Source organism: Delphinapterus leucas, chromosome 17 (assembly GCF_059928025.1).
Source record: "Delphinapterus leucas isolate spDelLeu-1000000601 "Yukka" chromosome 17, BTC_Dleu_Yukka2, whole genome shotgun sequence".
Taxonomy (NCBI): Eukaryota; Metazoa; Chordata; class Mammalia; order Artiodactyla; family Monodontidae; genus Delphinapterus; species Delphinapterus leucas.
In genome coordinates, this window is record NC_143145.1 from 52,616,666 (window position 1) to 52,760,844 (window position 144,179).

Sequence of the window (144,179 nt, forward strand, 5' to 3'; positions counted from 1 at the left end):
ATTTCTGCAGCACCACATTTACTCACAGCTTAACTGAAGACAAGGTTAATTCTGTAGCAAGGTGGTGATCTCACCATTAACAGAAGGTACACAAATCCTTTAAGCACTATAACAAAAATATCAATAAATACTAGTGTCTGAGGCATGTAGGAGTGAACAGATTGTCAAAAAAACAGAAAAAAATGATAAATAATTTTTCTCAATTTTTACAGACTATTTTCATCAACAACTATGAGGCCAAAGTGGCCAGAAAATTCACTAAAATAAACTGAAAATCAACTGGGAATCAAATGTGTTGTTAGAATACGTGTAAACAATAGAAAGATTAGTTAAATAACTCTGTGAGACATTTTGTAAACGTGTGAGACAGTTTGTAAATTTAGTCTTAATATTCACAGGGGTCTTCAATAAACATTTTTTGTTGTTATTAAATTAGGGCAAATAACCAAGTCATCAAGAAAGTAGAGAAGGCATTATACTAAGTGAAATAAATCAGAGAAAGACAAACAGTGTATGGCCTCAATTAAATGGAATCTGAAAAAAACAGAAAACTCATAAAAAGGCATCAAATTAGTGGTTGCCACATGTGGGAGCTGGGGTGTAGGGGAAATAGTTGAAGGTGGTCAAAGGGCACAAACCTATAATTATAAAATAAAAAGTCTTAGGGATGTAATGTACAACATAATGATTAAAGTTAACAATACTGTTTTGTATATTTGAAAATTGCTAAGAGAGTAAATCTTAAAAGTTCTCATCACAAATTAAAAAATGTTGCAACTATGTGAGGTGACAGGTGTTAACTAGATTTATTGTGGTAATCATTTCACACTATATGCATGTATCAAATTATGTTGTACTCTTTAAACTTATACAATGTTATAGTCAACTACAGTAACTCAGTAAAATTGGGGAGGGAGGGAGTAGAGAAAATACAGAAGCTATCATACAATACCCCCCCAAGAATCAGTGATACAATTAAAGAAGGATTGAGACATTCATTCCCTCTATTCTCTTTTTGGGTGTCTTTTTTTTTTCTTTAAGTTATATGCAGGAAGTGTAAGAAAACATAAGATACCACTTAACAGAATTGTATATGAAACAGAAAAAAGATGATCCTTCTCCCATGAATGCATGTTAAATGTGCTTGAGACAAATGCAGATTTTTAGGTCCAAAAAAAATCCTATGATCAATTTTCCTTAAGAAATAGTGACATCTAATTTGTCAGAGTTTTACGTTGTTAGGGATAGTAATGATTCTGCATTTGTACAAACTGGGGGTTAATCCATGCATTTTAATTGTTAGGACAAATAAAAAGTTGTATTTATTACACTCATTTCAGAAAACAAATTAACAGTTGAAACAAAATGAAATATTTTAAGCAAAGGACTTACTTACATCAACTAGAGAAACGCAATTATATTTAAACAATAATAGAATTAATGTGAAAATAGTGCTAAAGAAGTATCCTTGCAACTACTCTAGGTAGGTTTGAGTACCGTAATCACTGCAACAGTGTGTCCTTGTGTCTTTGGAGCCCTTCTAGAATGTAGACTTCCACCAGTGCGGGCTTGGCTTCATTCTGACTGGCCCACACGCTTGAGATCTTTCTGTATACACAGGATAGATTCAAAAGAAGTTGTACCAAGAGGAAAACACACTATGGAAAACCTCTACTTGCAATTGTTAACGTTCTAAAGTGACAGAAGTGCAAAGGAGAAACAGTTCATAGATTGACACGTAATTCAGTAGGAATGGAGAACATGATGTGAAAAGAAGTAAGCATCTAATATATGCAAATGGAGCCCTTGAAAGGTTTCAAGGAGAATGTAGAATACAATGGCACATTTTGAGATGAAAAACAATCTCCGCGTATACCTCCCTCTTTTCAACCCCACTTCTTTGCTCTCTGCTTCATGATCCTCTGTCGAATGCCTTCTCTGCACCATCAGGTCTCTTTCAGGGGTTCATCCGCATTCCTATGATTCTCCCAGGAGCATCCTGAGAGCCCAGAGCTGGCAGGTGGCAGGGGACTGAAGCCAGAACTGTTCCACATGCAAGGGGTTAGCATTCACCTCCTGTGTTAAGGGAAACAGAAAGCCAACAGCTAAATACGGTCTGGGTTTGCCTAAGCCTGTGATCACCTGTGGCAAGGAAACAGTCTGACAAGGCAAAAAACAGTGAGGTTCATCACTACTTGGCCTAACAATGTACATATTCATAATAAAATCAATTTAAAATTCAATGCTCCTTGATAAAGTTTCACGCATACTAAAAATTAACCAGTGCTGGACAGCACTTTAGTTTTACAAACACATTCACTTATTTTATGGGTCATCATTATTAACCTACTTAAAGATGTAACTGAAGTTCAGCCCCAGGCAGTAAACCACAATGTACTTGAGAAGCAGGCATTCAGCATCCTTGTAACCTCACTTCTCGTGAGATTGGTTACCTGCTTACCATGTGATGGTCCTCTGCCACATGCAAGGAATTCAGGGACAGATAAAACACAGCCCTTTTTCCTTGAAGAGTTTACAGTGCCCCAGGGAAAAGAAGAGACGTTGACAGTACTTTAGAATACTGTGTAATATGAAACTGGCCCAGACAGAGGGGAAGGAAGCTCAGGCACTATCAGAGGACAGATGTTACTCATAGCAGAGTGCATGTGTCTCCAGGGGCAAGGCTTCCATGAGGAAGTGTTACTTGACATGAATCTTAAAAGGCAATTCAAAATTAATAGGTGTGGGCTTCCCTGGTGGCGCAGTGGTTGAGAGTCCGCCTGCCGATGCAGGGGACACAGGTTCGTGCGCCAGTCTGGGAAGATCCCACATGCCACGGAGTGGCTAGGCCCGTGATCCATGGCCGCTGAGCCTGTGCGTCCGGAGCCTGTGCTCCGCAACGGGAGAGGCCACAACAGTGAGAGGCCCGCGTACCGCAAAAAAAAAAAAAGAATTAATAGGTGAATGAGAAGGACTGACAGGACAGGGAGATGATGAACTATAAACATATGCACTGGTGTGTGCTGTAAGACACCCAATTCCTGGCCACAAGAGCACAAAAGCAATTGTAGGTTTGGGATGAAGTTGGAGGGAAGGAACAGGTACGATCAAAGAGGGTCCTATCACAGCTAGCAAGGATTTCAGGTTCGAATCAATATGAACAGACTACTTCTCATTTTAGAAAGACACCTTATATTTTATTTATTTTTTTAGTACTCAGTACTTAATTTTTTTATTTTTCAAAATTTTTATTGAAGCTGATTTGCCATGTTGTGTTAGTTCCAGGTATACAGCAAAGTGATTCAGTGATAAATATTTATGCATATATTCTTTTCCATTATAGGTTATTACGAGATATTGAGGATGGTTCCCTGTGCTATACAGTAGGTCCTTGTTGTTTATCTATTTTATATACAGTAATGTGTATCTGTTAATCCCAAGCTCCTAATTTATTCCAACTCTCCCGTTTTCCTTTGGTAACCATAAATTGGTTTTATGTCTGTGAGTCTATTTCTGTTTTGTAAATGAGTTCATTTGTAGCATTTTTTTAGATTCCACATATAAGCTATATCATATAATATTTCTCTTTGTCTGACTTGCTTCACTTAGTATGATAATACCTAGGTCCATCTGTGTTGCTGCAAATGACATTATTTCACTCTTTTTTATGGCTGAGTAATATTCCACTGTATATATGTACCACATCTCCTTATAATTTAAAAGAAGGATGGCTTTTAGTGAGATAAGACTCCTCATAGTCTTACAATGAAAGTTAGCATTGAAAGGACTACAGGGGTTAAAAGAAGACATATCCTTTGGTCCCAAGCAGTTTATATTTGATTTAAAAAGTAATTTATGTATTTGTACATGCAAGCACACAATCTAGAACAAGAGCAAAAGTAGTATTAAATCTATTAAGTGCTATTAAACTTTTCTGAAATCATTAAAGAAAGCTTCAGAGAGGAGTTCAGCTATAAATATTGCTAGGATTGTCACTGAAGAGACGAGAGAAAGAATATTTCAGAGGGCAGTATAGAATATAAAAAGCATAGAGTGGAAAATAGAAATTAGATACTTGTAACAAAAGCCCAGGACCAGATGCTTCACAGGAGAATTCTATCAAACATTTAGAGAAGAGCTAACACCTATCCTTCTCAAAGTCTTCCAAAATAGAGCAGAGAGCGGACCATTCCCAAACTCATTCCATGAGGCCACCATCACCCTGATACGAAAATCAGACAGATGTCACAAAAAAAGAAAACTACAGGTCAATATCACTGATGAATATAGGTGCAAAACTCATCAACAAAATACTAGCAATCAGAATCCAGCAGCACATTAAAAGGATCATACACCATGATCAAGTAGGGTTTATCCCAGGAATGCAAGGATTCTTCAATATATGCAAATCAATCAATGTGATAAACCATATTAACAAATTGAAGGAGAAAAACCATATGTTCATCTGGATAGATGCAGAAAAAGCTTTTGACAAAATTCAACACCCATTTATGATAAACACCCTCCAGGAATCCAAATCGGAAAACAAGAAGTAAAGCTGTCACTGTTTGCAGAGGACATGATACTATACATAGAGAATCCTAAAGATGCTACCAGAAAACTACTAGAGCTAATCAATGAATTTGCTAAAGTAGCAGGATACAAAATTAATGCACGGAAATCTCTGGCATTCCTATACACTAATGATGAAAAATCTGAAAGTGAAATCAAGAAAACACTCCCATTTACCACTGCAACAAAAAGAATAAAATATCTAGGAATAAACCTACCTAAGGAGACAAAAGACCTGTATGCAGAAAATTATAAGACACTGATGAAAGAAATTACAGATGACACAAATAGATGGAGAGATATACCATGTTCTTGGATTGGAAGAATCAACATTGTGAAAATGACTCTACTATCTAAAGCAATCTACAGATTCAATGCAATCCCTATCAAACTACCACTGGCATTTTTCACAGAACTAGAACAAAACATTTCACAATTTGTATGGAAACACAAAAGACCACAAATACCCAAAGCAATCTTGAGAATGAAAAACGGAGCTGGAGGAATCAGGCTCCCTGACTTCAGACTATACTACAAAGCTACAGTAATCAAGACAGTATGGTACTGGCACAAAAACAGAAAGATAGATCAATGGAACAGGATAGAAAGCCCAGAAACAAACCCATGTCCATAGGGTCACCTTATCTTTGATAAAGGAGGCCGGAATGTACAGTGGAGAAAGGACAGACTCTTCAATAAGTGGTGCTGGGAAAACTAGACAGGTACATGTCAAAGTATGAGACTAGATCACTCCCTAACACCATGCACAAAAATAAGCTCAAAATGGATTAAAAACCTAAATGTAAGGCCAGAAACTATCAAACTCTTAGAGGAAAACATAGGCAGAACACTCTATGACATAAATCACAGCAAGATCCTTTTTGACCCACCTCCTAGAGAAATGGAAATAAAAACAAAAATAAACAAATGGGACCTAATGAAACTTCAAAGCTTTTGCACAGCAAAGGAAACCATAAACAAGACGAAAAGACAACCCTCAGAATGGGAGAAAATATTTGCAAATGAAGCAACTGACAAAGAATTAACCTCCAAAATTTACAAGCAGCACATTGCAGCTCAATAACAAAAAACCAAAACAACCCAATCCAAAAATGGTCAGAAGACCTAAATAGACATTTCTCCAAAGAAGATATACAGAGTGCCAACAAACACATGAAAGAATGCTCAACATCATTAATCATTAGAGAAATGCAAATCAAAACTACAATGAGATATCATCTCACACCAGTCAGAATGGCCATCATCAAAAAATCTAGAAACAATAAACGCTGGAGTGGGTGTGGAGAAAAGAGAACACTCTGGCACTGCTGTTGGGAATGTGAATTGGTACAGCCACTATGGAGAACAGTAGGGAGGTTCCTTAAAAAACTACAAATAAAACTACCATATGACCCAGCAATCTCACTACTGGGCATATACCCTGAGAAAACCATAATTCAGAAAGAGTCATGTACCAAAATGTTCATTGCACGGTATGAAATGTTCAGTGTACAGTAGCCAGGAGATGGAAGCAACCTAAGTGTCCATCATAGGATGAATGGATAAAGAAGATGTGGCACATATATACAATGGAATATTACTCAGCCATAAAAAGAAACGAAACTGAGTTATTTGTAGTGAGGTGGATGGACCTAGAGTCTGTCATAGAGAGAGTGAAGTCAGAAAGACAAAGACAAATACCGTATGCTAACACATATATATGGAACCTAAGAAAAAAAAATGTCATGAAGAACCTAAGGGTAAGATGGGAATAAAGTCTCAGACCTTCTAGAGAATGGACTTGAGGATATGGGGAGGGGGAAGGGTAAGCTGTGACAAAGTGAGAGAGTGGCATGGATATATATACACTACCAAATGTAAATTAGATAGCTAGTGGGGGGCGGCTGCATAGCACATGTAGATCAGCTTGGTGCTTTGGGACCACCTGGATGGGTGGGATAGGGAGGGTGGGAGGGAGGGAAACGCAAGAGGGAGGAGATATGGGAACATATGTATATGTATAACTGATTCACTTTGTCATAAAGCAGAAACTAACAAACCATTGTAAAGCAATTATACACCAATAAAGATGTAAAAAATAAAAAACAAAAAAACCCTCCAGGAAGTAGGCATAGAGGGAAATTACCTCAACATAATAAAGACCATATATGACAAACCCATATGCAACATCGTTCTCAACGGTGAAAAATTGAAACCATTTCCATTAAGATCAGACACAAGACAAAACTGCCCACTCTCACCACTATTATTCAATGTAGTTTTGGAATTTTAGCCACAGCAATCAGAGAAGAAAAAGAAATAAAAGGAAACCAAATCAGAAAAGAAGAAGTAAAACTGTCACTGTTTGCAGATGACATGATACTATACAAAGGGATTCCTAAAGATGCTACCAGAAGACTACTAGAGCTAATCAATGAATCTGGTAAATTAGCAGGATACAAAATTAACACACAGAATTCTCTTGCATTCCTATACCCTAATGATGAAAAATCTGAAAGAGAAATTAAGGAAACACTCCCATTACCACAGCAACAAAAAGAATAAAATACCTAGGAATAAGCCTACCTAGGGATACAAAAGACCTGTATGCAGAAAACTAGAAGACACTGCTGAAAGAAATTAAAGATGATACATGCAGATGGAGAGATATACCATGTTCTTGGATTGGAAGAATCAACATTGTGAAAATGACTCTACTACCTCAAGGAATCTACAGATTCAATGAAATCCCCATCAAACTTCCAATGGCATTTTTCACAAAATTAGAACAAAAAAAATCACAATTTGTATAGAAACACAAAAGACCCCGAATAGCCAAAGCAATTTTGAGAAAGGAAAACAAAGCTGGATGAATCAGGCTGGCTGACTTCAGACTATGCTACAAAGCTAGAGTAATCAAGACAGTATGGTACTGGCACAAAAACGGAAATATAGATCAATGGAACAGCATAGAAAGCTCAGACATAAACCCACGTACATATGGTCACCTTATCTTTGATAAAGGAGGTGAGAATATACAATGGAGAAAAGATAGCCTCTTCAATAAGTGGTGCTGGGAAAACTGGACAGTACATGTAAAAGAATGAAATTAGAAGAATACCTAACGCCATACACCATAATAAACTCAAAATGGATTAAAGACTTAACTATAAGGCCAGATACTATACAACTCTGATAGGAAAACACAGGCAGAACAATCGATGACATAAATCACAGCAAGATCCTTTTTGACCCACCTCCTAGAGAAATGGAAATAAAAACAAAAATAAACAAATGGGACCTAATGAAACTTTAAAGATTATGCACAGCAAAGGAAACCATAAACAAGACGAAAAGACAACCCTCAGAATGGGAGAAAATATTTGAAAACGAAGCAACCGACAAAGGATTAATCTCCAAAATTTACAAGCAGCTCATGCAGCTCAGTATCAAAAAAACAAACAACCCAATCAAAAAATGGTCAGAAGACCTAAAGAGACATTTATCCAAAGAAGATATACAGATTGCCAACAAATACATGAAAGGATACTCAACATCACTAATCATTAGAGAAATGCAAATCAAAACTGCAATGAGGTATCACTTCACACCGGTCAGAATGGCCATCATCAAAAAATCTACAAACAGTAAATGCTGGAGAGGGTGTGGAGAAAAGGAAACCCTCTTGCACTGCTGGTGGGAGTGTAAATTGATACAGCCACTATGGAGAACAGTATGGAGGGTCCTTCAAAAAACTAAAAATAGTACTACCATATGACCCAGCAATCCCACTACTGGGCATATACCCTGAGAAAACCATAATTCAAAAAGAGTCATGTACCACAATGTTCATTGCAGCTCTATTTACAGTAGCCAGGACATGGAAGCAAACTAAGTGTCCATTGACAGATGAATGGATAAAGAAGATGTGGCACATGTATACAATGGAATATTACTGGGCCATAAAAAGAAATGAAATTGAGTTATTTGTAGTGAGGTGCATGGACCTAGAGTCTGTCATACAGAGTGAAGCAAGTCAGAAAGATAATAACAAATAGCGTATGCTAACACATATATATGGAATCTAAAAAAAAAATGGTTTTGACGAACTTAGGGGCAGGACAGGAATAAAGTCGCAGATGTAGAGAATGGACTTGAGGACACGGGGAGGGGGAAGGGTAAGCTGGGATGAAGTGAGAGAGTGGCATGGACGTATATACACTACCAAATGTGAAATAGATAGCTAGTGGGAAACAGCCACATAGCACAGGGATATAGTTCAGTTTGGTGCTTTTTGTCTACCTACAGGGTGGGATAGGGAGTGTGGGAGGGAGATGCAAGAGGGAGGAGATATGCGGATATATGCATATGTATAGCTGCTTCACTTTGTTATAAAGCAGAAATTAACACACCATTGTAAAGCAATTTTACTCCAATAAAGATGTTAAAAAAATACATTGTTGTGCTTGCAACCATGAGAAAATCATTGCAGCTGGAAAGATAAGCGACAGATAGGTGCAAACCCTGCTTGGTTGTCATAATAGGACCCCAAATTTCTCACCAACAGGAACTGCAATGTTAGCCTGTCTGTGAGAAAGACATAGATTTCTTCAATATTTCATGAAAATATTATCGATATTTTTAGGCATGGTCATTACAGTCAAAATTAAATTCAAAAAACAGAGAGAAAGATAAGGATAAAGATTTAAAAAATTACAAACGCTTTTTGTTTTAGAGTGGACATGACGTACAAAGCAGGTACTATAGCAGTTAACTGATACTTATAACTCTAAGACCGTTCAGGATATATGAGGAATGATGGGAAATAGGCATAGGCAAATGTTTGGCAAAGATGTTTCTTCAAATTCTCTGCCTCCAAACTGATGATTTCTCCCCTGTGAAGACATTGTTTACATGCAAAGCCAGAGGTCATAACAAAGGTCTACCGTGTGCCGTGCAGTTATTCAGATTTTATATTCTTTCTCGCTCAGTAGCAATACCACTGGCTGGATATAGGGATAAAAATGTGCCTGAGGTTTTGACTGACAGGTTTGGAGCTTGGTTTCCCTTGAGGAATTCTCTTTCTATAAGTCTTTGTTTTCCTGGCATTTTACACATTATACCATAATGCTCATCAGAAAATTCATATCAGATCTAACTACTGGCACTTGACTGTAAAGTTTTATATTTAAAAGATGCTGTTTGGCTGTTTACAATATATAAATGCCAGTTTATTTCTCTGGGAAGGGTCACAGAGAAAAAAGCAGTAATTTTCTTTCACTGACATCAGGGGAAACTGCTTCCTGCTAGATCAATGCATAAAAATTCAGTTTTAATGACTTTGTAGTACCTTAGCCTTGACATCTGTATATTTAGAAATGAGTGTGCAAAACCTTCAGCATTTTATAAATGAAAAGAAAAAAATGATTTAATTATGAGTAGTGTATACAATATTATGATTATTATTGCTAGAGATAATAACACCAAGAGATGGTCCATAGACAAATGAATACATATTTTTCCAATGTTTATGTTAATAAAGTCATTTAAGTAAATTCAGACCTGGTGTTGTCTGCAGAGCAGTACATTATTCTCTATACACACAAATAATTATGAAAGGATTAGTCAGTTGTAGGAATTTATTATGTATAGTATTCTGCCTTGCATTTATCATTCAATGAAGTATTAAAAGGCAGCTTATGGAGAAAGGAATATTTCAAATTATGGACTTATAAATACTCTGCAAACCATTGCTTTTGATGAACTGATTTCCTGATCAGAGCAATCTTGTATAAATTTTGATCATATTATATTTTTTCCATCTGTACTTCTTTCAAGTTCAAGTCTGGATAGCTTGAGATTGTTGCTTGTCCCCCATTAAATTGCCTGAACTCTATCTCAAAGCCCGAACCATGCTTATGTTACATAACACCCAAGGGGAAATGTGTTTCCTGTGGGGACTCAGTTAAAAAGATGCCTTTTCCACATAAAGATCTTTAATATTTCTGAAAGCACATTTTCCCTGAATGTTAAAATCTGCTTTCCATTACACTCTAATGGTAAAAGTTTTTGCATGGGCATCTGTGGTCCAAAGGTTGCCTCAGCAGGGTCACATAACAGTCTCTCAAAGTAAACCTGAGGGGCCGGCCCACCAAGCCCCCCTCCGCAGAGGCAGTAGCAAGCTGGGCTGATCAACCACCAGCACAGATCAAACCAGCAGCATAGGAGTTCTCACTGCACTGCAGCACTTCTTAGCAAATGGTTTGTAATTAAGTCCACATTCCCAAAGACAACACATTGAAAAATGTATATGTTTAGGAGTGAAAGGTGAAGAAAAGAAAGCCAATACATGAGGTACCTAGAGCTGTCAAATTCATAGAGCAGAAGGAAGGAGAGTGGTTTGCAGAGGTTGGAATCAGAAGGGAAGAAGGGAGAAATATTGTTGACCGGGTACAAGATGGGACGCTGAAAAGAAATCTGGAGATGGATAGTGGTGACTTGCACAACCATGTGCAAACTTTATGTTATATACATCTTGCCACAATTTTTTTTAAAGACCTTGTTAAAAACAACAAAAAAGAAGAAAGCAAATAAGAGATAGTCATAATGATTGCACTCGATCAACTGCTTAATTTGTATCTTACCCAAATCTAAAATGTTATTCTTTTGTTTTTCATAATTGTCCAAGTTGGTTCCCCTTCTGAGGTGAGAAAAATAGTGAATTTGCTAATGATTTCTCTCATAGGCATCTATATCTTCTGCATTTTTGAGAACCTTTTACAAGTCCCCAAGTTGCTTACACAACCCTCAGACACTGTGATGCTTCAGGCCCTAGAGAAGGATGCTAAGTGTCTACCATGTTTGCGGTCTCAAGGTACCATTCCTTATAAAAGCTCAGGAAATAGCTAGGTGGCTCGCAGAACTAACCACCATGACGGTTCTCTCTGGTTGAGGGGTTGGCACTTTAATTTCCTATGGTGACAGTTTCCTTTGCTGAGAGCTGCAAGGTGTCAGGACCTATGGTTTCTAAAACCTGGAGGACTGGGCTATGGCATATGCAGTGGAAATGCTGCTCCACAATCCAGATAAGTAGACCCACTTCTTCCTGAGTGACGTTAGCTGTCTACACCACAAATGGAGCCATTGAAAAAGTTAGATATTATCTGAACTCATTAATATTCTGCTATGAAGTTTGTTACTAGGCAATTATGATTAAAACGCACAAATCTTCAGTCTCTTGAAAACTATGTTTAATGACACTTGCAAGTAGTAATTTGTTTCTTCTATTTATGGACAAATATTAAAACCAGACCTTCTTAAAGGAGACAATAACCTCAGTTCAAAGAAAATCAGCCATAATGCAATCACACATATGTAAATATTAAACATATACATAAACCAGAAAGACAATTCATGTTTGATTGTGGCAGGAATGGATTATGATTCTTTTGTAATCTTTTCTTGGAAAAAATGATTATCCAAAGAATAAATTCACAAGTTCTAATTTTAGTTCCTCTTCATCATCAGGAGAAAAGGTGATTAAATATTTAGCATTCAGAGCTCCCTATGGCGTAGTTATCATGCCCATTACAAAATGAGGAAAAATCACTCAGAAGGATTAAATAAAATTGCCTAAGCACAGCTAGACAGGAGCACAAACAGGATCCACACTTGTGTCCGACTTAAAACATTCTCTTTTACTTCCTTATGTTTCCTCTCAATAAATAATTATTAAGACTGTATTATATGAAGGATACTGTGAAGGGCCTTCATAGACTAGAAATAAACATAAGCTCCTGTCTTTCTGTGGATTAACTGATAGAGCAAATGTACTGATATAGTGATGCAGTCTTTATATATGTAGAAGAGGCCTGACCATTAAGACTAGAATGTTCCAGGGAAGTCTTCAAGTGAAACTAGGAAAGGAGCAGGTGAATAACACCTGACTGGAGAGAGCATGTTCATAGCTGAGCAGGTCAGAGAGCTGCTGCCTTGCATCCTTCAGAATCATCACAGACACAAGAAACACAGTCTTACACAGAGTGGATAATAAGTAGATAGTTATTGAATTAATGGACAAGAGGACTAATTACTAAAGTCATTTGGCTGGAGTAAATGCTTTATGTAGAAAAATAAAAGCAAAGGTAAAATTAGGAGGATAAAGAAAGGGAGCATGTAGAATGGTTTCACGGCAAGAATATGGGCTTTGAACTCTATCCTCTAGAAAATGGGAGAGGTCACATAAATGGGATGATAAAAGACAGAGTGGATATGTTGTCTAGGAAGAATTGGAAGGGGAGAGATTGGTGAGAAGTAGACAATAGCCCAGGTGTGAGATAATGAGAACCTGGGCTGGGGAAGGGGGTGCAGTGGGGAATGGACAGGATTATCTTTACTTGTGAATAATGGAAACCTATTTCAAGAATAAGTATGGCAAATATATTCCAACAAAATGGATAACTCACTGTTAACAAATTTCTCTTACAATTGAAGATAAAAAAAATACTGGTGTGAATAAATTTATTTAAATTTTAAGATGTATATTTTAAAGCGGTTTCATTATTTGATTGATATTTACCATTTAAATAATTAGTTGTCCATATCATTTTGCATATACAATAACTCATACCCAATCTGCTGACAAAACCTTATGGAGTCTACACTGAAAAACTGCATCAGCCTTTTCAATTAATTTAATAAAGCACTTGCTCTTCACATTTTAAAGAAAAAAATATAACAAAACCCTAGCCCAAGAAAATCATCTTTTACTTGGGCATTTGTAAAATAAAAATTAAAAAAAAAAATGAACATCTTTTGGCTTTCTCTAACTCTTTTTTACTTTGAAAGAGAACAATAAGAAAAGTCCAGAATTGTAAGTTCATCCATTATTTGGACTGAATATAATTTCATCCTTAAGTGAGTATTTTGTTTTTAATCCTGGCCTCCTACTGTAACCAAAATAAAGCATATTGGTTACCTGCCAGGAGTCAAGTCTGACGCCACAGTACAAGTGCACTGGATTGTTCTTTGGGGCACCCAGGGTAAACTAACACCCAAAAGTCATCCCAAGTTGCCCTTCAAAATCACTTGCAGTTATTCGTTATTTAATCCCCACAGCAATGCTTTTGTAACAAAGGTCAGGATCTCTTTGTAGGCAATCAGGTGGCTGAGGCAAGTGACACAAATGTCAGAGTTTTAGGTCTTCATCCAGCAGCTCAATTTTCATCTCTCTGTTTATTAGACCGAAGTAATAAGGCTTAACCCAACTATGTATTCAAAATGCATCATAAAAGATAGATGTCTTGACTGCAATAAATTTTTTTAAAACCAAAAGATAAATAAAGTGATGTTTCATACAGCTGGGGAGTTTGAGTTTATAGAAAAGTATTTGTTAACACAATAGCGATCTTAGCATTAAGAGTTTATATTTCTTAAAAGCTCTTCAGAGCTTAGAATACTCACCAATACACTGGGATGGATCGCGTATAAACGAGCCTACTTCCTACTTTGTTCATCTTTTGTTTTAAATGTTAATCCACAAAAGAAGCCGAGTGAAGTGTTTTCTATGAGAAAAGTATAAAAGCTGAGTTTATGAATATAAAAAATAAAGGCTAGTATAACAACCAGCCCTGAAATAATGGGAAATGGACTGCTGTCAAAAGAACAAGAAAAAAATTAGGAGAAAAGACTGGATTTTTCTACTTTTGATGTGAAAAGGAAATGGCTGCTTCTTTTCATCTGTTTACCCCCGGACTCACCTCTCCCCAGATACGTCGATTGTGAGTTTGAATATTAAATGTCTATCAATGTAGTAGAAATAATGAGATCTATTTGTCTATCTATTTATCTGTCTGTACATATACATTTACATTCAAAACATACTATCATTTGATACAATCATTTTTTGAAATGTCAGTGTTTCATTTTATATAAAAAGAGATACAAAAAATTAAGTGAGTAAATTAAAGAAGGGTCAGAAATAATGTGACACAATAATAGTGACACAAAGGACGCCTGGGAGCCATAAAGAACCTTTATCTGTTTCTAAGAAGCCTGCGGCTTGGTTATTTAAGATAAATACTTGCCTCTGCTCTCTTGATCTGCACATTCACAAAGCAATAGGCTGGGAAGCAACACGCCAACTATCAAGTCCTTTCTTTGCTGCTTAGTCACAGTATACCTTTTGCACAGCCATTGAAATTTTCTGTACCCCAGTTTAGTCACAGGGAAAATCATGCTATAAACTTTCATTTGTCTTCTATCTTTAAGAGTAAGGGAGAAAAAACTAAAATTAAAGAGATTTTTCTTTTCTTAAGTTGAATTCAGGAATTTTTCTCATAGCTAATAAATGTATTTTCAAGCACAAAGGCCAAACTCCAATGGCAAACACATTATCTGACCTTGTATGCATTGTCAGATATTTCCAAGGAGAGATGCAAGCATGTGTGTCTACTGTGTGTGTGTGTGTGAGCGTGCATCTGTGGTATTTGTCCACACCGACATATACCTGTGAATACAAACTAATATTACAGCATATTGAATACTATAGGAGTAAAAAATCTATACCTCTCATATAAATATTAAGTGTCTTAATTCTATGGGATATTCTATTGGGCTTATAAAATGTATAAGATGTAAATCACAGAATTTCTCGAAATGCAATGGTTCTAATTTGAAAGTGGTTAAAATCAAAACTTTACAAATGGGCCTGGTCTTACTCTACAACAGATGGATTAAGCAAAGACATTTAAGCTCATAGCCTAAGTGTATAATCATCCTCATTGAGAATAATATCTTTTTAAAGTTGACTGTCCATGACTTGATCTATTTAGCATTGGGAGGAGAGATAAATTAGGAGTTTGGGATTAATATATACACACCACTATATGTAAAATAGCTTACCAACAAGGATCTACTGTACAGCACAGGGAACTCCACTCAATATTTTATAATAACCTATAAGGGAAAAGAATCTGAAAAATATATATATGTGTATAACTGAATCACTTTGCTGTACACCTGAAACTAACACAACATTGTAAATCAAAAGTACTTCAATAAGAAAAAAAGATATAGAGGTGCCTATCCCATCACATATTGTGAGTTTTACAGGGTTACAGAATCCTGGGTGGTGCCAGCGCCTAGTGGGCAGAGTCACAATAATTTCAGAATTACTTAGATTTGAAATTCCAGAAATTCTATTAAGTCGGAAGTGAGAAATGTGTGAGTCCTCTTGACCACAAAAGTATTCAATGAAATATATTACAGTATTTAAGAGAGAAGGTCCTAAGCCTGCTTGCCTTAGTTTCAACGCCAACTCTGACACTTTCTAACCAAATGCCTTGGACAAGTTATTTAATATTTCTGTACCTTGGAAGTCCTTGGTCACTATTGAAAAGGAGATGACGGTAGTCTTTACCTCATAAAGCTTGAATCTTCTATGTGTTCAGGAAAAATACTCACTAGCACAGAGGAAGCGTGTGAAGAATGTCTGATGTCTGTTTTTCCACTGAGTGTCCTTCAACAGCCTCTGGACAGTCCTGAGAACAAATAGCTAAAGCTCTTCTCTTTGATGTTGTGTTGTATGGACACTACTTGCTACGTCTTTAGTCTGTAGTTTTCTGTGACAAGTTGAGACTTGATAAGATTTCCAGGGCTTTATTTTTCTCCACTTGTGATGAGGGAATTAACTCATTTGATAAAAGTTTACTGAATAAATACTGTGTGCCTGAAACTATGGTAGGTACTGTGGATGTATGAATGCTGTATCAGGTGAAGTTACATGCTACAAAGAAAAATTGCAAAAGTTAGGGAGTGTCAGTTTTCCAATGAGTTAACATTTGAGAAGAGACATACAGGAAGAGAGTGAATAATCCATGGGCGTATTTGAGCCCTGAGTGTTTGAAGGAAAAATAACAGTAAGTGCAAATACCCTGTAGCAAAGTCATGCTTGGTGTGTAGGGCACTGCAGAAGCCAGTATGTCTAGAGCAAAATGAGGAAAGAAGAATGATTGTGAAGCTCCAAGACATGGGATCATGGAGGCTTTTGTAAGAAATGTGGCTTTTACTCTCAGCGCATTGAGAGCATTGAAGAACTGGAGTAGAGAAATATCATCAAACATGGTTTACAAAAAGTGTCTTTGATGTGTTGCAAATAGATTGAAAGAGGGCAAGAGCCAATGCAGTTAGAAGGCTGTTGCAATAATCCAGGCAAGAAATGATAATATCTTGGATGAGGGTAGCAATGATTAAGATGGTAAAAGAATTTGTATTCTGAGTAGACAGTCCTTAGGGACAGAAACAAGGGTGTTTGTTCATAGACTGGATATGGGTTTGAGAGAGACAGGGAGGTTACGGACAGCTGCAGTGTTTTTGGTATGAGTATAAGGGAGGGTGGAGTTGACTTTAATGAGCTGGCAAAATTGTGGGATGGGTGGGGTTTGGGGAATCAGAGAGAATCAGAAATCTCACTGTGAATTTGTTTAAATGTGAGATGACTATTAGATACTTAGTGGGAGTATCAAGGAAGCAGTGAGGTACACTGTCAAGATTTGGTTACTCTGGGAATAAGATCCAAGGGTAGACTCCTCATTGTCATGATGTTTTGGATGTGCCCATGACTTTCATGCATTGACATCATATTGCTGGTCATTTGTCTCGTACAAGTTAGCATGATGATAAATAACAGAAATACCTTTATGTCCACCCCATCCAACAAGGCATCAATAGAGCTATAAGAGATCATCTCTGAAAGTATGATGGGCAGCTGCATGGTGTGAGGCAAAGGGACAGCCTTACCAATTCTTGGTACCACTTTCCACCACCTCTCCACATTTAGACATTGTTTGCCTTACATTGTATCTCTGAATCCACAGCTCCTTGAATTTCAATCTCAAACACAGTAAGATGTATGGAGTGATTACTGACCCCAAGCAGAAGGAAAAAAATGAAACAAAACAAATGACAAGTTTTGACTATTCAGTTTAGTTAGAATAGTAAGTGAAGTATGAATGAAGTATTTTAAACTACATACTGCAAGATGAAGTATTTTAAACTACATTCATTTTGTCCGTCTAAATGTGTTTCTTCCATTACCAGTTCTTACTTTTTTCCTCTGACCTACCTTTGCTTTTAGTGTTTTTCTAGTATGTTTTAAGTACATTTAACTATATGGGAATGGAACTGTGTTTCCTCCTGAGAATTCTGATGACTCATTAGCTGGGTTGATTTCATACACTGCATTAATGTGCTTGTTATTACAAACTATAAGATAAAAGCATGTTTTCGTTTTTATTTAAAAGTTCTTTCTAAATATATACACACATTCATATGCAGCACCTGCAAGCATTAGAATTGCTACACTTCGTATTTCATACATTTTCCTTTTTTCTGGTGTACCTGTTCTTTGTCCCATTTCATTCTACACCATTTATTTTTAATTAAGGATGCCTCTTTCTACTCTAGATGGCTGACTCTAAATTCTTCAACTTTTCAAAACCCACTGAACATTTACTAGTACACTGGGATCCAATCTTTGGAATGTTTCTAAAACAAGGCATGTCCTATGCACCAAATCAAAATACGCATGCCACTGTCCCTGTACCTCCAAACCTGTTTCTGATTACTGATCGAAATTCCCCTGTTCTTCATTAAAGGCTGAGATTCTTTTTAAATGCTTATTTATGGCTGCCTGGTCCACAGGGGCAGACTATGGATTTAATCGCCTACAGCACAAACCTCTTTTAACATTTGGCCAACTGAGCATTAGGTACCTTGTTGGCTGGGGGGCAACACGTTCCTACTTAGTGTTTGGAGAAGGTAGCCTCAATCCAATATTCTTCATTTATTTCCAAGAACTATTAACGCTAATGAGCATTACATCCACACATCAAGAAAAGATACAAAATAGAGTCACTGCTTCTCAGACTTCATTAAGCTCGGTATTGCTTTATTCAAGGAGCAGGTGTCTAATTTTACAATGTTCTATAAAGACAGATGAAAACAAATACACTGTAATTAATAAAAAGTATTGCTTACCTCTTTAGTTGGTAGCCCCTATTCAGATACAGCTGTGAGTTTGAAAAGATACTACTTGGGGTTACAGGAAGAGATAATTAAGTGTACTACAACAGAAAGCAATTCATTAAATGACAATGAATTTTATTTTCTTCTGATACAAGTAAAACAAGCAGGTGTCCACATTAATTTTGTATCTTCTTTTGTGACTGCAACATACCACAAAAGGTTTTCACTTAAATTTAACTTTTGTTACATGATTCATATTATATTGCTTGCTGTATGTGTTTAAATGCTTTAAGCTCGGCATCTACAATATAAAACTTAAAAAAAGCTTTTCCTCTTGGAAATGTCAGGGGTTTTTTTTCCCCCTAAATCCAGAGTATGTTTTCAAGGTCTCTTCTAAAATGATAACCTTCATATGAGTCACAGGAAGCTAAGAACATCTCTGCATTAGTCTGGCTTCAGTGAGGTTAAATGCAGCAACATTATGCCTACAAAGAGATACGATAAGCAGTTGTAATGGGTATCACTCAACACAGCACCAAATATCAATGAAAACTAACAAATGCCCTCCCCCACAAATGCTCTCAAGTTCAGTTCCTTGAATTTAATTATTATAGCAAATGGTAATATAACAAGAGTGTCTACTGTCAGGAAAAAAAAATGTTTAAAACAGATGTGAACCATACAAAGCATATGTAAAACACATGTGATCCACAGCGAGGTCACAGGACCCATTGACAGAACACATGTGGAGTACATGAACCACATATGGACACATGTTGCAAAATCACGTTTCTGTTCAATGCCAAGACTCGTATCGTATTCTAAAGAAATCAGGGGCTCTTCAATAAACTTTGTACTTCTTAAGGTAAATGGATACATTTTTGTTTAAAATCCCTTAGTGTAGGCAGACAAGGGTCCTCAAATCTAATATTGGGCTTGAAAGTACTCAAATCCTTGTTTCACTCCTGTTTTCCTATCCCAGGGTGATTCAGTTGATTATTCTCAGGGAATAAAGATTTCTTCCTTGCCCACAGCTAATTCTTTGAGGATGCCATAGCTTATAATGAAACCTAAGCAAACAGAGCCTAAGTGTGTGAATTAGGAGCAACTGTGGTTTGAATGGGCTTTTTCTTTCCTAAAACACTCAAACTAGCAAGGCATTGCTGCCTTATCTTATGTATCTGGAATAGAATTTAAATCTTCTATACTTACAAAAAATCATCAGCATAAAAATCCCAGAATAACATTTATTTTATCTTATAATTTGGGGGAATAAAATATTAACCATATAATTTAAAGTGAATATGAAAAGTCTCATATATACATGGAAATAAGCACAAGTATATCATTTTCTAGTGTGAAAACAGTAACAGTGCCTTATGCATAGGCATTAATTTAATTAGATTCAATATATTATTTCATTTGGTCCTCCTCACAGCCCTGAAGAAATGTAGTGCAACTAGAATTCAGTAAGGCAACTACATGGTATTTAAAAAGAACCTAAGAGAGTGGCATGAACATATATACACCACCAAATGTAAAATAGATAGCTAGTGGGAAGCAGCCACATAGCACAGGAAGATCAGCTCGGTGCTTTGTGACCACCTAGAGGGTGGGATAGGGAGGGTGGGAGGGAGATGCAAGATCCCCTGTATATGGGGATATATGTATATGTATAGCTGATCCACTTTGTTATACAGCAGAAACTAACACACCATTGTAAAGCAATTATACTCCAATAAAGATGTTAAAAAAAAAAAAACCTAAGATATAAGAACAAATGAGAGAAGTAAAAGTTCTTCTCCCTGAGCTGTTAAACTGTGGCATCCAACAAGTGATACACCTTTTTTGAGGTTCAGTTTTTAATAAAGAAACATGGGGATTATACAATTGCTAACTTAATATGTTTGTTGTAAATTACCCAACTATTATATGCAAAATCATATTGTAAATGCAAAGATATTATATGTATAGGTGTTAGCTATTTCCGCTGACAATTTACACATGAGAAACACTGAGATTCAGAAAGCTAAGCCGATTGTCACATGACTAATAATTAGTAGGCCTAAGATAAGAAAATAGATAGTTTTGCTTAAGAGTCCCCCATTCTCTTCCAAAAGGCAAAGCTAAGCAGAATATATTTCTCATTAACAGGACATTCATTCTACCTCTACCTCAATAGACAAGCATTGATATCACAGATAATCATTATTATAATAATGCCACATTCACATTTACAGCATTTTACATTTTCAATGTAAAGCATGATCCAGTGAGCATTTGTCTCTTCCATTTCAGGGAAATTACCTCCTTTCTAAAGATTACTAAATTAAGGTTCTAAGAACACAGTAAATAGGTTGCTTGAATTTGTATGCTTGTTAAGAAACAACATTAAGAATCTAATTCAAGAGATGAAATTCGAAGTCCAGTAATTATTTTCCATTAAACTAAAATTTTAAATATATAATTGGCAGGCTCTCAATATTGTGTTTTTGTATAATTATATCCAAAACAGTGTTTCTATTGATGCTGCTATTAAAAATGAGTGTATGATGGAAGAAAATCGTGGCATCAGGAGGGGAAATTTTACCACTGAATGAAATGAAAGATTTTCCTTTGTTACTGATTTTGGCAAAATGCAGTAGACTATCCAGCATGGCCTGAAAAGACAGAGCTCCAAGCTGCTTACTGATTTCAGATGTATCCGTTACCTATTGTTTATCGTTGGTTTTGAAAGTGTCATTCTATTATACCTTAAGATTTTAAAAATGTTTCTTAGATACATGCTTTAGCTGTAATTTCTTTGTTAGCATGACTGTCCCCTTTAAACCTGGCTCACTGCCATCCACACTTCAAGACAGAATTCTGATATCACTTCTGTGAACCCTTCCTGGAGGATCCTAGACAGAATTGTTTCCATCTTTCCATTGTACTTGCTGCATTGTGTTACAGTCGATTGTTTGCATGTCTACGTTTTATCTTTGCTAGTCTGAAAATTCCTCAAGAGTGGAGTCATTATTTTTATTAACTTTGTATCCACAGTGCTTTGTAAAGCTATTTAAAATGGCAATTCTGAGGAAGTAGAAAATAAGTGAATGAATGAATGAATGATATATTGCTGCTTTTCCTTTTTGGAATTAGTTGACTTAGAGGCTTACACACTCAGTTCAGGTGCAATGTCTTGGCCAGCCACATACCGTACTAAACTATTTCCACCCTAAAAGAAAATATTATAATTCAAATAGCCACTGGAGTTTTGTTCATTCCTATTAAATTGTCTATTTATGAAACATCCCTTCAAATAATCAGCGAAGTAGTGTGCCTCTTCTTTTAGATGATTCTATATTACACGTATTATAATTTTTCGTGAGACACTCCCCCTGACACTAGAAAGAATCTTTATGTCAGACTAACATAGAGAACTGTAGACAATATCACTACACTGGGTCTGGAATTACTTTTCTGGATTTTGACACTAGATTACACACACACTTTTATCATACGCTGCATCTCCATTGGAAGTACAGAAAATAGGGGTAATCTTTTGTCATTCCAATTTGCCACCAGCCATTGACATTTCTCTATTAGAGATGTGGAGCTGAAAATGTGAGTCTCACCCCTTTTTGTCTTATCTTAATGAGCCACGAGGAATGAGAATCACTCAATATTTTGGCTGTACACTCTCTACCATGTGCAAGGCAGACACGGTGTCAGCCAGCCCTCCAAAGAGTATGCAGATCTCGCATGCTTTCACATTTGATCAATACAAATCTGACAGTCTGCTACTTAGTTTCTTCCAAGGCTGAGTCTCACACATGAAAACAGGAGTAAGGTTTTCAACTTAATCAAAACTGATTGTTCTATTCCTCTCTTCCCATCTAATCCTCTACCCATCTATGCACATCCACGAGACACAAATATGACAAATATGTTTTAAAACCCTTTCTTGTATGTAAGGTGAGGTCCAAACTACTTTTGTACACAGACATGGTTTGTTCAATCTAGACTCTTACCTATCTCATCATGGTTACCTTTAACCACTTTTTTCCTGCCCCTTCTTATTCACCTTTATTCTCCAGCCACATGAAGTTCTTACAGCTTTTGAAACGTGATATCTACGTGATTTGCCTGACTTGTCCTATCTCTACCTCTGCTTGTAAAACTCCTTACTGATCCTTCAAAAGTCAACTGAAATATCATAGAATATCTTCCTTTTCGTGCTTTCACAGGACCTCTAACTACTCCTCTGGAAGAAATTGTCACTTTGTAATAAAATTATTTGCTTACGCACCCTATTTTGCACAAGATGGGTGAATTTATGAAGGTAATATCATCTGTGTATTTCCTATACCTCTACATTCACCCACTGGTTAAAATAGTATATGGTAAGAGCTTGAAAGATTAAAAGAAGCAATGGAGGGGAGGGAGTAGCTGATCTTATTTCAAAAGGAGCCATTAATGCACACATCTCAAAATAGGCTTTGAAATCAAATATAGAATTTGTCCTTCTTAAGCTTTAGGGATTCTTTTTTAGATAAGGATGCACCTGAAGACAAGGAATATACTGTGGATTCTGAATGTCTGTTTCCATCTTATAGAGCACTTGCTTACAGAGCATCTTATAGAGCAGTTTCCCCTTATAGAGGGGTTTTAGGTACCCCGGTTACTGCAACAGTTAATGATTCTTAACTTCTATTTTTATTATGACATGATCAGCTCCCAATATTAGACCAACTACTAAAGCCAATAATACTTGTATTTATCATTTTTCTTTGTGTTCTTTATTATCAAAGCTGATTTATCGCTGAATTTTGGTTTCCTTATGCAATCAGGAGGGTGGACCCCATGAACACATCTTGGGATGATATCAGCCAAAGGTAGCATAACATGCAGTCACATCACGTATCTAATAAAAAAAGAAAAATCAGGGGCTTCCCTGGTGGCGCAGTGCTTGAGAGTCTGCCTGCCGATGCAGGGGACACGGGTTCGTGCCCCGGTCCGTGAAGACCCCCACATGCCGCGGAGCGGCTGGGCCCGTAAGCCATGGCCGCTGAGCCTGCGCGTCCAGAGCCTGTGCTCCGCAATGGGAGACGCCACAACAGTGAGAGGCCCGTGTACCACAAAAAAAAAAAAAGAGAAAAATCAATACTGAGCACGTGAAATATACAAGTTGCCCTGGAAAAGAGTAACTCTCGGAACAACTGTGAGATCTTAATTAGTATAAGGAAATCTTGAAGAACACTTATGAATAAAGCTTTATTTGTGTTATGGTTTTCTAATGATGTGGATGCAAAATATAGTGTGAATGTGAAACAGTTTTGATCTCTGAGGACCTCGCAAAGATAGGACTATCCTCCTAAAGAGACAGAATAGCGTGTAGTCTCCATACTGCGTGCTACATCTCAAGAGAACTTTCCAATGTGCCCAAAATAACACATGCATACATACACACACACACACACACACACATACACACTCACTTGGACACTCCCTTTATTTCTGAAAGTCACTTTGAGGTTTTAGTTTAAGCCAAATAGGCTAAGTGCATTTCTTAAAATCTCAAAAGCCCAGAGGAGAAGTGACCTTTAGTCCCTGGAAGGGTGAATGAATTTATGTTTCAGAGACAATTTTGCTTAGGGAGCAGGGCTGAGAAAGGGCATAACAGGGATGGAGGAAGAACAGGTAAGTGGCAACTCCGTGTACCTCTATGTAGACCAGGTGGCATGTCACCTTTGTCACAGTTTTGTCGTTGGTAGAAGGAGCACTCTCCTCCATTTAGAATTATCAACCCTGAGAATAACAGGAGAATAGAAAATATCACCGTCAAAAAGTCTTTTCTCCAAATCTTCCCAGCAAGAAGCTGGGGGATAATGATTTTCATACAAGTCCTATAGGTGTTACAGAATTAAATCTTCTTTCAATGTGTCATTCTTTCTCTTATGCTGACTAACTGCCCTCTTTCTTGACTGAAAACAAATACTATTTATGGCCCTTCCATTACTAACAGAAATATTTTTAAATTACAAATACAGCTCTACTAATGGTCTGTTGAAGGCCATGCCACATGCCAGTATAATAAAATTTCCATTTTAAGTCAAATAAGACTTGTTAGAATGTGAGAAAGTTGTATTTCTCATGATGGCACACAAACCAATTTATTATTAGTCATCACATGCTACAGAACGAGGATCATGGAAGAAAATGATTTATTATAGGGGTAATATATTTGCTTTTACTTTTTTCTTCTTGTTAGCTTTTCTGATGGCGCCCCTTACCAAGGGGCATCTAAAAATGTCTTTTCACTACTGAGAGTAGTACTATTCTTATTTACTTATCAACAATTTTACAAAGTTAAGTGAACATGGGAAAGTATTGTTTTAAAGCAGTTTGTGACAGAAACCTCTGTGCTTACACTATTCAATGAGCTTAATCCGTTTGGTTTATCTCTCTCAAAAGAAAATGCATGTCTTTGGGTATTTGGAAACTGTGTCCAGAAATTTCCTTGTGTTTAATTTTTTGTATTTTCTTTTAAAACTATCTATAAAACTTATGTGATTTAATTTCACTGGAATTTATTTGTGAAGAAATACCAGACTTCTTAAAACAAACCTGAACTCCCTTTTCTCCAACACACACACACAGAAACACACACAACTGATAATATAAACTTTTTGATTTTGAAATCTACTCTGTTATAAATCAAAGTACACTGAATAGTGCACAGAGTGAAGTAGGTCAGAAAGAGAAAAACAAATACCATATGCTAACATATATATGGAATCTAAAAAAAAAAAAAAAAGGTTCTGAAAAACCTAGGGGCAGGACAGGAAGAAGATGCAGACATAGAGAATGGACTTGAGGACGCGGGGAGGGGGAAGGGTAAGCTGGGACAAAGTGAGAGAGTGGCATTGACATACATGCACTACAAAATGTAAAATAGATAGCTAGTGGGAAGCAGCCGCATAGCACAGGGAGATCAGCTAGGCGCTTTGTGACCACCTAGAGGGGTGGGATAGGGAGTGTGGGAGGGAGAAGCAAGAAGGACGGGATATGGGGATATAAATATACGCATAGCTGATCCACTTTGTTATGCAGCAGCAACTAATACAACAATGTAAAGCAATTGTACTCCAATAAAGATGTTAAAAAAAACCACTACATGTGCATTTAATTGTGCCTCAAATGTGAGACTTGTCCCCCCCGCCACCTAAGCCTGCTGCCCTATATTGTGAGATACATAAACAAAAGAGTTAAATCACTTAGACTATATCTGGCCTTGTATCTATTTTGTTGCACAACACATTCCTAAAACCAGGAAACACTAGCTTGTGAAAACACCGTTTGTTGTAGTATTGTTGCCTTTTAATAACCTCGGCAGTCTTCAAAGGATTTTCATTGGCTCAAAAATTGAAATTGATTCACTTGGCTAAAGTCTGTTCTCTTGGAACACACTGGAGTGTTCCTGATGCCTGTGTGTATATCTAAGCCTTTATAATGTAAGAGGATGAGCACGTAGCAACAGAAGTTTTATCTTGATATCGTTTGATGCTACCATGGTTTGTTCAAAAGCATTCTCATAAAAGAAGTTGCAGGAATTATTTTCAGGACCGTGTATGGAAATGAGGCACATAATTCTGACTGCAGTAGTGGGAGTGGTGTGTTTAATTCCACCCACACACCCTTATTAACTGAAAGCATTATTTCCAAGCTGCAAGACTTCAAAATCCTGGTTCCAGTAGCTATGCTGTCTGCCAGTATCCCATAAAACTTTATTTCCCTAAGGTTTCCACAATATGACATATTTGGATCATGTTCAGTTCTTACCTTCCCCTGCGTACATTTGTTTCGTGTATTTTTATTGTTCTCTTAATTATCTGCGCATAGATATTAATTCCAGAATGTACAAATAGGCACCATTGTGATTTCCCCACCACACTTTATATGATAACATCACTTATGAATGCTACTTACAAGTTTCCAGGCAGACGTGGGGTTGATCTAAATTTGTGGGGCAACAGCATTCAGATATCTGTTTTCAATTTGTGTGCATGTTTCCCCCTGTTATTTTCCCTTTTTTATGACTGTATTAATTGTTAGCAGAAGTCTCTATGAAATGACTGAGCAATCCAACAATGGAATGTAGCAGGTCAGAAATTATTGTTTTGCTTCATCTGAGAAACGTGTCAATACAGCCTAATTCTTATGTCTTGGGGCATTTGTGTGGTGATTCGCCACTTAATTCTCAGCATGTGGGCACTAGCTGACCACCGGGACAGGAACTGTCCTAACATTGATGCTTTTATCGACCCATTTGACACGATACTTGCAGAAATGATGAATCAAAAACTAACCCATCACTAAGGGAAACAGGACATGCGGGAATTGGTATGTTGCACCTCACTGAGTCTTAAGGCATTAAGGCTAAGGATTAATCCAAAGAGGCCGTGAAGGGCATCAAAGCCATACCCTAGCCTCATGCCTCAGTGAGTTAGCAGCAGAATGGACAGCAAAGGGCCCTGCGGTCTAATCCGGAGCATTGACTTACTATTTGCTCAGGTTTATTTCCATAAACTTCTTTTGGCACACAATGCGATACTTCTTTCATTGAAAAAGAGAACTTTAAAAAAGTATCAATAAAATTACTAACCACTTAAGAATATGGTTTCAAAGGATGTGAATAAAAGCCATAATTTTTAAAGCCTGTAACTCTGAGGAATCTAGGCTGAAAGACCCTGCCACAGTGACAGTGAGACCAACACTGAGGCTTTGAATGTAGTCCATTAAAGGAGATGGCATGGGTCTTCAGACTGAGATAAAGTGTAACGTGAACTAGTCGATCAAGAAATAACATGACGAGGAAGTGCCTCTGAACCCTTCCTAGTGCAATATAATTGCTACTGTCACCTCTGCAAACAGGTCAGGTGAATATACAACTTTCCACTGATCTAGAAAATGGATGGAATATTCAGTTTCTCTCTCCCTCTCTCTTGCTCTCTCTCCCTGTCTCTCTCTCTCTCTGTCTCTCTCTCTCTTTTACATGTTACCAATTGTTTTCAATCCTGATTGCATTTTAGAAACATCCAAGAAACTTTTAAAAATACTAATGCCTAGACTCATCCAGAGAAATTGAGGCAGAGTCTCTAGAGGTGTGGTTGAGGCATGGGTATTTTTTAAACTCCCCATGGGACACCAATGAGTATCCAAACTCGAGGGAATTTTGGAGTTCTAATCAATAGCTTAGTCAGTGTCAACAGCAGCGTGACATACATGAGTATGTTATGTGTCTATGAGCGAATTCCCAGAGTAGATTACAAGCTCCCCCCAAATCATTTGTTCCGTAGTAACATTAAACAGTCACTGCAAACTGCTTAGTAACTGTTTGGGGTTTTTATTTTGCCTTCTTTCGTTTTCCTTTTCTTCTCAACCAAATCAGAGGGAAAATCCCTTATACTTTCTAAAAACAAGAAAAAACCAGACTGATCGACAATACTACACTTATGTGTACATTTATTTATAGGGAAATGTTTCTGCATTATGCTACTAAGTGACAAATGATTGTCCACACGGGTCAATCTTTTTTCCTTCATAGAATACAACTCTCAGCATCCATCTAGAGAGTCAACTGCTATCTTCACTCACTGTTAAAATAAAGAGTCCTTCTTTTTCTTCCCTCTGTCCATACAGGCTAATAGCTGGCTACATTTACTTAGTACAAAAGATGAAAATATAGTAATATAGCAAGAGCCAAAAATGATGGCTGCTAATCTTTGGCCTCATGCACACTCCCACAAATGTTCACTCAGAAAGTGTTTAAGAAATGTTTCCTGAGTGCCATCAGGTGCATAAGAGAAGATCACGTTGGATTCCCTGGAGCTGCTCCATAAATTTATACTCTGAGTCATTTTGCATTTGTGGAAAGCAGATGGTAAGAAGGGATCAGACTTGCAAGAGATCTGTTAACGCCTAGGAGCGTGAGAAAGAAAGGAGAACCTTCAAAACATGATGCAGATCTGATATCCATGGAAGGACAGAGGAAAGGAAGGTAGAATGAATAAGAAGAGTCTCAGACTACATTGCAGTTCCAAGAAAGGTTTGGCAAAGCCAATGGGGCATCCTAGAGCCACACTCACCTGTTGGGGCAGTCTTGTATTCACAGGAATGGCCCGCTTTCTTGGCCACACCAGGCTCTGTCCTGTGCTGGTAACAGTAACTGGAGCCATCAGTCAATCATGATCCCTGTAATAGGAGATCTGAGTGTCATGTTTTTAAGGTTACCACAGTCCATCCCTGTGCTACATATATCCATTTCTCCATGATGCTTGGTGGCACAGCTCCACCATGGTTCCTATGGGCTTATCTTCCCAAAGAGAACCTTAAAAGTGGAAGGTTAGTGAGATGAATAACAGTCCCTCTCTTTGCAAGTGGTCTCAGGGCTACAACTGGTACTCATCCTTGCCCTTTCTCCAGTACCAATTCTAAATACAACTGACCTGATAAAATGGACCAGAGATCACCTGAATGTGCAGAAGTTGCACTACAGGAAAGGAACTTTGAAAGGATGAGACTTGGAGCTTATGTAGGGTGGCTGGCACTTCTGATGTTTCTCCTCTCTGAGAGGTGGAGCAACTGAGAGAGAGAGAGAAAGAGATGAGAGACTTGGACTGTACAGCGTAAACAAGTCCCCTTTATGCTGCTTCTAACTGTAATCAAATGGCTCTGCTCTGGGGGAGATAAGAAAGTAGAGTCCAGATTTATTACATTAGAATGCAAGCAAATGGCACTTGAGCAATGCATAATCTGTAATTTCCAAAGCCTGTTTACCATCCAATTATCCTTCCAGTGGTCCCCAACCTTTTTGGCACTAGGGACCGGTTTCATGGAAGACCATTTTTCCACGGAAGGGGGGCGGTTCAGGCAGTAATGCGAGCAATGGGGAGCGATGGGGAGATGGGGAGAGCAGATGAAGCTTCGCTCCTGCTGTGAGGTCTGGTTCCTAACAGGCTGCGGACCAATACCAGTCCATGGCCCGGGGGTTGGAGACCCCTGCTTTACACAGATTTCTAGTAATCTTTGCTTGGAAAGCTGTGACACTGCAGAAAAATGGAACTATTCACAAAGCCTTGTTTCGCACCATCACTTCATCTTGACAAGGTGACTCAAACTTTCATTTCTGAGGTTCTGAGCTCTTGTCAATTATACAGCTCTTAGGCCAAGTCTTCAGAGTATGTTTGGACACTATTAGCATGGGTCCAGGGAGTATCAAGGGGTGTTCAAGTATGTCACCTGTGTTCCATATGGTTTCCTCCTTGACTGCATATTGTAAAAACAGCCCTAATCCCTCTTAGTGATCAAGATTGATTACTCCTACCATTATGGTGACTTTTCTGTACACCTACTGATCATCCCAATTTTCCTGGAACTACTGGGGACATGGTGCCATATAAAGTATGCGCTCTGATTTAGTGCATACACTACATCTGGAAGGACAGCATTCTGTCCATTCAGAGTTTGCCTCCAAGGTGGTGATTTATCCATGTCTTTAGAAAGCCATTCTAAAGCCAGAAATTGTGTTTCCAAGTCAATGGGTCATGATTTATCCAGTCTTAAGCTCCAGACCCCTTCATCAACACCATTAAAATCCAATTCCAGGGTTGCTTCCTTGACTCTTCTTGTACTCACTAGCTATTTTTGCAGTTTCTCCAATATGTAATCTCTTTTCTCTTTTATCAGACCTTGTACATCCTTAGCCAAGTTATGCTGAGCTTTAAACTAGTCCTCAGCTTGTGGGTCAGCAAAAGTGGTGCTGGAAGCTACTGAAAGGTCACAAACGCCAGAATCACTTACAACTTCAAGGATATTTCCCTCCACAAGTTTATTTCCCCGCGTCTTAAACGGGGAAATATTTAGTTAGTGGGTAATCATCTTGTGTTTGGAACTGTGTATGCCCCAAAACTACTCAGAATGATGTACTTTTCACCAGCACAGGGGATAGTGAATCAATCTCAAATCCTCATTTTACCACCAGTTTTCTTGAACTATTCTATTTTCCATTTACATTAGTGTGGGTTCTGCAAGATGCTGAAGTCAAAATGGGATTAGAGATGAAAGCGGGATGGAGGGGCAGCAGAAGAAAGGGGAAAGAATCTTCAGCTTATGATATAAATATCAATCTTGTGTAAGAAAATGGTGATTGGAATGAGGGTTATTGTAGGACATGTCACAGATTACAGTACAATTGGAAGAATGCTGGGGTTGGGTAGCTGAGTGCTCTCAAGACAAAGCTGTGCCTTGGAAGAGCCCTGCTTTTCACTGAAATGGGTCCACCTTAGGACTTCCTCTGTGCTCGGTCATTGGCTAGGAACAGGACATGGAATACATGGTCTCAGTGTTACTGCAGTGGTGAATCCACAGGGGCAGCAACTAGTATCATTGGACAGTTATGTTCCTCAGAGCATGAGATCTGACTGGTCTATTTTCATAAACACCTCTACATGTAAGTCTAAGTAAATTGTATTCAGGTAGGTTCCTGTTACCAAAACCAAAGAAGGAAATTCAAAAGGTGCCAAGTAGACCCTAATATTGATTTATACAGGAGAACTCCATGGGAAATCAACTTACCTCTTGCACTGAGAAGAATCAACACCATCTCTTGGTGAGACTTCTGGGATCACACTTAAAAAAGAGAGAGAAAGAGAAGAATTTCACTTGACACATATTGGGTTCAAGGTACTGGTGGGAATCTGAAAAATACTGAAAATGTCCAGAAGAGTTGGGAAAGTAGAATGCAAGCTGGATAGACAATTTAGGAAAAGTAATTCTAATTTTTATCCTCTAGGTGCTTTAGTGGAATGCATAGTAGATATAAAGACACAGAAGGATGATGTAAATATAGTGTGTGTGTGTGTGTGTGTGTGTGTGTTTAAGGCATGATTTAGCATCACTAATTTAATCTCATGAATACCAATAAATTAAAAGTTGAGATGCAGAAAGTGGCTTGAGAATACAAAAATAACACTATAGTTTGATTATTTTGTAGTTCCATGAATTGTTTATATGTGGAATCCTAAAATAAACTGTTTTCAAGATGCCCTCAGGCTACATCCCTCAATGAACATATTTTCAAAGAGAACAGATACAGAAGTATCACTTTTAAATTCTGATCTTGACAAAACATTGTGAGTAAACATAGGTAAAACATACCCAGTATTTCTGTTTTAAGACAGCAAATTCTCTTTATAAGACATGGACACACATATATGCAGATATACATTTATCTAGATCTCTCTCTCTATATATAAGAAATTATGAAATAAAATTATACATTTGAAATAAGAGCATTAATTCATGAAAATCATGCCAAATACATGAATGCAAAGCTTTTCAAAACTTTTTCAGTCTGAGAGCAAATGTAAAATTCAAAAGTTTCAGGTATATAAATGAAAACAGCCAAGCTAAAAGGAAAAAAAAAAGAAGCTAGTTAAAAGTATCTTCTCAAACATTCTAGGGTGCCCCAGGATGAACCATTTAGAAAGCCAAGATCAGAGCAGATCTCTGAATGTAGATCAAGTTTTATCAAAGCCAACTACTTGGTCTGCAAGTGGAACAAAAGACATAGTTTAACAAATGCAGAAATAATGAGGGTTTCAGATTTCTAACCGAGGCTCCAAAAGATATACTCCAGTCTAAAATATCAAAGCATAGGAGTTCACAACTGAAACTACTATTGCCACACAGAATTTCTGCATACCATAGGCAGAATTTATAAAAGCAAAAATTTCAGTCACTTCCTCTTTGTATTTCTGTAATGAGAAGAAAATATATGCTAGATCTAGCCTACAAGAAATTTGCAAATTTCAGTATTTATGTTGGTTGACCAAAGAAATCTGTTGATTCTATGGAAAATTAAACTCATTACTCTCCCACAGATTCTCAAGATGCTAAATTTCAAAATACTGGCACCAGTCACCAAAAGACCACATTTCAAGGTTGCAAATTTGAAGTTGTGTCTTGGGTGATGGTAATAGTGACAATGAAATATAAAAATGCATATAAATAATAAGGATAACTTAATTAATTATGCAAAACTGTTTTTTGAGATCTCAAAATAACTTCAATCACTGTCTTGTCCATCTGGTTCCGAGCATATGAAATGGAATCAGATCTATATCATCATGAATTCATGTGCTTGATCTTCTATTTGTTATCTAGGTGATTTAACTCATATAAATCTCAATTTCCACATATTAACATTGAGAATACTATTATTACTCACCTTGTAGTTAAGATGCAATAACAAAACTAAACTACAGTGGCTTATTGGACACCTTAAAAATGTAGTCAGTACTATATTGTTATTAATACCTTCACATTAAGTATGTAACAATTTGAATGTTCAAATAATTATATAATTACTTCTTTATTAAATAAATATGCATTTGCATTTTCAATATATTTCCATTATGTTGTCTTTTGATTGCTGAAATTTTTTTTTTAACAATTAAAGCAATAGTTGCCCAGATTGGTTCCAGATGGCAGAGTAGAAGGACATGCACTCACTCCCTCTTGCAAGAGCACCAAAATCACAACTAAATGCTGAACAGTCATCGACAGGAAGACACTGGAACTCACCAAAAAAGATACCCCACATCCAAAGGAGAAGCTGCAGTGAGACGGTAGGATGGGCGCAATGACAATAAAATCAAATGCCATAACTGCTGGGTGAGTGACTCAAAAACTGGAGAACAATTATACCACAGAAGTCAACCCACTGGAATGAGGGTTCTGAGCCCCATGTGAGGCTTCCCAAACTGGGGGTCTGGCAATGGGAGGAGGAGTTCCCAGAAAATCAGACTTTGAAGTCTAGAGGGATTTGATTGCAGACTTCAACAGGACTGAGTGAAACACAGACTCCACTCTTGGAGGGCACACACAAAGTAGTGTGTGCATCAGGACCCAGGGGGAAGGAGTAGTGACCCTATAGGAGACTGAACCAGACCTACTTGCTAGTGTTGGAGGGTTTCCTGCAGAGGCAGGGGTTGGCTGTGGCTCACCACGGGGACAAGGACACTGACAGCAGAAGTTCTGGGAAGTATTCCTTGGCATGAGCCCTCCCGGAGTCCACCATTAGCCCAACCAAAGAGCATGTAGCCTCCAGTGCTAGGCCATCCGAAGCCAAAAACCCAACAGGGAGGGAACTCAGCCCGATCCAACAGCAGACAAGCAGATTAAAGTTTTACTGAGCCCTGCCCATCAGAGGAACAACCAGCTATACCCACCACCAGTCTCTCACAACAGGAAGCTTCCACAAGCCTCTTAGATAGCCTTATCCACCAGAGGGCAGACAGCAGAAGCAAGAAGAACTACAATCTTTCAGCCTGTGGAACGAAAACCACACTCACAGAAAGACAGACAAAATGAAAAGGCAGAGGACTAAGTACCAGATAAAGGAACAAAATGAAGCCCGAGAAAAACAACTAAATGAAGTGGAGATAGGCAACTTCCAGAAAAAGATTTCAGAATAACGATAGTGAAGATGATCCAGGACCTCATAAAGAATGGAGGCAAAGATCAAGAAGATGCAAGAAATGTTGAAAAAAGACCTAGAAGAATTAAAGAACAAACACCTAGAAGAATTAAAGAACAAAAAAACAGAGATGGACAATACAATAACTGAAATGAAAAATACACTAGAAGGAATCAATAGCAGAATAACTGAGTCAGAGGCACGGATAAGTGACCTGGAACACAGAATGGTGGAATTCACGGCAATGGAACAGAATAAAGAAAAAAGAATGAAAAGAAATAAAGACAGCCTAAGAGACCACTGGGACATTAAACATACCGACATTCTCATTATAAGGGTCCCAGAAGGAGAACAGAGAGAAAGGACCCGAGAAAATATTTGAAGAGATTATAGTCGAAAAATACCCTAACATGGGAAAGGAAATAACTACCCAAATACAGGAAGTGAAGAGAGTCCCAGGCAGGATAAACGCAAGGAGAAACATGCTGAGACACATAGTAATCAAACTGACAAAAATTAAAGACAAAGGAAAGTTATTAAAAGTAACAAGAGAAAAACAACAAATAACATACAAGGGAACTCCCATAAGGTTAACAGCTGATTTCTCAGCAGAGACTCTAGAATCCAGAAGGGAATGGCATGATATATTTAAAGTGATGAAAGGGCAGATCCTACAACCTAGATTACTCTACCAGCAAGCATCTCATTCAGATTCGATGATGGAGAAATCAAAGGCTTTACACACAAACAAAAGCTAAGGGAATTCAGCACCACCAAACCAGCCCTACAACAAATGCTAAAGAAACTTCTCTAAGTGGGAAACACACAGAAAAAAAGGACCTACAAAAGCAAACCAGAAACAATTAAGAAAATGGTAATAGGAACATACATATCAATAATTACCTTAAATGTGAATGGATTAAATGCTCCAACCAAAAGACACAGGCTCACTGAATGGATACAAAAAGAAGACCCATATATATGCTGTCTACAAGAGACCCATTTAAGACCTAAGGACACATACAGACTGAAAGTGAGGGGATGGAGAAAGATATTTCATGCAAATGGAAATCAAAAGAAACCTGGAGTAGCAATACTCATATCAGACAAAATAGACTTTAAAATAAAGAATGTTACAAGAGATAAGGAAGGACATTATGTAATGATCAAGGGATCAATCCAAGAAGAAGATATTACAATTATAAATATATATGCACCTAACATAGAAGCAGGTCAATACATAAGGCAAATGCTAACAGCCATAAAAGAGGAAATCGACAGTAACACAATAATAGTGGGTGACTTTAACACTTCACTTACAGGAATGGACAGATCATCCAGACAGAAAATTAATAAAGAAACACAAGCTTTAAATGACACAATAGATCAGAAAGATTTAATTGATATTTATAGGACATTCCATCCCAAAACAGCAGATTAATCTTTCTTCTCAAGTGTACATGGAACATTCTCTGGGATAGATTACATCTTGGGTCACAAATCAAGCCTCAGTAAATTTAAGAAAATTGCAATCATATCAAGCATCTTTTCTGATCAAAACACTATGAGATTAGAAATAAATAACAGGGGGAAAAAAGTAAAAAAACACAAACACTTGGAGGCTAAACAATATGTTACTAAATAACCAAGAAATAACTGAAAAAATCAAAGAGGAAATCAAAAAATACCTAGAGACAAATCACAACAAAAACATGATGATCTAAAACCTAGAGGATACAGCAAAAACAGTTCTAAGAGGGAAGTTTGTAGCAATACAATCCTACCTCAAGGAACAAGAAAAATCTCAAATAAAAAACCTAAACTTATATCAAAAGGAACTGCAGAAATAAATGCAATAGAAACAGAGAAAACAATAGCCAAGATAATAAAACAAAAAGCTGGTTCTTTGAGAGGACAAACAAAATTGATAAACCTTTAGCCAGACGCATCAAGAAAAAGAGGGAGAGGACCCAAATCAATGAAATTAGAAATGAAAAAGGAGAAGTTACAATGGACACTGCAGAAATACAAAACATCATAAGAGACTACTACAAGCAATTTTATGCCAAGGACAACCTGGAAGAAATGGACAAATTCTTAGAAAGGTATAACCTTCCAAGACTGAACCAGGAAGAAATAGAAAATATGAACAGACCAATCACAAGTGCTGAAATTGAAACTGCGACTAAAAATCTTCCAACAAACCAAAGTCCACGACCAGATGGCTTCACAGGTGAATTCTACCAAACATTTAGAGAAGAGCTAACACCTATATTTCTCAAACTCTTCCAAAAAATTGCAGAGGAAGAAGCACTCCCAAACTCATTCTACGAGGCCACCATCACCCTGATACCAAAACCAGAAAAACATACTACAGAAAAAGAAAATTACAGACCAATATCACTGATGAACATAGATGCAAAAATCCTCAACAATATACTAGCAAACAGAATCAAACAACACATTAAAAGGATCGTACACCATGATCAAGTGGGAGTGGGATTTATCCAAGGGATACAAGGATTATCCAAAATATGCAAATCAACCAATGTGATATACCATGTTAACAAGCTGAAGAACAAAAACCATATGATCATCTCAATAGATGCAGACAAAGCTTTTGACAAAATTCAACACCAATTTATGATGAAAAACTCTCTGCAAAGTGGGCATAGAGGGAACCTACCTCAACATAATAAAGGCCATATATAACAAACCCACAGCAAACATCATTCTCAATGGTGAAAAACTGAAAACATTTCCTCTAAGATCAGGAACAAGACAAGGATGACCACTCTTGCCACTATTATTCAATATAGTTTTGGAAGTCCTAGCCAGAGCCATCAGAGAAGAAAAACAAATAAAAGGAATACAAATTTGGCAAGAAGTAAAAGTGTCACTGTTAGCAGGTGACATGATACTATACATAGATAATCCTAAAGATGCCACCAGAAAACTAATAGAGCTAATCAATGAATTTGGTAAAGTAGCAGGATACAAAATTAATGCACAGAAATCTCTTGTATTCCTGCACACTAACAATGAAAGAACAAAAAGAGAAATTAAGGAGCAATTCCATTCACTATTGCAACAAAAAGAATAAAATACCTAGGAATAAACCTACCTAAGAAGGTAAAAGACCTGTGCTCAGAAAACTATAAGACACTGATGAAAGAAATCAACGATGACACAAACAGATGGAGAGATATACCATGTTCTTGGATTGGAAGAATCAATATTGTGAAAATGACTATACTACCCAAAGCAATCTACAGATTCAATGCAAGCCCTATCAAATTACCAATGGCAGTTTTCAAAGAACTAGAACAATAAATCTTAAAATTTGTATGGAGACACAAAAGACCCCGAATAGCCAAAGCAATCTTGAGGGAAAAAACTGAGCTGGAGGAATCAGGCTGGCTGACTTCAGACTATACTACAAAGCTACAGTAATCAAGCAGTATGGTACTGGCACAAGAACATAAATATAGATCAGTGGAACAGGATAGAAAGCCAAGAGATAAACCCACGCACGTATGGTCAACTAATCTATGACAAAGGAGGCAAGGATATACAATGGAGAAAAGACAGTCTCTTCAATAAGTGGTGCTGGGATAACTGAACAGCAGCTACATGTAAAAGAATGAAATTAGAACACTCCCTAACACCGTACACAAAAATAAACTGAAAATGGTTAAAAGACCTAAATGTAAGACTGGATACTATAAAACCCTTAGAGGAAAACATAGGAAGAGCACTCTTTGACTAAATCACAGCAAGATCTTTTTTGTCCTACCTCGTAGAGTAATGGAAATTAAAACAAAAAATAAACAAATGGAACCTAATGAAATTTAAAAGCTTTTGCACAGCAAAGGAAACTGTAAAGAAGACGAAAAGACAACCCACAGAATGGGAGAAATATTTGCAAATGAATCAATGGACAAAGGATTATTCTCCAAAATATATAAACAACTCATGCAGATCAATATTAAAAAAAGAAACAACCCAATCCAAAAATGGGCAGAAGACCTAAATAGACATTTCTGCAAAGAAGACATACTGATGGCCAAGAGGCACATGAAAAGCTGCTCAACATCACTAATTATTAGAGAAATGCAGATCAAGACTACAATGAGGAATCACCACACGCCAGTCAGAATGGCCATCATAAAAAAATCTACAAACAATAAATGCTGGAGAGGGTGTGGAGAAAAGGGAACCCTTGTACACTGTTAATGGGAATGTAAGTGATACAGCCACTATGGAAAACAGTATGGAGATTCCTTAAAAAACTAAAAATAGAGCTATCATATGACCCAGCAATCCCACTACTGGGTGTTTACGTAGAGAAAACTATAATTCAAAAAGACACATGCACCCCAATGTTCCTGGCAGCACGGTTTATGATAGCCAGGTCACGGAAGCAACGTAAATGCCCATCAACAGATGAATGGATAAAGGAGATGTGGTACAATGGAATATTACTAGTCATAAAAAGCAACGAAATTGGGTCATTTGTAGGGTTGTGGATGGACCTAGAGACTGTCATACAGAGTGAAGTAAGCCAGAAAGAGAAAAACAAATATTGAATATTAACACATATATGTGGAATCTAGAAAATAGTACAGATGAACCAGTTTGCAAGGCAGAAATAGAGCCATATACGTAGAGAATAAATGTATGGACACCAAGGAGGGTGGGTGGGATGAATTGGGGGACTGGGATTGACATATATACACTAATATGTATAAAATAGATAAATAATTAAAACCTGCTGTATAAAAAAATAAAATTCAAATATTCAAATTAAAAAAAAAGATGAAGAAATCCTTTAAAATAAATAAATAAAGCAATAGTTGCCCAATATTAATGTGAGTAAGAGCTTGTAAAAACATGGATTTTGCATCTGTGAACCTGCATTTTAATGAAGCACCACAGATAATTTTATATAGGTTCATTTTGGACAATACTGACATAATGATTTCTAGGAATAATTTACATGTAGTGCTATAAGTGGTGTTCAATTTCAAATGAAAAGCTTTTTGGATTTTGCAATAAAATAAATCTGTTAAGGAAAGAATGTTTGTATCCCCCCCGAATTCATATGTTGAAGCACTAACCTCCAACATGATGGTATTAAATGGTAGGGTCTCTGGAAGGTAATTAGCTCTATATGAAGTCATAAGGATGGAGCCCCCATGATAGGATTAATGCTCTTCTAAAAATTGGACAGGCATCAGAGCTTCCACAGTGTGAGGACACACTGTGAGAATTTGGTTATCTGTAAGCCAGGAAGATGGTCATCACGAGAACCCAACCATACTGGCACCATGATCTCAGACTTTCAGCCTCAAGAAGTGTGAGAAATTAAATTCATGTTTTTTAAGTCTCCTAGGATGTAGTATTTTGTTATGACAACAAACTGAATAATACAAACCCAAATCATCCCAAGCATTTGTTTGACTTAAAACATGCCCTCACAATGAGATATTACTTCACACTTGTCCCAACAGCTAATCATCAAAAAGTCTACAAACAACAAATGTTGGTGAGGATGTGGAGAAAAGGGAACCCTCCTACACTGTTGGTGGGAATGTAAACTGGTGCAGTCACTATGGAAAACAGTATGGAGGTCCATAAAAAACTAAAAATGGAAGTACCATATGATCCAGCAATTCCACTGCTGGATATATATCTGAAGAAAAAAAAATACTAATTCAAAAAGATACATGCATCCCAAAGTTCACGACAGCATTATTTACAATAGTTAAGATATGAAAGCAAAATAAGTGTCCATCAACTGATGAATGGATAAAGAAGATGTGGTGTATGTATAAAATGGAATACTACTCAGTCATGAAAACAGAATGTAATTCTGCCATTTGCAACAATGTTAATGGACCTAGAGGGTATTATGCTTAGTAAAATAAATCAGACAGAGAAAGACAAATACTGTATGTTGACACTTATATGTGGACTCTAAAAAATAAAACAAATGAATATGTATAAAAGAAAATAGAAACGTATTCACAGATATAGATAAACTAGTAGATACCAGTGGGGAGAAGGAAGGAGGGAGGGGAAAGATAAAGGTATGGATTTAAGAGCTACAAACTACTACATATAAAGTAAATATGCATCAAGGATATATTGTACAGCACAGGAAAATATACCTATTATTTTGTAATAACTTTAAATGGAGTATAATCTATAAAATATGGAATCTCTATGTTGTATACCTGAAATTAATGTAATCATCTATACTTTAAAAATAATAAAAAAGGATGTGACAATATATAAAATATGAAATGCTTATGGCAGAATAATATAAAATGTATACTCATTTCTGACACATTAGTTTGGATTATCTGTCTCCATATCTTTACTGCATGTTTTTTTTTTGTTTTTTTTGCGGTATGCGGGCCTCTCACTTCTGTGGTCTCTCCCGTTGTGGAGCACAGGCTCTGGACGCACAGGCCCAGCGGCCACGGCTCACGGGCCTAGCCGCTCCACGGCATGTGGGATCTTCCTGGACCGTGGCAGTAACCCATGTCCCCTGCATCGGCAGGTGGACTCTCAACCACTGCGCCACCAGGGAAGCCCTACCCTAAGTTTTTATCACAAATTGTTAATGAAAATAAAGCTGTTAGTGGAGTTTCAACATGCATAGGTAAATGAGAACACAGAACTCCCCTTTCGCATGCCCCATTCTCCTCCTTCTAACTCCCTATGTGAACCCACTTTGTGCCAAGACCAAGAAGCTGTGCCCCAATAAGAACCAAGCTGATTTCCTCACACTGACTGGGGCTATTGCTCACTTAGAAGACTTGATGCTTAATTTTGATAAGCAACTAGAAGACCATGGAGACAACCTATAAAAATGATTTGTCTTGGGAGAAAATACTAAAAACGCTTAATGTGCTGTTCCACATGTCTAACATCCTGGGATTAAACCACAGGCACCAAGATCACCAAGTGTACTTGGCAACAATGAGCTAAAAGTTAAAAAAAAGAAGCATCATACTGTTATTGTATTCATTTTCCCCCAAGGCACTCTCTGAGAAACACCACAACCTCTAAGGGAATTGAGAACAGCTTCCTTGTGGGGTAGGTTATATAATAGATATGCATCTTTTTCCAAGCAGTTAAATCATATCCAGCTATCAGCACACCTTACTTCAGGTGATTGTAATGTATGAGATTAAATGTTCCTACCTGATTGGAAACCTTCTTGTCCTCAATTCATTGGCTATACTGGATTTTTTTTTGGGGGGTCAGACCTTCAGACTTCTACCAGAAATCATTCCTTTGGGGAAACCAGGCCTTCCCAGAAACTCAGGAAACTGGAATGGAGACAAGCAAGAGAGAAGGAAATTATTTGGACATATAGACCTCAATTGTTTGGTTTTAAGTAAACGTCCAAGCAAACATCTTCTAAATGGTATAATAACTTTAGGGAAATTCACGGTTTATAAGTTTGTGTACTCATAAACTGAACATATTATGATAAGAGTACAGGTTGCATTTTGTGTCTTCAACTCAAGCAAAGACTTCAGAAAAGGCCCAGTTATCCTTTGTTCATTAAGACACAAAGAGAGGGCAAAAAGGGCAAGTTTCGAAGTCTTTTTCTTTACAATTTACTTCCTTTCTTCAGTCTTCAACAAGATCTTCAGGAAATTAACTTTACTAAAGTTAATTATTCATAAAATAAACATAGGAACCTGCAGAAGACTATTTCACAGAGACCTGTAATGTACAATATCCATTGCATACATGCACCATGAGCTTGTCTTTTCTAGCACTGGCATACACAAAACTCTGTGTGTGTGTGTGTGTGTGTGTGTGTGTGTATGTGTGTGTGCACGCGCAGGCGCATGTGTGTCTTTTTTTGTGATGGAACCATAGGGAGAAAATAAATCTATTGGCTGCAATTCAGTGATGTAGAAAGATTTAAGGGTAAAGGAAAAGGCTACATCAAGTGAAACAATAAAGTCATGAGGTTGTGGTTCCATAATAATAACAATAGCAGTCTTCTGTAACCAAGGGAGCAGGCTCCTCAAATTATAGTCACACCTGTTAGACCATCTGCCCATAAATTTCACACTATCATTAATGGAAAACAAATGGCACTGTCTCTCCTTCCCTTTATGCATTGGCCATCCTCATATAAACTCTTTTTCTCTTCAAGGTCATGCTCTTTCCTATCTGTTTAAAAATATTAGGATTTAGGAGGAGTGATACGTAATGTGCCGTGCCTTGGTACTTGTACCAGTGACGGCTCTGTAAGGAGCACTGGATTGTTAGGAGGCTATCAATTGAATTCCCCTAGAAGCAGAACCTGAGGAAATAATTTGAATGCAAACTGTTTATCTGGGAGGTGCTTCCAGAAAACTCAGAAGTGGAGTGGGAATTGAGAATGGAGGCATGGAAGGAAGCCAACAGAGGTGCATTACCGAATAAATTACTCCTGCAGGGAACTGCTGCCAGTACTTCAGGGGAGTTCTGTGAAACTCTACAGAACATGTCTCAGAGTTATCCCAAGAATCGGTGAGAAACCTGAAGTACTTATCTTCCAGTCCCCTCTGTCCTTGGTTGAAAGCTACACCCAGATACATTAACTCCTGTATACTTCTGGCCTGCCCTAAGGTGGATAATTGCAGGTGGCAGCATGATTCTATCAGCATATACTGGAATGATGAGTGCTGGGGAGATATGAGTGGAGCATTGAAACCATCTAATACAGTCGGGGCAGGAGATATTAATTATTGGCTTGAAAGTCCAAATGGATAACCTTAAATTCCTGGGTTTATGATTTTACTTTGAGGTATTTAACATGATGTATGAGTAAAAATTTCCTCTATTAAATCAAGTTTAAGATCCTAAGTCCCTAATCTTCTGGAAAACTGTGGGTATCTTGTAACAGATTTTTGAAAAGTAACATGATTAAGAGTTCAAATTGACCATTCATTCATTCAAACATGCACTCATTCAACAAACATTTATTGAACACCTGAAGTACGTCATGGGTTAAACTAGGCACCAGTGTTACTGTTACTAAAATCATTATCGTGCCACCTAGAATTCAATGTATTGTGACACTCAAATAAGAAAATCCATAGTTACTGTAAAAATTATTACACAGTGCTATAGGAAGACACGGTAAGACCTTAATTCATGCTGTGGACAGTAGTATATGGGCGATATCAGTAGGGCTTCCTGTAGAAGGCAATTGAAATGGATATGTAACATGAAGGAAGGGTGAATTTTTGAGGAAAAGAGAAGATAAATTCATGGTTGCCAGAAAATGAATGGTTAAGGATCAGTACAGAAAGGAGTTCCATTCACCATCAGTATAAGAAATGCTCACTGGGGCTTACCTGGTGGTCCAGTGGTTGAGAGTAAACCTGCCGATGCAGGGGACACGGGTTCGTGCCCTGGTCCGGGAAGATCCCACATGCCGCGGAGCGGCTGGGCCCGTGAGCCATGGCTGCTGAGCCTGCGCGTCCGGAGCCTGTGCTCCGCAACGGGAGAGGCCAAAACAGTGAGAGGCCCGCGTCCCGCGTACCGCAAAACAAAAAAAAAACAAGACGATGGAGAGGGTGGTAGAGGCCAGATCATGCATGCTCCATGTATGTATGGTAAGTGCTATGGTCTAGTCTTTGTGTTCCCCTCCAAATTGATACGTTGAAATCTTAATTTCCGTAGCTGATAGTATTAGTAGGTGGGGCCTTTGGGAAGTGATTATGGTATTAGTGCTCTTATAAAAGAGACCCCACAGAGCTCCCTAAGCTCTTCTGCCATGTGAGGATACAATGAGAAGTCTGTGACTCAGAAGAGGGACCTCATCTGACCATACTGGCACCCTATTCTTGAACTTGCAGCCTCCAGAACCGTGAGAAAAAAATTCCTGTTGTTTATGAGCCACCCAACCTGCAGTATAATCTTATAGCAGCCCAAAAGGACAAAGAGAGTTTGGATGTGAGATTTTACTCCAAGATGGGAATCCATTGAAGGATTTTACCTGGTAACTTAGAAGAGAGAAAAGTTTCATAACACAACCAGGTATTTTTATAAGAAAAATTTGCTTCTTTTTCAGAAAGATCACTCTGGAAATACTGTGACTAGATTTTTGGAGAAGGGTGATGGCAGGCCCGGATATAGAAAGATGAGTTAGTAGTCCATTAATATAAGTCAAACAAGGAAGTGGATATAAAAAGTGTGAATTTGTGGCTGAGAGTTCTTTTCTTTTACTACTTGAAAAATGTTATGTCAATGCTTCTCACTCCATAGTTTTAGACAAGAAATATGCTGTCATTGGAATTGGTTTCTCAATAAGTGATGCATTGTTTCTGCTGGTCCACTTTCGAGATTTTTTTTGTCTCTACTTTTCAGAAGTTTAATTATGACGCGTCTTGGCAAGGATACCTTTGTGTTTTTCCTCTTTGGATTTGCTCAGATTCTTGAATTTGTGCTATGTCTTCTAAAAAATTGGGACCTTTTTAGTCATTATTTCTTTGAATACTTTGTCAGTCCTACTTGCTCTCTTCTTTCATTCTGGAACTTTGATGATATGAATGTTAGTGCTTTTGTTACTGTTTACAGGTTCTTGAGATCCTGTTCTTTCTCCCATCTCTACCCCTCAGTCTATTTTTCTCTGTACATTTGGTACATTGTATTGATCTCTTCTAAGTTCATGATTCTATGCTTTGTAATCTCCACTCTGCTCTTGAGCAAAGTTTTTTGATGTATTTTTCAGTTCTACTGTTCTCATTTGTTTTTATTCTTATAACTTCTAGTTCTTTCTTTACATTTTCTATTTTTCCCATTTCTGTCAAGGAACACATAATTGCTAATTGAAGCAGTTATGTGACAGCTTATTTAAAATCCTTGTCTGATAATTTCAATAGATGTTTTATCTCAGTGCTGGTGTAGGTTTATTGTCTTTTCTCATTTATTCTGTGATTTCCTGGTTCTTGGTGCCATGAGTATTTTTCAATTTTATTCTAAACATTGTGAGTTATTATATGACTCTGTATCCCATTTAATTTTATTATTACTTTTTAGAAGGAAGTCATCCTATTGGAGGTGTAGTATGAGGACTGGGGGGTTACGTACAGATTTCCACTGGGCCCTACTGTCAATACCCCAGCAAAAGTGGGCACTTACATTGTCTCACTGCAGACAGATCAAGAAGTTCAGCTATCCTATTGGCCCTTCTGACACCTTCCCCCCAAAAGTGGGAACATTAATATCATTGTGTTGCCTTTTAGTAGGAGTGGAAGTTCATCTCCCCTGTAGATTTACTGACACCAGGGGAGGGGAGAAGTGAAGTGTTTGCTGTCCTTCCTCCCACTTCATTCCTTCTTGTTGATGCCGGGTGTGGGTAGAGGGTCAGCTACCTGCTGGCCCCACTGACACCAGGGTAAGAGGAAGAGAACTGCCAACTAGCCCTGCTTGTGCCATCTCATTCTGTCTTACTGCCTCAGGACGGTTATGGGGATTCAGCACTCCATTGGGTCTCACTGACACCATGTGTTGGGGGTGAGTGGGGTGCCTACTCCCTCCAACCTGTAACATCCTATTCTTATTGATGTCAGGGAGAGACGGAGGCTAGGTCCCACCACTGGACCCCACGACTCTGTGAGGGCAGTCCAGTGTTAACTAGCCTGTCAGGCACCACCTTTGAAAGTCTCTTCGCTAATACAAAGGGGTGGAGGCTCAGCTCACCACTGCACCACACTGAAACAGCCCTGGTGGGGAATCAGAGCGCTGCCTCTTCTGGAGGGCAGGAGCGGGGTGGTGTGGAAGATCAAATCGTAGCTTGGCCCAACTGAAGCCACAGGACATAGGGGATGGGTGCAATATTCCATTGGCACTTGGCTCGAGCAGTGTGTATATTATTGCCCAAAGGGTTTTCTGTCTTTGGCAACCCCTTTCCTCATACCTTGGCTAGGGGGAACGGGGGTTTTGTGTTTTCTTTTTTGAAGCTTTTTTGTCTGTTGTTCTGTTGGTGGTTATTGATTGGGGGTTCCTGTAATACCCTCTCCAGGATGTATGGGAAGCAACAGGAAACACAGGGGACTCATCACCATGTTATTCCTCAAGTCCCAAAGTCCCTAGTTAAGTCTGCCTTCTCATGTCCACCTTTCAGTGTCTTCCTATGTTTGTTTGTTGTTATGTTCAGGGTTTTAGTTTTAAGTGGAAGAACCTGGGAGAAATGGGCTACTTCATCTTCTTGGAAGCAGAGGTCTGGAGGCCTATGGATGTTACAAAGTACTGCTGACTGTAAATTAAAATTTGATGATCTACACCTTGCCCTTTAAGAATTATTCTGCTAGATGATGTGGCTTCCCAAAGTAGCTACAATTTGATTTTCATACTTCTAAAAGTCAAGTGTTTTGCTGGAGTTGAAATTTAAAGATAAGCAAGAGATGAGGCTAAGATGGTCTATGTGGTAACAGATTAAAGTTGGAAACATCAATATACATTCATGTTTAGCTTAATATTGCTTCATATTACCTTAATACACATGGTTATGTATAGAGATACTTATAGAGATGTGCATATACATGGGTAATGTACACACATATTATCTCTTTGCTCTGTCAGCTGAGAAGATCTAGAAGCAATGACATCCGGGCAGCAATTAGCACACCCCACACCCAGATCCTGCTGTCTAATACTGTTCTCCACTAAAAAGACCGAGTTATCCTTAAAGAAATAGCTGATTCTAGGACTGGGGCAGTAAATATACAAGATTTATATACAAGACCATCTTATAATGTCAGAAAGTTAGGAAGTTCCAAGAAAATATATAGGATGGGGATACCTCAGAGTGGCACACAAGCCACTGAACTGAAAAGAGTTCACAAGGGTCAGGACTAGAGCAATTTGAGGAACAAAGTAACTAACGTAGAATTAGATTATAACCCAAAGTATAAAATAAAAATCCATGAGTTCTTCTGATATAAATAAATAATTGGATACATAAATAAATGCAGGAGAATAGATAAATCTCCAGTGCAAAAGAATTCCAAATAGTTTATGTAGTACTCCATGTTAAGCATAACTCTCTATTCCTTAGTTGTGGGCTGAGCATATTGACTTCCTTCCAAAAACTACAATATGGAAAGAGAAAACAGTAATTTTACAATGGAGAAACCTGAAAAACACCACCTCAGCCTGGTGATCAAGGTCGACCTCAGCATTCACAATGCATATTGATACTTTGTACACTTGATGTGATCTGACAAAATAACCCTTCTACTCTTGTGGTCTTCCTCCCCAAAACACATAATCCCAATATTATCATGAAAAATGCATCAAACAAATTCTAGTAGTGGGCATTCTACAAAAACCTAACTACTCAAAATTGTCAAGGTCATGCAAGGAAAATCTGAGAAGCTATCAAACCCAAGAGGAGCCTAAGGAAACATAGCAACTAAATGTTATGTGATGTTTTGGATGAAATCCTGGAACAGAAAAAGGACATTAGGTAAAAACTAAGGAACTGGACTAATGTATGGACTATAGTAAACAATAATGTATCAATATTTGTTCATTGATTGTAACAATGTAACATACTAATATAAGTTGATCATCATAGAGGGAAATGGGTATAGTGTATATGGAAACACTTTATACTATCTTCTCAATTTTTCTGTAAAATTAAAACACTTCTAAATTATAAAGTCTATAAAAACGTTGTGTTTTATGATTATGTGCCTGTATTTCCTAATAAATATGTAAATTTGCTTTACCTTCCTTGATACTGATATTAAAGAAAATACTAAGTAACTCTGAAAGAATTTGTAACTCCAATTCAACAAGCAATAATTCTTGGTATTAACTTTTTAGAAGAACCCACTGAATAAACCAAAGCAACTTGTCTTTAAAGGCTGAATTTCTTTTCAGTGTTTAATCTTTTATATGATTAATGCATACCACAAGCATGATTCTGTTTCAAAGGGCAGAAAACATTGATTGCAGGCAATGTCTAAAGTACAGTGAAATATTAATGCATGATGCTGTAACAACTTTAATATATTTTATGTTTTCAAAATGATGAATTGTTATTTCAGTCAGTAAAGTATTCACTTTTATACATTTCCTACCCACCTTTCCCCAGAACACCCACAAGGAAATGATACTATCATCTGGTATTGAGTTCATCAATTTAAACTGGAGTTTTTGGTAGCTGTGGTTGCTGACGGTACTGCAATGTGCGATACTTTTACAAATCCTCTCCATGGCAAAATCTGATCTTCACAAGGTAAATCACAGTAGGTGCCTAAAGCCAAATGACATATAGCTTTGTAGCTAGATTACCAAGCATTTTACTTAGAGGCACAATAGAATGTAGAAAAGGCCATTTCTCCTTCTGTCTTTTTCTGCTCAAAGGTCACTCACCATCTTACTTTTTTTCAGCCATCTCAGAAGTTTTCCATAAATTTAGACTATATAATGTCACTTAATGTGAATGTAGCTCAACATTCTGTTTTAGTACAGCTAATCTCACATTATTTTATTGGTCCTAAATATGTAAATCATCAGCAAATTTTTGTACTTAACTTTTTTTTTTGATGTGGACCACTTTTTAAAGTCTTTATTGAATTTGTTACAATAGTGCTTCTGTTTTATGTTTTGGTTTTTTGGCTGCGAGGCATGTGGGACCATAGCTCCCCGACTGGGGATTGAACCCACACCCCCTGCATTGGAAGGCAAAGTCTTAACCACTAGACCGCCAGGGAAGTCCCTGTACTTAACTTTTAAAACTAATTAAAATAAGCTATTCAACACATTTTTCCTTAAAAAAAGAAAAAAACCAGTTCTTAGGCTGGCCCTGGGCACATACATGACTTTGACATTTTCTCCATGGACTATTTTCTTATCTGTTCTACTGTGTCACATTTGTTCTACCTTCTCAAAAAGAAGCATTTAAAAATTCATCTACGTGTTCATGCATCGATACATTTATTAAATAAATCTATTGAACACCTACATGCGGCACAGAAGAAAAGGCAGAAAACTAATCTGGGCTGCACAGAAAGTAATGAACTCAGCTAAAATTTTTGGTGAAAACAGGTGTTACTCAATCTACTGGAAATTACATTTCATTATGGGGACTCACAGACTCAAGGAAAACCAAGACCTAAATAATAATAAAGTAATAAAAGCACTAGCCATTTACTGAGTGCCTGCTTGTACCTGACTCTGAAACTCTAAAATCATTACGGATGTTTTGAGGATTGTCTGATATAATTGTAATCTCTATTTTACAGATGAAAATAACAAGGTTCAGAGACATTAGGTTACTTGCCTAAAGTGAAGTGGCCCAGACACTACAGAATTGGAAATTGAACCTTAGACTTCATGATGCCAAAGTCTGTGCTTTTAATCACAATGTGTGTGTGTGTGTGTGTGTGTGTGTGTGTGTGTGTGTGTGTGTGTGACGGGGGGGTGGGAGAGAGAGAGAGAGAGAGAGAATGTGTTTAATAGAGAATTTCTGAGAAATGGCAAGAAAACTGCCAGGTATCCATAAAACAATAATTTAGGAGCTTCTTACTATACAAGTAATTGTTAATCATATGGCTGAACTAAGGATCTCTCACTTTTGAACTAAGAAATCAAAAGCTTCCAGAAGTTGAGTCTAAATTTTACACTTACATAAGATACTTCATACAGAATGCTAAAGTATAATAACAAAAGAGCTCTGAAAATACTGGAAGCATTCATATTAGTATGATTTCATAATGTGGATAATAGAGGATTTAAGAAATTGGCAGATACAACTGCAGACTCATTTGTTATCATTCCTGTGAAGGGCAAGATAAATCAATAAAATGAGAAAAATGAAAAAAGAATGGCTAGCAATTTTAGGTAGTTTGCTTAATCTCCATACTAGGAAAGACTAAGCAAAAAAAAAAAAATCTCGAACTTTTATTTTGAAAGCACCTACAAGTGTATATGGTCTTTTTATACCAAATAACTTGGAATGATGAACTGTCAAATAAATCTAATCTTCTCTGATGATAAAATTGCTGACTTTATTTGAAACTATGAAATGAAAAATGTGGTAATAATCAGAAATTCTTAAGAAAAGGAGTAGAAAAAACAAAATTATAAGAGTTATGTTAAAAAATATTTTGAAACAAACATTACATCCCCATTACTGGTACAGAGCTTTTAAAACCTTATTTTGGTTTTAAGTTTTAATAAATATTGATATGTTTACATAATTACTGTCATAAGGGAGACATTATTTTAGGTCAGCTTTCTTCATTCTTTCTTTATTAAGCATTATTCTATTTTGCTCCATCATCTTGTAATTATAATATAGTAACTGTGTAATTTTCTACTAAGTGGATATAATTTCCTAAAGTGTTTTCCTACTGTTAACAATTAAAGGTGTTTCCAATTTTTTGTAATTACAAATGATATGACAATGAGCATCTTTATATAATAATTTTCTGGATTATAAATTATTTATTGGCATAAGCTTCCAGAATTAGAATTAATGTGTAAAAAGCTATTAACATTTTTATCTTGCTAGACATTGCCAAATTACTTGTCAAAAGATGGAACCAAATTATACTGCAAAAATCTTTGCCAACAAAAAGCATTATATATAATTTTTGATTTTGCTAAATTAATAAGTGGGAAACCTATGTTCCATTTCTTTGAGTTCTTTGATAACAGAGTGGTGCTGGAGGCTGGGAGGGCAGCCATGTCCATGAAGCCTCCCCAGAGTTGGAGCGGGGAAGTGGAAAAAGATTAAAAAAATACTAATTGTATTTTCCCTCGATTGTTATCTCACTCTTTTCTGCCTCTGTGTAACTTATATCCAGGTAGCTGGAGAAAAATCATGTGGCAGGGCAAATTGGTATTCCAATAAATTAATAATCACCAACTTCAAATGGATTTTCAAGACTGGAAATATTGCTCTGACTTACAGTAAGTTCCTTCTAATTCTCCTTAAGGACTATTTTCTTAGAAGCTTTACCTACCCTCCTCAAATTTTCCTCCATCCTCTCTACTTCCTTCACTCTGATCTGGTGAGGTGCTTCATAACTCATTAAGAACACAGAAGTCAGTAAATAGTCCACTGCCAAATCCGTTAATTCATTAGCATTTGCATTGATCTTTGTATTCCCTTTCACTACAGGAGTTAAAGTTAAAAGGCCACGTGCACTACAGATAGCATTTCATTTTCTCTCATCTTCTCAAGTACTTCACAGCACTGCATTTTCTACAACCCATCTAATCCTTATGAATGATTCTTGCCAAAATTCATCCTCATTCTAGACTAGTAACTCCAACTTAAAATGTTAAAAACTATACATGCAACATGAAAGCCCCCCTCCTCCCCTAATCCCTGCATATCTTCTTTAGCCAATTCATGTCTGAACTTTTCAAAATTGTTATCATCATATATTGTTTCCATTTCCTCACGTCCCATTTACTCTATAATTTACATCCATCTGACTTCTCTCACCGTAATCTCTCTGCCCACTGTCCTGAAATTTTACTTATGAAGGTCACCAGCGATCTCCATGTCAGTATAGCCAATGAATAGTTTTTGTCCTATTTCTAGGCTCTTTCCTTCTTTAAAAAAGAAAAACAAAAACAAAAACCCTTTTATTTCTTCTATGCTTTTACACTCGCATCAACTTCTGTCCTGGTGTATTTTACTGGCTTTCTGTGTTTAATCTGATTTCTAATATTGTATGAGTTTCCTTTATCTTCAGTGGAATAAACCAGTATAGGAAGGATTATTCTCAACAGTTAGTTCTCATAATAACAGTACTAGTAGCAGCAGTCAATACTTCGATAATGCTTATCATGTGCCAGACACTATTCTAAGACACTGTTTAAACACATATCTATAGACACACACACACACACACACACACACACACACACACACGAGGTTTTCCTCCTCATAGGCGTATGAAATAAGCCTATTATTATACCCATGTTACAAATGAGAAAACTGAGGCAATGAGAGGCCAAGGTCACACATGATCAGTACTTGGTGAAGCCCCGCGTGAGTTAATGCTGGAACTTTAGAGTAGACAAGTTAAATAATGTCTCACAGATTGGCCTTAAAAGTGAGCAACAGTTAATTAATGACTTGTGAAGTATCAGAAAAAAATGGAACATTTTAAATTGAATGGGAACTACTAAGTCATGTATCAGTAACTAAGAATGACTCTTATTGAATGAAATTATTTTTCATTATTCTTTTGAAGAATATTCTTGTGTTAGTGTTTTACAGTTTTTTTTCATTCACATATTTATTCATTTATTAGACACACATTTCCTACACACCTTCTAGGTGCCAGTGTCTGCTGCAAGCCTTGGAAGATTCAGTGGTGAGCAAAAAATTACAAAGTCCTTGCTCTTAAGCAAATGTCTACTGGTGGAGGAAGACAGAGTAAACATGTACATAAATTTTGTACAGTGACAGAAATACGACTGGACAATGGGATGGAGAGGCACTGAGGAGGCAGGTCTCTTTGGTCAAGATAGTAGTGGTGGCGTTTGAACCGAGACCTTAATGATCAGAGGGAAATTGGTCTGGGTAGAAGGATTAGCCAATCTAAAGCTGGGAGAGCAAGAAGTAGAGATTGTTGCATCTGAGGGACTGAAAAAGACAACTGTGCCTCGAACCCCATGAAGGTCAGGGAAAGATGTAGCAAGTGACCAGAGCACATGGCCCCTGTGAGCCTGGCTAAGTAGTTGAAAATTTAATCTCTTTACAATAGATAGCCTTTAGAGGTTAGAAGCAGTGCAATAATAGCGTCTGATTTGTGCTTTTTAAAAGACTACTTTGACTGTTGAGTGTCCTACAAAAGCAAACTACTTGTGTCTCTATGAAGCGCAGATAGTAAATTTTAAAAAGCCCAATGAGCTCATAAGCAGTTGGTTTACTAACTAATCATTTATCTTAACTAGACTTCATTAACATAAGCTTGGTGGCCTTGAGGTACTGGGACATATAAGATTAGGACAACCCAGCTATTTTCAAATAGTGTGATTTGAAAAATTCTTGAAATTGTTGGGGTTCAGGAAGATTATTTTATTGCTGGGGCTGGATGGGAAGTTTAGACTAAGAAAAGGAAGTATGATGGCTGGCTTCCATCTATTCTCCCTTTCTGTGGGAGAAATGATGGTGGGGTGACTACTTTGCTGCTGATCCAATGCTTAAATTTCAGAGCTGGTTCAATCCAGTAAATATTTGCTGAACAGCTCTTATACGTTAGGCACCTGGCTGGAACTGGGAATATAAAGAGAATAATTAATAATAAAAGCAGGTATTACTAACAAGACACAGGCACTGTGCTAATGCTTAACATGCACCATCTCAAGGTACATTAAGTTACACACTAACCATATGGGGTAGATGCATTTATTATACCATTTTCTGGGTGAGAAATCTAATCCCTTTAAGGGGCTTAAGTTACTTCTCCAAGGTTACACAGCTAGTTAGGGGCATAGGCAGTACTTGGACTCAGGTCTGGTATCAGCACCAATACTCTTAGCCATTATGCTCTCTAAGGACCTTACTTGAGAAGTTCAGGATTATACATATATGGGTACAACCAACCCTAAGACCATCTGGCAAAACTGGCTGCTTGAGAAGTCCTGGATTTATGTAAGATGCTCTTGGAATGGAGAAGATCGTGAAGGAGGGTCCCCAAAACACACTCTCTATACTAAGGGGCAACAGAAAAGAGAAAGAATTAGCCTACAGCAGTATGATATTGAGGACCAAGAAACAGTGTTTCTCTCTTTTGTGAACAGTTATTAAATTATTTCTACTTCAGAATATCAGAAAGAAATCACAGGACTCTGGACAGTTTGCTGAGCCACCCTATCTATCTTAGAGTGAATCCTGGCAGGTGTAGAGCTCATAGCATGACCCTGGCACCTAAGTGTAGTTAAGTAAGCTTTCATTTTTCTTTAGCCTTAAAGCAAAGTAGGTTTCTGATCGGTATAATTTAGGAAAGTCTTCAAAGAAAATATTTAAAGTCCACTATCTCAGAGAAAAGCAATTTTGCAAAAGATCTATCAGCAAAAGCAAGGCCAAACACACCAATTATTTAGGGAGACTTGTATTGTTATGTCATTGCTCATGTTGTTTCTTTATGCATTTACCTGGAAGAAGACTTTTAATGTTCAACAATTGTCAAAGAGATAAAGACCCACTGATGTGTCAGAAAAAGCTTTGCCCTGGAATTAGATCAGTTTAGGTTTGGCTACTTACTAGAATTAGGTAACATTCTTAATCTTTCTGAGCCTGTTTCCTATCTGCAAATAGGGATAACACTATCTATTACAGAGGGATGTGGTTAAATTAAATGACACATGTAAATGAAATATATCCTTCCAGACTGAGAACATACCTAGTAAATGTTAAGTGATCTGCAAATATTCTGCTGTTTTGAAGTGGATGAAACCTGTTATCATGATTTTAACCAATGGTCTAAATATCAAGACAATATTTAGTTAAAAGTTATATTTGTTCTTTCACTGTCCATCTGCATTTTAACATATTCTAACATATTCTCCTTGATAAATTGTGTCAATATTAGTAACATTTGTCATTTCAGCTATTACTGTTCATACGTTTAAAATATTGCAATGTGATATAAGTCATTACTCAAAGGGATGCCTAGCTGGCTTTGCCAAAGATTTATTTTAAGTAAAAATAAAAGACACATTTTTCATTTTCACCAAGTTTTATTGAACAGTGTATTCATTAGCTGTATGAACTTTCTGGCCAACCCAATACAGTAGCCAAGACATGGAGACAACCTCAGTGTTTTTTTGTGGATGAATGGATGAAGAAAATGGGGTGCATACAACCTACCATTATTCAGCCATGATAAAGAAGGAAATCTAGCTATCTGTGACCACATGGGTGGATTTGGGGGGCATTATGCTAAATGAAATGTCAGACAGAGAAAGATAAATACTTCATGATCTCATATGTGAAATCTAAAATACTGAACTCATGATAGAAAGAATGGAATGACGGTTGCCAGAGCTGGGGGTTGGAGGTGAGGAAAATGAGTGAAGATGACCAAAAGGTAAAAACTTCTAGTTATAAGATAAGTGAGTAATGGTGATGTAATATACAGCTCGGTCTCTACAGTTAACAATACCGTATTTTATGTTTGAAAGTTGCTAAGAGAGTAGATCTTGAAAGTTCTCATCACAAAAATAAAATTTGTAATTATGTGAATTAAGGTTAACTAAACTTATTGTGGTAATCATTTCACACTATAAATAAATAAATAAATAAATATATATATATATATATATCAACCATCACATTGTACACCTTGGACAGATACAATATTATATATCAATTAAATCTCAATAAAACTGGAAAAATTTCATTTATATTTTAGCATAAATATATCAAATTGGGTTTCTTGACAAGATGAATAATAACTATAGATAAAAGGAAATAAAATATTGTTGTTGCTGCTGTTGTTTGCTTTTCCAGAGTGCAAAACACTAAAAAGGGGGGAGGTGAGTATGGGCTTGCAAATGCTGCTCCATGGGCCCTAATGCTGTGATACAGACATTTAGTCCAGATCTGAAAGAGAACTTGAGTCATTTCAACAAATCTGCAAAACAGTCAGGTTCAAACATGAAGAGATGAATAGATATCAGTAAATTCTTTTTCACACTGCAAGCAATCTGCCTTCAGCTTTCAGCAAAACCTCAGTTTTCGGGTTATGAGGGTAACAGTTCTGAAGCAAGCAGTACGATGCTTAAACACCAGTGTTTTCTCCCCACGATGAATAAGTTTTCAGTCTCCCCACCAGTGCCCATCCCTTCACCCCTTAATGTCTTGGCCAACATTCAACCATCAGCCCAGAAAACCCTTTCCCAGTTTCATTGCCTGTACATGACCACGTTATTTCAATCACCTTGGCACATTTATATTCCCTACTTCCTAAGGTAGGTATTATATATATGAGATTTTAAATAAAAGAATGCCTGTCAAGTACTTAATGCTCAACTCCTAGCACAATATGAATATTCTGTAACTGCTGACTAGCATTATTATTATATCATTTACATTAAAAGTAATCTGTACTTTCTTTCACACACCCATGTTCTTTGTCCCCAACTGGGGTAAAGGAAATAAATGAACACTTATTGATTATCTACAGTGAGAGCACAGAATGCAGTGTAGGCTATAGAATTAGTCGTGTTCAAGCCTGAAACTGACCTGGATTTGAATTCCAGACCTCTCACTTACTTAGACTTTACTACGCCTCAGTTCCCTTACTGATAATTAGAGATAATAGACATTTCGGGGACCACGGTAAGGATTGAAAATATTATAATGTTTGGATCCAGAAAGGTCATTCATTACCTCATTTAATGGAAACTGTTAGATAATCTGATTGAGTTTTGAGAATCTGATAACGGCTCTGCATCCTTTTGCTAAAAATAGATAGGTAGATAACTATTCATAGCATTTTGCATATAATTCCAGGGCTTTGCTAATATGAAAATCAATCAAAGGTTTTAGTTGGAACAAAGAACTCAGAGAAATTGCTATGGGGCAAGAATTATAATTCTTCTTGAAATATAGACTATCATCCTGGAGAAGAAAGAACAACATTTTAATGTGGTCAAATTTGGGTCAAAACTATGCACTTCCATAATGGTGTTTCTACCGGGTCTTGATTTGACTGGGATTGAAATTTGTGACATTACTGCCTCCATCACAGACTTGAAGACCTGGCAGACAATCAAGTGCAACCTATAGTTAAAGGTCGCTCATCTAAAAAACTGGGTATGTTACTACCATTCTGACAAGAGCATTATGAAGACTAAGAAAAGGCACAAATAAACTTTCCTAACACTTGACAGCCAAGTAATACATCTTTCAGCTCCTTCAATTCTTTTTCCTTCTTACCTTACTTATTTCCTTCCCTGCTCTGAGTTCTCACTGTGTTTCATGTCCCACAATGCTGAAGTCATTGTAATGCTTTTACTCAGAAATCTCATTTAACATTTAGCATAGTAAATAAGAAAGCCTAAGAAGTGATAGAGGTAAACTGCCATTATTACATCATTCTGAGAACCTGATTTGTCTAGAAATGTAACTATGTGATTCTCCTTTACTTCTAGTTGCTCACCATTCATGGGCACAAATTGAGTGTATATCAGATATATTAAATTCCTGGAAAATTATCTGTGGTGTGATTTGGGGTTCTATTTGTGTACTACAGCTTTCCTAAAACTAAACTATTATCATTTCTACCCCTCTTCTGTCTGAAAATCCTCAAAACATAATTTCTAATTAATAGCTATACTAATTGGCATTATAGTCATTCTTTTTTGCTTTTTCTCTGATTATAAGTATCTTCTGACTCTTAAGTCAATCAAATGGGTTCTCTACCTATGAGGAAGTTCAAAGAGGAAAATAGGAGGAGTAGGGTAAGAAGACATTCACACATAGAATTAGTGGAAGCCTTAGCAGTAACAGAACTAGTGAACTTAGAGCTAATTAATTAGCAGTCAGGAAAATTTTGTCATGTGTTGTCATTAATTGGTCAACTAGGGTAATTAGGCTTACAAACAATAGAAAGCAGAGTGGAAAATCTATTGTTTCTGCCAGTTTCTCCTGCTTGTTGTCAGCGCAATTTTCTCCTAGTTTATGAAACAGTAGCAGTTCGCTATTAGAATTTAAATGCCATCAATATAAGATATGGAGACATGTGGAGCCTACTGCACTTTCTTCGTAAACTAGTACTATAGCATCATAAATTCCACAGCGGAACGATTTAGTTGAAAGATAAGATTCATGCAGAGTACACTATTTGTTTAAACTTCAAAAACATCAAAAAGGATTTGCTATATCTTGGCACACTCTTCTTTGTAGAGTACGTTAGAGCCGGCCTTTTTTGATTAAGAGCTACTGTTCTGTAGAGAACACTTTTTTCATATTCACAATCATCAGGCAAATCAAGGATCTGACTTCCTTAGAATCAGTGTTTTTTTCCTCCCTTCTTAACAAAGAACAGAACAGCTGATAAGAAAACTAAAATACCTCTTTTTTATTGATGTATAGATGATTTACGATATTATATTAGTTTCATGTGTACAACATAGTGATTCAATATTTTTATAGATTATACTACATTTAAGTATTATACAATGATGGCTATATCTCCCTGTGCTGAACAATAAAATCCCTCTTTTGTTAAAAAAATAGCAAATGATGGAATGTTAGAAAATTAATTTATTTCCCATGAATAATGATCAATAACTATGGGACACTGGCCCATGGAAGTTAAGAGGCTTCTTTTTCCATGTGATTCTGAATACAAAATGTATCCATATTCAGGAATCGTTTTCAAAGTGAATTTTTTTTGGTACCTTAATAATCATAACGGGTAGTAAGAGCAATTTGTTTTAACACTTATGTAAATAAGTGTTAAATATAAAATGATAAAACGTAGGGTCTTTTCACTTTTTAATTTTAACTCTGTATATGAGACAAAGAAAACTAACTGCTTTCTATCATACTGTCGTTTTTGCTCAACTACTACTACCAAAGTTCTTGAAAGATAGTATTACCTGTTTGTGTCCTTTCAGAACAACCCCCTTGCATACCAGTGCCATAAAAAAATCAATAGCCTTGAGAGACCTTTCAAGGAAATCATTGTTATTGATTCATCCCTCAAATATGACCCAATTTAGCAACAAAAGGATGCTGAACTTTATCGTTTCTTCTCAGTGAATTAATAACTCTGGGAGATTTAAATGTCTTTTCCTAGATGACAGAGGTGGCTTCTATACACATACACAATGGACACATACACACTAATAACATCCTGATATCCATTTTACATCTGTAATTCCACTCTGAATTCTCCCTGCCATTAACCAACTCAAATGCCACATTATTCAACTCCTTTCCCTTGCTGGATGGATTGGGTTCAGGAAACAGGGAGCAATTTTAATGTCCTCTTTAGTAAACCCACACCCTATTTATGAACTAAGAAGAAATAGATTTGGTTTCTATTTTCTGGTATCTTGAGCCTTTCATATGATTGCATGTCTCCAACTATATAGCTTGCAGAATTAGTATTATGAATAGAGATGCAGAAAAGTTTGGATGCCTAAAAATGTCTTCTCATCTACTAACTCATGGTTGGCACTCAACTCTCATCCCTTTATCTCTGAATCTCATCCCTTTACCTTAAATCTTTTTTTCCCATTAAAATTCAAATACTGGTTGTGCTTTAAGATCGTAGTCATTTTTACCTCAGCCTGAATGATCCAAAAGCAAGTTCTGATGATGTGTAAGAGGGAAGAGAACTTGAGGGCATAAGTGTTGTGCAGAGGGTATTAGGGAATAGAGAAGACAGAGCAATCAATAGACTCACAGGGGAAACTCAGAAAGTGGAGCTTGATGAAACAAGCAAACATCACGGCTTTGCTAAGGTCTATTCTAATTAGTTATTATTCGTGTGTAAAAGTTTGCCTAAAAAGCATAACCTATGAGTGATCTGTGCCCCTGCATATTACGGATGTATAATATAATTCAAACAGTGCAAGGAACACACTGATTACCACATGGCCTCAGCCATGCTCCATTTTGTAGTCTGCCCACTTTGAGCATCAGAAAATGCATTGTAGAAATCTGGTTCATCTTATTTTAAACTTCTCATTCCCAAAATCTGAAATAGTATTTATTTAAAAACTAGGCTCTTTAAAAAGATCGCAAAAACACTATAAAGTATTCATTGAAAAGAACCTAACATTTACAACTGTAGTATGTTATGTACAATTTATTGACTATTTCTCCTGAATATACATTTATCTATTTCATAATCTAACATTTATATTAAGTATAACTATAATATGATTCTGGTGTCAACCTTGACAAAGCTGCTGAAATCCTTTGCTACAAAAATATGTCTCTGCCTTATATTTTTGTTTCAGTATTAGTTTCCACATTTGCCAGCAAGATAGTTTTCATCCTACTAAACTAATAGGCCACTTAGTTGAATACTGGATAAAATACAAATTGCAGAGAATTCTCCATTTCTGTCTATAATTTTAAAAAATTTCAACTAAAAGTGCAAAGATTTTATCAATTTCTGTAACTTGCTCTCTTCCTAAACCTACTTGCTTCTTACATCAATATTTAAGTTTCTGGTTTTAAATAACTGTGACTCTCCTTCAATGTGTTCTCTGTTAAAGGCTTTCTCTCCCTTTAGAACTGTTAGTAGGAGAAGTGGTTGGGTATTTTTTGTTTGTTTGTTTGTTTGTTTTGCGGTACACGGGCCTCTCACTGTTCTGGCCTCTCCCGTTGCAGAGCACAGGGTCCGGACGCGCAGGCTCAGCGGCCGTGGCTCACGGGCCTAAGCCACTCCGCGGCATGTGGAATCTTCCCGGACCGGAGCACGAACCCGTGTCCCCTGCATTGCCAGGCGGACTCAACCACTGCGCCACCAGGGAAGCCCAGAAGTGGTATTTTTGTGGGAAGAAAACAGCATCTTCTCTATTACTCAGTTGTCAGGACTATAGACCTACATCCTCAGTTATATAATCAAAAACCTGGCCTGGCATCAACTAGTGGGATTGGAAACCACTTTTTCAATTCCTTGCAATTAAAATATTTACATCAACTTCTCTTTGTTTTAACAACAGCATATAGAACCCAGTGTGGGTGTGCCTCATGATTCTGCTTCTCTCACTCAGGATCTTAGACTTTTTGCTTCCAACTTCCTCATGAATGTGCCTTTAGCAATTGCTGGGGGCCAGGTTTGTTTACCGCTACTGGTTTCCAACAGTTCAATGCCCTGAGGCATCTCTTGAAAGTATTTCTTTGCTACAAAGTATTTCTCTCCCCTGCCTTCACCCCACTCTCGGGTTCTGTTGCTTATTTAAGGTTTGCATCTGTAAATAGTCCTTTGGGTTTGTTTCCTTGGTGGACTGGCTGTCTTCCAAGATTTTGTTGTTAATCTTGTCTTACATTTTAAAGATGACCTTTTGGTGGTGTTATAAAACTTCTCAAGAAAAGGAAAACAGAAGCGCTCATCTAACCCTCTTCTAAAGACCATGCAAAAAAGCCAGTTGTTGTAAAACATTATGGCTGGTGATATAACTGGCTGCAGCATACTATATCCGCACCTGCATGTTTTTAACTTCCAGAAACTAAAAATCAGCTCTGCAACATGGAATCAGACATGAAGAAAAAGCAAACAAAGAAAAAGCCAGCATTGAAAATTTTCTGCCTGATACGGGAATGTATTGGCGAACAAGCCTGCTACTTCTCATATTTACATAGACATTAGTCAAATGACCAATGCAGTAAAACAATTCTTCTATGAGAAAAAAGAATGATGCTACTTAGAGTTGATGGACATGAACTTTAGGAATTTTAGAGCTGAAAATAATCTTGGAGGCCTCCTTTTACAGATGAGGAATATGAGGTCTATGGTGGTTAGGTGAATTGTCCAAGCCAGAGATGGGACTACGGTCAAAGTTGAGGTCTTCTGCCAGGGTGTTCAGCTTACTCTTTGAACTTGCTGACTGTTTACATATTGCATCAAGAGAGCCCATACGTACTGGATTTTCTTCCATTTACTAATAGAAGCAAGTTAGTGCCTTTACAGGTATTGTAGTATCAAATCAGCCCATTCAGTCAAACTAGTCAAAAATTAGTCAATCTAGGAGACCCAAAGCGACAATGCTTTGTAGGCTTTTTCTTTTCTTTTTTTTCCCACTGGAAATGGGAGTTAGATAGATAATGCACATTTGTGTGTATGTATGTATACATATATATATACTTATATCTTGTTCAAATTTAAAAGAATGCAATTTTTTATAGTCTATGTATGACATAAAAATAGAACGTCATTAATCAAATATATTTGTAGTATTTATTTTTGTAAGTAACTTCCTTTCTTTATATATCTATACAGTTTTAAAGATAATGGGACGACACAGAAATATTATTCATTTTCAAGCTAACACTGATAATGTTTTGTAAGTGCCCTAAATTATGTAAAGACTAAAAGTTCCATTGTTCTATCTATTCTATGGAAAGTGGTTGATGTTTAGCTATGAAATAATGTATCAATCTCAGGAAACAATTCTTAGGTTAAAAAACTCATTTTCCCCAAGATGTCTTTTCACAAAGATTTAATTCAAAGCATTTGCCTTTGTAAGATCTCGATCACTTTTCACCATTGTTCCCATGCATCTTCCTGTTAAGGGTGCCTGATTCTGCTACAAAGCAACCCTGCAGTCTTGTTGGGGCATGATGATGAACTAATAATTATTTTAAATATGTCTGTTTGGATAGAGTCTTTGTAAGAATATCGTGATACTTTTGTCTAAGAGGCTGTGTAAGAGGGTTCTTCATTTCAGCTTACAATTCTACAGGAATATAAGTGATAGAATGATGTTTTCCAGAAGAGTTGGAAGAATGCCAGGAGTACACTAGAAAAGCACTAGGTCTTACTTCCTCCCGGTATGCTTTTTTTCTAGAAAAGCGTAAAAATCAGTCAGATGACAAGTCAAGAAATTTACCAAAGGATTTCAAAGAAATATGAGGAACATCAATATTCCTTTTATTGACTAGATTAAATTATTAATTTTTCCTTCTCATCCCAAATTCTTAAGAAAAATTGTCAAGCCATATTATGTTGAAAAATAAGTCCCATGTAAGCGAGACACGGGTATTTGAATTTTATCAGGCTTCCAGATAAAACTAAATTGTTGATTAAATCCTCTCCATCCTGCTTGCTCTTGTCCCAGACATCCCTCTCCAGTTCAGGAATATCCTCCTTTAAGTAGCTTATTTAACCATATGGGGCTGATGCCAGAAGCCTTACTGTTTTCTGTACGGTATACTGGGATATATAAGGGGACTACCACCATATCTCCAGCATGTAATGAGAGTCAGTAAATAGCATTCCCAGTGTGTGCCTGGAAAAACAGAAAGGTGGTTCCTTTAAACAATCTTTTTTGGTGATAAAGCAAAGAATCAAAGGTATTTCATTACTAAAGAATCAGAGAATGTCCTAACTCTAAGAGAAGAGCACTTCTAATGTCATCTCAATATCCATCCAATCCAGAAGCAGAGCTGATGGTGCTACCAAGAGACAGAGCCTCCTTGTGGTGACACCACCTTCAAAAGTTTTGCAAGGTACCCCCCAAACATCACAAGTTTTCTTTACAACCTTGCTTGTCTCTAGTATTTAAAGATACATCTGATACTTATTGATTCTATTTATATTTTGAGGGTGATCCCTTCTTAGGGATATCACCTCATATGCAAAGTTAAAAGTATTGATCATTGTTCTCTCCTAAACTTAAACTATTATAATTTATGTTTAAGGCAGCCAAGTTTAATAGCTTTATGACTTGGGGCCATAAAGGTGAGTGTTTAAATCTTGGTTCACTGTTTGGTAGGTGGTATATGGCCACTCCAGGTATGTTTTCTTACTTATAAAATAGGGTTTGCAGTGCTTTCTTCACAGATAAAGGATTAAATTTGATATGCTAACATAGTGTCTACCATATAGTGTACATTAAATGTGAGCCCTCTTTCCTATCTCCACTGGGTGTGGCCAACTTCTAGTTTTCTAGGATTTACTAGAAAATTTCATACCTTCTAGGAATATATGGCTTCTGATCATATTCCCTTACCATCTTCATTTTACTAAAGGCTCTTAATTTTTTTGTAATTCCCACATTCTTATTTCCTATCTCAGCTACTCTTCTGTTAATTTTTGAGAATTCAGTTTATTTTAGCAGGCATTAATTGAGGTAAGGGGAATTACAGTAGGTCCTGTGGTTACAAATGTAAACAGGATCCCTGTTCTCAGGTACCTTATAGTCTAGTGTCAAGAGTAGTAAACAGACAAAAAATTGCAATTTGACCTGATAAATTCTGTGATATTGGTAGGCCTGTGACAACACAAGTGAAATATCTAAATCAGATTAGGGAGGATGGGAGATTAAAGGTAAAGGAGCTTGCCGTACTTGTAGGCTTTTCTCTAGAGTTGGCAAACATCTGTACCTGTGTTCAAGGTTTAGATTGACCAAGACAGCCTTAACATTCCTTTCAGCTTAATAAAACTTTAGACAGGTTTCTTCCTGACTTGTAGGCCCTTGACCTCCCCTTCTTTAGAACATTTACTCTAAAAAACATGCAAATTCTTTTTTCACCCCTTTGACACGTAAATCTTCTTCTAGTAATCTTGCCAGATTTACAACCCAGGAATGTCTTTCTCAAGGACATGGGAGCCATTTTTCAAAAATGTAATCATCAAGAAAGATAGCACCGCATCCTCTGTGGGAGGGCAAGAGTCTACCTTCAATAAGTGCTGATTAGCAAACACAGATGGCCTCATCACATTAACCAGTCTCCTCCTAATGCCCTCCAGTACCAGTCCACTAGCTCACTCCAGAGCTGAGAAACTCTCCCACCTTTTGTTTCAGCAGAGTTTAGTCCAATCTCTCTCTCCAATTGCAATAGTTTTGAATAAACTTTCCCTTGCCTGTTGAAGTCTGTCCTTGGACAGGATGCATACAGGTTTTGTACATGGGGAAAAAAACTGATTTTTGCCCAATAATCTACTCACTGATGCCTGGCACTTGGTCAACTTTTGTAATTGCTGATTAAAAGAAGTCCATCATGTCAAGGTCTACGGGGAAACGTTTTCAATGGCTCTAAACACTTTGAGCAGTGATAAATGAAATCTCTGAGTTCACCATCTTCTAACTGGAACTAGAATTATTTTTCCAAAAATATATTTCTTTACACTTATGCACAAAATGAGCCTCTGCCTCAAAGAGACTGTGAGTAGGCTCAAGTATCCATTCGTCCTAAAAGCTTTATACTCATTCTTTTGGTATTTCAATTATCTCAAGTGTTCAGAATCATGAATGAAGTTGGGAGCAATTCATGAGGATGTTAATCAACTATAAATTACTCAACAAGGGCTCCCCTTATTATACTCTCCATGAAGCTCTCTAGAGGATCAGCTCAGACACTGGCCTCATGCACAGTCTAGATTGAGAGAAGATTTCAAATAATTGATGGTTTTAGCCAAAAATTTGAATTCTAAAAATGGATGGAAATTTGGAAATTCTAAATCAATCATAGCAAATTACAAATTATCATCAAGAAAGACTGCACAATAAAAATTTCTAAAGGTTACTGTAGAAATGAAGCTTAAATTCAAATTTAATTCTAAGGTAAATAAAAATATGTATTCCATTTTCATTTTTTTCATTATAAAATGTATAAAACCAGAATTTTCCTTCTAATGTGCACATTTGGTGTACTTGCTTTTTCTTTCCAAAAAAAGTTTCACTAACTTAAGGTCATATACAACATATGTCACCTTAGAATTAAAGAAATATGGGAGAATAATTTTGATTACCTCCTCATGCTACATGAAAATTCATTACTTCAAACTTTCTTGGACAGTTTTAAAAAAGATGCCAGTTATCTAACTCATACAAACACCCATATACATATGTACATCTTTCTTGTTGGGGAACAGACTTATATTAGTGTAAATAAGTGGTAATTAAAGTTAATGTGTTCATTTCATATACTTATAATTTAAGATATGGGTGAAATTAGTTTGAACATGATATATACCTTTCTAAAATATATTAGAGACTTATATAACCACCTCACAGTGCCTATATTTGTCCATTATGAGGTTTAGAATATACTTTACTACTTAAATGAGTTGAATATGATATTTTATAATTATACCTTTGCTTTTATCATATATTGTGGATGTAGAGTCTTTGGTCAGAAACATACCGTCTGTATTATAAAAACATCATTAGAGAAAAATGCAGTATTCTTTTAATATATAATTTAACATGAAACTAGGACAGATTTTCAGCAAAAGAAGGGAGCTGCATATATTTGGCTTTTACTGGCAGGCCTGTTTCTGCCCAGTAATTACCCAGGCTTTACATACATGTTACAGTTCAGGGCTTTTAAGGAAATCCAGCTTTCTTTGCTCTCTCATCTTTTCTTCTCACAAAATACTTAGCAAGCACATAGCTATTAGCTCCATATGAAGTGGTTGTATACATGAGGTATTTTTCACAAGCCCACTTAACCAAGGTGCCAAGTAATTTGACTAGAATCCAAAGCAAATCAGTTGAAGAGCTAAGTGTGCAAAAAATCCTGTAACACACTGGATTCCAATGAGCCACAGTTTTATTAACACTGCATCACTTAACAAACTCAGATGGGGTCTTTGGGTCTTTATGTTGAGTTTCTTTAATTGGCAGATGCTTAAGAGCACACTTTATTTATTTATTTATTTATTAAAGAATCATCTTTTTTTAAATTTATTTATTTTTGGCTGCGTTGGGTCTTCGTTGCTGCAAGTGGACTTTGTCTAGTTGCAGGGAGCGGGGGCTACTCTTCGTTGCGGTGCGCAGGCTTCTCATTGTGGTGCCTTCTCTTGTTGCAGAGCACCGGCTCTAGGTGCGTGGACTTCAGTAGTTGTGGCACACGGGCTCAGTAGTTGTGGCTCGCGGGCTCTAGAGCGCAGGCTCAGTAATTGTGGCACACGGGCTTAGCTGCTCCACGGCATGTGGGATCCTCCTGGACCAGGGCTCGAGCCCGTGTCCCCTGCACTGGCAGGTGGATTGTTAACCACTGCGCCACCAGGGAAGTCCCTAAGAGCACACTTTAAATGCAGTTACACAATGAGATCATGATAAGAAATGCTATAGGGATATAGGCATAGAAAAAAAAAATCATCACTCACATATGCCCTGAGCATTTTCTGCTGAAGAGAGAATCTGAACTCCATAATGAGGGTACTAACATATTACATGCTTCTCATAGTAAGTTCTTATCACTTGAGAAATATCATTAAACATTATATCTGTGCAGCTTAATCCTTCTTACCTTGAAATATACCTGTAGAAATAATACTTTAACAGTTTGAAAAAATTCAGCTATTACATAGCAATTTATCTAAATATTTATGTGAGATAATTATGAAAGCATTCTATTAATAATTTTATGAAGACATTGTAATAACAATTTAGTCTTACAATTTTAGGAGAAAAAAAGATGAATAAAGGTACTTCTTCTGGTTCAAATTGTACAAATGAAAATTCTGAAGCTAAGTAAATTGGGCAAAGTATGTTGCTGTTTCAAAAGTTAATTAAAGTAAATTCATTTATTAAATTTTTAGTTTTTTATATTTTCATGGGTTTATAACACATAAGTTTCATGTGTATAATATTATATTTTGACATTTATATACACTACGGTGTGCTCACCACCAAAATGTTAGTTGTCATCTGTCATCATATTGTTGACCCCCTTTACTCATCTTGCCCTCCCTCCACCCCCTTATCCTCTGGTAACCACTACTCTGTTCTCTGTATCTGTTTCAGTTTGGTTTGTTCATTCGTTTTGTTTTGCTTGTTTTTATATGCCACATATGAGTTAAATCCTATGGTATTGGTCTTTCTCCATCTGATTGATTTCACTTAACATAATACCCACAAGGTCCATCCATGTTGTCCCATATGCCAAGATGTCATCTTTTCATAGCTATTATTCCATTGTAAGTGTGTGTGTATCTTCTTTATCCATTCATCCATCAGTGGACACTTAGGTTGTCTCCATATCTTGTCTATTCTAAATAATGCTGTGATGAACACAGGGGGGCATATATCTTTTCAGATTAGTGTTTTTGTATTCCTTGGATAAATACCCACAAGGGGAATAGATAGATCACATGATAGTTCTATTCTTAATTTTTTGAGGTATCTCCATGTCATTTACCATAGTGGCTGCACTAATTTACGTTCCCACCAAAAGTGCACAAGGGTTCCACTTTCTTCACTTCCTCTCCAACACTTGTTATTTCTTGTCTTTTTGATAATAGTTATTCTAATGGGTGTGAAGTGATATCTCCCCGTGGTTTTGATTTACACTTCCCTGATAATTAGTGATGTTGAACATTTTTAACGTGCTTGTTGTCCATCTATATAGCCTCTTTGGAAAAATATCTATTCAGTTTCTCTGCTCATTTTTTTATTGGATTGTTAGCTTTTCTGTTGTTGAGTTGCCTGAATTCTTTATATATTTTGGATATTAAATACATGATTTGCAAATATCTTCTCCCATTTGGTAGGTTTTCATTTTGTTGATGTTTCCTTTGTTGTACAGAAGCTTTTTAGTTTGATAATAGTCCCATTTGTTTAGTTATGCTTTTGTCTCCTTGCCTGAGGAGACATATGCAGAAAGATGTTGCTAAAACCAAAGTCAAAGCGAATACTGCCTATGTTTTCTTCTAGGAGTTTTATTGTTTCAGGTCCTACATTGGAGTCTCTAATCCATTTTAAGTTGATATCTATGTATGGTATAAGATAGTGGTCTAGTCTCATTCTTTTGCATGTGGCTATCCAGAGAAACTAAATTTAGATTCTCTCCATCCTTTCTTCACATTTTAAACTCATTCAGATTAATCTGCAAAACTTCATCAAGAGGTTTGAAGGTAGAGAACTTTTTACTGTCTAGCTGATTTTTAAGAGTGATTAGGGCAGAGTTATAAATCAAATTACTGCAAAAAAATGTCCTGGCTAGCCCATGTCAGTCGCTTTCCTAAATTTCAAGGTTATTGATTGATCAACTTATCTTATGACTTTAAATTTGAAAGCCTCAAATTAGCAACAAGTTTCATATGATTCAAAGCAATAGGGGTTTTACAGAATGATTCTGTTAAATTAACTTTTTCCTCATTTGAAACATAGATGATTAAGATACATATTAATTTATTCAGAAAAGTCATACATTTTTTCAATGGAAAAAGTCTTCCCTTTTGTGCTCCCTAGGGCTATTTGTGTGCAAAATTTAACACATATTGTTTCAACTCTTTTTTTTTTCTCATTCAAAACTTCAGCATGAGTGATGATTAGTTGGATGGCTACCGAGACAGTAATCTCCTCAAACATTTTTTAACCCACTTGTACATTCTACATGAAGCAGCAGCTCAGTAAATGTTGAATGAACGAGTGGACAGATTCCACCTGCACAGAAGACTGAATTCTTCTTTTAAGAATCTGAGGCTTAATTTTGTGGTCAAATGTTCAGAAATGTAAATAGAACTCAAAGTTCCATTTGACTTATAACATGACTTCTGTCCTCAGCAGATGGTTAAAAAGGTTAGTTCTACCAGTGGCTTCAGAAAACATCAAAAGGTGTTAGCAGAACCATGATATTTATGGTATATATTTGATTGTTTCAAAAACTGAGTGAACGGGTATTACTTGTAAGGGCAATCAGATGCCAGTTTCAAAGATAAGGCCTGAACTGCAGGGGTTTCACACACAGCCCTGCTACTTGTGAATTCTGGCTTAACTCATTATGCTTCCTGATGCTGCCACACAGCTCCTTATTTTGAGGTAATAGGTGATTTGACTACGCTTTTTTGTGTGTTTGTTTTTCTAATGTTACACAGAAAGCTAGAGTCAAAAATTTGTGTGTAGTCTGAGAATGATACTTTGGATATATTGCTATTTTTGATAAGCCCAGATTTACATGTTTACCTCGAACTGGAAAAAAATTGCTAACTAGAATTTCCCCCATAAAAGTAATTACTAACAATGTCTTCCTCCTTAACCACATGGACCTATATCAAGGCTGCTTATTTGTGCAAGATACCAAAGTTGTTACCACAGGACTATGCTACCAGAAGTAGATTTTCTGCCAGTGGGCTGGGCCAGCTTTTGCAGACTACAGGAAACCTGGGTTCATAAAATAACCTAAGGGACACTCCTGATCTAAACTCAAACAGAATGGGGTTAATACATAAATCCTTGCAGGAAGTTTGGACACTGAAAAGATCTGTCACTCAGGATGGCGATTCAGCTTAACAAATGAGGCAATGAGACTGATGGAACACGCCCTTTCCAAGGAAGGAGTTACAATGATTTGCATTGATACTATCAGTATTTCCAGAGTCCTGTTTCCAGGAGGTTATATATAGTATCACAGAAGAACCCTGAGAACAGATAATCAAGCCTTTATAAAGAATCAGAGAAATATATTAAATGTCTCTTAACAAGGAGAATTGAACTTTTTTACTTATAATAACCATTATTATCATTATAGAATTATTATATTGTTCTTAATAGTTTATTATTAAATAAATAATTATTATCTGCAGGGAAGGCAGACTGGCATCACAGAAGTGTTACGTCACTGAGAACTAATCAATACACACACAAAACAATGTGTTAAGGCTACACTAGGGAGCCTCACTTCTGATCTCAAGGTTATGCCAGTTTATCCCAATTTCTCAACAAAACTCTTTATCAAACTTATTGTATCTTACCCCTCACTGTATCGGAACTGTTTCAAAAGGGATCTTGTTAGTCATTTTCCTTAAAAAAAAAAAAAACAGAGAAATCCAAGTCATGCCTTTTCTATGAAATCTTTGGAGGTTGCTATGACAAGGTTATTTGTAGCTCAGCCCACAATTCATATTCTTCAGCTTTTACCCAAAGTATCCTGGTTCTGCTTGCTAGGTGTCAACTTCTAAGACTCCAAGAGATATTGCCAAAGTTTTCTCCAGAGACTGGGATTGGAAAAATGACGGCATTATTAAATGCTGAACTTTAAAAAAATCATTTCTATTCTAAGCACCCTAACATAGTTATCTTCATTTTGCATAATACTTTTTTTAAACAAGGATGTACATTTTTACATGGTTGCAATTATAGGAAACACAGGGTTTTGTGTTATTCCTTCACTATTTCCAATAACGAAAGCATTTTTCATGTATTACGATTGGGGGATTATTTTCATGTTAAAGAATACATGATATTTAATGGATACAATCTATATTTAATTTAATCAGATCCCTATTACTACCTATTTCTCTTCATTTTTTTCCTTATTACAGACAGATTCACAAATAACATTATTATGAATATTTTTTTTCCTCTACAGAATTGTTTCTTTAGAATGAGACAGGGGTTACGGTTTGTGTGGTTTGTGTCGACAGTATTTATAAAAGTGTAAATCTGAATGTGTTTAGGTGAGGCAAGTACAGTAACCTGTATTCCCCATTGCCTTCCCCCAGGCCAACATTGCACATTTAGATTACTTGCTTGACCCTGAAAGCATTTGAATTTTTGACGCCTGGATTACTGGGTCAAAGGCGTAAGTATCTTTATGACTTTCAATTACAATTATCATTTAACTCTTCTAAACCAGTTATACATGTATTTCAATGTCACCAACTTTCATTTATTTGAGTACTTTCCAAACGTTAGGTGCTGTATAGGCATTGGGGACACAATGATGAAGTAAGACAATGCACAGGGAGTTACAATGCAGTGTGAATTAATAGAGCTTAGAATAGGGTACTAAGGAAACCCATAAGAGGGGCAGAAACAAGTCTTCTCCAGATCGGGTCATTACATGGGGAAGTGGTGGCAAGTAGAAGAACGGAGGAAGGAGAGAACTCCAGGCAAAGAGAGTACCACATGAAATGGCCTGGAAAACATAAAGCAAGCATATTTTAAGTATTATGAGAATGTAGAGGGTGAGGTTAGTGTTGAAAGACATAAATATATATGAAAAAGCATATATATATATATGATTTTCTGATGTAGTCATCATTAGGTATCATTTAATAATTTTTGGTCAAATTTATTAACTATATAAGCATGTTATACATGTAAAGTAGATTTAATATGCATCGCATCTAAGAAAATCCAATTCCTGACATAATCAGCAGAATGAAAAGTGACACAGAGATCAGAAAACTCCCCAGCACTTGAGAGAAGAGAGGTTTGTGCAGTTTGATGGCAGCACAGGCCCACGTGTAGGAGAAGGGGAGGTGATGGAGCCGCAGTGATAGGTTAGAACAGTTAAAGTGCCTGGAGGGCCAGGCCAAGGAGCTCACTTTGTATTAATTCAATGGTCAATGAAATTACATAGCAATTTTAGAGGAAACAAAATTATAATTAAAACTGTAGAGGAAACACTAATTCCTTTCACTAAAGCAAAATTCAGAACATCCTGGTGTCAGCACTGGAAAACAATCTCCAGGTAATTGAAGCAGGAAAACCACATCCATTTAGGGGTTCTCTCATTTTCATTATGACTGCTACCACCATAGCAGCCTCTAGGCCTCCATTCTAACACTTTTGTCCAGGTATGGAGCAATCAAAAACATCTTGCTTTGTTTCACTTTAGTACAAATGATATAGAAAAGACATCAAAAGAAGTTATTAAGCGATAAGAGAGAATAACTGGGAAACAGTGTGTATGAAATATATAAACAGTCTAGTTTACAAAGAACTACTTTATTCTTTATAGAACATTATTAGCCCATAGTTCATGTTATTCTACATTGGACACCAAGTATCTGTTAACACTGTGAAATAATATGTAAGACATTATGTGCATTTATATAGTCTTTGTATAAAGGATGTGATGGAAGACGACCTCTACCAATAGATAGAAAAGAAATTCTTGTAATTGTCTGTTATGCAAGCCAAAAGCGGATGGGGTAATTTGCCAGAAATAATACTATAAAGGATATAAGTAATTTGGTCCAAGTACACAGCTCTCTGGGTTGCATTATTCAAGAGTAAATTTTAGAATGTCTGGAAGCAGAGGTCTTACCCAGTGTTCAAGACATATGAGGTGTCTGAGAATTTCTCTGAAATCACACTGAACATCTTGTGTACATGTATGTGTGTGTGTATATTACCTGGGGAGTCTTTAAAAGGCTCATAAGCTCTTTTATGGCACTTCTTCATTTCACTTCTGTGCTGGGCCTCCCCATTTATGAAAGCAGAAGTTTCAGCCTCTGAGACTTTGGGCACAAGTCAGCAGGTGGTGACAGTTTTCTCTTCCAACACTGCATCTTTTAAGCATTCTTAAGAAAGCAAGCAGCCATCAGTAATGAACATCATTCAGGTGACGTTCTGTATGTATGAACTGTATTTGAGATTAAAAGATGGGGAAGAGATGGGAAGTGAGTAGACATGAGGCTATTACAGGGCTGAGGAGAAAAGTGGCAGAATCTAATTATGATGGGATGAGTGGGAATACACAAATGAGGATGGGCAGAGGATACATATCTTGGTATTTGGTATATACCACAGGGTTTTTTTCACCAAGTTGTCATTCTGTATTTCGAAAAGAAAATGGGGGAAAAACGAAATCAAAGAGTAAGTCAGTGCTTGGCATATAATAGGAATGTAATAAATTTTGGAAAGACTCACACTACCATGGTGAAACTTTTCGTATTAAACATATATTTAGTATGAAACATATATTCATTTGCAGAACAGACAGTAGTTGGACTTTTATATTACTAATGCTTACAATATTTCAACTTCTGGTCATCTTATACAAGTTCATTAGACCACTGATCGTTGTTGCAATAGAGTTCTGAAAGTTTAATTTTCAGATGTGAATGAGAAATGAGGTCATGGCACAGATGAAGACAGGCAATGAAAGTATAAAATTGGTAAGCTTGGTCTATGAGAACCTATATGAGCAAAGAATCTGAAAAAGAATAGACATATGTATATGTATAACTGAATCACTTTGCTGTACACGTAAAACTAACACACTGTAAATCAACTATACTTCAATAAAATTAATTATTTTAAAATTAATTAATTAAAATTAAAAAATGGTAAGCTTGGTGAACTGTAGTTGACCTCGTTCAGCAAAGTATAAGTGGGCACTGGTTCTGGAGGATACAGGAGTGGTTTGAATAGAGAGAGGGCCAACTTTACTTCCTAACAGTAAGTTAAAATTAGGGGAATACAGAGATTACAAAATAATAATCAGAAAGTGGCATAAATGTAAGAAGCAGGCTGGCTCTTCTTATACGAGAGAAAGAGAAAGCTAAATTTGTGGTGGACATGGTAAGGGAATCATTTGAAACAATCGAGATTTCAGTTGAAGTGAAGAGGTCAGAAAATATTAAGGATAAATAAAGCTTAGTTTATTCATTAGGAACATGGAAGTTAGAGTTAGTAAAAACCAGTCTCAAAATGATAATTCTCTAATTTGATAATTCTGAACTAATCAGAAAAAAATATGAACTATAGTGCACATTAAGTCAATGTTGAGGAATAATGATGTATTTATTTGAGTACAATTCAGTTGTTATTTTATAATGCTTTAACAAAAGTATACATTAAATACATAGAATTTTATATATTACTATATAAGTATACTTTTTAGCATAGAATATTATAAAATTATCTAATCACTTAAAAGAAAATAACATTTTCCTTCTCACAAAGTTCTGAAATTAAAGAAAAAATTTATGAAGATATAAACTATTCACTGAAGTTTCTGAAATAATCAGAAAGCTTGAATCAAAGAGAGAGTACATTTAAGAAGGATGTGTTATTGTTTAATTCAATGGTTAAAGAAATAGAAAAATTAAATGGGAACACTTTTCTGTTAAACTTTCCCCTCTGGCGGCTGGTATAAATAAGGGAGCTGGTATGGACCCTCCATTTCCCTTGAACAGGTGTTAACTTCGTCCCAGAGGGCTTAACTTCACGATTAAGAGCATGGCCTCTGGGCTCAAACCTTTTGTGCCTGAATCCTAGACATGTCACTTGTTAAGTGTGCAACTTTTGGCAAGTTTCTTACTTTCTCTAAGTCTCAATATTTGCCTGTGTAATGTGGATAATATGTGTGAGGGTTAAACGCCACTGACAAAGGGTAATTGGTATACATTTAAGCGCTCAATAAATTTGGCTATCAGGAGGAGTTTAGACATAGAGGGAGATGGTAGATAGATTCAGAAGGGAAATGTGAGAATTCGTTTAGAATGAACAGTTTCGAGGAAGATAACAACTGAAGGGGGGGGGTCTCCCTTCCCATTCAGCTGCTAGAAAAAGAGGTGTGTTTAACAGGACAGAGAAAACAGGTTGAAAACTGGTGGCCCTGTGGCCATTGGAGTAGGGGAAGCACGTTAGAAGTGTTTCACACACAGACCGAAGAAGCTAAATACTACACATCCAACAGAGCTGTGGATATCTATTTAAGTATGTCTGTGGGTCTATCTGTGCAATGTTTCTCTTGAAAAGTCAGCAAGCGCTGTGAAGCTAGAGCTTCAATCCTCTCTGACACTTGTTTAGAGGAGGGGCAGCAGCAGAGAAATCTCAGAGTGTAAGACAATCTACAAATACCTGCAGGGACATACATTACTACTTTCCACTTTCCTCCTGGTATCAGAGCTCTCAAAGCAGTTTATACCCTTTCATTGCCTTATTCATTCCCTTCATGCATCTTCCACAATCAGGCTTCTGTTTCACATTTTTTACTTCATTTTCCTCTGTAATGTTGTAATTGCAAAAATGAAGTGAACTTGCCTCAATCCTCTTCCTTCTTGTCCTCAATGAACTATAAACTGGTAAATATATATCTTCTCTTTCTCTTATCTAGAAATCCACCCTTTAGGGTGTGAAATTCTACAATGTGTAAGACAAAATTGTTCTCTTATAATTAACTGTGTCTATATAAACCTTCGCATTCAGTATATACATTTATTATGTTCAGTTGTTATTCATAATATATTTATTATATTCATATATATATAATGAATGTGCATATCAACTTTATCCCCTTAAATTTAAGCCCTCCAGGTAATACATATTTTTGTCTTTATGACCTACATAGGTCTCGAACACATATTCTTCCTTGTTTTCCTTTTTTCTTTTCTTACAACCTTTTCAAAATGCAGTAACCATTCTTAGCCCAAGAATAGATTTGACCTGTAGGCCATAGTTTGCTTACTGATGCTTTAAAATAAATAACTCTGAATTTGAGAAAAATACAACAAAACTCAATATTATCAGTTATTGATGTTGGATACGGTACACTCTAATGCAAGTGAGCGACAACAAGTACTATGGTGAGAATATGTTTATCAGTTCCCAACAAATCTGAGGAGTGAAGGTAAGTTGTGTGAAAGGAAAATAGAAATGGAGTCATTATTGGTAGGGAGAGCTCTCTCAAATGGAGCCTCTGAGGAAGCCACTGAGGAAGTGTGACTTAGGCACATCTCAGCCGAGATGGAATCTGAACTTTGACTACCTATTGCTTTGACACAGGCATCCAGAGCATCTGCCCACGTTCCAGAAACTCAAGATACTTATCGGACCCTTACCCTAAAATAACTTGTGACAGAGAATCCCTTAAGGACAAATATTTCCTTTCCTGCGTCAGAGTCAATCATAATGCCTGCCAGACAGCTTTAACAACCTTGTACCTTTTATCTTTATAAGTCCCTGACTCTTTCTCTTCCACAAAACATCTTTGGGTTTTACCTGAATCTGTCTCTCCAGGATTGCAATTATTAAGACCCCAAATACAACTTTGTTCTCTGCAGCCTCGATACTGATTCTTGTTCGACAGTTGGGCCCCATAGTTTACGAATAAGTGAGACAAGTTCTTATCTCTTGGTTCATGCCTCTGATCTCCTCTTTCTTGTTCAAATTAAATGTTATTTCCTGAGAATGACTGCCTCCTTATATGGAGATAAACTTCTAATTTTCACCTTAGATCTAGTCATGTGACCAAGGAATTATTTTATTCCTTGGTCACATGACAAAGGAATGAGAAAATAGACTCATTTTCTCAATCTCTTATGGACTGCTTTCACTTTGATCTGCCAAAAATGTTACTGTTGAGAAAATTGTTTCTTTTGCCTGTTAATTTGATCCCCTCAACCTTTTCTTGTACATTTTCTATGCTACATTTAATCAACTTAAATTACTCACAGTTGATTTCCAGGCCTACCAATATACCACTTCTGCCTTTCAATACTCACTCACCTTGTACCTTTGCACTTCTCTTTTCTGTCATTTTTGCTCCAAATTGCTCATATTTAAAAAGTCCTCTTGCAATATCATGCATAATTCACAGATGTGAGGAGGAACAGCTGTAAAATCTTTCTGCCAAGGCATACACTCATTCACAATGCCCAGTGGTTTCTCAGTTGTGTGTAGGATTTTTCTGCTGGGATGGGTCTTTTATCATCTTCAAACATTCATGACTCAGCCACACATACTAGCTTCACAGAGTCTTCCCGGCTATAAAGTTTAGAGCAAGCTTCGAGTCCCAAGTATCTGCTATGGTCTGAATGTTCTATACATTGAATTCCTATGTTGAAATTCCTATGTTGAAACCCTAATGCCCAATGTGATAGTATTAGTAGGTGGACCTTTGGGAAGTGCTTGAGTCGTAACAATGGAACCATCATGAATGACATTAATGCCTTATAAAAGAGGCTCCAGAAAGATCCCCTGCCCTTTCTACCATGTGAGGACACAGGGAGTTGGTGTCAGCTTATGAACCAGGAAGAAGGTCCTCACCAGAAGGCAAACATGCTAGCACCTCAGTCTTGGACTTCCCAGCCTCCAGAACTGTGAGCAATAATTGCTGTTGTTATAATCTACCCAGTTGGTGGTATTTTGTTATAGCAACACGATTGGAGTAACATAGCATCTTTCTACCCTAGAGGAATAATTCCTAGACTAACTACCTAGTAAAATTTGTGCATTACCTCAACGTACACCAAGTGATGCTGGATGAGGTAAAACCCAGAAACAAGGCTGCTGAAGAGTTTCGTCATGATCTACTATCACATACTGTCACATACCTCAGAGGCACTACATATTTACTCGTGTCAGGAGCTTCACACGGCAGTGGTTTTCTTCATGGCAGTGTGAACACCAGCATCGCTGCTACTTGCTACTCCTAAAGAAGCTGGAATGCCTCACTCCTCTTCCTCGTTTGAGAGCTACTCCAGTTTTCACTTGGCTGATCTTCAAGCTACTTATCGTAAGTGCCCATTCTCCTGATTTTCAGGAACACTCATTACTACTATATCCCTCAGGGCAATTTTAGAAGTTTAAAGCAATGAAGCGTAGCTTCTTATGATAAGAAAAAAGAATAAGGTGGAATGTTGTTCATTTATTAATCATTTATGAGTAGCTGTCATATGCCAGGCATTGGGGCATTGTGCTTTGGATGTCAGAAGCAGTCCCTGCTTTCAAGTGGTCTCTGGTAAAGCTGGGAGGGGTTTCAACTGGACAGAATAGTATAACATAATGAGTAGATATGTGCCAGGATAGGGTGCCAGGGTGGGAAGGAGGACACAGAGAAAGAACGAGTTTATCATGAAATATTTTTGAAGAACAGGACACCTGATTTGTGTTTTGAAGGAAATGTAGAAATGTGAAAGACAACAAAGAAGTTTCAGAAATGAACATTCTAGGCAGAGGCTACAGCAAGATTTAAAAAGCAAGAGGGCACAAACCACAGAGCTGATCTCCCTGTGCTATGTGGCTGCTTCCCACTAGCTATCTATTTCACATTTGGTAGTCAGTGTATATATGTCCTGTGACCACCTAGAGGGGTGGGATAGGGAGGGTGGGAGGGAGACGCAAGAGGGAAGAGATATGGGGATATATGCATATATATAGCTGATTCACTTTGTTATAAAGCAGAAACTAACACACCATTGTAAAGCAATTATACTCCAATAAAGATGTTAAAAAAATAAATTTTAATAAAGACAAGAGGGCATAAAGAGCAATGGTGGTTCTAAAGCACTGCCAATAGGTAAGTATGACTGGAGTATAAGATCATTTGAGCAAGTAATGCAAAAGATACCAAAATTTGCACTGGATAATCTAACGTAAGGATATATCACCTTTCCTTTTTTCACTCTAGAAATATTTACTGAGCGACTCTTATGTGCCAATGATGGTTGTAGGTTCTGCAGTGAAAAAACCATGACTCTACCTGCACGGAATTTGCATTCCACCTAGGGAAGAGAGAGAAAATAAACCAATACCAAAATATTGATATATTGTTTGGCAGATGGGAACAAACATATGGAGAAAAATATATCAGAGATGGAATGGAGCATGTGTAGGTTAATGTGTGCACCTGCATGGGGATGCACAACAGTTGTTTTTTATAGGATGATCAAGGTCTCACTGATGTGGTGACATTTGACCAGAAACTGGAAGGTAGTCATATCCTATTATCATAACCTCTAGTATCATATTCTGTTTATATGTGTAGGGACTGCTTTTCTAGAACATTCCCGGAAGATGAAATCGTACATGCAAGGGCCTTTGGATGGGAGGACGTTGAGTGTTGAAAGTACAAGGTAAGAGGCTGGTGTTCCTGGTGTGGGAAGAGTGAGAAGAGCAGTGGATAAACTGGAGAGCTGCTGGTGGTGAAGGGGGTGCAGAATAGATAGGGCTTTTTAGAGTCTCTTTAAGTACTTGTTCCCTTGTGGCTCCCCACGTCTTAGACAGAATCAAGGAAATGTCTAGCCCCAGGCAGTGGAGAGCAGGCATTTGGGAGTTTTCGCTGAAGAGTTAAGCTTAGAAGCCTAAAATCTTTATGGACAGAGAGAAATTTGGCTAAATTTCCTCTTTACTACATCAGAGAAATAGATGGATAAATCCAAAGAATTTTCCACAAAGGGAAAGCACCATCAGGATTTGCATTTTTGTTTTGTCTTGTTTTTTAACAAGAGGGAAGGGAAATTACTGTTACTATTTTGAATCTGAGAAAGACTGGGGTAAAGAGAGGTTAAATGGCTCATTCACTGCAAAGCTGGGCTTAAGAGAAGGACAGTCAAGAGTGTTCTACATGATGCCCTCGGCCAATCACTTACTCAGAGGAGGGCCGATTACTTTTTTTTTAAATTAAATTAAATGAATTTATTTATTTATACAGCAAGTTCTTATTAGTTATCTATTTTATACATATTACTGTATACATGTCAATCCCAATCTCCCAATTCATCCCACCACCACCACCCTTGCCCTGCTTTCCCCCGGTGGTGTCCATACGTTTCTTCTCTACATCTATGTCTATTTCTGCCTTGCAAACCGGTTCATCTGTAACATTTTTCTAGATTCTACATATATGTGTTAATATACGATATTTGTTTTTCTCTTTCTGACTTACTTCACTCTGTATGACAGTCTCTAGGTCCATCCACGTCTCTACAAATGACCCAAGTTCATTCCATTTTATGTATGTACTACGTCTTTTTTATCCATTCGTCTGTCAATGGGCATTTACGTTGCTTCCGTGACCTGGCTATTGTAAATAGTGCTGCAATGAACATTGGGGTGCATGTGTCTTTTTGAATTCTGGTTTTCTCTGGGTATGTGCCAGTAGTGGGATTGCTGGGTCATATGGTAATTCTATCTTTAGTTTTTTAAGGAACCTCCATACTGTTCTCCATAGTGTTCTCCATAGTATCAATTTACACTCCCACCAACAGTGCAAGAGGGTTCCCTTTTCTCCACACCCTCTCCAGCATTTGTTGCTTGTAGATTTTCTGATGATGCCCATTCTAATCACTGTGACTTTCAATACGCTTCCCTGGGGCACTAGTGATGATCTTCCCAATAGCTTGGGCAGCTTGGTGAAGAAGATCAGAGGCTGACTTCAGCTTTTCATAGCTCTCCATCTTTCTACTTCCTAAATTCCCATTCCTTTTACTTGAGCAGTAGTTCATCAAATAAGTAACAGCAGCAGAAGTTTCTCCGAGAAACTTGTTAGAAATGCAAATTCCCAGCAGAGGCTCCGGAAATCACTGTTTTGACAAACCTTCTGATTCTCGCTAAAGCTTCAGACCCATTGCTCTCCTTCTGATCTGAGAGAGAGGGAGAAGGGGAAAGATAGAGAAAGCCCAGGAAAGAATGCTGGAAAGTAAGTTCAGATAGCTTTTTACATGGGGTTTTTACTGTGGTAACTTACAAATGGTTGAAAAAAACCCACAAATTGAAACATGTAGCTACTTTAAGGACTCTTTAGCAGAAATCAATCTTATTCCCGATCTATTACTTCATAGGTCATTTCCTCATAGGGATGACTAACAGCAATTCAACAGAAAATGCTTTTTATATTTAAATAACACTTTCTGTTCCAAGATGTCAAAATGTTTGACAAGTGGTCAAAATGCAGCTCACTAATATTCTCAACCCCATGGTAGTAAATAAACCACCTCTACCATCACTGCTGTTTACTGGTGATTTCTTGTCTGGGAAAGTTGAAGCACCTTCGCTATCTCTGTAGAAAGTCAATGACTAAAGGAGAAAACGTCCTTCATCTTGGTTCCCATAGGAAACCAAATTGATAAATTACTCAGTGACTTCTATTATTGCATCTCAAGGATAGTTAACAATGCTCATCAAGGAAAAATCCCAAAGAACATTCCTGCCCTATCTCTGATTAAGCCTGATTTTGGAAAATCCCCTGCTCTATCTACATTTCATTACAATATGAATGCTACTTAATTCCCTATTACTTCTGATTACACGGGATCAATGCCACTTGAAGAGTAAGAAGCAAAGATTCACTACCTTGGGGTCTCCTTGACAGCCAAGCCTGTGCCTTAGTCATTTTGACTCCCTAGTGACCAGCCTGGTATCTGGAATAGTATATGCGATCAGTAATTATTTCTTGAATGTATGATGTATGAATGAGTCAAGATATTTTTAGAGTTGGAGTCATGGATCAAGAGGAGACAACGTGGTTTAAAAAAAAACTACTACATTCTCAGAAGAAGGTGCTGCAATGAATGCTAATAACCACCCGACAATGTCCTCTGTCATTGCAAATAATGTGATACCAACATCTACTAATCAATGAAAAAAAGACTTTCAGAATTCAAATTTGGATAGGATTTTGAGCTGGGGATTCCTCTCACCCACCTTTTCCTATGATAAAACTTGGAACTGTAGTGTCAACAGATAATATGCCAGTTTTTCATTTAAAATTGGAAAATATAATTTTGGAGGCATGAAATAAAACTGATGGGCAAATATCAGAATTTCCATCAATGTAAAAATTTAATTTCTAAAATGCTGCAGGTTAGTTTATCAAAATACTGAAATTGCCTCGTATCATAAGTCAAAGCACCCTCTCTACTAAAATAAGGAGCTATAAAGTTGCACAATCACTGTCAATAATTTTTTTACTTGGTTTGAAAAAAAGTTGCTTGTTTTAAATAAAACAAAGTTCAACTGAAGTGACTATATATCAACAGTCTTGTAAAACTCCTTGTGTTAGATTTCTTCTATCCCCAAGATGCCAACCATGCATATTAAACTGACTCTGGTTTTTTGCATATGATTTCTGTACATCTTTCCTGTTTGAATTTTAATGTTAAGTACCCTTTCTTAGAGTGTGGATTGTAACCACTCTGTTTAAAACTCTATCACCAGTACCTAGAACAGTGCCTGCCACATAAAAAACACTTAATAAAATTTCTAAATTATCTTGATTAAAATCCGTACTCATCCTAGCTTTAAGCACATGAAGACAGAAATAGGTTCCAACTGCATAAGAACACGTGAATAATCCAGAGTAAATGTTAACTATAAGTACCAATTATCTGTTGATTAAAATACAGAACATGGCTGAGATTTGGAATTACTTCCTAATAACCCTGAGTCAGAGCTGTGGTAAAGGCTTACTGGGGGCATGTTACCATTTTCTGCGTACATACTCAGAAAAGGAAGAAGTTGATGAGAGAGCATGCAAGATTTTCCGGCTCAAAATGGAACTTGACTCATCTGCATGGAAACATCCCGCGAAACACAGAGAGCTCACTCTTCTGCTGGATTAAGCTCACCCTGGTGAATGGAATGGAACAGAAACAAGAGACTGAGGTCTAGGTTTTGAGGACCTTCACTCCACTTACCTGCTTTCACAGGACCAGGCAACGGACAAGAAGAAATGTGAAACTGCTGCTCTGTACCTCGAAACGAATACAGTCACCCTATGTAACAGAATGTGTCATAAATCTGACCAATCAGAATAATTCCTCCATTCTTGGTGGTGTAGCTCTGATAGAAATGGACAGAGCTGGGCTCTCGGGGTGGGAAGGGGGTGGTTTCCTTCTGTTACAGGCTCTAAACTTTCTTCAATTTTCCTATTATTTAAGCCTAACTAAAACGTATGGACTTTAGAAAAAGAGTAGGTACTAAAATTAAATAAGCCAAGACTGTTGAGGGTGAGGAAAATGATAACAAATTTAAGAAAATGTAGAATCATTACTATGAGAATTACCAGAACTGTGTCTGTTCCAAATATGAGCCTGATATAGCATTTTAATTATGAATAGAATTAAACAGAAATTCACTTGCTGTCTCCGTCTGATAATATTACCAGAGACTTCCCTTAAGGAAATTTAAAATTATTTATTCCAGGTAAATCTCTACAAGTCCTTAATTTCAACCTTATTATAAGAAATAACAAAGAGTATCAACAAGCTGGCAGAATTTTGACAATTCTCCTGCCTCCCTCCATTCCGCCTTCTTTTCCTCTTTCCCTCCCTCCCTTTCCCTCCTCTTCCCTCACTCCCTTTCTTTCCACAAAGCAAGTAAATGGGTATATAGGAAATAGTAGGGATCACACGCTTTCGTTACAGGGGTTGGGAATGTGGACTCTCACAAAAACAGACTTGATTTTAAATCCTGTATCTGTGCCTTACCAGCTGTGTGACCATGAATAATTTAATCATTCTGTGCCTCAGTCTGTCCGGCTGTAAAATAGGTGCAAAGAGTACCTACATCTTAGGATTGTTGTGAGGGGGGATTCCAGTTGGTTTTAAAACAGTATTTAGCACAGAGGAAGCATAATAATTATTAGTTTTCACTTCTCTGAATATATAAAACATTTAGTATTGGGATTTATAGTCTCAAAATCTAACACTCACTGATGTGAATATCTGATTAGCTAAATGAAGAAAAAAATTGTTATAGTAATTATTTCTTTAGTTTCTCATTTTGTTTTTTTAACTGAAAACCAGAATCACAATTTCTTGGTATTATCTGTTATCAATGAACAGTAATAAGACTATAATATTATTTTTGATAAGGCACTGAATATTTGAAATGAAGAAAACTAAGAAATAGTAGTAAATAAACCTTTTCTTTTACTAATCCCAAGTGAAAGATGAAATTAATGATGATATGTGAAAACTCTGGAGAAGTCATACAGAAAGAACCTCAACTACTTGAGGCACACTTGAAATTCAAATGACACTAAATGACTAATTCGTAAATCAAGAACCCTTCACTAAAATTAAAAACACAAATGCTTTCTTTTTCTTGATTTCTTGTAGGAAGTGAAAGAGTACTCGGTAGGTGTCAGACTATTTTCAAAAGCAGGTTATAGAGATGATATTTCAGGAGTGTAAAAATACTAAGGCGGATCTCATAAATGATTGGTATATTATTTAATTCAGGTTACCATCAGAACTGTCAATGTTTGTTTATTAAGCAATGCAATCCTTTAGGTAGGAAGCATGGTTCTTTGGAGTAGTTGATAGACACAAGATACACAAACTGGAATATGGTGAAAAAACAGACAGTATAGATATTTTAAAATTAAACTTAGGAATTATTTAACATGGCCATTTCTTTGGGTTGAAGAAAGAAATTCACATAGATTTTCCTGCTTCAGGCTCCAGTGAGGTCTATAGGCAAATTTGTAACTAGAGCAAGATTCAGACCTATTTCCATTTTTGTGCTTACCTCTTAAATATGTCCAGTTCCTACAGCATAGAGGAAAGCACTAGATTGGCCATGGCATGAAACAGGTTAGAATTCTGGCCCTGCCACTTAATAACTGTGCACGGCTTAAATGGGCAATTTGCTAAACTTCATGAATTTCAATTCCCACCCTCCAACCCCCACCCTGGGCAAAATGAGTATAATCCTTTTTCTACCAACTCTAGAGAGTTAGGATGGTCTGAGGAGAAAATGTATACAAAAATGCTTTGAAAATTATTTAATGCTTTAAAAATATTATTTATCATTATTATTTCAAGATGGGAAAACTCCCCCTCCTCTAACATATTCAGTTTTTTATGGCCCGCTAGATCTTCCAGAAAGCTACATAAAACCTGAACATTTTAACAACACTCGGAAATGTTTAGATGTTAAAAAAAAATTATCCAAACTGGCACATTTCTTCTTAAACAGTTCTAAAAGTAATACATACATATTGCAATGAATTTGGAAATACAGAATAAGAACAGGAGAAAGTAAAGGTCGCCCTGACCTGACTCTCTTATTTCTTGAGTTAACCATTGATAAATAATTTTTAAATTTTCTTTGGGTCTTTTTTCTCTATGTGTGTGATATTCAAAACCAAGTTGTGAACATGCTGTATTTATTATTTAACGTTCTTCTCTTCTCACTTGACATTTTACAAAAAACAATTTTAATTTGTTAGTTCCTGTATTGTTTCCGATCCTCAGCATCATAAAATACTTAATAGTGAAGGTTACCTATGAGCTATTATGTAAAAAATAGTTCAGCATATATAACCTAAATAAATATATTAGAAATTCATATGCTTGAAAGCAGTGATCCCCAACTGTTTTGGAGCTAGGGGCCGGTTTCATGGAAGACAATTTTTCCACCAACAGGGTGAGCGGGGGAGGATAGTTGGTTCAGGCTGTAATGCCAGCGATGGCGAGCCATGGGGAGCAGCAAATGAAACTTCGCTAGCTCGCCCGCCGCCCACCTCCTGCTGGTCGGCCGGGTTCCTAACACGGCCAGGGGGTTGTGGACCCCTGCTTTAAAGGATATCCCTATATTTTTATGTGATTGACCATTTCAAAAGTTTCATAGACAATTCCAATATTTATATTTAATTAAAGACCATGAAACTTTTTTTAGTATTTTTAAATAAAAGATAGTTAAAGATTACTTCATTTAAAAGCGATAACAAATCTCTAGAACACTTCCTTCTGCTTAAGTGAGGCGTTAGATAAAAAATGCACTATAGGAATATAGATTATACTCGAGTTTCAATAAAAATCTGAATAAATACTATAGAATTGTTATCTCCCCTTTATTCTGTTAATAATTGGTAATAGGAATATTATGGAGAATGATTGAAGCTTAATAGTCATATGTCAATTACCAAGATCACATTTGTGTGGTACAATGAATTTGCAAAGGTAGACTATCAAATATGTTTTATTGTCAAAGGTGGTCTGCCAACCTGCAAGTCATTTCATAAGTTATGCTCTAAAATATATCATTTACTGATACCCAAGAGACATCTCGGTATGTCATTAATAGTGCAGAAACTCTAAGCCAGGGATATTTTTGTCTTTATAATTAATTTGAGACAGCAGCTAATAAAAACCAGAATAATAACACTAATAACCTTCAAATTCATTTTGACCCTAAACTATATATAGCAATTTCAACAGAAGTTAGTATATTTACATACTAAATTAAAATTCCTAAACTAGTATTACAATTGATGCAGTGTTTTTATGAAATACTACTTGTATAATATTTCATTAAAATAATAAAATGAGAACAATATAGAAATGTCATAAATATTTGTGTCCTAGAAAGGATTTAGAGGGAATTTCTGGTAGTATAAATTAATACATGATTAATCATATTACTTTTATTTATATAGCATCCAAACATACACATCTGTAATCTTATATGTCTTTACCATCAAAAGAAATATATTCCAGAATTAATTTTAAAAACACTGCTTTGACTGTGCTTATGTTTTCTAGTTGAGAAGTCTGGACTTTAAGCATTTTTAAATTATAGAACTAATCAGAAAGCAAGAGGAAACCAACAATACAACTGATGGCATTTGTTAATATAAGCCTTTGGGTAAAATTGTTGTGAAAGTAAGAATGGAAAAAGAATAGAATTATTAATCAACAAATGGCTATTTTAAAAAATCTAGTTAATAGTATACTACCTGGGTTATTCTCTTACTTGAAAAAATTACAGTATATTAGGTTGTCCTCATTTGGAACTATGTAACTGCCACACTCATGTTTCTAGTTTTACTAGAAGAGTGCATTTTTTTGGTATAAGCGTAAGAAAAAAAAAAAAAAAAACTGGAAAGTTCCATAGTGCAGTTTCCTTCCTCCCTCTCTCCAACAGAAAAAATAAGAAATACTGTACCTAACCAACAGATCTGATGATTCCAAAAGGGACAAGTCTCTATTCTGAGACACCATTCAAGTCAGAACATTCCAAATTAGGATTTTGTGAGACACTGGAAAATTATGGCATGAAAAATCGAAGACTATTTCTAATACACTATAAAATGTATTCCTCAAAGCAAAAGAGCTAATGGAAGGCCAGAGCACTTAATGGATAAAATATAATCAAATGAAACAGAAGCATGTTCCAAGCTGAAAGGCAACAATATCACTATTCTCACATAATTGGATAGTAGTTATAACCCAGTAAGATCAGGTTTAAAAACATCTAAATATATATAAATACACATATGTATAAATCACATATATAGTGCCTGAAGTAAATACATATTCGTATTCATATATTAAAGAATCACTTTGAAATTTTAAAAATATTTTTTAACTATTGAAAAATAAACAGCTAGTGAAATACTAAGTTTTCTTTGCAAAAGTTGACTCTGGAAACAAAGGTTCTTCAAATGCTTCTCCAAGAACTTCTCTGTTTATTTTAAATATAATCAAAAAATAAAAAAATAATAAATATTATCAAATATTTGAAACAGAAGGCAAATGTTCATGAAAACAGACATATATACATGCATATATATATTTACACACATAATTGGCTAAATATAATTAATATATATAATACACATAAGTACAGATCTTCCTTAACTTACTATGGCATTGCATCCTGATAAACCCAACATCAATTGAAAATATCATAAATTGTAAATGCTTATACTACACCCAATCTACCAACCGTCATAGTTTACCCTAGTCTACCTTAAAGGTGCTCAGAACACTCACATTAGCCTAAAGTTGGGCAAAATCATCAACATAAAGCCTATTTTATAATAGTCTGTTGACTATCTCATTTGTTTTATTGAATACTGTACTGAAAGTGAAAACCAGAACGGTTGTTAAGTGTGTCAGGTGTGATCCAGTCGCTGAGTGGGAGGCGTGGCTTGCTGCTGCTGCCCAGCATCACAAGAGAGCATCATGCTGCTTATCAGTAGTCTGGGAAAAGTATAGTTTCTACTCTAAATTCAAAGTATACTCTGAAAAAATTCAAACTATAGTTTCTACTAAACGAGTATCACTTTCGCACCATGGTAAAGTAGAAAAATCGGTAAGTCGAACCACTGTAATTCGGGGAATGTCTGTATATAAATTTTTGTATAATATACGTGTATGCACATGTATATTTAAAACAGGAATTTAGACTGTTTGCTACATCTCATCTTAGAAGCAGACTATGCCCAAAATCTATGCCTCAAGCCTTTGGTGAATAGCTAATGAATTCAGTATTCAAACAGGGATTAAAAATATTGATTTGGAAATTCAGGACAAACTTACTACTAAAAATGTTTTACACTTTTTACTTAAAAGAACATAGTTAGGTACACATGATTAGACTCTACCAACTGAAATAAATTATTGCCGATTTGGCTAGAGTTGTTGATCACCACAAAATTCTCTCTTGTGGACAACTATGGCTTACATATTAAATGGAAGGCTTTTTAGGCAGTTTTTGTACTTGTTTCCTTAGACCTAAATGGTCCACATAATGATAAAAAGTCAAAAAAAATGTAAAATTATGTGCTTTTTAAGCCCAACAAAATTGTTATCATACTGAAGCTCGTCTGTATACTAACAGTGCAGTTTTTATAGGCAGGTGTTTCTGGTACTAAAGTTTTCACGTTAATTGAGGCTCTATTTTTGATTTCAGTTTAAAGGTGTTGCTAGTGATTGAATCTACTCAGTACTGCACATTTATGAATAAGACTCTGAATATTAAAATTCTTACATGTACTCTCTAAATTCATTGAGATTCAGTAAAATAGAAAGATATCATATACCAAGAAGATTCCTTTGTATATGGTGTACAATGGAGTAACAGATTAATTTTCCTTTTTGGACAACTTAATGATATTGATTAACATTAAAAAACTTCAAAAGTTACATATTAAAAAAAAAGATTGGGGTACAAGGAAGATAGTAGTATTACCTTTAAAGGCTTTTGTTAGAGGAAGTGAATGTTAACAACTCTTTATAAATTAAAGTTGCCCTCTCCCAGGAACTTCAACACTGTATCAGAAAAAAATAAAATTGTCAACTATTGCTTTTAAGAAAGGGAACAATTCCTATTTTCTAGAACATTACCTCTGAAATCAACACCGTAATTCAACAACCTTCATATCATTTCTGATAATGAGTCAGTGAAAAGAGTGATTAGACAAATGGTACAATTCAGAAAGAAAATAAGATGCAGAAAGAAATTCAGAAAGAAAATAAGATGCCAACTGAGTTTTCCCAGGTCATCCAATCAACTCCTTGCAGAGTTAAAAATAGAAGCTAAGACTAATTCCCACAGCTACTGCCAGATCAGAGCCTGACAACTTTGCATTGTGGGAGCTTCAACCTCTCCTGCTACTGGGATTACGTGCATTGAGACATCTTCCTATGAGGTTCAGTCATTTCAAGGTTTGGTTTAAAATGGAGAGGGGTAGGAAAAGGTTCATAATTTAAGGGAAAATCTGTGGTAATCAGATCTCATTGTAAACTGCTCACGAGAATTAGAAAGATGAAAACTGGAAATATTTACTAACCCTTACTATGTCTCAAACACTGCAATAAGTTCCCTTTTATGTTATCTTCTTTCATCTTCGCAACAACCCTGTGATTTCCCTGTTTTAAATATCCAGAAACAATTCACAGTGGTTAAGTAACTTACCCTAAGTCATAGAGACAGAAAACAATAGAGGTAGGATTCAAACTAGGTGAGGTTCAAAGTTCAAATTCACTTCCTGAAAAACATGATTAGAACAGAAATGGTAGCCAAAACTCCCCAAAGTAAATTAAAAAATTAAAAGAAAGAGAGAAAGGAGGCGGGGAGGGCCTAGTGATCTGCATACCTTAAAAATAATGTTTAGAACTTTTTGATTGATCTTAAAAATGACCAAAAGCTACCTGCCTGAGAGCTCTAAGGATAAAATTATTAACAAACTAAACAAAAAACATTGATTTTTATACTCACTCACTTTGAGATCAACCCAATTGCTTTCCTTTCATAACACTGCACTGCCATTTTATTTCATTTTCTAGTATATTTATTAAGAGGTAATTTAAAGACAAGTATTTTGCCTAACAGGTTAATGATTTTTTTTCTTCTAAACGATGACCAAATGCCAATCCTCCTCCCCTTATTCAATAGATTAATTAGTGTCAGATCATTTTAGTGTCATATTTAATTTCTGTGCTGAAATAGTGATTTCACAAACCCTGTGAAGATGTTACACATCCACTCTAACATGCATGCAGGTGGAGAATATTTTCAACTCATGTAGATTTTGCTTTCTCTATGATTGTATTCTTCACAATCAATGAGATAGAAAAAGACAGAGATAAGAGAACTGTTGCCTAATATTTTCTTATTAAAATCTGTATCTTGGGCTTCACTGGTGGTGCAGTGGTTAAGAATCCGCCTGCCAATGCAGGAGACACGGGTTCGAACTCTGGTCTGGGAAGGTCCCACATGCCGCAAAGCAACTAAGCCCATGCGCCGCAACTACTGAGCCTGCACTCCGGAGCCCGCGAGCCACAACTACTGAGCCTGCGCGCCGCAACTACTGAAGCCGGTGTGCCCTAGAGCCAAATGCTACTGTCTCATGCCTTGCTTTGCAATCCTGGATTGCTTTCTAATATGGAGATGATGTAAGAAATATAATCTAGATATCTCTTCTACAGGATCACCAGCCATGTCTCAACTAACTTGTATCAGTGGAGACTCTCAGGACATACATATTTATTTATTATAAAACTCTTCGGTACTGATCATTAGGTAATTCTGGTAAATGTTGGCGCGTAATAATAGTTAAGAATGTCAACCCCACTTCATTTCAGCTTGATACGCTGCAGGAAAGCACAAATTAGATGAAAGCAATTTCCCCAAGAACAACTCACTTCCTTGAGATGAGAGATAAACTTGGATGAACAATGATTTGTCACAATTTATTTTTGAGGGTAGTGGTTTAAAAAAAGTGCTAATGTAATCTTTTCAGAATGAATCCTTTTAAAAATGCATTAATTCTCCAGTGAATATAGCTTATAATTAAAAACCTATACATACAATTTTACTTTCCTAAATTTTTACATATGACCATATATAACAAATAATGAAATCTTAAAATCTTCGTAATCTTTAAAATTTGATGGCCTTTAAATCTGAATTTGGATTTGCTGAGTCTGACAGATTATTATTAGTGACTCTATTGGGTACCACCAATTCAGATTCAACATTATTTCTGCAAGTCTCAGAAGCATTAAGTTTTGTGAATGGATAGAGGGTATTAGCATCCTGGTTGTTTTTCACTACATTGAGATTACCAGAGAACCTGAATGTGAAAGATCATGGAGAGGAGTGTAAGAAATGGCACTAAAGGTATCACTGACTTCTCTCTATTTACTCAGATTCTGCAGTATACAACAGAAGGAACAAAGCAGGTTCTGTTGCCGCTACTGTTGCAATGACCAAGGATCCTCAGTCTCATAGCCATTGCAGTCCATTGTTTAAGATGTGAGCTTGTTGTTGCTTATTCAGGCAAAAGTCAGAATGCTTATTTGTTTTATGTCTGTTTTTTAATGAGGGTTTGATTAGACAGCAATAAAGACAAAAGAAAATAGGAGAAATGTTTATTAATAGGTCCCTCCATCCCTATCAACCAAAGAAAAGGCATACCTTAAAATATTGTTGTGAAATGTCTAGGGTGTGTCTGTCTGTGTTCTTGCAACCCTTCACCTTTAAGTAGTTTTTCAAAAATATGTTATAAACATGTTGCTTCACCCTTGCCCTTTTAGCCTGTTAATGTCTAATTTAAGTAAAGCAGGATGCAATCCCCAGCAAGTTATCTCTTTCTCCTTTTTTGGACCATGCAAATCAAAACAGTCTTCTTCTAAGGAGGGTAGTGAAAACTTTTGCCAATTGTGTTCATACTTCAGCTATTCCAACATTCTTTAGTTTAGCTGAAATGAGACATTCTCATCTTTGGGCTTTAATTATTCTGTTTCAAAATAAATTTTAAAAGATACTCTAAAAAGAAACTAAGAAAAATAAAATAAAATAACATATTTACCATAATGCAGGTGCATAAATATTAACTAAAAATAGTTTTAGATTAAAAATTAATGTTTTTTGTTTTAAAAATTAATCTAATTAAATTTAAGATTAGGCTGGATAGAAATGATCCATTGCTGAAGCTTAAAAAAAAAACTAGCTATAAATGTTACTAGTTTTCCACACTGGTGTTACAAGACTTGACTGACATCTGTGATGTATTCTGTAATATTTTTGAAATGATGAAATGTGTGATCCAGAGACTTGAAATATTTCAATACTTCTGTATAGGAATTTTCTTCCATGAACTAGAAATGAAAAAGTGAGAATGTTTCCTTGCTCAAATCACATTAAATGGATTCCCTTATATTACTTGCATTCATTTTTAAGATAGTCATAAATGGTTACATAAAATACAGGAATACTATCTGTTGAAGAAGTTTATGGTTTTTATAGTCAATGTATGTATTCCAATTATAAATGTTTCTGCATAATCTCTGACCCAACCATACCATGCCATGCCACTCCAAGAATTCTTCCATCAAAAGTAAAAGCTCCAGCACATAAAGACATGAACCTCTATGTCCATTACCACATTTCTTGAAATCATAAAACTGTTTGGAACTTAATAAATGTTTATCAATGGGTTTTGACAGAATGAAATTATGGCTCACTCATAGTACACATAACTGGGCATCTACTAAAGGTAATATGGTAGTGATATATGCTAGATATCATTAATATAATAGAAACAGAATGTACTAAAAGTGTTTTGCAACTAAAAATCACTATACATTGTGTGGCTTTACAAAGGAATGAAATGCTGATACATGCTATAACATGGATGGACTTTGAAAACATTATGTTAAGTGAAAGAAGCCAGACACAAAAGGACAAATATTGTATGTTTCCACATATATGAGGTAGTTAGAATAGGCAAATTATAAACCCAGAAAATAGAACAGAGTGAACCAGAGGCTAAGGGGAGGGGAGAAATAAGGGCTTATTGTTTAGTGAGTAGTTTCTGCTTGGGATAATAAAAAAGGTCTTAACATGGATAATGGCAATGGCTGCTCAGCATTGTAAATGGACTTAATACCAATAAATGATACACTTAAAATGGATAAAATGGTAAATTTTATGTTATGGGACATTTTACCAAAATAAAAATAAACTATAACATAAAGTAAAAATTTACCTCTTACTAGGCGTATTATGAAGTTTGCATAAAATTGCACTTATTTTAGGAGCTTATATGGTTATTATCATATTTGGGGACATGTAAAGACGTCAACAGCTTAAGTAGTCCTCTTGAGTTCTTTCTCTCCATCTTTCCAACCCGGTGTTTTCTAGATTCATGGTTTTGTCACGCCTCTCTTTGAATACTAGCATCAGTAGGAACGCTAGCTAGTGCTGGTTTCCTTAAGTATCAGCTAAAAATTTTAATGTATTTTTATGCTGGTAATTGTTTTAGAACCTGGGAGGGATGTCATTGTTTTCTTAACTTGGCAAAAGCAAATATATTACTGTAGACAGCATCACTAGAAAGAAATAGTAACTTGGAAGTAGACATATGTCCATCCTAAGAAAACTGAATATATTTCACACTAGACCACACCACTCAACTGCTGGCAATGTTCTTCTACATACTTGGCAGTATAGTGCTCTAAGTCTGAGAACTGTTTCTTTTTTGTAAAAATGGTTTTGATTGGAAAACCCTGAATAAATCATTTGGAATGTGTAACGTTTAGAGCTCCTTCTGGGATTCCTTTTCCATGAATCAAGGTTCTTTGATTCACTATTCTCCTTGGCACTTGCTTCCTAGTCATCTCAGCAGCCTTTGTGCCAGTGCTAATGAACAGCTCTCATTTTAGGTCCTAAAGCAGGGAGAACAATAAAAGGAGAACCTCATTTCAAGTACCAGAAATGTCTGGGCTATAAAGGACACACATATTGTCAAAGTAAGCCCAGAGTGGGGTGACATCACCAAGGTCATTCCTGGCTCCACACCCCCCTCCCAGGAGGAACAACTAACAATTATTTGGAAACAGGACACTATTTGAGAGGATCCTAAAACATGGAGGTGAGGCTGAAGCACCCCCGTGCACCACAGAGACCAAGACAGACTGCATTAGAAGGGTGAGAGAAGGAGCTACACGTTGACCACGTTGCCCCTCCCCCAGGCCAGTGGAGCACCATGGGTGAGGTCTCCCCTGAACCTCTGGTTCCTCCAGTAGGAGAAGAGAAGTGGGGGACAGCAAGCACTACCACTAGCATTGGGGTTGCTTTGTGGGAGCCACTGCTCTAATCTGCTCCACTGGGATTGCAGGGAAACCTGCAGGGTTTGACCACTAAAAGTTGGACTGTGATGAAGGGGGAAGGGGCATGCAATAGCCAGCACATGGATTGTGACAAATGGAATTCATACCTGCAGTGCCCAGGTAGTGATCATAACTGGCATCTTTGCTTATCTACAGAGCCAGGTTGGCGGGGCACTACAACCAGGGAACTCAGCAGGGTACAGATCCACCTGATACGTATCTGGCCCTTGAGCCTGGTTTGCCCACACCCAGGGAAAGAGCAGAGTCACAGCCCACCCATTGTGGAGAGTGTCTTCTGGCCATCTGACCAAAAGGGCTGGCAATAAATCCTGGAAGCTATTTGGCCCAGTCGTGCTCCAGCCGCTCCAGCCAAGTGGCAGGCAGCCAGAGCTCATCACTGGCTCTGGTACAAAGCAGAGCCAGTACCAGGTGTGGAGGGATCCTGTATCGTGCACAGGCAGGGAGATTAATTCATATCCAAGGCTGAGAGTAGCTCCCAGATCCTCCCAACTGGGGAGCCTCTTTGAGAAATTAAGAGTAGCCTGCAGTGGCCCCTCCTCATCCCACCCAGGCAAAGGAACTGGGACTAGCCCCATCCCATCTGCTGTGGATGTACTGTGGCCCATCTGACTAGAAGGATTGGTGACAACTCCTAGAAACCGTGCGGCCCAGCAGTGCTCAAGCCTAGAGAAGGGTAGGCAGAGCTGATAGTCTGCAAAGCAAAGCCGGTGGCCTTGTTCAGCCACAGAACGTGGGGTGTGGATCAGCTTCAGTTAAGACAACAAAGAGCTTTACTGGCTTTAGAGCTGCTTCTTCTGCTGCACCCAGGCAGGAAATCTAATTCATAGCCCTACTCATCACTGAATACAGCCTTCAGCATGTCCAACTGGGGAACCTAAACAGAGAGCATGGGAAGCTGTACAGCCCATTAAACAGCCCTAGATACAGTGGCACTTGAACAGACAGCACAGCCTGCGGCCTCCCCGATCTGCAGGGCAAAACCAGTGTCCTCACCTGACCAGGGAATTAAGTGCACACTCTGGCCTGATTTGGGTTCCCAAACAATGAACTATACAGGCTCTGGGTCCTGTCCAGAGCCAGGTCCTATACAGGCTCTGATTCTCTGCCACGAAACTAATTCCTAGCCCCATCTACTACTACTACTGAATACAATACCCAGTAAAGTCTGGAGGAAGAGCCCAATTACTCAAATATGCAGATACCAATGTAAGGAATCAAGGATCACAAAAATTAGGCAAATATGACACCACCAAAGGAAAGTCAGAAAACTCCAATACCTGACCTTACAAAAATGAAGATCTATGAACTATCAAAGAATTCAGAATAATCCTCCTAAGGAAGTTTAGTGAACTACAAGAAAGCACAGACAACTAAGTGAAATTAGGAAAACAATGCATGAACAAGACAAGAAGTTTGACAAGGAAATAGCAACATCAAAAAAACAGGAACACTAGATTTTAAAAATACAATAACTGAACTGAAGAATTCAACAGAAAGTTTCAAAGGTGGATTCGACCATGCAGAAGAAAGAATCAGCAAACTGGAGGTTAGGACATTAGAAATTACCCAGTGAAAGGAACAAAAAGGAAAAGAATAAAAAGAGTGAAGAAAGCCTATGGAAATTATGGGACACAAGAAACTAAACAATGTTCATGTTATGGGAATTCCAGAAGAAGAAAAGAGAGGGAGAAAGGGGGGAAAAAGTATATTTAAAGCAATAATGGGTGAAACCTTCCCAAACCTAGGATGAGAAATGGACATTCAGATCCATGAAGCCCAATCAAGCCCAAAAAGGTTGAACTCAAATAGGGCTACACTGAGACACACTGAAATTAAATCGTCAAAAGTTAAAAACAAAGAAAGAATTTTAAGACCAGCAAGAGAAAAGAGAGAAGTTACATACAAGGGTACCCTGGGATGGTTGGATACTCACATGTAAAAGAATGAAATTGGACCAATATCTTATACCACTCACAAAACTAACTTGAATTGGATTAAAGACTCAAATGTAAGACCTGAAACTATGCAACTGCCAGAAGAAAACATAGGGATAAAGCTCATTACATGGGTTTGGTAATGACTTTTTGGATATGACACTGAAAACACAAACGACAAAATAAAAAATAAACAAATGGAACTACATCAAACTAAAAAGCTTCTGCACAGCAAAGAAAAACAAAAACAAAATCAACAAAGTGATTGAAAAGACAACCTCTAGAATGGGAAAAAATATCTGTAAACCATATATCTGATAAGGGTTAATATCCACAATAAATTAAATATTCAAACAAATCAATAGCAAAAAAAAATACCCAATTAAAAAATAAGCAAAGGACCTGAATAGACATTTCTCCAAAGAAGACACACAAAAAGCCAACAGGTACATGAAAAGATGCTCATTACCACTAGTCATTAGGGAAATGCACATTGAAACCACACTGAGATATTACCTCACACCTGTTAGAACAGTCATCCTCAAAAAGTCAATAGATAACAAATGCTCGTGAGGATGTGGAGAAAAGGGAACCCTTGTGCTGTTGGTGGGATTGTAAATTGGTAAAGCCAGTATGGAGGATCCTCAAAAATTAATACTAGAACTACATATATCTAGCAACTCCACTTCTGGGAATATATCCAAAGAAAATAAAAACACTAACTCAAAAAATATCTGCACCCCCGTGTTCATAGCAGCGTTATTTATAATAGCCAACACGTGGAAACAACCTAAGTGCCCACTGATGGACAAATGGGTAAAGAGGTTGTTTTATACATTTATAGATATATACATATCATATGTACATACACACACACACACTGAAATATTATTCATCTATAAGGAAACAAAGAAATGCTACCATTTGAGACAACAGAAATGGACCTTGAAGGCTTTATCCTAAGTTCAATAAGCCAGAGAAAGAAAGACAAACACTATATGATCTCACTTATACGTGGAACCTAAAAAAAAAAGAAAACAATCATAGAAAAAGAGATCAGACCTGTGGTTACAGGAGACAGAGGGTCAGGGGAGGGGAAATTGGAGGAAGATGGTCAAAGGTACAAGCTTCCAATTGTAAGATAAATACATACTATGGACATAACGTACAACACGATGACTACAGCTAACACTGACGTGTGATATATAGAAAAATCGTTAAGAATACATTCTAAGCATTCTCTTCACAAAAAAGTATTATTTGATCTCATTTATATAAATTTCTATGTTTGTGTGAGAGAGAAGGACAGAATACAAAAATGCAAAAAGAAAAGTTGTCAAGTACGAAGCTGCTTAGGTTTATATCTCAATCTATAACAGATAACAATTTGTTTAATTTTAATAGGTACAAAAATAAATGTTAAGCATAGAACAAGCAAAAAGAAAAACTGAGCCCAGCGCAGATGTCCTTAAAGCATTTGCAAAGGAGGCCTTTATTAGGTCTGTAAACACCTGCAATTACAGGCAAAATTCTATGTGTGTGTGTTGTGTATGTACTAGGGGAGTGGATGCATAGCCTTTATTGAATTATTCAAGGGGATGTTAAGACCCAAAAGTTTAAAAAGCGCTGGAAAGCCCGATCACAAAACAATTTTAAACTACTCTGATTATGTTTTTGTAGTTTTCCTTCACCCGTTAACACTTCAAAGAACAGCATGTTAATGTGGAAAGAATCTCTGCCATTTAGGTAAGATTTCTGAGTCTCAGTGTAAACTTAGCATATAGTAGAAGGATGAAATTATATACCATAGATGAAAGTACCTAGCAGAGTGCTTTAAAACTAGTACTTATTTATGCAAGACATCTTCCCCTGCTTACTTGTTTTCAGTAGAACGAAAGCATACTGAAAGCTGGTACAATGTCTTCTTTAACGTTTTGTTTTGTAACGCTTACTGTGCTGTTTGATGCGGATGAGCCAATATCCACTTAAGGGCATGTAAGCTCACAATAACTTTTGTTGAATATAACTGTTTGAATGTACTTTCACTATATTATTATATAGGGATTTTAAACTAAAACGCACTTGCACACATTATTTAGAGCCTAACTTGGATATTAGAGTAGGTGGATATACACCCCCGGAAAATAATAGCTAATTTCTTCACTAAAATCAAATTGCTGAACAACTACTTTGAATATACATAGCTAGGCACTGTATTATGAGTTGCAGGTAATAAAAACTTGTTAGTCAAAGACTCTGCTCTCTAGGGTTATTTTAGAACAGCAAATCATGTTCAAACTAAAGGATAGACCAAAATAGAAAGTGCCATAGGAATTTAGACAAGGGAGAAACACATCTGAAATGAGAAAGAAGGTGGGTATGGGGAAGGGTTCATGGAAGAGGCAGTGTATGATGTGAGCAAGGTTTCACCGTGTAGCAGGGTGAGTGAAAGGAACAAATGAAGACATATAGTCGTGACATCATGAGGCACAAACTACAAATAAATATCACTTGTTCTAGGCTGGTCTTGAGGTAATTTAAGGGGATTAGTGAGAAACTAGATAAAGAGATATCTCTTTATATATTACTTATTATAATACTTTTGAACACAAGTATTGAATGTAAAAAAAAAGAACAATATACGGATAGGAGATTAGGAGGTACAAACTATTATTATAAAATGAGCTATAAGGATATATTGCATAGCACAGAAAATATAGCCAATATTTTATAATAACTATAAATGGAGTATAACCTTTAAAAATTGTGAGTCACTATATTTTACACCTGTAACTTATATAATATTACACATCAACTATACGTCAATTAAAAGTGCTATTTTAGTGAATAAAACACTAAGCAGTAAAATTTTTAAAAAAGAACTTAGAAGAGAACTTAAAAATAAAGACATAAAAAACAGGTTGAGGGCTTCCCTGGTGGCGCAGTGGTTGGGGGTCCGCCTGCCGATGCAGGGGGCGCGGGTTCGTGCCCCGCTCCGGGGGGATCCCACGTGCCGTGGAGCGGCTGGGCCCGTGAGCCCTGGCCGCTGGGCCTGCACGTCTGGGGCCTGTGCTCCGTCCGCGGCGGGAGGGGCTGCAGCAGTGAGAAGCTCACGTGCCGCAAAAAAAAAAAAACAACAAAAAAAAAACAGTTTGAAACAGCGCAGAAATCTGGCAATTAAGAGGCCATTGAGAACTTTCAAAATAACACTTTTTCTACCCATTCTCAGTGGAGGCAAAGCCTTATTAATCCTACTATTTCTTTTGCTGTTTTTCAAAATCTCAGGATAAGTCTATTTCAATTGTAGCGAATGGCAGTAATGCAGCACCAGAAAATGCCTTTTGTAAGGAGAGGGCAACTTTGAATCCTAAATCGGTACTCAAGTCTTAAATTACTGATAACACTGACCACCCACCAGACTAAATGTTGTTTTTTACGTGATTGGAAAGCAACAGATTGATTTCAATTCTGTCTTGTGAAATCTACAAAAAAGGTCCTACAGTTCATTTAGCAAGTAATAGCGGTACATCCTTCTATTTGGTATTACTCCTCCTTAACACGGGGCAAGTAATTTTTCTTTTCTCTGGGAAACGTTTTGAAAAAAGGAAATAGAGTCATAAATCAGTTTCGGTTAGGAAATCAACTATGTCTACCTAGGGCTTTGAATTTACAAACTTTCCTCAGAAACTGTTTAAATATAAGGAAGTCCAAATTCAGAAACACCTTAAATTTAATTATCTTAGTTGCACTAAAATAACAAATTATATTTTCTATCTTGTTTTCTTTCTTCCCCAGAAGTTTTCTCCAACCCTAATCCATAACTTAGTGCATCCATCTCACCTATAAAATCACTGGCAGGTATGATGCCAGCTTTGGCGGCTCCAGTCCCTTAATCCTGCCCCATTTCTTGCCAAAGAATTCAGTTTCTTCAGAAACCAACTAACAGACATTTCAGTTTCTAACCATCATTAGCATATTTTCATGTACTAATACTCAACATAAAAACACCTCTTAAAATTACAGAAATTTTTACTGTACTTAAGATCAATTGCACTAACCTGTATTTCATAAACCTTGGGCTACTTTCTTAAAAATGAATTATTGTTTTAATATGTTTTTCACTTATGATTCAGAATAATTATTCATATAATTAAATATTTTACAATTAGGTAAGAAAGGTGGAAAACAGTCTTGCTATTCTTGTTCTTTGTTCTCTCTTCTAGTTGGTGTGCCTGAGTCAAAATTTTAGAATATTGAAAATTTAATATTTCAAACCCAAACCACATTTAAAGATAATAATAACAACCAGCCAAAAAAATTTCGGTCCAGAGGTTTGCATGGTCCGGGGAACAGTTCTTTGAGTGGGCCATTTGGAGTGGGATTTGCCCACCCCCCTCCACTCCTTCTGCCTCATATACTGAAGATAGAGACAAAGAAACCAACTCAAATCTTTCCAAAGTGTATTTATAAATAGAGAATTTGTAACCAGAAAAACAATAATGATATATAATAGAAGTAACATGATTTTTCAGAACCAGTATCTTGTCCTAAAAGCAATATTTAAAAAAGAAGGTAAGGGGCTTCCCTGGTGGCGCAGTGGTTGAGAATCTGCCTGCTAATGCAGGGGACACAGGTTCGAGTCCTGGTCTGGGAGGACCCCACATGCCGCGGAGCGACTAGGCCCGTGAGCCACAACTACTGAGCCTGCGCGTCTGGAGCCTGTGCTCCGCAACAAGAGAGGCCGCCATAGTGAGAGGCCCGCGCACTGCGATGAAGAGTGGCCCCCACTTGCCACAACTAGAGAAAGCCCTCGCACAGAAATGAAGACCCAACACAGCCTAAAATAAATAAATAAATAAATAAATAAAAAGAAGGTAAGAAGGTTAGCTATAAACCCTGGCCCTCTTTTTCATTGATCTCCTATTTTAATTTGTTAAAATAAAATCCATGGCCTTTTGAGTCAAACTGTATGTTTAATTTCAGATTTAAAGATAACAAATCTCTTTTTAAATGGAATATTGGCACACAGACACCACACAGTCTGGCTTATTGCAACTGTTCTCTGTTGGTGAAGTGGCACATTTGCTATGCCCACCATAGCAATCTTCACCATTACACAGAATAGCATTCAATTGTACATCCCTAGGTGGGCAACAAGAATGGGCACTTGAGCTCAGCGGCAAGGTGTTTGTGGGGAAATCCTAGGTCAGAACCCCTAAAAGGGGAGACTAACATGAGGATGCCCAAATAACCTGAGGTTTACCTTGGCCACCTCCCCTGGCTTTCTGACTGTCTGTGGGAAAAGCCTCTCTGGAAACCCTTTTGAGGTTATTGGGGGAATCCTAGGACAAACACACTGCTTGCTTTTGCAGGAGGGCTTGCCCCATACCCTACCCAGCTAGGTGTCTCACAACCTAGCTGGACTAAAAAAGCTTCAAGAAAAACGGGATAGACGGACATTTGCATTTCTACTTCCACCTATTCTGATGCACATGGAGCAAAATATGTAGGTATAGCCCTCTTTCTCACACCCCAACAGATTCTGCTGTCCTCCAAACCCATCTGGTAGCTGCACTGACTACAATGAAGGGAGTTATCGGAAACCATGTTGGTACTGGGCTTAAAGGAGTTTTCATGCCATGCATTTTGGGGAAGGACACAGATAATAGTCCAAACATGGTATAAGGCAATGCCCATTCTGGGTCCTTGAAAAATCAGTCACGGAACAGAGGTGGTGGACAGGAGCTGACAAGAGCTGGCTTGTTAATGGGCACAGCATCCCCGGAGCGGGGTGTGGGGGGGAAATCAATGAAATGATTGACAAGAGAAGATGGTAAATGAACGGGGAAGTGGGGACAAGCGCTGCTCAACCCAAGCTGAACTCCAGGAGGTAAGTTTCTCCTCTAATTTGAGATTCTTTCTAAAGGTTCAGTATTGAAGTGGGTGTTTGACGTTGAAATGTGCAGACCCATTCTGATAACTGGAAAGGGAGAAGACTGAGGAAGGCCAAAGGAGAGGGAAGATTTCCGATTACTTCTCCAGGCTGCTGACAAGAACCTGCTGCTCGCAAACCAGAAATTAACCAAGCGAAGGTGGAAGGTAGCAACGTAAAAGTGCAACTCAAATTATTTTACATTCTGAATCCTCTTCAATATCTAAGCGAGTGTGGCATAGCAATGGTTGATTATCTTAAGATTACAGAGGCTGACCGCCTTCTTTCTCTGCCCAGTAACACCGCTCCTCCAATAATCTCAAGCACTTGGCTCATTAACATTCAATTCCAGTTGTTGCTCCTTTTCCCATTGCAGAAGGCGGCAGGGATATTCGCCGTCTTCCCTCTGTATTACAAACCCCATTACTCACCAAGCAGAAAGCACCGCGCAGTGTGGCCGACGCTAATAATAGCCGGGCTGCTTACCTTCTCCGGAGGGATCGAATCAGCGCATGTCCCCGGCGCCGGCTGCCCCGGGGCCGCAGGGCCGCCGCGCCGGGTCTGTGCGTGGTCAGCTCGGCCGGCCGCCACCACACCTGCAAGCTGCAGCAGCTGCTTCCGCCGCCGAGCTCCGGCCGCAAGAAGTCATCCCCCGCGCCGGGCCGGATCGCCACATGCCGCGCCAGCCGCGGGGGGAGAGGGACCTCTACCGGCTGCGGGGACCGGCTCCTGGAAACTGCGCTCAACGATCGCTACCCTTCCCGGTTTTAGGGTTATTTTCTAGGAATGCTTTTACAGAAGAAGAGTCGCCGGCTGGTGGACCGAGAGAGAAGAGCCAGAGTGACTTTCTCTGCAGAGCTCCTTTCCTCTGAGCGCTCCCCTGTCACTCCCGGGGCATGGACAGCTCCATTCCTCTGTTTGGGTTTTCCACCCTCTTCATCTTCCTTATCTGTGCTGTTCATTTCGCTGAATTTGAGAGTGGGATTAGCTTTTAAGATATCATTCAAACACTCCGAAAATATTTTAAATTGGCGACTAGTTTTTCTAAGCCCCTTGTAGCAAGCTCCACTTTCCCCCAACACACGCACACACACACACACATACACACACACACACAGTTACTGGCACGTACACACCCAGCCAAACCACTCACAATGATGAAAGCTGGGACCTCTCGCCCTCTTGCCTACGTAATGGAACAGGAAACTCCCAAAGGAGTGGGGAAGTAGGACCGGCTAGCGAAAGCACTCGAGGAAAGAGAGAGGGGTCGCCCCAAGATTTTGTTGCTGTTTAGTGGTGTCCTTAGTGGACAGCTCTAGCCCTAACCCAACTCTAACCTCTAACCTCCTGGCCTCGCCCCAGGTGGAATGGCTGGTCTCATGACAGCTGTAACATTTGGAAACCAAGAAGCTGAAGCCACATTAACAGATGGCTGCATCTCTTTCTTTCCCGAAGGATATATCAGAATTGGCTTTAAGAATAATATTAGCGTGTACGTATATAATAAGCCCTTTCCTTCTCTCTTTAAATTGGCACCAGCTATTAACAGGTTTCTCTCTCTCTCTCTCATCTTCCTCCCTTCCTCCTTCCCTCCCTCCCTCTCCTAAGCTGACCAGATCATCAGTTTCCGGACTTAAGGGGGAAAAATGGCCAAGGATGTGCTCTCTTTACAGCTGAACCAGGGTTTATTTTCCCAGTGTTGAGCCATTCCCAAGTAGAGAGGCTCTTTAACACTAAGGTTCTCTGTGAGTGAACTTCTCACATTCAGCTTGCTTTTGGAATTGCCCATCACTAGGTCCAGGCCAGTTTTATCCTTGGATTTGTCCAGCAACCTAAACAGTATAATTGCACAAGGCCAAGGCAGTACTTTTAATCTAGGAAGAGTTCCCAACTCTCTGTTTAGCAGTTCCAAAATTAGGAGGTAGTGTAGCAAACAGTTTCAGTGTACTGCAAGTGAAAAGTAGAATGGTTGTATGGTACAGAATGTTTTTGAGTGCATTGGTTGTTTACCCTTGTGATCCTCTCGCTGACTGACAGCTGCGGTTCCCTGTGGCAGCCCAGCATTAGAAGAAGAATATCATATTGCATGATAGCTGAGAAAAGATCAAAATTCAAAATTCGAATTCCGGTTTCAAATGAATGTGTATTGCTTTTGTACCACAGTAGTCAAAAAATTTTAAGTTGAATCATCGTTAAGTCTGGGGGTGTCTGTGTGTATATATATATATATATATATATATATATATATATATATAAACATTCAAAATTCTAAGAATATAATATATAATGAAATATAATATATCCTACTATATCTATTACGCTAAGAATGTATATGTATGTGCATACATATGTATGTATTTATGTATGCATTATATATATATATATTCTTAGAGTGTTCATCTAGCTTAGACCCTCACTCTGGATTTTCTGTTTTGTTGGAAATAATCTATAGTTCCAGATGATTAGTTAATAACACAACGCAGAACATTACTAATTTAAAAAATTAGTTCCTTTTTCATAAGTCACTATTTTTTTAACAAAAAATGTAAAAAAGAAAAATGAGTTTGAAGACTTCTTTGCTGTGGGCTGACTTTTGATATAGGCATGAAGATATGTTCTTGCCATCTCTTTGTTTCATAACATGTTTTTAACAAATATCTTTCAAATTCAAAGCCACATAATCCAGAAGCATGGAATAATAGCGTTATAAGTATGATTGTATTTGACTGAACTGCACAGAAAGCAATACGTTCACGGTTGGATGTTGAAAAGGCACCTAAAAAAGGTAGAGTATCCATTAGTCCAGAATAAATGTGGGATTTTTCCAAGGATATACCTAGCACAGAGGCAAGCACTTTAAAAGACATTTTCCTGCTTGTCTGCTCTAAATAATTGGCATTATCTTCAGCATGGTGTCAATTCAGGAAATATTTACACCTACAGAAGGGTAATGTAGGTATAGATAGATTCCTATAATTTTATTTTAATCACTTCATCTTTATCAGCTTCTGGAAATGGAAATTTTTGCCTGGATTACATTAAGTTGTATAACTGTAGAAACTAATGATAGATATGGTTGAAAATCCTTTTGAATAGACTGTCTTCTCTATGGACAAAATCATACATGGATTTGGAAATTTGAAATGGAGATAATACTGTTAATTGAACTGGTGCCCCTCATCTCCAGATGAAGAAACCAAGGAACAGAAAGGTTAATACTTAGAGCTAGTTGATGGTGATGCTGGACTAGAATCTAGGAGGACTCTTAGGTAATTGTCAAGTAGTTTTTGTTTGTGTACACATTTTTTTCCTTCAGAGAAATAAAACCAACACGTTTTGTCTGCTGAATAAAAATAAGAGGGTCCTCATTTCAGAAACAAAATCCAATTTTGTATTACTCTAAATATAATATATGGGGTTTTTCCCCTTCTAAAATTTTCATCAGAGATGGAAAGTACTAAGATATACTGTGTTTCTTGTTTACCAGCCTGTACCTTTATCTATTATAGAAGTGAGAAAAATAACATAAATGCAATAATAAATTTGTAATTATTAACAACTTATTGATGTCTTTTAATAAACTCCTGAATAAATATTGTTTTATTTCAATTTTACAATATGATATTCACATGAGAAAAACAAGATTTAATACGTGTATGTATAAGTATACACACATGCATATATACATATATAATCACACACATATATACATATATAGTACATGCACATACATATATACATATACCTCACACATATACATACATATATTTTACTTGGGTACACACAAAAATACATATACACACGTAAAATATCTATTATTAGCTACCTAATATTTGTAAAGTAGTTAGAGCTTTTAATATCTCTAAGGCTCTCAAAACAGTATCTGGCATACTGTAAGCATTACAGATGTGCTTCCTTTTAGTTATGTTGATGTAATATATACAAAAGAATTTTAAAAAGTCTCTACAATAGCTGCAGTATTTCAGAAAATATTACATCTGTACCAGTCAGTAACTAATAAGTAATGAATGAGTGGTATGGAAAATAAGTCTTGTGGAAGTTTAGAAGAAGGACAAGTTGCTTCCAGATGAAATTGTCAGGGAATACTTTACAACAGAAGCAGGATTTGAGCTGCACTTTGAAAAATGGGCAGGATTTGGATAAACAGAGCAAGAAGGGTTGGGTTGAGGAGTGTTGTAACAGAAGTAAAGTGTAAAGGCAGAGTTTAATTTTCATTCTTCTCTGCCTCAGAGATAAATATATTTAAGCATGAAGCCAACGGGGAAGTCTCCTTTCTCGCTTTCCCTGACTTTTGAACTCTCTCCCAATATCACTATATTTTTCAAAACAAAGATCCCTGGGAAATTCTCCTTTTATTATACTCCCTGGGACAATGATATGTTCATATCTGTTGCTTTTAAAATAACATATTCCCATTGTTATGATACAATTTTATATTTACAATGTTGAAATGAAAGCAAGTGTGTGTGTGTGTGTTCTTTATAACCTGGGTTTCTCTAGTGCATAAAGAAACAAGGAAGCTGTACTTCTTTTCTCTGTCAGAGTAGAGTGAAAGGTATCCTCCTTACTCAAGCAAAATAGCAAAGTATAGCTGGGCATCAGAAGCTGCAGAGCTTACCGTGTTTAATAAACTTCACCTATGAGTAATATTCCGTTGTCTATATGTGTTACATCCTCTTTATCCACTCATCTGTCGATGGACACTTAGGTTGCTTCCATGTCCTGGCTATTGTAATTAGAGGGGTGGGAGGGAGATGCAAGAGGGAAGAGATATGGGGATATATGTATATGTATAGCTGACTCACTTTGTTATAAAGTAGAAACTAACACACCATTGTAAAGCAATTATACTCCCATAAAGGTGTTAAAAAATAAAATAAAATAAACTTCATGGAATTCGGGCCACAAGAGAGTGGCTATGGAGATATTTCTCTCGGAAAACAATACTCTATTCTCCATCTTCAAACAACTCTGTTACCTATATCATCTTCACTGGCAGGGGACACACTCTTGTATATATTGACTAATGAAAGGTATGTCAAGTAAGGACCTCCAAGTACATACTCCTCCATAGAAGAAATGAGAACACTGGCAAAAACTGTCAAAATCAATATTTTCAGAACCCTGAAAATTAACCAATGATTTTCAACAATCCAGGGAATGATTATCCAAGAAAAATGGTTGAATCTTGAAATGAAGAGCAAGCCTTGTAGGGCTTTAACCTGCTCTATCCCCCTGTCCTTAACTCTGTGGTAGTCCTGAAAATGGAACAGCCTTACAACTACTATAGCTGGAAAGCCACCAATCTAGCAGCAAAGTTTGAGGGAGCAGAATCAATTTGAAGTATCCCAAAAGCCCCACACACATGGAATTATTACTATTTGACTTACCTGGCAGGTCTATGAAAAGCTCTGTTCTCGTGTCTTGATATGATCTGACAGAGTCCTTACCTTGTATGAACAAGCCTATCTACAGGGAAAGTTTCAAGAAAATTAATGACAATTGTTTAATGTCAGTCTGTCTGAAGTAACATTACTGATTGGGACTAATAAGAAGTTCACCAAACAACCTAAAAGGAAAAAGTGGGGAATAAGATGTCAAAATGTTGCAGGAAGGGGAACCCCTTCCAGGACCTGAGAGTGGGCTCTTGTCTAACACTCAGAAATGAATTGTCTGAGGAGACACATGTGCTGACAAAACAAGAGACTTTAGTATAGGAAAGGGGCACCGGGCAGAGAGCAGCAGGGTACGGGAAACTAGGAGAACTGCTCTGCCATGTGGCTTGCAGTCTCAGGTTTTATGGTAGGAGGGTTACTTTCTGGGTTGCCTCTGGCCAATCATCTTGCTTGGCCCATAGTGTGACTCAGGGTCCTACCTGGTGGCACGTGCGTCTCTCAGCCCAGATGGATTCCAGCATGAAGTATTCTGGGAGGTTGGCTGTCTCCTCCCTCTTTTCACCTCTCCCGAATTCTCCCCGTTAATTTTCAGCACCATGTTCCTTATCTGGACTTCCTGCTGTGAGACAACTCAGGTAACTGGCCCTGGCCAAAGTGGGGGGTTTCAGTCGGTGATCTCCTGACAACCAGAGGCTTTGAAAAACTTCAACATATTTTGGGAAAATGAGAAGATCACTTTGTATGCATAGGCCTGTGCACACAAAGGCTGTGTACATTCCTGGGAAAGGCCCCAGAAGGCCCTAAGCTCTCCTTTCATCTGACCTGGTAATTCTGCAAAAGCAGAAGTGAAGTCTAAGGTGGAGTTAGAAAATGTCTGCCTAAGAGTTAAAGGCATGCCCCATACACATAGAGAGACCCTTGGCGAAAGTTGGGATATTTAAAGATTTTTGAAGAAATCTGTTCAATCATTAGCTGACCATCAAGCTAATTGAGTGGTGACTTCAGTGATCAAACAGGAAAGTAATATATACATTATAGAATTAGTACAAGAAAGTCACTAAAACACAAACAGCTATAACAGAAACTTTGAGTAGGAGTTCTGATTTCCAAAACTGATACATTAATGCAACTCTAAAGGTTTCAATACAAATTATGAGACATGTAAAATAATGAGAAAGTATGGTGCTCACACGGGAAAAAAGTAGTCAACAAGAAGCTATAATATATATGTTTTTTAAAAAAAGAACTAAAGCGAAAGCATATATAAAGAATTAAAGGAAAGAATGAGAACAACATGTGACCAAATAGAGAACACCCACCTGCAGCCCCCTCTAGGCTTCCTGTTCGACCTAAGAGGGAGAAAATTGAGAAATACCACTGAAAGTCATAGGCAGGGTTACAGACTCACCAAAAGACCAAGACCTTACCATACAGCCATAGAAAACTTCCTCTCCCACACACCTTACCACCACATCATTTAAACTCCTGTATAATAACAGGAAATACAAGTGAAAGAACTGCATGTCTCAGACCTCATTTAAGAAGTATCTAAGGAAACCTGAAGATTACAGGAGTGACCAAAACAAGGATATCAGAGGAAATTTTAACCTCTCACTCCTACAGCTAGAGCAAGCAATAAGCACAACCTAAATCCCAGTCAGGTAAACATAAAACTTCACACTAGAGGCCAATTTATCTCAGTTCCTTTTACCCAGTACATTATTTCCAGCCTTTAACAAAAATTACAAGAAGTACTACAAGACAAAAAACAAACAAACAACAACAACAAAAAAACACAGCATGATAAGATGAGCAAATATCAGAACTAGACTCATATTTGGCAGAGATGTTGGTATTATCAGACAGGGAATTTAAAATAACTAATAAATACGGTAAGGGCTCTAATGGGAAAAGTGGACAACATGCAAAGATGGATGCATAATGTAAGCAGACAGATGGAAACTCTAAGGAAGAATCACAAGGAAATGCTAGAAGTCAAAAACACTGTAACAGAAATGAAGTGTGCCTTTGATAGACTCATCAATAGGCTGGACACAGCTGAGGAAAGTATCAGCAAGTTTGAAGAAATGTCAATAGAAACTTTCAAAATTTAAATGCAAAGAGAAAAAATAATGAAAAAGACAGAACAGAATATGCAAGAGCTGAGGGACAATTACAAAAGGTGTAACCTATGCATAATGGGAATACCAGATGGCAGAAGAAGAAAGGAATGGAAGAAATGTTTGAAACAATAATGACTGAGAACTTCCTGACATTAATGACAGACACCACACCACAAATCCAGGAAACTCAGAACAGAGGGAGGAATAAATTAAAAAGAAAAAAAACACAAAAAAACAAAGCTAGGCATATCATATTCAAACTTCATAAAATTAAAGACAGAGCAAATCTTAAAAGAGAAAAACACCTTACTTATAGAAGGACAAGATAAGACTTATATAGAACTTTTATTCAGAAACCATGCAAGCAAGAAGTGACTGGAGTGAAATATTTAAACTTTTGAGAGAAAGAACCCAAAGATCTAGAATTCTGTACCCAGAAAAATTATCCTACAAAAATGAAAGAGAATTAATTTTCACAGACAAACAAAAATTGGGGAAATTTGTAGCCAATAGACCTGCCTTGAAAGAAATGGTAAAAGAAGTTCTTCAGAAGGAAGGAAAATGATAAAGGTCCGAAACTTGTATCTACATAAAGAAAGAAAGAAAGAGCAGCAAAGAAATATGAGGTCACGTTGGTAATTTGAAATCAGCCACAATGGAAGTATGTACATTTGCATGTTACTAATCAGCCATACAGCTGCAATTAACATTCCCAAATAGTTTGCTAAACTTTTACCAACCCCCCATGTGATATCAGCCTTACTTCTTTTTTTAAAAAGGTGATCATCTTTCAGGACAAAACATGATGAGCTAATAATTTTACTTCAAAGTCTGATTTTATCAGTCCTGTTACTGGGACTCCAACTCCAAATTATGGCAATAGGTAATGGGTTGCTATATTTATAATTCAGTAATCAGTTTCTGCCTTTTTCCTTAGTCTTAAGTTTCAATATGTTATTGTTTTTGTTATAATTATTGTATTTGCTTTTCTTATTTTCCTCCTCCTTCATCTATTTCTTATTTTTGTCTTTCCCTTTTATTATTGTTTCTTCAAGAGACAGTGGTATATATGTGGAGATACTGTATCAGGGACTGTCAGCTATACACATTTTTCAAACAGAATTCCTCCCTATATCTTTTTAAGCATTTATTTTTATCTAAAAAATACATTCACATTGTACAAACATCAGAAACCATAAACTATAGTGAATCTATTCCTCTTTTGCTCCCAATCTCTGCCCAATTAATTTCTATCCTCTCCTTCTAACAGGTAATTCTTATTATTACTTGTTTTTTGCTTCCTACACACTTCATATAAATTTTTTAAATGTGTGTACTGGCAAGTTCAAATATCTATTTTTTTCTCTCCCTTTTAAAACATGAATCCTAAATGCTATATTGGATACCACGTACCTTGCTTTTTCACTTACTATATTTTGAGATATTTCCATATAAGTACATTAAAAGTTTATGTTTTGTACATGTACATAGTTTTTAATTGTGTGGATAAAGCGTGAACTACTACTCCTATAGTTTTCCTTCTCAGTAATCGACACTGTCTTTTCATTTGCTAGAATCAGACACTTTACTGTCATATTTGACTCCTCTCTTTCAAATTCCACATCCAGTTCTTCCACAATTCTTGTTGGCTCTACCTTCAAAATATATTCTGCATCAATTCTTTTCTTACTAATTTCACCAATTCTACTTCTATCCCAAGCTATCACTGTATTCCTTGACATCTTTGAGTATCACAGAGCCCCAGAGGCTTATCTGTGAGTTCCTCTGCTTTTGCGAATATGCTCCATGCTCAGTGGGAAAGACTTCACACCCAGGGAGTTCCCCTGTTAACCAGACCAGCTGTACCCCATCTGGATCTGAACCTAATATATTTTACTCCTCTGTCAGTCTGCAAAATTATTCAGACAAACCAATCACATCCTCAAGATGTGAACTGGGATGCGGGTGGGCCACTTGTCTCTGGTTACTACAAAGTCTGCCTTCAACAGCCCCTGCTGATTCACTCTTATCCCAAGTGTAACGCTTGTGTTGCCCTGCATAGTGTGTGGAATCCTCCTCTCCCAGGTTATGTTTGACTAATAAACTGCTGTCAGTCTCATCTGTTCAGAGTGGAATGTCATATCTTCAGCCATTTTGTACTATTTAGGGTATGGGACTCATCCTTCACCGGGGGCATGAATAGGATGTACTGAGAACAATCACCATCTAGTTTAGTTTTCTCTTTCATAACTATCACATTCCCCTCCCGAAATCTACTTTCAATACTGCAATCAGTGTGTTGAAAACATGAGTAATATGTTTCTTTTTTGTTTTTTTTTTGCAGTACACGGGCCTCTCACTGTTGTGGCCTCTCCCGTTGCGGAGCACAGGCTCCGGATGCGCAGGCTCAGCGGCCATGGCTCACGGGCCCAGCCGCTCCGCGGCATGTGGGATCTTCCCGGACCGGGGCACGAACCCGTGTCCCCTGCATCGGCAGGCGGACTCCCAGCCACTGCGCCACCAGGGAAGCCCATATGAGTAATATCTTAAAAACGCTCTACTCTAACCCATCCAATGGCTTTCCATCTTGTAGACTAAAAGCTCAAGTCCAAACAGAGCTTACAAAGCCGTACATATTCTAGGCACGCTATTGATCATTGACCCACCCATCTACAGCTCCTGTTCCCATTCAATCTGATCCAGACACACTTGTCCCGTGCTGTTCCTTCTTGGTATGTTTCCAAAGATGGGCCAGTGGCAGCAGGCCATTGAGCTTGATAGAAACCACAGCAGTTGTTTAGATCTTAGATCAATAGACTATTTTTTTTTAGGGAGGAGTATTTTATCACTGATATTGTTTACACTTGTCAGTTCATGAAGATAATAAACATTTAATCAGTCTTATTATTGATTTAAGATGTTCTGTATACAGTGCACAACTTATTGACTACAACCATGGTGAACTACTTCCACTGACCACACCCTCCTTTGCTATGCCTCTGTTTGCATTTTAGGGTGTTTGCACTGGTATTCCCTTTACCTGAAATCTCTCCTCTGAGTTTCATATGGCTTATATATTCACTTTTATCAGGCCTTTACTCAGATGCCATTTTCTTATTAAGGCCTCTGTTACTACTGTGTTTAAAATGGAAATCTTATTCCCATTCTTTACGTGATTGACATGAAATAGGAAAGGTTTCAAATTCAGAATAAAATGTTTTGTAAATATTTATGTTTTCTCAAAATTCAGATTAGTTTTATTCTACAGCCCCAATTTTATACCCACTTCTAAGAAATCGTAAAAGACAAGCATTTTTATAAAACATTTGTGTTAAATCCAAATGGCTGTCAATTTACTTACATACCTCATTAGACACAAGTTAACCTTCAGACCTTTAACTTTAGAAATGAAGCTGAGATGAGAATATGTGAAGAATAAGGTATGTTTTGCCTCTCCTTCAAGAATTTTGATGCCACTTTCTATTATGGAAACTCCCAGAATGTATTGATAATGATAATTATGATGATAATAATTGAGTTAGTTACCATAGGCTAGATACATTTTTATATACTTTATTGAATTATTGTAATAATTCCATGAGACTGGTATTATTATGTCCCTATTATAGATGAGAAAAATGAGACCAGAGTTATCAAGTCATTGAACTAAGGTCACCCAGCTGGTAATTGGCTATTAGGGTTTTCACTTAGGTCTACTTCCACTAAAAGCCCTTGCTCTTAAATAGAGCGCTATGCATCCCCTTCGTGGAAGCAAACACACCAGAAGACCGAAAGGTTTGTGTCAATAATATTAGAATATTATGATGGAGTAAACGAGAACACATCTATATTCAGTTTAAGGTGGAAAAACAAAATGTGAAATCTTTTGTTCATAGATTTGGGACTAGCAGTGCAGGGGTCTGTGAACTACAGCCTATTTATTGATGATATGACCTACAAATGTTAGTCATTTGGCAGGTAGAAATACAGCTCCTGATCCAATGTTAATGTAATAAATTTAAATGCTACTAAACATTACTTTGGTAACTGCAAACCAAAGGTCTGCAGTCATTTGCATGAAATGTACAAATAAGCATTTTGACTTACATGTTGTCACAAGCATAAATTCAGTTTACTCTTTCTAAAAGCCAGGACTTGGCTATGAACATTAAAGATGACTCGTATGACCATGTTAATCTTTCCACCTCATATTTCAATTTTTATGAGAACTTTATTACTAAATAATATATCTCCATGCTCTCCTTTTGTAGCACTACTGCCCATTACTTGCCTAAACTCTACTCTGTCATTACTTTTAGCAGTTTTGTGCCTCGTATACTGTACAGCCTGTGATGCTTGTCTTTCTAATAAATTCTTCATCACTTTCACTATAATCACCTGCATTGCAGCTTCATTCATCTCCTTTCATTCAAAGATCCAGGGAGGCAGCATCCCGCTGAGTAAAAGGTTTTAAAAAACTTAATTGGGCCACAGGAACCTGCTTCTGGGCTTTAGTCAGCGTCATGAAATACTGCAGTTACTAATATAATACTGGTGGCTTTTGAATAACAGATTAATTAGGAACATCCTTATGTAGAGAAATAAATGGAGTATTCATGACATGATTTTCACTGCAACAATAAAATGCAAAAACTCAATACTCAACCAAGTTTAAACCTATCCTGGTTACCTTGATGTGTGCAGGTTTCTGAGACTCAGAAACACACTCCTGCCAGAACCTCTTCATTTAAAATTAACTCATATACCTGTGGCTCCATCTACTACAGTAATTGAAGGTAATGTACTCACAGGTTTTGCCTTCTATCTCAGCTACCCTAGTTAATTATGGTCATTGTTTGGGGCAGAATCCCTTATCATCTAAACTGTGTGTGAACTGACAACCAACACTCCTCTTTCTTTTCCTTCAGGGAATATCTTGATGATGTTTGGGGAGAAGGCCAAGACTACCATAATCTAAGAGACAAATATTCTGAAATTATTGACTGTCATAAATGGGAAGGGTGATAGTATCTCCAGCTCTAAATTAGAAAATCCATGAAGAAGAAAGAAATTCCACTGATGGGGGAAAATCTAGGAGTGGGTAGGTACTGGCAAATCAGATGTGATAATATTTGGGGGTAAACCCAAACTGACCAAATGATCAAGGGGATTTTTCAGTAAAAAATCAATGCATGGTATGGATATATATACTGAGTTTTAATATCTGCTTAAGAGGTGACTTGGTAAGGAAAATCCCATTTAGATTTTGTAGAGCTTAACTAAGACTTAAATAAGAATTTAAAACTAAGAATTTTAAGAATCTAACTAAAAGAGAACTTTAGCCAATTAGGCTATTATGTTGTAATTTTAAAATGTGAGTGTGACACCAGCAGTCAATCTGATAAGTAAATCATGGCATAGTTATGCATAGAATACTATAAAAATGAGAATGAACAAATGATATCTCTGTACAAGAATATGGATGAAGATCACAAATGTACTGCTGACCAAAAGGAGCCAGACCTGAAAAAAGATATACTATATTATTCCATTCATATAAAGTTCAAAACCAGGCAACGCTGATTGACTCCTTCAGCCCCAGCTCCTGGAAACCGCTTATCTGATTTCAACCCCTATACAGTAGTTTTGCCTTCTATAAAATGTCATACAAATAGAATCACATAGTACTTAGATTTTTGTATCTGGCTTCTCTCACCTTCAATAGTGTTTTTGAGGTTGATCCATATTGTTGCATATATCAGTAGTTTGGTTCTACTTATTGCTCGTTTAACTCTGTCTCATTGCTGAGAATCTTATCGGATGGATGTGCCATGTGTTATTTATCTATATATTTACCTGTTGATGGATGTTTGGCTTCATTCTAGATTTTGGCTACTATGAATAAATCTGCTCTAAACATTTGTGGAGACCTGTGTTTTCAGTTTTCTTTGGTAAATACCCAGGGCTTGGATTGCTGGATCATATGTTTAACTTTTATTTATTTATTTATTTGTTATTTATTTATTTATGGCTGCACTGCTTGGTTTGTGGGGTCTTAGTTCCCCGACCAGGGTTTGAACCCACGCCCGTGGCAGTGAAAGCGCAAAGTCCTAACCACTGGAACTCCAGGGAATTCCCTATGTCTCTCTTTAGAAGAAACAGCCAAACTCTTTCCCAAAGTGTTACATTTTGCATTTCCACCAGAAATGTATGTGTTCCAGTGGCACTTCATCTTTGTAAACTCTTTGTATCACTTGTTTTTCCTTTGTGTGTTTGTTTTTTTAAGCTATTTTAGAAGCTGTGTAGTGGTATCTCATTGTGGTTTCAACGGAAATTTTCTTAATGAGTAAAATTATTTTAAGCATATTTTCAGGCGATTATCTGCCACTCACATTTCTTCTTTGGTGAAATATCTGTTGAAATATTTTACCCATTTAAAAAATTGTGTTCTTTGTTTATTATTGTGGTAAATGTTTATACATTTTAAATCAAAGTTATTTAATGGATAGATATATGTTTTGTAAATATTTTCTTTTTTCCCTCTTTGTTGTTTTATAAACTATGGCCTTTTTTCTAATTTTAGTACTAATTTTTTTTTTTTTTGCGGTACATGGGCCTCTCACTGTTGTGGCCTCTCCCGTTGCGGAGCACAGGCTCCGGACTCGCAGACTCAGCGGCCGTGGCTCACGGGCCCAGCCGCTCCGCGGCATGTGGGATCTTCCCGGACCGGGGCACAAACCCGTGTCCCCTGCATCGGCAGGTGGACTCTCAACCACCGCTCCACCAGGGAAGCCCCTAATAATTAATTTAAAAGCATATATATTTAATTGTCTCCTTCTCTAACCAGGTATAAAGTTATTCACTATTTCTGTCCCCTTCCTGAATAGAACATGGATCTTAACACATTTTAGCCACATATTAATCAATACCACCTCATCTGGTTATTGTTGCAAGTGTGTTATTTGTTCCTTTTTTTAACACACAAATGACATATTATTGTCATATTCATGTGTCATTTTGAATTTTTCTGCTTATTGCTGTTTCTTAATTCTATACTTTCATTCCTCTTCAGTTTTATTCTTACTAAAATTTACTCTTTATTGTTTTCATGAGATCCTGTGGCTATTAAACTCTTAGCATTTTTCTGAAAGTTCTTATTTTGCCCTTACTCTTTTTTTTGGTTAAATCTAAATTAATTTATTTACTTATTTTATTTTTGGCCGTGTTGGGTCCTCGTTGCTGTGCACGGGCTTTCTTTTAGTTGCGGTGAGCGGGGGCTACTCTTCGCTGCCGTGCGCGGGCTTCTCTTGGCAGTGGCTTCTCTTTATTGCGGAGCACAGGCTCTAGAGCACAGGCTCAGTAGTTGTGGTGCACGGGCTTAGTTGCTCCGCGGCATGTGGGATCTTCCCAGACCGGGGCACGAACCCGTGTCCCCCGCATCGGCAGGTGGACTCTCAACCACTGCGCCACCAGGGAAGCCCCACAAATATTATTCTTGTTTTGATCCTCCCTCTCCTCTCACCACTTAAAAAGGCAAAAGCCATTCTTAATTTGCAAAACTAAGCTGCACAAAAACAGATGGTGGGCTGGATTTGTCTTGCAGGTTGTAGTTTGGATTCTGGAGTTTTATTCTGACATCTGCACTCTTACTCAAGTTGTTTCCACTGCATGTCTTGTCTTCCTGGCTTTCTGTCACTCTCTGACCCTCTTCAACAGCTCTTCTCTTCTTATCCCTTCCACTGAGTTCTGCCCACACCTTTTGGTGGATCTCCTTCACATACTGACTTCTAGTGGCTCTGCTCTTTGTTAGCTGGAGGACCTTGGGTAAATTATTTAATATCTCTTAGTCTTAGGTTTCTCACCTGTAAGATGGAGATAATACTAGTACCTACCTCAAGGTATTCTGTGTGTGTGTGTGCGCGCGTAAGTGAGCGCGTGCGCACACACACACATTAAAAGAGATAGTGCATATAAAGCACTCAGCACAGTGTCAGATATACTAAGTGCTCACTAGTGTTATTTAAGTTATTTAATGTTACTTAAGTTAAGCACTTATGTTGTTTAAGTGTTTTGTATGTAACAGTTTTGTTCCTTCACTTGAAGCTTCCCAGATGCTAATGTTTTTCTTGTGTTCTCACAATAGCCTAGGGCTCTATTTAAAGCAGGTGCTATAAATATTGAAAGTACACAATGAGTTAAATGTAAGAAAGGTAAACATTTCTAGAAATAGTTATATGGAAGGCAGGAATCAGAGCAGCAGCCCAGGCCATACCTACTGCTGGAAACTATAGGGCAGGCTTGTATGGCATTCTCAGGCTCTCAGTATGGTGCCTCTTCAAATTCCTGTTCAGCTGGGGAAAGGTTAAGTGCTCCTTGTGGGAGAGGCAGACCCACCCCCCTCAGCTCTTAGCCCTTGACAAGAACACTTCCCGTCTAGCCCCAAACTTGTTCACCTCCCCCAACAAGTCAAACTCAGAGGCTAACCAGACGCCCCACCACCACCCCTTCTTACCAGGCATTTAACTACCACCTTTACACACCCTTGTGGGATCGTACCATCTCCAAGTGACTTTTTAACATATTCCTCTCAACCACATGTCACATTCTTCATGGAAGGAGTTTCGATGAATACAGCGTTTTCTGTCTGGTTCCATTTCCTATGATAACTCAGCGCTTGCCTGCCTCTTAACCCAGCTCAGTGTGCACTGATCAGGTTGCTATTGGGTTTTGGATAAAAACCTTTGCTCCTTGGGAAGGGGAATTGCAGTGTCTGTCTTAGATTTAGTCCTCTGGTCCGGCATAGGGAGAGAGGGATCTGAGGCAGAGATGAAAGTGTTTCAGAAGATGCTCTGAGACATACTATGGTAAACTGCTGTTTGGATATAAAAGAGGGACACTGGATTGGGTGAGAGAGGCATCCTCTGCACTTCTGGATGGTTCTTCTGTGCCTGAGAGCTTGCAGGGTGGGCACAAATGTTCCACTCTGTCTGATGGGAGGGGACTGACAATGGGCTTCAGAGGCATGACAAGGTGCCCTCATGCACGTTTGCACAGAGAAGGCCTTGTCCACTGGGCATGAAACCTGGTGGTGGAGAAACCACTGGTGTGGAGAGTGTGTGGACAGTAGGAACATGGACTTTGGTGTCAGATATTCTACCACTTAACTAATAATTGTGGACTATTTCTCTGGAAATAGAGATAGTACTTACTATATAGGGTTGTTGAAAAGATTAATACATGTAAGGCATGTGGTAAGTGATGTTAAATTATAAGAGACATGAATCAGTAACATATGAGATATTACTGGCAATGTGACCCCATTTGAATCTATGAAGAGTGGTCTGGCATTTAGACACATGAGTCACATATGTTTCCATGTGCCTTGGGTGGCCATGAAATTAAGTGGTCTTTTTTCTCTTTTAAAAACCACATCCCTTTAATAGAAAACTGCAGCAAACACCATGCAATATGTGAAAAGGAGCACTTATTTATTGTCACTACATGTCAAAAACCAGCTGGACCATTTTCTTGTAGCAGATGTTTGCCAAATTAACTTTGGAAACAGAATTCATGTAGGGTATTTCTGTTAGCACAGTGAATGCAACTAGGACACATACAGATAAATGTTTGAAAACATTTTTCAGGAAATGTCAATACCCTCTTAATTTAAATGTCAATACCCTCTCAGGAAATGTCAATTTCCTTTCAGGAAATGTCAATACCCTCTTAATGTGAAAGAAATTCATTTACAAATGATCTGCAATTCAGAACAGCTTTAAAAATTTGACCATGAAGACTTAAGAACATTTAATTTATGTTGTTTGTGGTAATGGTAATTATGAAGTGTGATAATGTGCTTTATAATAAGAAATAGATATTTGGTCATTGTCCCATTCCTGGCACAGAGCTCCTAAAATCCTTGGAATTTTCTCCGAAGAGAGCAATAAAGGTGTCTTTTGTTATGTTAATGAGGTTGCTTTTGAAAAACTCCTAAGGATGGGGGCTGGCTGCCAGTGGAGGCAGCTGTGTGAACAGAGGATGGAAACTTTCAGCCCTGCCCCTCAAGCTCCTGGGAGGAGAAAGGGTCTGGAGACAGCGCTGCCAGTCTCCCAGGCAGAGAGCACTCCCATAAGGCCCCAGATGTGTGTCAAATCAGAGGCCTGAACTCGGGCCGAAGCTGCAGGATAAGCAGACGAGCCTCCCGACCACAGTCTGGGCGCCCAGCGGCTGCTCCGCACGGGGGCCTGGAGCAGGTGAGTCCCAGCGCCAGGCCCGGAAAAGCTGTTTCTCACGTCGCTACAGCCTTGTGGTTCTCGGGCATAAGAGCCCCTTGGTTTTCAAAGCTACATGTTTTGGGGGCTCACCTCTCAGGTGCAGGTCTTGGAAGTTGGGGTGCCTGGTGTGGGGTTCAGATCCTTTGCTCCTCGGAGACACTCTGGCTGTTGAGTTCCCTCCTGACTGGGGCGGGGGGGAAGAGTAGGGGTGGCGTTTATGCCGAGACTGAGTCCCAGCCCTTCCCACGTGCTGCCTGTGGGCCTTCTCCTTGGCCCCATTTATAGAAGTTGGTCAGTTTTTAGATTTTTTCAGAGGAAGTTGTTCTTTTTGTATCTGTAGATTCAGTGTGTGTGTTGCCATCTTGAACCTGAGTTTTAAACGGAAGTACTTAATCATATATTTTTTAACAAAGTCTATAGTAAATTAATATTTCTGTCTTCCTCCTGAAGAAGATTAGTATTTTTAGAATGCTTTAACTTCGTTTAAATATTCCTCCCATGGTCTGCTGTGAGAGGCTTTTCCATCTTCTGTGCCATTTTTATCTAGTATTTTAATTCCGTTTTGTTTTTCAGTACAAAAAAGTTATCATTTATGTATTTTTTTAAAAAGTAGACTATTTTTTAGAGCCGTTTTAGATTCATGGCACATTGAGTGGAAAGTATTGAGAGTTCTCATATACCCCTTGCCCCCATCCTCATTATTTTTATAGTCAGTTCTTACTTAAATTTACCAACGGGTGTTCTGATTTTTTGCGTCCCATTGCTCCATGCATCCCATACCTCCCTTCTGAATTTATTTCCATTAATGTGATGTGAACCTTTATTATAATTTCTAGGAATGCAAAATAAATCTATCTGTAGTTTTTCAGGGGTGAAGAACTTCTAGTTGTTGTTTCTGTGGGCTGAGTCATTAGAATTCCTGTTTTTTTTTTTCATAGTTTGGTGAGTGAGGTCATCTACATGGATATTCTTTTGAGAGTACCATGCATGCCTGGGATGGGAGACCTCCCATGAGATGTTTTTTTCTGTTTGCCTCTGTCCACGCTCAGTAGTGTTCATGAGTCCCCCATCAGTTTTTGTTTTTAAATAATTTTAAACTTAACAGAAGAGTTGCAAAGATAGTACAGGAAGTTCCCACATACTGTTCACCCAGCTTTTCCTATCACTGCAGCCCTTAGCAAGCCTACGATTGGCCTTCAGCAATTTGTTAACCATTTCTAGCTCAATTCTTCCTAATGGCTTATATGGTGTCCAGATCAATTCTTCCTAATGGCTTATATGGTGTCCAGAGGTGTTTGTCCCAGCCAGGCAAAGGCCTGGGTCCTGTTTCTTCCTGTGGATGCCTGTTTTTCCTCAGATTCTGGGTTGGTTATTGGCTCCGTGACCTCCGCTTTCTGATGAGTTCATGAAAAATTGTTAATTTGCCGTTTGTCTAGCTTGTTCCTTGTTGTAAGTGTGGGTGTGATGCTTTCCAATGCTATGTCTCCAAGTGGAACCAATTTTGGCGTTCCTTTCTTCTTCTAATTTCTGTACTGCTCAGGTGGTGCAAATTTGGGACCGGCACTGGTGGCCAGCACAGCTTCAGTGCTGCTGGCACAGTTGGCTATCCGTTTGTTGCAATCCTGGGTTAGTAAGCCGAGATCCTTTGGTCTCTGCTTATGGACAGGTAGGTGGGTTTTATTTTGCTTTTTGTTTTTCTTTATTTTTGGTTCTACCTTTGTAGAAAATTGTGGTTACCAATGACTCCATGGGGATTTCCCTGAAGATAGAAATGACCTAAAAGAATACCTTTTCTTTATTTAGTGTTTTCTGTTTTATAAGATACATGGGGGCTTCCCTGGTGGTGCAGTGGTTGAGAGTCCGCCTGCCGATGCAGGGGACACGGGTTTGTGCCCCGGTCCGGGAAGATCCCACATGCTGTGGGGCGGCTGGGCCCATGAGCCATGGCTGCTGAGCCTGCGTGTCCAGAGCCTGTGCTCCGCAACGGGAGAGGCCACAATAGTGAGAGGCCCGCGCACCGTAAAAAAAAAAAAAGATACATGGACTGCCTATGCACCTCTATGGCACTTTCCATATAATCTGATCTACATGTGATTTTCTTCTATTTTTTTCTGCTTCCATTTGTTTTGCGTATATTAGATTGGAATCACTTTGAATAAAGAGGACATAATTTCTACTTTTGTACATCATGTTAGTGCTGAGCGTGTATATTCATTCAGCAAATATTTTCTGATCCCCTGCTGGGTGCCACAAACTATTCTAGGACCTGGGTGTATAATGGGGAACAAGAAGAAAATTTCCTCGCTTTTTAGTATTGTGAGGAGTCAGACACAGAATAAATACATAATTACCAACTATGATAAAGAAAAGTACATGGTGCTCTGAGACCTAGTTTATGGTGGGGGCTCAGAAAGACTTGTCTGAGGGAGTGACTTTTAAATTGAGACTTCCAGGCAAATAAGACTTATGGGAAGAGTGGAAGGGAACAGCATCACAGACAGCAAACAGCATATGCTAAAGTATTTTGGTGGCAAAGAGTGTGGGGCATTCAGAGAACTGAGCAGTCAGTGAAGCTGGAGTGAGTGAGGAAATGAACCTGAAGGAGTGGTCAGAGGCTGGAAGATACAGGGTCTTGAAGGAGTTGATATTTCATTGTAGTCTTGGCAGCCATGGAAGGGTTTTGCTCTAGTTTACATTTAAAAGCCTTACTCTGGATGCTGGGTAGAAGACTGATAATAAGGGAAAGAGAATGGGAATAAGCTGTTAATCTGGGTGGTCCGGGCAAGAGAGTACAGTGGCCTGAACAAGGGTAGGAGCAACAGGGATTGAGGGAAGAAGGACTCGAGGTACAGTCTGGATGTGGAAGGGGCAGGACTTGATGATGCTGTGTTTGGGGGAGGGGTAGTTGGGAGGCAGAGGAAAGTATCAACCAATGCTTTCAAGCTGATTTATTCACTTCCTCCGCCCACTTAAACAAGGGAAGAAAATTGTCATGTGAGTCTCTTTTTTCATGATTTTCACTGAGCAGAAACCTGCTCTATAGCTACCTAAGTCTGGTTTGTCTCACTCGCTGTGTTCCATTCTACATTCTGTCTTGTCTAGTGGGATTTTCCTTCTCAACTGGATCACTAGCTGTTTGGGGGTGAGGCGGGGCAGGGGGAAGGACTATGTTGCTTTCATCTCCAGTCCTGTGTAGCACTTAGCACAGTGCTTTGCTCAGATGCTGAAAATCATTTTTGAAATATACATTTCTTTTGAGCACTTTATGTTTCTTCAGTTGGACAAGAAAGATTTCACTTTCCTTTGGACTTAACCCTTCTTTCAGTTTCTAGTCCATTGGTAAACTATGGTGCACATGGCATATGGATTATAAATTCAAGTTAAATTTTCCTCTGCTGTTTGCTTTTAGTCTACAGTAGAATCGAGTTGCTGGACCAGCAAAAAGCCAAGTGCTTTATCCAAGCCTGGTATTTGTATTTGTGAGGTGAGCTACTGAGAAGCACATTGAAGCATTTTGCACATATGTTTTTCTCTTTTGCCTCTGTGGTAACACATTTTCCTAGCTGTGCTTTGGATTTTTCCCATTTCAGTTTTGAAATTTCCACATGGGGTTTAGCCACTTGGTGAAGTGCTCTCAGCTTCCCTGCTCACCATCAGGTTGGCTTCAGCAGTGAGACCTTTGATATCTTTCTGTTTTTCTGAGCTTGGGTTTACTGCCGCACTTGCTGGCCTCTGGCTTTATTTCTTTCCCAGTATTTTATAGTTGTAACGTATGGGCTTTTCCTTTCAACAGTTCTCTGTCCTCAGGGAAGCACTCCGTCTTGTCTGTTCCCTGGTTTTTGATTTTGACTCTGTTGCTACCCAGCTGTGACTGTTGCAGCTTGAATCACAGCACCCCAGAGCATGGACCACTTTTCTTCAGTTTGCCTGTTTCTCATCTTCTCTGCCCTGACATTGTTTCAGACATAGTTTTTAATTCGGTGGAATTTTTCTCATTATTTTATTTCTTAGTTGCCGATTCCAGTGTGTCTCTTTAAAATAAAGCCGATTCTGTTAATTTCTTTCTTTCTTTTTTTTTTTTTTTTTTCTATTTGGCAATGTGGAGATTGCCACTGCTCTTGACAGCTGCTTTCCAATATGTCATTACTCAGCCTTGGAAGTAATTGTAGAATGTTGTGTGCCCCTGACTGGAACACTGCATTACCAATGTCCCGAGTGTGGCACATCTGAAGGTGGGGGTGACCTGAAGAAGAATCTGGGACATTTGTACAGGCAGTTTACAAGGGACCTTAAATCTGTGATCTTGTTTAGGACTCACAATAAGCCTAGGAGGGTGGCAGGGCATTATAAACTTTTTATTTTCTCAAAGTGGCTTTAAGAGGTAGGTGCTCATTGTTATGTCATTTTATAGATGAGCAAACTGAGGTCATAGGAGGTTATGTATGGTGCCTAAGACCACATAGATATAAGTGATGCCAAAATCTGAACATGAATATTCTAATTCCAGAGCCCACTCTTAATCCCAAAATAAAATCCCACTTTTATTCGAAATTAAATAATTAGGGGAGAGAGGCCTTTCTGGCACGACATTATGCTGGATTAGGTGCTCCTCGTGGCACTGACATAAATCCACATTTAAGAAGAAAACTGTATTTCAGGAGCTAAAAGTTTGAAAATTTAATGAAGACAAATGGCCCCTTTTAGCAAAATTAAATAGCAGTGTTTGAGGCGCTGGTATCCAGTTTGTGGTAGCCCTCTTGGGGTAGGAAACTTTCAAGTTATGCTTTGGCTGTGACTGTTCCTTATCTGCATTATAACCTTGAGTCAAAATATCTGTTTACTGCAGACTCTGCTTTTTGTGGAGGCCCCATAAAGAAGTGACCCATTCTGGTAACTGGTGTAGGGAGGGGAGGAAGGGAATGCACCAGCAAGTTCAAAAGAAGTCCCAGGACATATATGCAGTTGGGAAAAAAACCCCAGCCACGTTATTTAGACAGCTGGGCTTGGGAGAGAATGGTCATTGTTTGGGAAAATTGCTTAATCAGCCCTCTAGTGCAGAAGGCAAGGGCTGGAAGGAATGATCTGGATGACAGGATCTGAGAGAGGAGTTCAAGCCCTTTGGACGGACTCTCAAAGGATGTGTTGACCCTAGTTGACAGGTAGGCTGCACATACATACAGTCTCTTAATCCCCCATCCCCTCCCTGGGAATAAGGCCAGAGTGCGCTGGCGTACTCTGCTGACATCTTACACACGCTAGGCTGCGTGTTTGGGCCTTTTCCACGTAAGGCTGCTCTAGCGATGTTAATTTTAACCTGATTGTCCTTGGATGTGAATACTGGCAAGCTGAGGAGGGGGTGGCTGACACTGACTTGCTATAGGCCTGGAAGCATTTTTGATATGTGATTCAAGAGAAAAAAATAAAACCACAGAGAACATAATTGGAGCCTCTATCTTGGAAAGCATGGTCTCCAACCAACCGTGGGCTGCTGCTAGCGCCAGCTCTGCTGTGCGACCTTGGGAAAGGCATTTAGGCAGTCTCTCTGAGTCTCTCTTGCTTTCCCGTTTGTATAATAAGGACAGCTGGACTGAATGACCTCTCAGGCCAACCCTTCAAGCTGTAAATTCTATGAGTGTTCACTATTTCTTTCTCAGTATTGAAGAGTTTATTTATTTTTAAATTCGATTTTTAGAAGATATAACAATTCATCCAAGGAGGACAGTAGTGACATGATCCTGGGAAAAAAAAAAAATCATTGTATTTTCAGAACTTTTCTTTCATGTAAATGTGTGTTTCTTGCTCCCTCTTCTGTCCAAACTCTAGTTTACTCTGGGTATTTTCTTTTTTTAAAAAAATTTATTTTAATTTATTTATTTTTGGCTTTGCTGGGTCTTCGTTGCAGTGCACAGGCTTCTCATTGTGGTGGATTCTCTTGTTGCGGAGCACAGGCTCTAGGCACACAGGCTTCAGTAGTTGTGGCACGTGGGCTCAGTAGTTGTGGCTCGCGGGATCTAGAGCGCAGGCTCAGTAGCTGTGGCACACAGGCTTAGTTGCTTTGCGGCATGTGGGATCTTCCGGACCGGGGATCAAACCGGTGTCTCCTGCATTGGCAGACAGATTCTTAACCACTGCACCACCAGGGAAACCCTACTCTGGGTATTTTTACGTTTTGAAGGCCATTGTATAAACTTGCTCTTTTCTGTTTGAAATCTACGCTCTTTTTATAATTGTTGATATTTCCTCTCTTTTTTTAAACTGCGGTGAAATTCAAATAACATAAAATCAATCGTTTTCAAGTGTACAATTATGTGTCATTAAGGACATTCACAGTGTTGTACAAACAACACTTTTATCTAGTTCCAAAACAGTTTCCTTGCCCCCAAATGAAATATCCCATATCCATGAAGTAGTTACTCCCCATTCCTTTCTCCCCTTAGTCCCTGGCAACTATGGTTCTGCTCTCCATCCCTATGGATTTACCTTTTCTGGATATTTCATATAAATGGAATCATACAGATGACCTTTTGTGACTGACTTCTTTCACTTGGCATAATATTTTTGAAGTTCATCAACATTGTAGCATGTATCAATACTTCATTCCTTTTTATGGCTGAATACCGTTGCATTCCATTGTATGTATATATCACAATTTGTCTATCCATTTATTGGTTGATAGATATTTGGTTTGTTTCTGTTGTTTACCTATTGTGAATGGTGCTGCTGTGAACATATGTGTACAAGTATTTGTTTGAGTACCTGTTTTCAACTTTTTGGGGCATATACCTAGGAGTAGAACTGCTATGGTAATTCTACGTTTAACTTTTTGAGAAACTGCCTTTTTTTCCTCAGCCACTGCACCATTTTATATGCCCGCCAGCAATGTATGAGGGTTCCATTTTCTCCACATCCTCATCATGCTTGTTACTTTCTGTTTTTTTTGGATTACAGCCATCCTAGTGGATATGAAGTGGTATCTCATTGTGGTTTTGGTTCCTTCTCTTTTCTTTTTTTTTTTTTGGTCTTGCCATGCGGCATGTGGGATCTTCGTTCTCTGACAAGGGATTGAACCCTCGTGGAGTCTTAACCACTGGACCACCAGGGAAGTCCCTCATTGTGGTTTTGATTCTTACTTTTAGGAAGTAACAAGGTACCTTTCATATTACCACCACTCCAAGCCAGTATAAGAGCTAATAGATGCCAGGCAAATCCTTTGGCAAAATTCATTTGAACCACCAATCTCTTCTGTATACCTGGCCACTTACTTTCACGCCTGTCTCAATCTTGTTCCTAGGGTACAACTCTGTGTCTTTGTGTGAAATGTCTTTTACTGACCCTTTGTTTGTCCTAACAGAAAATACTTAAAAAAAAATCATATGCAAAAAAGGGTATGAAAGCCAAGATTCGAGGAGGGAAGTGTTTTGTTTTGGTCAATATTCACCGAAAGATACTGGGTTCTTTTCTCTGGGAGAGGTTCTAGGTGAGATAGTTAATTACTCCTGGTCCTATGTGGAGTTGGGTGCACCAAGAGCATCTTCTTGGACAGACGTCTGGAGATCCACACCAACTGATTTAAACACTTGGTCTCTTTGAGGGATGCTTGAAGTTGCTTTTTGTACCACACTCAAAGGGTAGTCTGTACCTCACCCACCTGAGAAGTGCTGTTTCTGCAGAGGATGCCCTTGGATTTCTAACTGCAGTGGTTCCATCGTGAGGGAACTATACTCAGGTGGTTGATCAGCACAGAGGAAGGTGAACAACTTCCCCTTCTGAATTCCAGACTTAAGAGTGTCATAGTCAGTAAGGTCTGGTAGGCTGGCAGGTGGCTAAGATTAGCGGGGGTTAGTTGTTTCCCATTGCCATCTGAGTGACCTTTCAAATCAGGAATTTCTTCTCTTTCCTCATACACCATTCCTCTTGCCAGTCAGTCAAGGCCAAGGTCAACATTTTCTATGGACAGTCCAGTTTTTAAAAATTTGAGGAGGGGAGGTTCTCTAGCTTCTGTGGTTAATGAGATTTGCCCACGCTCTATTATAAAATAAAGCACCAAGGAGTTAAGAAAACTTATTTAAAACTTGGAAGTAAGACAGAACGATAGGTAATATGTCCTTTTAACATCATCTAGGGGCATAGTTTAGCAGCTCCACCCGAGGGGTATTTAGGCAGGAGAATATGCTTTGTTCATCCCAACCATTATTTTTCATTAAAATTTCCAGACTCAGTGAAGTCACATGTTTACATGTAGATTTGGCAAATAATTTCTGTTCAGTATAATAGATAACCCCAAAGGTTATGGCTTATTGCTCTCTAGGTCATTAGCCAGTTTTGTATTTAACATCGTGATCTTGTTCTAATGTTGTTCCACATGCTTATGAAAATCTAGATCCTGAAAATGCTCTTTGAAGGAGCTTTACCATCTTAACGTTTCCCTCATTAATTAACAAGTTGGATAACATCTTTGACACACGTTCATTTGATATTTGGATGAGAGTCATGTTTTTCACTTTTTGAAAATTACAGTTTCAGAAGATTTTACTGGAAACCCAAGGGAGGATGGAATTGGGTCAAAGCTAGTATCAGTAAAGGGATTATGTCCCACAGGGAGTGCTATCATATGCTTTTCTAGACAAGATGATCATGGGTCTGTTTGCTGGGTCTAGCTGAGCAATGCAGATTTTGGGGTGTGGGGTGCATTTGGCTCTTCTAACTTTAAGACTATGACTCACGGTGTTTCACAGCCTTGCGTTCCATTGCCAATGATAATTCTGCCCAACATTGGGACTTCTGCTCCTGGCTTCTCTCTGCTCTTCCAGCTCTTCAGTGTCTTTCTATTCCCAACCCAAACAGACAACTGGTGAGTCCTTTCACTCCCAATTTCTTTTAATCTCCCTCTCTTAAGAGTGAGACTTCTGTACTTAGAGGTTCTAAAAGCTGGATTTTCAAGCCACTCATCAGTACTTGCTGACACTCGTTTCACCTCCTGGCTGTCTGTGGGGCACATATCTGATCTGGCTGGAGAAGAAACGCTGGGGCAGTATTTTTTACAAGAGCAACTTGTGAGTTCTAAAGTAAAAACTTGCCTTCAGACTGAGTTGAGTCTTTTCTAGTCTTTGGGGATGAGTGATCCTGTGTGCTCAACTATATCACTGCTGTAATTGGAAATCTACTTGTCATCAGTTCGTCAGGCTGTTTAATCTCTTGGTCACTCATTGGCAGCTTGGGCTGTTCTGTTTTTCCCTCCGATGTGTTATTTCTGTTTTTCCCTCCGATGTGTTATTTCTGTTTTTCCCTCCGATGTGTTATTTCTTCCCACAGTTCAAATCTGGAATGTGGGCTCCTTTTGTTTTGTTACTCCTTCCTCTTCTCCCACCCCTCAGAGAGCATTACTCCTCTTTCTTTTAGCTCAGAGTTAGTTTGTGTTTCATCTTCTCTCTGCTTCTTGGATGGAATGAGCTCTTGAGAGGCAGATCATCCTGTCTTGATTTAGGCTGAGGAAAGATGAATTTTATTGGTAGGGCTTCTTTCTTGCCTTTCTATTCTCCTCTCTTCTCATAATGGCTTCTCTGAGGTGTCTCATTTCTCTCAACTTCTGGGATTCCAGGGGAGGTCAGGGCCGAAGAGCTGAGGGACTGGCTCTACATGCAGAGGTCCTGTCTGTCCTGAGGTAAGCTCAGCTTTCCCCTCCAGCCGTATATCCATGTTGACGTCCATCTTTGGGTCAAAGGTGTCATAATGCCTGCTCTGGCACAGGCTTGTTAGAGTCTGGAGGAAGCTACGACCTCACCTCTGTTTCCCAGGTCATCAGAATCTTTGTAAGGGGCTTCTCAGGGGCAGCAGGGAAGGAAGTGTCTTTATGCCTCCCAGAAGCACTTTTTACATTTTGCCATGGGATGTGATGATGTAAGCTTTATAGGTCCTCCACAATGCCTAGAATAGTTGCAAAAACATGTTGCTCAGTCTGTGTTTGATGAATAAATGAATGAATCAAATTAGTGGGATTTATTTTGACACTTGAGTTCCACTTTGGTTCGAGCCTGGATTGGTTCATACAGCATTTCCATAGATCTAGCTTTATAGTCTTCATTATTTAAACTGTTATTGTAATAATAATTTAAGAAATTTCATATAAAATACAGATGCTGGTATAAATATAGTTGCCTATATAATTAAAAGCTGGGGTCTTTCTGTTTTTAAAATTCTGCAAAACACAATTTCTAGCTATATTGAGAAAATTCCAGGCATGGCAGGTCTATGAGGTGCACGTGAGACCAGGACTGCATTAACAACTCAGCCGCCGCCTGTGGTTGCACCAGGGGAAGGAGGTCAGTTGTGGAGTTTAGTCCTGACTAAAGACTAATAAATGTTATTAAACTGTTTGATTACTTAATACAAAAGAAGAATAGAATCTTCCCTGTATAGACTGACTGCACACTGATAGCCAGAGTTTCCTTTCTGTACACAGACTGAAGAAAGATTATTTTAATTTTTAAAACTTCTTTTTTTTTAAACATCTTTATTGGGGTGTAATTGCTTTACAGTGGTGTGTTAGTTTCCGCTTTATAACAAAGTGAATCAGTTATACATATACATATGTTCCCATATCTCTTCCCTCTTGCGTCTCCCTCCCTACCACCCTCCCTATCCCACCCCTCCAGGCGGTAACAAAGCACCTAGCTGATCTCCCTGTGCTACGCGGCTGCTTGCCACTAGCTATCTACTTTACATTTGGTAGTGTATATATGTCCATGCCTCTCTCTCGCTTTGTCACAGCTTACCCTTCCTGATCCCCATATCCTCAAGTCCATTCTCTAGTAGGTCTGTGTCTTTATTCCTGTCTTACCCCTAGGCTCTTCATGACATTTTTCCCCCTTAATTTCCATATATATGTGTGTGTGTGTGTGTGTGTGTGTTAGCATACGGTATTTGTCTTTCTCTTTCTGACTTACACTCTGTATGACAGAATCTAGGTCTATCCACCTCATTACAAATAGCTCAATTTCGTTTCTTTTTATGGCTGAGTGACATTCCATTGTATATATGTGCCACATCTTCTTTATCCATTCATCCAATGATAGACACGTAGGTTGTTTCCATCTCCAGGCTATTGTATATAGAGCTGCAAGGAACATTTTGGTCCATGACTCTTTTTGAATTATGGTGTTCTCAGGGTATATGCCCAGTAGTGGGATTGCTGGGTCATACGGTAGTTCTATTTGTAGTTTTTTAAGGAACCTCCATACTGTTCTCCATAGTGGCTGTACCAATTCACATTCCCACCAGCAGTGCAAGAGTGTTCCCTTTTCTTCACACCCTCTCCAGCATTTATTGTTTCTAGAATTTTTGATGATGGCCATTCTGACTGGTGTGAGATGATATCTCATTGTAGTTTTGATCTGGATTTCTCTAATGATTATTGATGTTGAGTATTCTTTCATGTGTTTGTTGGCAGTCTGTATATCTGCTTTGGAGAAATGTCTGTTTAGGTCTTCTGCCCATTTTTGGATTGGCTTGTTTGTTTTTTTTGTTATTGAGCTGCATGAGCTGCTTGTAAATTTTGGAGATTAATCCTTTGTCAGTTGCTTCATTTGCAAATATTTCCTCCCATTCTGAGGGTTGTCTTTTGGTCTTGTTTATGGTTTTCTTTGCTGTGCGAAAGGTTTGAAATTTCATTAGGTCCCATTTGTTTATTTTTGTTTTTATTTCCATTTCTCTAGGAGGTGGGTCAGAAACGATCTTGCTGTGATTTATGTCAGAGTGTTCTGCTTATGTTTTCCTCTAAGAGTTTGATAGTTTCTGGCCTTAGGTTTACGATTTTAATCCATTTTGAGCTTATTTTTGTGTATGCTGTTAGGGAGTGATCTAGTCTCATACTTTGACATGTACCTGTCCAGTTTTCCCAGCACCACTTATTGAAGAGGCTGTCCTTTCTCCACTGTACATTCCTGCCTCCTTTATCAAAGATAAGGTGACCATGTGTGCGTGGGTTTATCTATGGGCTTTCTATCCTGTTCCATTGATCTATCTTTCTGTTTTTGTGCCAGTACCATACTGTCTTGATTACTGTAGCTTTGTAGTATAGTCTGAAGTCAGGGAGCCTGATTCCTCCAGCTTCGTTTTTCGTTCTCAAGATTGCTTCGGCTCTTCAGCATCTTTTGTGTTTCCATACAAATTGTGAAATTTTTTGTACTAGTTCTGTGAAAAATGCCAGTGGTAGTTTGATAGGGACTGCATTGAATCAGTAGATTGCTTTGGGTAGTAGAGTCATTTTCACAATGTTGATTCTTCCAATCCAAGAACATGGTATATCTCTCCATCTATTTGTTATCATCTTTAATTTCTTTCATCAGTGTCTTATAATTTTCTGCCTACAGGTCTTTTGGCTCCTTAGGTAGGTTTATTCCTAGATATTTTATCCTTTTTGTTGCAATGGTAAGTGGGAGTGTTTTCTTGATTTCACTTTCAGATTATTCATCTTTAGTGTATAGGAATGCCAGAGATTTCTGTGCATTAATTTTGTATACTGCCACTTTACCAAATTCATTGATTAGCTGTCCTCTCACTGTTGTGGCCTCTCCTTTTGCGGAGCACAGGCTCCGGACGCGCAGGCTCAGTGGCCATGGCTCATGGGCCCAGCCGCTCCACCGCATGTGGGATCTTCCCGGACCGAGGCACGAACCCGTGTCCCCTGCATCGGCAGGTGGACTCTTAACCACTGCGCCATCAGGGAAGCCCTGTTTGTAGATTTTTTGATGATGACCAGTATGAGGTAATACCTCATTGTAGTTTTGATTTGATTTCTAATGATTACTGATGTTGAGCATATTTTCATGTGTTTGTTGACAATCTGTATATCTTCTTTGGAGAAATATCCGTTTAGGTCTTCTGCCCATTTTGGGAGTGGTTGGTTTTTTTTTTTTTTGATATTCAGCTGCATGAGATACTTGTATGTTTTGGATATTAATACTTTGTCAGTTGCTTCGTTTGCAAATATTTTCTCCCATTCTGTGGGTTGTCTTGTCATCTTGTTTAGGGTTTCATTTGCTGTGGAAAAGCTTTTTAGTTTCATTACGTGCTATTTATTTTTGTTTTTATTTCCATTTCTCTAGGAGGTGGGTCAAAAAGGATTTTGCTGTGATTTATGTCATAGAATGTTCTGCCTTTGTTTTCCTCTAAGAGTTTTATAGTGTCTGGCCTTACATTTAGGTCTTTAATCCATTTTGAGTTTCTCTTTGTCTATGCCGTTAGGGAGATTTCTAATTTCATTCTTTTACACGTAGCTGTCCAGTTTTCCCAGCACCACTTATTGAAGAGACTGTTTTTCCTCCATTGTTTATTCTTGCCTCCTTTAACAAAAATAAGGTGACCATATGCGCATGGGTTTATTTTTGGGCTTTCTATCCTGTTCCATTGATTTATATGTCTGTTTTTGTGACAGTACCATACTCTCTTGATTACTGTAGCTTTGTAGTACAGTCTAGTGTCTGTGAGCCTGATTCGTCCTGCTCTGTTTTGTTTTCCTCGAGATTGTTTTGGCTATTTGGGGTCTTTTGTGTTTCCATACAAATTTTGCAATTATTTTTTCTAGTTCTGTGAAAAATGCCATTGGTAGTGTGATAGGGATTGCACTGAAGCTGTAGATTAATTTGGGTAGTATACTACTACCCACAATGTTGATTTTCACAATGTTGATTCTTCCAATCCAAGAACATGGTATATCTCGCCATCTGTTTGTATCGCCTGTGATTTCTTTCATCATTGTCTTATAGTTTTCTGCATACAGGTCTTTTGTCTCCTTATGTAAGTTTATTCCTAGGTATTTTATTCTTTTTGTTGTAATGGTAATTGGGAGTGTTTCCTTAATTTCTCTTTCAGATTTGTCATCATTACTTGATAGAAATGGAAGAGCTTTCTGGGCATTAATTTTGTATCTTGCTACGTTACCAAATACAATGATTAGCTCTACTAGTTTTCTGGTAGCATCTTTAGGATTCTTTATGTATAGTATCATGTCATCTACAAACACTGACAGTTTTACTTGTTCTTTTCCAATTTGGATTCCTTTTATTTCTTTTTCTTCTCTGATGGCTGTGGCCTTTCAAATTGTTCTGAAAAAAAGAGGATACTAGTTCCACTGAAAGGTACACAGGTTTTCATTGTACATTTCTTTCAATTTTCTATTTGAATTTGTTTTATTATAGAATGTTGGAAGAAATGAAAAGTAAGAACTGTCTAAATGTAACTTTCTTGATTTGGACATATTTTAACCAGGCCACAGAATGGCATAAACCTGGTGTCTTAAGTAAATTACTTTTTTAAATGAAATATTTTGCAAGTATTATTTGTGTTTTGTGAAAGAAGATGGTAGATATATGTTTTAAGAACTTATCACAGAAAGGTGCTCAGAAATTGTATGTAATCATACCAAGATAGAATGGTAAAATAAGCCAAGCATTTCTAGATATATCCAGGTAAATCCATATAATTTGAATAGTATATTTTCCCTTGCTCCTTCAAATGATTTGGGAAGTATAAATTTTCCTATATATCAGTGCCATATTTTATTTGATAGTTTATTTTTAATTTGCAGGAATCATGCATCTCATGCTAAGCCATATTTGCATAGATATCAGTTGAAAATAATTTTCTGAATTATTTTTATAAATTGACTTTTATTGAATTCTCTTATTAAATATAGTAACTAAATAAAACTTTTGGGGCAATATGATCTAAATGATCTCCACTAGAGATCGCCAACTTAGAATACTGTTTTGTTATTCACAATATTGATCTGAATCAAACTGTCATCACTAGGTGATTGCTGTCATCACTGGGGATTTAATGTTACATGACTAGAACAACACTTGTGAAATTGGCAGTGTGATACTGTGCTGTTTTAAAATTGAAGTATAGTTGATTTACAATGTTGTGTTAGTTACAGGTGTACAGCAAAGTGATATATTGTGTGTATATATATATATGTATGTATGTATGTATATGTATATATATTCTTTTTCAGATTCTTTTCCATTATAGGTTATTCTGATATATAGTTCCTAGAGATTATCATACTAAGTGAAGTAAGCCAGATGTAGAAAGACAAATATCATATATCATTTATATATGTGGAATCTAAAAAAATGATACAAATTAAAGTATTTACAAAACAGAAATAGACTCACAGACATAGAAGACAAACTTATGGTTACCAACTGTGATATTGTGCTTTTGCTTTACACTGTCTGTTGGAGACAACTCTCCATGGGTGGCTCACATTTCTGCATGTTTTGCAAACAAATACTGTCAACCCTTGAATAACACAAGGGTTGGGGCCCTAACCCCCTAGCAGTTGAAACTCTGCATATAAGTTATAGCCAGCCAACTTACAGTCTGCCCTCTGTATCTGTAATTCTACAACTGTGGATTCTCCCAAGTGTGGATCATGTAGTATTATGTTATTTATTATTGAAAAAACTCAGTGTAAAGTGGACCCTAGCAGTCCAAACCTGTGTTGTAATTAACTGTCCTTTGTTAACAAACTGTATTTTCAAGGATTTTGGTATACCTTGATAGAGAGAAATAGTGTCTCCTGCTGCAGCAAAACCAGGCATGCTTAGGTTATTCTGCAATTGGTTAAAGAGAACGTCTTCCTCCAGAGCAAAGGGCAGCATTCTTTCTGCCCATTCAAATATAGTCAGGTTCGGTCAGCTCAGAGTTCCTCTCCTGCACTAAAGCTACTGCATGGGCAGGCATTCATCTGACCTCATTCACACCACCCCTGTGGAACTTGGGGGCAAGGGGAAATTACACAAACATGCCATAAAATTAGAAATGCTTAACTTACTTTTAACATTACATAAAGGAAATTTAATAGTGTTTCATCTGGGCTGATATAAATGTGCTAGCAATATAGATCCATCTTAATATTGAAATAGATATACATTATGTATTATTTTTTTAAAGATTAGGCTAGAAAACTTATTCTAAAATGATTCCAGACTAGATAATGAAGATCAACCTGCATTTTGTCATCCATACACTTATCGTGCACAGTCAAAGTTGTATTATAAGTAGATGGAACCATGATTGACAGGTGTTTTCACAGGTATCTAATACAAATTAAATAAATTCCTTTCTTTACATTTATAGTAAAACTCTCCACATTCATATATATCTATAACCACACCCTCATCTCATTTATATAGCCTCTTATTCACATCAGATGAGTTTCTGAAATCCAGCTCCATTCCTTGCCACTGCCTTGATTTAGGCCTTCCTCTTCCTTTGGCTGGCTTTCCACCATCAACCTCTATGCAATTTGAACAATCTTCTATACCATTTTCATAATTATCATCTAAAAATTGTAGTATTCATAGCACTTTTCTTTTTTACATATGAGTCGTTTCTAATATTTAAGTTTGACTGAGGTCCAGTCTTTCTTTCCAGTTTCTCTATGGCTACCAGACACTTTCTTAATATCTTATCTTACATGTGATACATTCTGTGAAAAATTTACCACTCCTGTGCACAGAAGCAGTTGCCCCATCAGCAATGTTCCCCTTGTACTTTAGTCTTAGTCCGTTCCATCCTTAATGCTGTAAAATTCCATGGGCATTTCCGAGTTGGTCTCCAGACTAAGGGTGGTGCCTGGATACCAGCATTTTGGTAATGGTGGTTTCATCTGGAAATGGAATGAGGTCATCTGTGGGTCAAAGGACACTCTGTTTCTTTTTTTAAAAAGTGAATGTAGTAGCATATTTTGCCAGTACCAGTGAAAATAATAATTTTTAATATCCAAAGCATCTCATGTAAATCTTCTAAAGTAGGGGGTTTAACTCAATCCACAGGTTTCCTGGTAACCAAGAAGGAGAAAAACATTGAACCCAGAGGACACCAATAAGAGATGTACCAAGAGCAGACCTGATGAGACTATTCTAAGACCACATCCTTGAATGTGCCTGCTGCTCATCTATCCCCTAAAACATTCTGAAATTATTTTTTAGGAAATATCTAACCTAGACAAAACTACAACTTAGAAAAGAATCAACACTTATGCAGTTTGTACTATGTTCCAAATACTATTGTAAGTCTTGACTTATATTGACTCATTTAATTGTCACAATATACCTATGAAACAGTTACTACTAACAGATGAAGAAGCCACAGAGTAACCTGTCCAAGGTCACAAAAGAAGGGGCAGAGAAGAGATTTGAACTCAGATAATCTGCTTCCAAAGTAAACAACTTAGTCTCGAAACTAACCTGTTACAAGTTAGAATAAACATTGCTGAAAACAATGTTAGGGTAAGGGGGAAGAATCTTTAGAAAACGGAGCAAAATGAAATAGAAAATAAAGCAAAGGTAACAGCATCATTTCCTTGGCAAATTTAGACATTAGCATTTAGATGTATCTTATTCTTCACAAAATATTCCATCGCATGTGTGACTCATGACTAATATAATCAGTCATCTATTGATGGACACATAGTTTGGGTACTTTCATAAATACTCTATCAAATAAATTGCTGGGTGAATGGGTATAAACATTTAAAACCATAGACACATTAAAAATCTTACCTTTAAAAATGACAGAATTTATACATTATAAACAGTAAGCAAAGTCTCTTTTCCCACTCTTTATCAAGAACGGGCATCATTAACCTTCATTCTTTGTCAATAGGATGTGTGAATAATTATTTCTAATGTCTTGTATCTTAAGAATTAAATCGATGCAGAGAAAGCTTTCGACAAAATTCAACACCCATTTATGACAAAAGCCCTGCAGGAAGTAGGCATAGAGGGAACATTCCTCAACATAATGAAGGCCATTTATGACAAACCCACAGCCAACAGTGTGCTCAATGGTGAAAAACTGAAACCATTTCCACTAAGATCAGGAACAAGACAAAGGTGCCCACTTTCACCACTCTTATTCAACATAGTTTTGGAAGTTTTAGCCACAGCAATCAGAGAAGAAAAAGAAATAAAAGGAATCCAAATTGGAAAAGAAGAAGTAAAGCTGTCACTGTTTGCAGATAACTATACATAGAGAATGCTAAGGATGCTACCAGAAAACTACTAGAGCTATGGTACAGTAGCAGGATACAAAATTAATGCACAGAAATCTCTGGCATTCCTATACACTAATGATGAAAAATCTGAAAGTGAAATCAAGAAAACACTCCCATTTACAATTGCAACAAAAAGAATAAACTATCTAGGTATAAACCTACCTAAGGAGACAAAAGACCTGTATGCAGAAAAGTATAAGACACTGATGAAAGAAATTAAAGATGATACAAAGAGGTCTCCATCTGATATACCATGTTCTTGGATTGGAAGAATCAACATTGTGAAAATGACGGTACTACCCAAAGCAATCTACAGATTCAATGCAATCCCTATCAAACTACCACTGGCATTTTTCACAGAACTAGAACAAAGCATTTCACAATTTGTATGGAAACACAAAAGACCCCGAATAGCCAAAGCAATCATGAGAATGAAAAACGGAGCTGGAGGAATCAGGCTACCTGAGTTCAGACTCTACTACAAAGCTACAGTAATCAAGACAGTATGGTACTGGCACAAAAACAGAAAGATAGATCAATGGAACAAGATAGAAAGCCCAGAGATAAACCCATGCACACATGGTCACCTTATCTTTGATAAAGGAGGCAGGAATGTACAGTGGAGAAAGGACAGCCTCTTCAATAAGTGGTGCTGGGAAAACTGGACAGGTACATGTCAAAGTATGAGACTAGATCACTCCCTAACACCATACACAGAAATAAGCTCAAAATAGATTAAAGACCTAAATGTAAGGCCAGACACTATCAAACTCTTAGGGGAAAACATAGGCACAACACTCTGTGACATAAATCACAGCAAGATCCCTTTTGAGCCACCTCCTAGAGAAATGGAAATAAAAACAAAAATAAACAAATGGGACCTAATGAAACTTCAAAGCTTTTGCACAGCAAAGGAAACCATAAACAGGACCAAAAGACAACCCTCAGAATGGGAGAAAATATTTGCTAATGGAGCAACTGACAAAGGATTAATTTCCAAAATTTACAAGCAGCTCATGCAGCTCAATAACAAAAAAACAAACAACCCAATCCAAAAATGGGCAGAAAACCTAAATAGACATTTCTCCAAAGAAGATATACAGACCGCCAACAAACACATGAAAGAATGCTCAACATCATTAATCATTAGAGAAATGCAAGTCAAAACTACAATGAGATATCATCTCACACTGGTCAGAATCTACAAACAATGCTGGAGTCGGTGTGGAGAAAAGGGAACCCACTTGCACTGTTGGTGGGAATGTAAATTGATACAGCCACTATGGAGAACAGTATGGAGGTTCCCTTAAAAAACTACAAATAGAACTACCATATGACACAGCAATCCCACTACTGGGCCTATACCTTGAGAAAACCATAATTCAAAGAGTCACGTACCAAAATGTTCATTGTAGCTCTATTTACAATAGCCAGGACATGGAAGCAACGTAACTGTCCATCAACAGATGAATGCATAAAGACGATGTGGCACATATATACAATGGAATATTACTCAGCCATAAAAAGAAACGAAACTGTTATTTGTAGTGAGATGGATGGACCTAGAGTCTGTCATACAGAGTGAAGTAAGTCAGAAAGAGAAAAACAAATACCATACGCTAGCACATATATATGGAGCCTAAGAAAAAAATAAAAAGGTCATGAAGAACCTAGGGGCCAGACGGGAATAAAGACACAGACCTACTAGAGAATGGACTTGAGGATATGGGGAGGGGAAGGGTAAGCTGTGACAAAGTGAGAGAGTGGCATGGACATATATACACTACCAAACGTAAAATAGATAGGTGGTGGGAAGCAGCCGCATAGCACAGGGAGATCAGCTCGGTGCTCTGTGACCACCTAGAGGCGGGGTATAGGGAGGGTGGCAGGGAGGGCGATGCCAGAAGGAAGAGATATGGGAACATATGTATATGTATAACTGATTCATTTTGTTAAAAAACAGAAACTAACACACCATTGTAAAGCAATTATACTCCAATAAAGACGTTAAAAAAAAAGAATTAAGAGGTTTATTAATTATGCATTCCTGTGTAACAAATAGTCCAAAAACTTTAGCAACTTAGAACAACAGACATTTATTATCTCACAGTTTCTATGGAAACAGATATAGGAAAACAGGTGCAAGTTAGCTGTGAGTGTCAAAGCCTCAGGCTCCGGCTCTCAGGCAGGGTGCCATCAAAACATTGGCAGGGCCTACAGTCATCTCAAAGCTCAACTGGGGGAGAGTCCCCTTCCAAGATTGCTCATGTTGTTGCTGTCAGGTCTTGTTTCTTTGTCACACAGGGCTCTCCACTGGCTCCCTGAATGTCCTCATGACATGGCAGCAGTCTAAGGTGTCGAAGCCAGAGAAAGGAAGATACAGTCCTTTATTATTTAATCATGAACGTAACATCCATCATTTTTGCTTTTTCTATTTGTTGGAAACTGTCACCAGATCCAGACCACATTTAAGAGAAGGATAATACACGAGGATAAGGATCATTAGGAGCCACCTCAGGAACTGTGTATCTATGAGGGATATAGAACTTTTTCTATGTATTTGACTTGGAGTGTGTGTCCCCTAAAAACTCTTGAAAATGTTTATATTTTCAAATTTATCTTTTATGTTGTCTGAAGTTATTACTGTACTCAGGTCTTCCCCATTCTTAGAGTACTTTCAAAAAATTAAACCCTAGGAAGATTTCTTATGCTATTTTTATGGATTATTTTTGTATTTAAGTATTTTAGCCATTTGAGCAATTTGGAAGTTACAAAGAATGAGGTATGGATTTTGCTTTATTTTATCCAAATAGTGAGCTATTTGTCTCAAAAATATGTATTTTTACATATAATAATTCAGCTTCCCTTTCCCGGATTTGAAATGCACAATGGCAGAATTTTACCCCATTCTACTCAAAATAAATAGATTGCTCCTCAAATCCTTGTGATTTCTTATAAAATTTCCTTTTATAATCTTGTGATTATAAAATAGGTATAACCTGTGAGAACAAAGCTTGTTCTGAAAAAAATCATCTAACTCTTCATATCACAGAATCATTGTTCTAAATCTTTATATATATGTGTGTGTGTGTGTGTGTGTGTGTGTATATATATATATATAGTTTATGCCATCATGTATCATATGACTTAAACTCTTAAGGACTTAGTTATATGATCCATGTAGGTGTAAACTTTGTATCTACTATATGAAGCAGTATTTTGAAACCATCAGCAATCACTTGATTTTGGGACTGTGAGTATATACTCCATAGTCAAAATTAGAAATTAATATTTTCTTATGACAGTTAAGATTATGTGTGTAGATTCTTACTGCTACTCACTCAAGACCTAGGACTGCGGAGGAGCTGATCTATCAGGTTTTCTTGCTAGCTATCTGTTGCCAGTTACATACTTAATAATTGAGAACATAATTCACTTCTTTCAGTTTCTCAAAATCCTCCTCTATACAACCTCCCTTTGAGCTGAAAACTTTCCATTCAGTAAAGTGGGTTACTTTTGTCTGTAGGAACATGGTGGGTTAATGATGGCATAACAGCTCTCATAGTTTCTTGGAAAGTCTTGCATCTACTGCCACCCTCTGAAGTGGCAGGGTACGCAATACCTATTGTATTGTTCTCAGCTTCTTATGAAAATCTAAAACTTAAAGAGTTCTGTTTCTTATTCAGTTAAACTACTTGTCTGTATGATTCTTATTGTTGTTATAGTTACCTTGTTATATTTACCTTGCTTTCTGGCTATCAATACTTATGTCATTTCATCTGACTATTACTTCCTTGAGATCATACTATATTTCATAAGTTTTGTATGCTCTGCAGGGCTTAGCACAGTGCCTTGCACAAGATAGATAATGAAAATATGTTTTGAATGAAGTAAATCATAATGCACTGGTTGGTGTATTTTGTGTGTGACTGAAAAAAAATTTTTTTATAGTAAGCATACATGATGTTTGGCTGATGCCATACATTTTCACTTAATTCATTGTCTATTTTAACTGAAAATATTTTGTTAGAATATAAGGGAGTTTAAACTTTTATTTGGAAAGAGACGTAATTTCTTTGTAGCTGAAAACTTCAAACGTTTGCTAGTGGTAGATTATCCTTGCCCGATATAATTATCCTATGTAGTTAGAGACTATACTATAAGACATTACCATACAAAAGTTCCTTGACTGTAAGGCTGTTTTCTTTGTTCACACATTTTCTCTCCCATGAAGTAAGGTTGTGATACACATAAAGTTAATATTTGAGAAATGACTACATTGTAGAGCTTCATTGGTGGTGACATTGGTCAATCACATGAAATTTATTAGAATTCTAGATGAACTCAATGTCATCAAATTCCAGTTCAATATAACACTGACTTCCAAAACTGTGCCCTTCTCTCAAATTTCATGACCACATCCATAGTGCTGCATTATAATATTTCAGCATGTGGACAAGTGCAGAAATCATGCATACAGTGCTCACTTGTTATAAAAATTCAGAAAATAAATCTAAATACCAATAAAAGGAGAAAATAAAATCAACTATAACTTGATCATTTAGAGATAACATTTTAGTGTTTCCATCTAGATGTGTTTATTTGCATATAATATGAACCTGTCATATAGATATTCAATTTTTCACTTAATGTGTCATGAACATTATTTTATGTCAACCATGTACCGTGAACATTGTGTACTAAATATGCTTTTTAGAATTCAAATTCAGTGGCTTCATTAGAGTGGAGAGTAGCATATTTATTTTACCAATCCCTGATTTTTGACAATTTAAGCTCTTTCCAAATATTTATTATTATAAAAATTCTCACAATAAAAATTCATGTGCCTAGGTTCTTACACACATACACTATTATGATATTCCTGATGTACAATATTGCTGTATTTCTTGCAATTACTGTATTTGTTTATATTAAACCCCACTTTTCCTGACTCTACCATTTCAGTCTCCACATATCATCAGAGTAATCATTTCACAATGACATTTATATGCCATGCCTCAGTTTAATCGTCTTCAGTGGGTCCCCATTGCCAGCCTGCATATCTAAAAGATCAAAGCATCCTCCTAGCCTTTGAATTCTGCCTCTTCCCAATTAGGATCTCTTGATTTTTAGCTGTAGGCTTAGTTCTCCAAATTCCCGGAGCAAATCCTGGTGATTTTATACTTAAAGGCATACAGTCCTCAAAAAATTCTATTAAAATTCAGAACCTTCTCCCAATGACAAAACAAAAAATGTAGATAACTCCACGATGAAGCAGAATTTGGGTCTCACTTAGTGATAAATTCAAACTGTCATTTCAAATAGACATGATTTGGCTGATGTGAGCATTTCACAAAATAAGTGGTAAGAAACAGTTTTGTAAAGACAGTAGTACACAGAGGAAGCGTTTAATGTTATCTTTTAGATGTGAAAGCAGAAACTAAGGTTCAGAAGAATAAACTTACTTTTCATCCTGCTTAGCTACGCAGTCTCTTTCTATGGAAAGCAGTAAATATTTACTATAGGTTAAAGGCAATGAAAATAATGGACCTGTAGCTGGCAGCCATGCCAGGTAGTTCTTGGCACTGACAACATTTACCATATAAGCAATGACTGTCAAATTTAAAGAGCAAACACATTTTCCAGGAAAAATCATTTAATATTCATTTGCCAAGCACAGGGTATATTCAATTTGAGGGTTAACACTTAAAAAATACAGACACGAGGCAGAAAATATTGATTTTAAAAGAAGAAAAGGGGGAGGACATTTAAAAATCCA

General features: G+C 37.5%; 2 long non-coding RNA genes across 2 annotated transcripts; one reads left to right on the forward strand and one right to left on the reverse strand.

The window, feature by feature from the left end:
* Positions 1–12,279: 12,279 nt before the first annotated feature.
* On the reverse strand, positions 12,280–104,657 carry LOC149747016 (uncharacterized). Its single transcript, XR_016388480.1, has 5 exons — positions 103,009–104,657; positions 41,336–41,463; positions 31,216–31,269; positions 28,728–28,833; positions 12,280–19,082 (listed from the first exon to the last, which is right to left on the reverse strand). It is a non-coding gene; the product is annotated as an uncharacterized LOC149747016 (long non-coding RNA).
* LOC149747017 (uncharacterized) lies at positions 49,148–62,983 on the forward strand. Its single transcript, XR_016388481.1, has 2 exons — positions 49,148–51,073; positions 60,483–62,983. It is a non-coding gene; the product is annotated as an uncharacterized LOC149747017 (long non-coding RNA).
* Positions 104,658–144,179: the final 39,522 nt, after the last annotated feature.